The sequence below is a fragment of the Ranitomeya variabilis genome, chromosome 7, assembly GCF_051348905.1.
Source record: "Ranitomeya variabilis isolate aRanVar5 chromosome 7, aRanVar5.hap1, whole genome shotgun sequence".
Classification (NCBI taxonomy): Eukaryota; Metazoa; Chordata; class Amphibia; order Anura; family Dendrobatidae; genus Ranitomeya; species Ranitomeya variabilis.
This window is the reverse complement of record NC_135238.1, coordinates 166,227,567-166,349,462: the sequence shown is the minus strand read 5'-3', so window position 1 is coordinate 166,349,462 and position 121,896 is coordinate 166,227,567. Positions and strand designations below refer to the sequence as shown.

The following is a 121,896-nucleotide window of genomic DNA, read 5'->3' as shown; positions in this document are numbered from 1 at the left end:
GCGGTGTTTCAGAGATTCTTTCCCAGTCTTGTTGAGGGAGTATTTTGAAGCACCCGCTCCGGATTCATTGAGAGGCGAGCGCCACTATGTTCACCTCACCACAAATCTTACTCCAGTCTCTGCTGGAGTAAGGTTTGTGGAGTAGCTAACGGCACTGCTCATCATGAATTTAACTGGTGGGGGTCGTCGTGCCAGGCCCCGATCCCATTCCACCTCAACTTCGCCCACTTTAAGAGCTGATGTACACATGCAAAAAGTTGCTTTTTTGGGCAACCTCGGGTTTGCACAATAAAATGGGACTCTTTAAAGCTTTTTTCGCCAGAAATTGGTCAAATAAAGTTCTAATGAATTGCCCTCATTGTGTGAATCTAGCCCAACTGAGCTGCATATAACAACGTCTAATTTCTATGATAGTAAATTACTGGAGGAAAATGATCAGTGAAAATCATACACTTTATTCTATCTAAGAAAACAAACGTCCAGGTAAAATATGGTAAACATATATTACATTCCACTTTTTACATGCAAGCAGGGCTAGTGTTACATGAGTTATTCATATATTGTCACTTTGTTAAATCTGATAGAACAAAACGTCCAATCTTTGACATTCTTTTCTTAATCTTTTGAGGCAAGGCAGGCATCAATATAGCTGTATCTGATATATTGACAGAATGAAGTGGTGGAATGTCTAATCCGTTGCCTGTTGTGTCAATTACCTTGGGTCCAATAAAAAAGAAGCAGGGTCCAAATGGGGTTTTCACTCTCCAGAACGAATTATTGCTGTTCCAGTACACAGCATAACTTTCAATATCAGATCTAAAAACCCAGTGTTGAAAGCCACAATCCTCCCTTTGAAGCCCCCAGATTTTGGGAGGTGAATCCGAAGTAAATGCGTGGAAAATCCGCTCCCATATCATCTTTAATGGCCAACAGGCCTCTTTAAATTCTGGCATTATTCTCAAACACGACTCATTGTTGATTAATGCCATTGTTTCTTCTTTCCTTAAGGTCTTCTGAAGTAAAGGACCAAAGAAGAAGATTGTTATAGTAGAGATAGATCTGGAACAGAAGACAAAATTCATAATTAAAACATTTCCAATTCATGGAGAATCATCCAGTGCGCATCAATGCTATTTCAAATTTTCTTTTAATCGAATATGTAGCCAATCAAATTCAAGGAAAACCACATTATACATCAGTCAAAAGCCTCTCACACAGTCAAATCAGATCTCATGCTTTCCACTGAGGAAGGGCAACACACCAAAACACATCTGCAAATTAGGATTCTGGTTTGGCTTTTATCCCAAGTCATGTGATCCCAACCCTAACCCATCTCTTCAACCTATCACTAACAACTGGTGTTTTCCCCTCAAGCTTTAAACATGCCTCCATCACACCTATCCTCAAAAAGCCCTCTCTTGACCCATCCTCTGTATCTAGCTATCGCCCTATATCACTTCTCCCCTATGCCTCAAAACTACTGGAATAACACGTCTACTTTGAACTGTCCTCCCATCTCTCTTCTTGCTCCCTCTTTGACCGCTTACAATCTGGCTTCCGGTCACACCATTCCACTGAAACTGCCCTAACTAAGGTCACCAATGACCTCTTAACCGCCAACAGCAAGCGACACTACTCTGTTCTCCTCCTCCTCGACCTGTCGGCTGCCTTTGACACAGTGGACCATTCACTATTATTACAGACCCTCTCATCCCTTGGCATCACAGACTTGGCCCTATCCTGGATCTCATCATACCTAACAGACCGGACATTCAGCGTCTCCCACTCACACACCATCTCCTCACCTCGCCCCCTATCTGTCGGAGTCCCACAAGGTTCAGTCCTTGGGCCCCTGCTCTTCTCCATTTACACCTTTGGCCTGGGACAGCTCATAGAATCTCATGGTTTTCAGTATCACCTCTATGCTGATGACACACAAATCTACATCTCTGGACCAGATATCACCTCCCTACTAACCAGAATCCCTCAATGTCTGTCCACTATTTCATCCTTCTTCTCCGCTAGATTTCTGAAACTTAACATGGACAAAACAGAATTCATCATCTTTCCCCCATCTCACGCGACCCCCCAACGAACCTATCCATTACAGTAAATGGCTGCCCACTCTCCCCAGTCCCACAAGCTCGCTGCCTGGGGGTTATCCTTGACGCTGATCTCTCCTTCAAACCACATATCCAAGCCCTTTCCACTTCCTGCCGACTTCAACTCAAAAATATTTCACAAATCCGTTCATTCCTCAACCAAGAATCTGCAAAAACCCTAGTCCATGCCATCATCATCTCTCGCCCTGACTACTGCAACCTCCTGCTCTGTGGCCTCCCCTTGAACACTCTCGCACCCCTCCAATCTATTCTAAACTCTGCTGCCCGACTAATCCTCCTGTCCCCCCGCTATTCTCCGGCCTCTCCCCTCTGTCAATCCCTTCACTGGCTCCCCATTGCCCAGAGACTCCAGTACAAAACCCTAACCATGACGTACAAAGCCATCCACAACCTGTCTCCTCCTTACATCTGTGACCTCATCTCCCGGTACTTTCCTACATGCAACCTCCGATCCTCGCAAGATCTCCTTCTCTACTCCCCTCTTATCTCCTCTTCTCACAATCGTATACAAGATTTCTCTCGCGTATCACCCCTACTCTGGAACCCTCTACCATAACACATCAGACTCTCGCCTACCATCGAAACCTTCAAAAAGAATCTGAAGACCCACCTCTTCCGACAAGCCTACAACCTGCAGTACCACCGATCAACCAACCGCTGCACGATCAGCTCTATCCTCACCTACTGTATTCTCACCCATCCCTTGTAGATTGTGAGCCCTCGCGGGCAGGGTCCTCTCTCCTACTGTACCAGTTATGACTTGTATTGTTCAAGATTATTGTACTTGTTTTTATTATGTATACCCCTCCTTACATGTAAACCGCCATGGAATAAATGGCGCTATAACAATAAATAATAATAATAATAATAATAATAATAATTAGTGTTGAGCGATACCGTCCGATACTTGAAAGTATCGGTATCGGAAAGTATCGGCCGATACCGGCAAAGTATCGGATCTAATCCGATACCGATACCCGATACCAATACAAGTCAATGGGACTCAAGTATCGGACGGTATTCCTGATGGTTCCCAGGGTCTGAAGGAGAGGAAACTCTCCTTCAGGCCCTGGGAACCATATTAATGTGTAAAATAAAGAGTTAAAATAAAAAATATTGCTATACTCACCTCTCCGACGCAGCCTGGACCTCACCGAGGGAACCGGCAGCGTTGTTTGCTTAAAATGCGCGCTTTTCCTTCCTTCCGTGACGTCACGGCTTCTGATTGGTCACGTGCCGCCCATGTGGCCGCGACGCGACCAATCACAGCAAGCCGTGACGTAATTTTCAGGTCCTTCTAGGCATTCAGTATTTTAAAATTACGTTCCGGCTTTGTGATTGGTCGCATCGCGGTCACATGGGTGACGCGACCAATCACAAGCCGTGACGTCACGGGAGGCAGGAGACGCGCGCATTTTTAAAATTACGTCACGGCTTGTGATTGGTTGCGTGCCGCCCATGTGACCGCGACGCGACCAATCACAGCAAGCCGTGACATAATTTCAGGTCCTGATGCCTATTTCTGCATTCAGGACCTGAAATTACGTCACGGCTTGCTGTGATTGGTCGCGTCGCGGCCACATGGGCGGCACGCGACCAATCAGAAGCCGTGACGTCACGGAAGGAAGGAAAAGCGCGCATTTTAAGCAAACAACGCTGCCGGTTCCCTCGGTGAGGTCCAGGCTGCGTCGGAGAGGTGAGTATAGCAATATTTTTTATTTTAATTCTTTATTTTACACATTAATGTTGTTTCGATACCGATACCCGATACCACAAAAGTATCGGATCTCGGTATCGGAATTCCGATACAGCAAATATCGGCCGATACCCGATACTTGCGGTATCGGAATGCTCAACACTAATAATAATGTGACAAAGCTCATTAAAGGGTCAATATTTACTTTTAGGATTGCTACTTCCAGTAGGTGGCACTAGAGTTCAAATCATCTTCTCTGAAAAGAAAATTTGCACCATTAAAATGCCAAACAGACCAGTCAGCGATCTGAGACAGATCCCTCGGTGATCTCAGTCTGTGATCTCAGACAATTGTAACCTCCAGTGATGTCAGACCCGAGAGTGCAACTCACTGTTTTGCTTATGGTTCAAAGAATTGTGATGAATAAATAAATGCTCACACGAAAACTGAATAAGACAAAAATGAATTTACTTAATAAAAGATAATAAATATAAACAGTTACTAAAAATAGCACATAATGAATAATCATAAGTAATACATTACATTTGAGATGGTAGGAGTCAATTCAGCCTGCTCTCTGTGTCCTTGCTCATCTGAATCTGTCTGTCTCTGTGTCTTTCTGTGTCCCCCTCTTCTCAGGCCATACCTCATTTATATGTTAAAAGCTTTTGATCTATACCCTGTTATCTGAGGCTTTGTCATGGTGTGTGTACTGAAGCCTTCAGGCCAAATAGGTAAGAACACCACCTAGCATCCCTAGGGCTTAACAAGTATCTGTCTAATTAACATGTACATGATACCATCTCATGGGAACAAGTCCAATACCTTGCTTCATCTATGAAGATAAGTGTAAAGAGTACTCTAAAATGTAAATTACTGGGTCATTTACATTCACTTTGCTAAGGGTACTGTCACACAGTGCAATTTTGATCGCTACAACGGCACGATTCGTGACGTTCTAGCGATATCGTTACGATATTGTTGTGTCTGACACGCTCCTGCGATCCGGATCCCCGCTGAGAATCGTACGTCGTAGCAGATCGTTTGAAACTTTCTTTCGTCGTCTAGTGTCCCGCTGTGGCGGCATGATTGCATCGTGTGACACAGGTTGTATACGATGTGCGCACAGTAACCAACGGCTTCTACATCGCAAATACATCATGAAATTATCGCTCCAGCGCAGTGTATTGCAACGTGTGACCGCAGTCTACGACGCTGGAGCGATAAATATACGACGCTGCAACGTCACGAATCGTGCCGTCGTAGCGATCAAAATTGCACTGTGTGACAGTACCCTTAGACTGACCATTTGACATGTTTCTCCACAAGTTTTCAATTAGTTTTCTGTGGACTCCATTGAAAAAAAAAAAATATATATATATATACTAATAACAAAACCAATCAATATCTCTATCATTCGTATTAATTAATTGGAGTGTTGAAATAATTTAATATATAACATACAACACATTCCACCCCTGATTTCAATCACTTTAATTGAGGTGAGGGGGGTGCAGGTGTCCATGGCTGGGTTCCTTCATCTTCTATTGCTGCAGCTGGTCAGGGCTTCAAATTATATGCCATTTACACTCAGGCACAAGCTTACTAGGGTTAGTTCTCTCCTTGCTTGTCATCACCTGGCGGTTCTGAGGTTCACCCTGGTCACAGCTTAGCAGCATCTGAGCTCGGTCTCAGCACTCAATTGGACATTGGCACAGATAGAGCCTGCACTATTAGAAAGAAATTCAAGGTCACACTTGAAAAAGTTCAGTCCAAAGCAACAATCCAAGATGTATTAACTTGGTCCATGATAACTCAGTCCAAAAGTTCTGGTCCTGGTGGCTTATTTTTCCACCCCTTCATCAAATGAATAAAACAAAAATACCTGGTCCAATAAAATATGCCCAAAACCTTTGAAATTTTCTACGGTAGCAATCTATCTATAGACTCAATAAAACGTGTAATATATATATATATATATATATATATATATATATATATATATATATATATAATGACTTATACATTGAAATATATCATAACTCCAAAATATCAAACACAGTTATTAAATGCATCAAATTAATAGCAAAAAAAAATTGCATAATAATGATCATAATTACAAAGATAATAATGTCAATAAGAATTTCAAAATAATGTTAATAATCAAAATCAGAAGGTGGTCTGGTCAGATTAAATCAAAATTGAACTTTTTGGCAACAATGCCAAACAATATGTTTGGCGTAAAGGCAACACAGCTCATCATCACCCTGAACACACCATGCCCACTGTCAAACATGGTGGTGGCAGCATCATGGTTTGGGCCTTCTTTTCTTCAGCAGGCACAGGGAAGATAGTTAAAATTGATGGGAAGATAGATGGAGCCAAATACAGGACGATTCTTGAAGAAAACCTGTTGGAGTCTGTAAAAGACTAGAAACTGGGACGGAGATTTGTCTTCCAACAAGACAATGATCCCAAACATAAAGCAAAATCTACAATGGAATGGTTCACAAATAAACGTATCCAGGCGTTAGGATGACCAAGTCAAAGTCCAGACCTCAATTCAATCGAGAATCTGTGGAAAGAGCTGAAAACTGCTGTTCACAAACGATCTCCATCAAACCTCACTGAGCTCGAGCTGTTTGCCAAGGAAGAATGGGCAAGAATTTCAGTCTCTCGATGTACAAAACTGATAGAGACATATCCCAAGTGACTTGCAGCTGTACTCGCAGCAAAAGGTGGCGCAACAAATTATTAAGTTAAAGGGGCTGAATAATATTGCACGCCCCACTTTTCAGTTATTGAATTTCCACAAAAATTTAAAATAACCAATAAATTTTGTTCAACTTCACAATTGTGTTCCACTTGTTGTTGATTCTTTGCCAAAAATTTACATTTCGCATCTTCATGATATGTGGGAAAAGGTTGAAAAGTTCCAGGGAGACAAATACTTTTGCAAGGCACTGTATTTTTTATATTTTTAAATATATATATTTTTTACTATTGATACGCTTCAATTAGTGTCCATGGGAGACTTGAAGATACCATAACCCGATCAGCTCTGCTACATAGAGGCGATGATAAGATCGCCTGTATGTAGCAGAATTACTCACTTGCTATGAGCGCCGACCACCTGGCAGCGCTCATAACAAGCTGGCAATGGCAACCATAGAGGTCTGCACGAGACCTCTGGTTTGTCATGCCAACCCATCGTTGACCCGCGATCACATGACGGGGTCACCGATGGGCGGTTTTACGGCGCACTTGCCAGAAGCGTGTGTTAAATGCCGCTGTCAGAGTTTGACAGCGGCATTTAACAGGTTAACAGCCACAGGAGGATCGTGATTCCTGTTCAAAACAGCTGACATGTGCCGGAAAACATGTTGGCTCAGCGCCGGAGCCCACATCAAAGGAAGGGTGTCCGACATTGGCGTATTATTACTCCCGATGTCAGAAAGGGGTTAAAACTAACTTTTTAATATTAGATGTAAAATAAACATTATGTTTTAACTATTTTTATTTGTCGCTTCTATTTTTTTAATCCTGGATGTTAATTTTAGACTTCCATGGCAAATATCTGTGATCAATATGTTCTAGCTAGAATAATGTTGGGCAACTTGGAGTTTGTGGACATCTCCTATTCTAAATTACCGATTACCCTGTAAGTTGCATTTACATTGTAGCCAATAATCACCAAGCAAATAATCGGCATATCTTAACAGACTGTCAATCACCCAATATACCAGCAAAATGTTCGTTCACCTAGTGAAAAATTTTTATGCTTGCTCAAAGTGAACCTGCCAGCAGTATTTTGCTAAGTAACCTACAGACATTGTCAGGTTGGCAGTGTTATACTGATTGAAATTATACCTGGGGTAAAGAAATCTGTCTTGTGGTTCTCGTGTTAACAGTGTTAGACGTTTTCAGCTACTGATATGCTTATGCTCCGGGGCAAGACTGTAGGCAGAAGCTTATCTTCCTGCTCTTAGCCAGTGAAGCCAATAAGAGACCTGCCCACAGTCCGTCCTGAAATATAAACAGTCTGTCTCTGTCTCTATGATGAGGAACGTGTTTGTGCTTCGGGGCTGCCTGTGGGAAGGTCTGTAATTTTTTTTCGCTAGCTTAGATAAGACTCTGTGTCTGTAGGTTACCTGGCAAAATCTTGCTGACAGGTTCACTTTAAATATCATTGTTCTCGGCAGCAAATCGTTCTGTGTCAACATGTGAGGCTAAGAACAATGCTATGTTATGCATGCTGAATTGTCATATTAACCCCTTAGTGACTGAGCCAGTTTTGACCTTAATGACCAATGTGTCATTTTATGTGCTAAATAATCTGGAACACTGCCACAGATCCCACTGATTCTGAGAACGTTTTTTCATGACATGTTGTACTTCATATTACCCAGGACAGTGAACACCTGAGACAGCTGACGCCTCCCAGTCACAGATTGGCTAGCTGAGCTGTCAATAAACACACTGACAGCTCAGCACGGCCCAGAACCAGACTGGATGGTCATGCTGTTAATCAAAGTACTGACAGCTTCAGCACGCGCCTGTACCAGATTGGACGGCCGAGCTGTCAGCAACTGCATCCCAGACGCCCTGAGGGGTGGAACCGTGGCACCTAATAGGTGACATCTCTGATTGAAATTGTTCTCATCCTTTTCTAATTCAGCTGGTCCTGATGCCAGGGTAAGTGTTCATATCCACAGCTCATCTCAGCAGACATCCCTGTTCTCCAGTTTTCTGTAGCACATTACAGCACAGTGCCCTTAAAAGTAGCAGTGTCATTATAATGCCGCCTGAATAAAAATAGCCATCCATGCTGTTCTCTTAATAAAACCTATGTTGTGCACCCGAAGAAATAATTGCTCATCACTGTGCTCCCTGCCCAAAAGGTGTAACTCTCCTATACATGGCTTCCTCGCTAATAAAATATTGTTTCCACACCATCCTTCTTTTATGTACTTTAACTACCACAGCATCTCTCACCCATGAACTATGGTCACCACAACCATCAAATCTACCCCCATTATACGCCTTCTCCTTACACATACACTGTAGCCTACAAACTGCTCCTAATCTTCAGTGCCCCTTCAAACAATGTTCCATTTCCATACTGTGGCCCCTCCATCACAATGTACTCCCTCCATATTGTGCCCCCACTCTGTCCTTCAGTCTGTACACTGCCCCCATACGTTGTCCTCACACTGTCCCTCAATCTGTATATTGCTCTCCCCATACAGTGTCCTCATTCTGTCCCTCAACCTGTACACTGCTCTCCCCATACAGTGTCCTCATTCTGTCCCTCAATCTGGACACTGCTCTCCCCATACAGTGTCCTCATTCTGTCCCACAATCTGTACACTGCTCTCCCCATACAGTGTCCTCATACTGTCCCTCAATCTGTACACTGCTCTCCCCATACAGTGTCCTAATTCTGTCCCTCAATCTGGACACTGCTCTCCCCATACAGTGTCCTCATTCTGTCCCTCAATCTGTACACTGCTCCCCCCATACAGTGTCCTCATACTGTCCCTCAATCTGGACACTGCTCTCCCCATACAGTGTTCTCAGGCTGGTTTCACACTTGCGTTTTTGTAAGCTGCGTTTTAGCGCTACAAAACGCAAAAAACGCATGCGTTTTTTTCCCTATACTTAACATTAAAAACGCATGCGTTTTTTCGCATGCGTTTTGACGCGTTTTCGGCAACGCATGCGTTTTTTGACGCGTGCGTTCATTTGCAGAAATGCAACCTGTAGTAATTTCAGCATGCGTTTTTTCGCGGCAAAAAAATGCATTGCTGTCTATGTAAATGCATGCGTTTTTAAGCACATGCATTTGTTTGCGTTAAAAACGCATGCGTTTTTATAGAGAAACACAAGAAAACACAAAAAAAACAAGAAAACCCTAACCCTAACCATAGGGATCCAAACCCTAACCCTAACCCTAAGGCTAGGATCCCTAGTAACCCTAAGGATCCTAACCCTAACCCTAACCCTAACCCTAGGGATCCTAACCCTAACCCTTAGGGTTAGGGTTAGGATCCTAACCCTTAGGGTTAGGGTTAGGGTTAGGATCCCTAGGGTAATGGTTAGGGTTAGGGTTAGGATCCCTAGTAACCCTAGGAATCCTAACCCTAACCCTAGCCCTAGGAATCCTAACCCTAACCCTTAGGGTTAGGGTTAGGATCCCTAGGGTTAGGGTTAGGGTTAGGATCCCAAGGGTTATGGTTAGGGTTAGGGGTAGGGTTAGGGTTATGGTTAGGGTTAGGGGTAGGGTTAGGGTTAGGATCCCAAGGGTTATGGTTAGGGTTAGGGGTAGGGTTAGGGTTAGGATCCCAAGGGTTATGGTTAGGGTTAGGGGTAGGGTTAGGGTTAGGATCCCAAGGGTTATGGTTAGGGTTAGGGTTAGGGTTAGGATCCCAAGGGTTATGGTTAGGGGTAGGGTTAGGGTTTGGATCCCTTTATCACCTTGATGGTGGGGGGTGCCTTATCAGTGACCTGGTGACCAGGACATTCTAATAAAAAGCTACCCCTAACCCTAACCCTAGGGATCCTAACCCTAACCCTAACCCTCGCTAATTCTATTAATAGTGTGTTTTCTAGTTGATTTTGATGTTTGGCAGCTGTCACACACTTCTCAGCATGCGTTTCAAAAACGCAAACGCGGGAAAAAACGCATGTAGACGCGGGAAAACGCCGCGTTTTGCCGCAGTTGTTTTGGCGCAAAACGCATGCGTCTAAAAAACGCACCGTTTGCATGCGTTTTCATGCGTTTTTTCACCACGTGCGTTTTTTTTTAAAAACGCTGCAGATCAAAACGCAAGTGTGAAACCAGCCTCATTCTGTCCCTCAATCTGTACACTGCTCTCCCCATACAGTGTTCTCATTCTGTCCCTCAATCTGGACACTGCTCTCCCCATACAGTGTCCTCATTCTGTCCCTCAATCTGGAAACTGCTCTCCCCATACAGTGTCCTCACACTGTCCCTCAATCTGTACACTGCTCTCCCCATACAGTGTTCTCACACTGTCCCTCAATCTGGACATTGCTCTCCCCATACAGTGTTCTCACACTGTCCCTCAATCTGTACACTGCTCTCCCCATACAGTGTTCTCACACTGTCCCTCAATCTGGACATTGCTCTCCCCATACAGTGTTCTCACACTGTCCCTCAATCTGTACACTGCTCTCCCCATACAGTGTTCTCACACTGTCCCTCAATCTGTACACTGCTCTCCCCATACAGTGTTCTCACACTGTCCCTCAATCTGTACACTGCTCTCCCCATACAGTGTCCTCATTCTGTCTCTCACCACCTCACATACTGTAACTTCACTGAACAAAGTTTCAACCCAACAGTAAAGCTGCAGTCACACAGCCGTCGATTCTCTCATGCAAGAGAATCAAGCCAATTATGCAAATGATACTCGGCTCAAACTCTGACAACATTTGATTCTACTGTGATCCGATTCCCTAAAGGCCCCGTCTCACATAGCGAGATCGCTAGCGAGATCGCTGCTGAGTCACAAGTTTTGTGACGCAACAGCGACCTCAGTAGCGATCTCGCTATGTGTGACACGTACCAGCGATCAGGCCCCTGCTGTGAGATCGCTGGTCGTGTCGGAATGGCCTGGACCTTTTTTTGGTCGTTGAGGTCCCGCTGACATCGCTGAATCGTTGTGTGTGACACCGATCCAGCGATGTCTTCACTGGTAACCAGGGTAAACATCGGGTTACTAAGCGCAGGGCCGCACTTAGTAACCCGATGTTTACCCTGGTTACCAAAAAAAACAAACTGTACATACTCGCCTTTCGGTGTCCGTCAGGTCCCTTGCCGTCTGCTTCCTGCTCTGAGTGCCGCCGTACAGTGAGAGCGCAGCACAGCAGTGACGTCACCGCTGCGCTCTGCTCTCACTGTACGGCGGCTCAGTCAGAGCAGGAAGCAGACGGCAAGGGACCTGACGGACACCGAAAGGCGAGTATGTACTGTTTGTTTTTTTGGTAACCAGGGTAAACATTGGGTTACTAAGCGCGGCCCTGCACTTAGTAACCCGATGTTTACCCTGGTTACCCGGGTGCTGCAGGGGGACTTCGGCATCGTTGAAGACAGTTTCAACGATGCCGAAGTCGTTCCCCTGATCGTTGGTCGCTGGAGAGAGCTGTCTGTGTGACAGCTCCCCAGCGACCACACAACGACTTACCAACGATCACGGCCAGGTCGTATCGCTGGTCGTGATCGTTGGTAAATCGCTATGTGAGACGGGGCCTTTACATGAGAGAATCAGAGCACAGTTGAGGATAAGACAGAGAAACTAATTTCTTCATCTTCTCCTTGCCGTGGTAATCGACTGCACTTGGATGACTGCAGTGCAGTCTGATGTTTCACACACATCCATAGACTTGTATGGGTGCGCGTGATCCGAATATCATAGCCGCTCACTCACAGCATGCTGTGATTATTTGATTATTTTCTCATGCCAATTCAGCATGAGAAAACAATCGCAGATCTGCAATGCCCCATAGTATAACATTGGGAAGAGTGCTAAAACATCAGAAAGCACTCTGGCCATGTTATAAGCCAGTGTGAGTGTATCCTTACTTGTAACTTCATTTCTTCTAAGGACATAAAGTTCCTTCTTCTGTGTCTTCCTCTGTTTTGTGACGCTATCACACACAGCTTGTACTACCCCCATGTACCACACATTCAGCTTGCACCCCCATGTACTCCACAAACAGTCTGCAACCAAATGTACCTAACACACAGGTTGCACTCCCATGTACTTTACACATAGCTTGCACCCCCAAGTACCCCACATACAGCCTGCATCTCCATGTATCCCACATACAATCTGCATCCCCATTTACCCCACATTCAGTCTGCACCCCCATGTACCCAACATACAGCACAGCCTGCATACCCATGTGCTCCACATGTAGTTTGCACTCCATGTACCTCACACACAGCTTAAACCCCCATGTACCCCATATATAGTCTGCACCCCCATGTACCCCACACATAGGGGTACAAGCTATGTACAACACAAAACTTGCATGCCCATGTACCCCAAACACAGCTGCTCCCCCATATATATCACATATAGTCTGCACACCAAGTACACAACATACAGCTTGCATCCCCATGTACCTCACATACAGCTTGCATCTCTATGTACCCCGCACACAGCTTGCACGCCCATGTACCCCACATACAGATTCCACCCCCTTTGTGCCCCATATACAGCTTGCACTCCATGTACCCCTGTACTCTGATTCTGTCACCAGTGCCTCATCTTCTCCTGTTGCTGATGTCTCCTGCAAGGAAATAACAACTTCCTGCAATTTTTGTGATGGCTCCTCCACACGAGTCATATGGGCATGACACTCATCACATGTCCTTCAAAAAGAGAATTTATGTCTTCTGTCTGGGCAGAAAGCTGGTGAGCACTTCTCTGTCCATGCTGCATGGGAACTTACATCTCAAATTCCAAACTTCAACACCCTTCCTTCGAAAAAACACCGGTCTTGGAATTTGGTACAGCGTGGGTATGAAGGGGGAACATTTTTTAAAAAATTCTCCTTCAAGGGGTCTGCTGTGCTGGAGTACCTCTTTAGTACCACCCCGTGTTTCAGGAGGTCCACTCTGCTTTAGCTGGAGTCTGAATGAAGGACGCTGACTGGAATGGCTTCATTACATGGGCGCATATAAAATGTCACTGCTTCTCCACGTATTTCCAGTGTGACCACTCTTTACTCACAGGACACAGAATATATATCACAACAGATACAGAGGGCAGGCCAATTCAAAAGTGGCAGGCCAGACATACATTACAATAACCGCAGTGGGACTGTGGGAATTACAAAGGTGGGGGAGGTCAGAAGGAGAATATCTTGTCCCCTCTGCCCAGGGGCGCAGCCTTTGGGATGATGCATTAGGGACATGAATTTCACATGGAACCTATTATACATACATATAACTGCACAACATAATCTGGATGCTGGGGGCTTCTGTAACACGGCTCCCCCTTTCAGCGACGCGATCGGCATACACAGTCTGATCCTTAACAGATCGGTTTGGGGATGACCGAAGTTTATGGGGTTGGTACAAGTTCCGTTTGTCGACTTAGTCCATCGGCGTTACCGTTTTGTTTGCCGGGTCTGTAGTGGATGGTGAAGTCCAGAGGTTGTAGGGCTAAACTCCACCGCAGTAATCTGGCGTTGTCTCCGGAGACCCGATTAAGCCAGACTAGGGGATTATGGTCCGTTAGGAGGGAAAACTGTCGTCCATACAAATATGGTTGTAACTTTTTGAGTGCCAATACTACCGCCAGGCACTCCTTCTCGATGGCCGCATAGCTTCACTAGGCAGTAGTTTCCAACTCAGGTAAGCTACTGGGTGTTCTTGGTCATCCGGCCCGACTTGGCTCAGTACTGCCCCCAATCCAAACATAGAAGCGTCCGTGTGAACAAGGAAACGTTTAGTTGGATCGGGTGCGGCCAATACAGGGGTATTGGTGAGGGCGTCCTTTAGCTGGCGGAAGGCTTCCTCATACTCTGGGGTCCAGGTTACCTGGCGAGGTTGGTTCTTACGGGTCAGATCAGTGAGGGGCTTGGCTACGCTGCTGTAATTGGGGACAAATTTCCTGCAATACCCTGCTGTCCCTAGAAACGCCATGACCTGGGTTTTCATGCGTGGGGTGGGCCATTTGGCTATGGCCTCAGTCTTGGCTGGTTCTGGTCGCTGTTTCCCACTTCCCACCCAATATCCTAAATACTGAACCTCCGCTTTGCCCACGTGGCACTTGTTTGGGTTCAGGGTGATTCCGGCCTTGTGGATCCTGTCTAATACTGTCTCTAGGTGATTTAGATGCTCTTCCCATATCGCGCTGTAGATGGCGATGTCATCCAGGTAGGCACACGCATAGTTCTGGAGACCATCCAGAAGCCGGTCAGCCAGCCTCTGGAAGATCTCAGGGGCATTCTTCATCCCGAATGGCATAACTCGAAACTGGAATAAGCCGAACGGGGTGACAAATGCAGACTTGGGAATAGCGTCAGGACTAAGGGGAATCTGCCAGTAGTGCGTACATATAATCCCTTAAAACTTTACTTTTATTTGATATCAAATATAAAACCCAGACCCAATGAAAAAGGAAAAATAACAAATTAGTCACAAAAATACAAAAAACCTATTAAGGTCCTAGATACAGCTGCTACTTACACCTGCCTGACTGTGGAGGTTGGCACCCTAAGAATCGATTTTTTTGGCGCCCCCACTCAGCGTAGGCTGTCCCTCTCTCCCCTGCAATATCACTCTCAGTGCAGGTGGGAAAACAATATAGGGAAAGAGCAGTGGTGAAAAACCAACAACTATATAATGTAAGCCATAATAGAGACCTATATAGGTACCTCCATATAATAAATGAAGTTATTGGCACAACGCAAAACAACTTAGTTAATCCCCCATCAAAAGATACTCTCTGCCAATGGCAACTGTACTGGTACTTCCACAACACATGTATACTTATTGATATCCCAAATCAAACGCCACTAATCTGGCAGTGGAAAAAACTCCACTCAATGAGTATTCATAATGACTTAACATGTGTCGATATTTCCCCCACACAGTACATATCCAGTCATATGATACCCTTGGTAAAAATAAAAAACCACAGAGTAACCATAGAGAAACATCTCTAGATGGATAATGAGGGTAACTTAGCGTATGCCGGTCTTTCCTCAACGCGTTTCCCCGCTCTCATGGTTCATCAGGAGGAAGCGATATTCATGATGCCGGATGCTGCATGGATGTAAGGCAATCCAGGTAGGCACACGCATAGTCCTGGAGACCACCCAGAAGCCAGTCAGCCAGCCTCTGGAAGATCGCAGGGGCATTCTTCATCCCGAATGGCATAACTCGAAACTGGAATAAGCCGAACGGGGTGACAAATGCAGACTTGGGAATAGCATCAGGACTAAGGGGAATCTGCCAGTAGCCTTTGCATAGATCGATGGTAGTCAAATACTTTGCCCCCGCCAGCTGGTCTAACAACTCATCCACGCGCAGCATGGGATACGCATCCGTCACTGTTTTCTCATTGAGCCTGCGATAGTCTACACAAAACCGTGTAGTCCCATCCTTCTTGGGCACTAACACTACTGGGGATGCCCAGGGACTATCTGATTCTTCAATGACCCCTAAGCGCAACATCTCTCGTATCTCTTGTCGCATCCCTTCTCATACAGACTCAGGGGCGCGGAAGGGGGGTTGTCTCAGGGGGGTCTGATCCTGGGTCTCAACCTTGTGTTGTGCCAGGTGGGTGTACCCAGGTCTCCCCAAAAACATCCTCTGTTGCTGCCTCAACAACGCCTCTGCCTGCTGTCTCTCCCGGGGACCTAGGTCTTCACCCCAGTGTACCTGGTCCCATGTTTTAGACTGAGTCCTCTCCCCTAAGACATCAGGCAAGGGGAGTCCGGCTAAATCCTTTGCTTCAGGTGCACAGATGGCCACTACCTCTTCAGGGCGCTCCCGGTAGGGCTTCAGCATGTTCACGTGGAACATGCGGATAACCCTGGGGTCGTCACAATCGGCAACATTATAGGTGGTGTCGGCTATTTTCCCCACTACCTGGTAGGGCCCCTGCCATGCAGCTTGGAACTTGTTCTGCCTAGCTGGTTCTAACACCAGGACCTTCTGTCCTATCTCAAAGGTGGGTTCTCTGGCCCTCCGATCGTACCATACGCGCTGGCGCCGTTGGGCCACCTGCAGGTTCCCACGTACAGCCTGGGTCAGCTCCTGCAGGTGGTCCCGAAATTCCAGCACATAGGGTACAATAGGTACCACTTCTATGGTGCCCTCCCCTTCCCAGTGTTCTAGCACTAAGTCTAGGGATCCCCTTACCCGCCTCCCGTATACCAGTTCAAATGGGGAGAACCCCGTGGATTCTTGGGGTACCTCCTGATAGGCAAACAGGAGGTGTGGCAAGAATTTCTCCCAGTCCCTATAGGTCCTGGTAAAAGTCCCAATGAGTTGTTTCAACGTTCCATTAAAGTGTTCACACAACCCATTGGTTTGCGGGTGGTACGGGGCGCTCCTAATGGACTTTACGCCACACAGCTTCCACAGTTGGTTGGCCACTTCTGCTGTAAACTGGGTACCCTGGTCCGAGATAATCTCCCGGGGAAATCCAACCCTTGAGAAAAACTGGAGCAGAGCAGCCGCCACCGTCTCTGCCAATATGTTATGTAACGCAACCACCTCTTTATACCGTGTGGCATAATCTACCACTGTCAATATATACCTTTTCCCTGACGGACTGGGTTTGGCTAACGGCCCTATCAGATCGACCGCTACTCAGCTAAATGGCTCCTCCACAATAGGGATAATAATTTGGCCTGGCAGCGATCTCTTCTCTTGCCAATCTGCTGGCAACTGTCACATGTCTGGCAGTACTGACGAACATCATAGGTTACCCCCGGCCAAAAGAAGTTTTGTGTCAGATGATGCCTGGTGCGACTGATGCTGAAGTGCCCGGCCAAGGGTATGTCATGAGAGATTCGCAGTAACTCCTGCCTGTACTTCTTGGGAACTACCAGCTGTCGTTTTATAGTGTGGCTCGGCCCTGTGTGGTGCTGCTCGGTAACCCGGTAGAGGAGTCCCTGCTGCCATACAAAATGCTCCCCTTCCAGTACTCCTCTCCCCTCCTGTGCTTTCCCACGATATCCCTCTAATGAAGGATCCTCAAGTAACTCCTTCTTAAATTCAGCTGGGGTGGCCCAAGAAATGTGTCTGGCTATGGGAATACGTGTAGGGCTGGGGTGTCTTACCTGGTCCTCCTCTGAGTGTGATTCCGCCTCCGCAGCTCGAGCTTGTCTCTGGGTGGTCACAGGATGTCTCAGCCAGAGGGCCGACCGAGAAGGCAGACAACATAGGCCCCATATTATTTCCCAGCAAGACATCTGCAGGCAATTCCTCCATCAAGCCGACCTCAACCAGGCCATCCCTGACTCCCCAGTTCAGGTGAATCCTGGCAGGGAGCAGTCGATGTATGGCTCCCCCTGCTACACGGACTGCCACTGTCCGGTCCGTCTTCTCTTGGTCCCAGATGAGATGAGGTTTCACAAGGGTCAAAGTTGCTCCGGAATCTCTTAGTCCCTGCATACGTTTCCCATTAACCCACACGACCTGTCGATGCTGTTGTCGATTATCTGCCCGGGCCGCCTGCACGGGGTCTACTTCATGCAGCACTTCCTCCATCTCTTCCATCCCCTGGTTAGTCATAGCCCCCAATGCCGGATCAGCTTCGCCTTGGTAGCAGTGTACAGCGGCCCGGCTGAAGGTAGCTGTTCCCGACTTTGGCCACTGGGTACGCTGAGTCCGGTTGGGACATTGTCTTTGCAGGTGGCCCAGCTGATGGCAGGTGTGGCATCGCGCCCCAGGGGGACTGTGGTAGGTCGGGTTTTGAGCTGGTCTCCCGACAATCTTCTGTGGTTTGGGGGCTTCCAGACCCATGGGAGGACCCCTAGTGACCATCTTTGATCCAGCCGACTGAGACCTCCTGGCATCATGGTGTTCGTCGGCCAGACGAGCGGCCTCCTCAAGAGGCGTTGGTCGTCTGTCCCGAAGCCATTCCTGTGTCTCGGGGGGTTAGTCCATTAAAGAATCGCTCTAACAAGAAGAGCTGGAGGACGTCCTCCTTAGTATTTGCTTGGCTCCCTTGTACCCACTGTAGCAGTGACCACCGTAATTTACAGGCCCATTCAGCGTGGGTATCGGTTACCCATTTTATAAGTCCGCGGAACTTTTGGCGGTATGCCTCTGGTGTCAGCACATACCGGGCCAAGATCACTTCTTTGATCCGCTCATAGTCCATACAGTCCTCATCAGGTACCGTGTGATAGGCGTCCGCTGTCCAGCCTTTCAGCTTGCTGGCCAGAATCTGAACCTGTTCCTCCGGCTTCACTTGATGCAGGGCACACTGCCGCTCAAAGTCCTGCAGAAAGCCATAAATGTCTTCCTCTGCCTCCCCCAACTGTCGGAAGGCATTATACTGCATCTTTTTGTGGCTTACTGTTGAAGGTACCTGGGCGGAGGCCAGAGCTCCCCCTGCTCGCTGACTCTCCTCTCTCAGCTCTGCCATCTCCACCTTGGCCAGCTCTATTTTGGTCTGCTCTGCCATCTTTTCCTTCAGATCCATACGCACATCAGCCATCACCTCTCGTATGAGCTCTACTGCAGGGTTTGGGCCATAGAACGCCAGTCTGTTCTTTACCTCCCTCTGGAATTCAGTCTCCTCCACGTTCACATTGGTGGGTGCTGCACTGTCGTGTTCTATGATGGCTGCTATCAAATCCGCTTTTCTCTTTTGTTGCTGGCGATTAACCCTCGGGCTTCCACCAGATCTTTTAATGTAGTCCTCTTTAACTTCCGGTAGTTGTTTTCCATTCATTCCTTTCCTCCTGTAGATGGGGTATCACATCCCGCTGTCTGCCACCAGTGTAACGGGGTCTGCTATGCTGGAGTACCTCTTTAGTACCACCCCGTGTTTCAGGAGGTCCACTCTGCTTTAGCTGGAGTCTGAATGAAGGACGCTGACTGGAATGGCTTCATTACATGGGCGCATATAAAATATCACTGCTTCGACACGTATTTCCAGTGTGACCACTCTTTACTCACAGGACACAGAATATATATTACAACAGATACAGAGGGCAGGCCAATTCAAAATTGGCAGGCCAGACATACATTACAATATCCGCAGGTGTCCGGAGCCTGCCGATATTTACTGTGGGAATTACAAAAGTGGAGAGGTCAGAAGGAGAATATCTTGTCCCCTCTGCCTGTGGGCTGATGCATTAGGGACATGAATCTCACATGGAACCTATTATACATACATATAACTGCACAACATAATCTGGGTGCTGGGGGGTTCTGTAACAGTGGTATTGCCCGTGCAGCCTTCCACCCTAGTCACTTGCCCTCAGGTGCCTAGTGGCAAATATGGCCCTGCTCACTCCCATAGTGGCATAATAACTATTGATGAGCGAGTGTACTCGTTGCCCGGGTTTTCCCGAGCATGCTCGGGTGACCTCCGAGTATTTGTTATTGCTCGGAGATATAGCTTTCATCACCTCAGTTGTATGAATTTCGGCTTCCAGATAGGCTGATTACATGTGAGGAATGCCTGTTTGTTAGGGAATTCCCACATGTATTCAGAGTATCTGGAAGCCATAAATCATGCAACTGAGGTGATGAAAACTATATCTCCGAGCAATAACAAATACTCACCAGAGCAACGAGTATACTCACTCATCACTAATAATAACATTATAAGTGGGATGATTAGTCACCAACAAGTCACCAACTAATTAGCATTTTGCAAGCCCAACTATAAAATTAAGTTTAATCATATTCCAAAATCTTAAAGAGGCATGTTAGAAAATATAAAGGGATCAATAAATACTTGTTGGCGGTTTAAGGGACCTGGGGAAGCTGACAGGCTCCCTTTAAACTGACTTTGCCAGAACAGCATGACTGTGTGTTCAAACTAAGCACCACAACTCCATACATCATCGTGGAGCCAATCATTTAAATCCACCTTCTCACCTCCTTGTGTCCCTCTGTCTCCACTCACTCCACATTTTTTATTGACAGCTCTGGCTTCGTAAAGCCAGAGAAGGGTGGAGATAGATGGAAAGCAAGCAGGTGGGAAGGTGGATTTAATTAAATGTTTGGCCCTACCATGATGCACTGAGCGCCTGCACTTGGATTGAACAGTCAATAGTAGTGTTGAGTATTCCGATACCGCAAGTATCGGGTAACGGCCGATACTTGCGGTATCGGAATTCCGATACCGAGATCCAATACTTTTGTGGTATCGGGAATCGGAATCGGAAGTGTATGGTTCCCAGGGTCTGAAGGAGAGGAAACTCTCCTTCAGGCCCTGGGATCCATATCCATGTAAAAAATAAAGAATTAAAATAAAAAATAGGGATATACTCACCCTCTGACGCGCCCTGGTAGTAACCGGCAGCCTGCTTTGCTTAAAATGAGCGCGTTCAGCACCTTCCATGACGTTACGGCTTCTGATTGGTCGCGTGCCGCTCATGTGACCGCCACACGACCAATCACAAGCCGCGACGTCATCCCTCAGGTCCTAAATTCCCTTCTAGGAATTTAGGACGTGAGGGATGACGTCACGGCTTCTGATTGGTCGCGTGGCGGTCACATGAGCGGCACGCGACCAATCAGAAGCCGTGACGTCATGGAAGGTACTGAACGCGCTCATTTTAAGCAAAGAAGGCTGCCGGTTCACAGCGGTAAGGTCCAGGCTGCGTCGGAGAGGTGAGTATATCAATATTTTTTATTTTAATTATTTATTTTACACATTTATATGGATCCCAGGGCCTGAAGGAGAGTTTCCTCTCCTTCAGACCCTGGGAACCATCAGGGATACCTTCCGATACTTGAGTCCCATTGACTTGTATTGGTATCTGGTATCGGTATCGGCGAGATCCGATACTTTGCCGGTATCGGCCGATACTTTCCGATACCGATACTTTCAAGTATCGGACGGTATCACTCAACACTAGTCAATAGATTAAATTTCAAGTATTTATGATAACATTTTTAACAAGCATTTTGGTGGAGTTTTTGCACTTTGTTACATTTGTAGCATGCTTTTTAGGGCGTTTTTCAAATCCCATGGAAGAGTTTACTGGAAGTGCGTCATACTCAGAGATGCCACATTTTAAAAAACAAAGCCACAGACCCCCCATCCATACCTCCAAACAAAAATCACTTTATAATTTATTGCCTACCTTAACGTGAACATATCACTAGTTACATGGTGCCCAAGCCACAGGAATGTATTAATCTAAAACGCTGCGGTGTTTCAGAGTATTTTGAAGCACCCGCTCCAGATTCATTGAGAGGCGAGCGCCACTATGTTCACCTCACCACAAATCTTACTCCAGTCTCTGCTGGAGTAAGGTTTGTGGAGTAGCTAACGGCACTGCTCATCATGAATTTGACTGGTGGGAGTCATCATGCCAGGCCCCGGTCCCATTCCACCTCAACTTCGTTCACTTTAAGAGCTGGTGTACACACGCGAAAAGTTGCTTTTTTGGGCAACCTCGGGTTTGCACAATAAAATGGGACTCTTTAAAGCTTTTTTCACCAGAAATCTGGCAAATAAAGTTCTAATGAAATGCCCTCATTGTGTGAATCCAGCCCAACTGAGCTGCATATAACAATGTCTAATTTCTATGATAGTAAATTACTGGAGGAAAATGATCAGTGAAAATCATACACTTCATTCTATCTAAGAATACAAACGTCCAGGTAAAATATGGTAAACATATATTACATTCCACTTTTTACATGTAAGCAGGGCTAGTGTTACATGAGTTATTCATATATTGTCACTTTGTTAAACCTGATAGAACAAAACGTCCAATCTTTGACATTCTTTTCTTAATCTTTTGAGGCAAGGCAGGCATCAATATAGCTGTATCTGATACATTGACTGAATGAAGTGGTGGAATGTCTAATCCGTTGCCTGTTGTGTCAATTACCTTGGGTCCAATAAAAAAGAAGCAGGGTCCAAATGGGGTTTTCACTCTCCAGTACGAATTATTGCTGTTCCAGTACACAGCATAACTTTCAATGTCAGATCTAAAAACCCAGTGCTGAATGCCACAATCCTCCCTTTGAAGCCCCCAGATTTTGGGGGGTGAATCTGAAGTAAATGCGTGGAAAATCCGCTCCCATATCATCTTTAATGGCCAAAAGGCCTCTTTAAATTCTATCATTATTCTTAAATGCGACTCATTGTTGATTAATGCCATTGTTTCTTCTTTCCTTAAGGTCTTCTGAAGTAAAGAAGAAGATTGTTATAGTAGAGATAAATCTGGAACAGAAGACAAAATTCATAATTAAAACATTTCCAATTCATGGGGAATCATCCAGTGCGCATCAATGCTATTTCAAATTTTCTTTTAATCGAATATGTAGCCAATCATATTCAAGGAAAACCACATTATACATCAGTCAAAAGCCTCTCACACAGTCAAATCACATCTCATGCTTTCCACTGAGGAAGGGCAACACACTGAAACACGTCTGCAAATTAGGATTCTGGCAAATACACTAATTTGCGCTGTTATAAAAACAAGAAAAGAGTGCCAAACTGGTTATACCAGTACCGTCAATAAGGCCGACCAAAGTGATCCGTTAAAATAAAAGCTAAAGAGCGATTAACAGCCTGCCCATGTAGTCAAGGTGCATTGTTATGGAAATATTAGGGTTGGATAAATATATCCCTGTGCGTGCTGTGGCCGCTCCCAATTAGACTGAGTATTTTGAGCGCTCAAAGGAATGAGACTGCAACACCATTGTGTCAGAACAACATTCCATCAATACTGAATTTTATTGTACATACATAGTTTTATATTTTCACATAGAAAGGAGTGGTTAGGGGTTGTCAGGGGTGGTTAGTTAATTACCATATTGTCTAGCTCCTCTGTCATTGGTTATCTAAACATATATGGAATATTGTGATTAATGCTCATATGACTGCTGATTAAGCTGAGACATTCGATCAGCAGTCATCAAACATCTGACATTCTTCTGCTTTTAAGGATGGAAAACCCCATACGATCTGTCTGGTTTATATTAGTTCATGTCAGCCATTTTATGATCTGTCTAGGTTATATTAGTTTGTGTCAGCCATTTTAAACCATTGATTATAATGTATATATTAGCTGTGAGCATATAAGTATATATTTGATTATAGAGGAGTATACATGCAAGTGAGATCTACATGATATATATATTTCTATCACAAGCCCCCCTTAGATATCACTTGCCCTAATCCTAGCCTCCTGTCCCAAAGCGCTGCAACTCTTTTGTGCTGTTGGCGAACTGACACAAGCCTAACGCCTGTGCCCCACTCCATACAGACTTTTCGCAAATGGGCGGTCAGGAGATCTGTCCCTAACGGGGGTTCATTGCAATCAGTCTCTTAGTCAATAGCATGTGTAGTGAGCGATGTGTAGTCTTTATCAGGTAGGTCATCTTTTCCGGTCAGGCAGGGCATCCACGACATCATTCTGGCTTGGGTGTCATCTTCTGGTAGGGGAGCTTTTCTTGCCATGCGATGAGTGGATCCAAGCGAGTCTTCCCTCCAGTTTCACAGAGTTTGGTGTCATCAGCGGCACTTGAGCAGGACCATCAAATCTGGGATCGAGTGGTGTTCTCCTTACAAGCTTTTTCACCAACACCCAGTCTCCTGGCTTCTAGGAGTGCATACCGGACACTGAATCTGGATCTGGCAATGAAGAAAAACTCGAGAATGGATGTTAGCAAGTTTCTTGGAGATTTCAATTACATAAGCAGACAAAGTATCATATTACATAATCAGCTGCTGAGGGAAAGGATACCCCTAACCTGGGACTAGACACAAACAAAATTTCATATGGTGACAGCTTTCCTGGGCCTCTGGGAGTGTGCCTAACACTGAGTAGTGTGATTGGGAGTGTGTAGGCCTAAGTCTGATCCTACTGCTGACTAGATCTCTCGTGTGAGATTTGCTGTGAATGCGGGTCCCTGGTCACTCTCTATCACTTCTGGGACCCCATAGCTGCATATCTCGTCTCTGAGAGTAGCTTCTTTGCAGTAGTCTTTGCTGACTGGTTTTTCACTGGGAAAGCTTCTGGCTGTCATCTTGAGAACATGTCCACGGCCACAAGGGCATATTCGAATTCTCCACTTGGCGGCATCTGGATGTGGTCTATCTGGATCCTCTGGAAGGGGGTACAGTGGTCTGGCAAGTTGATGTGTGGGAACTTTCTTCATTCTTCCAGGGTTGCATTTGCCACAGGTCAGACAGCTGTTTATGAACTTGGCTGTTAGGGTGGAGATTTCTGGAGCGAACCAGTAAGCACCAATCGGATCATTCATCTGTGTCTTAAATCTGTGTGTGGGCCCATGTGCCCACTGGACCACCATAGGGTACATGCTTCGGGGTAAACAGGGTTTGTAGTCCATTTAGTATACCCTTCCTTCTTCATGTGTTGCTCTCTTCTGCATCCAGCATTCCTTCTTGTCCTTTGGGGCTTGCTCTTGCAGCTTTTTGAGCAGATCACAGGACGTCATCTTGTCAGGTTTCCTGTCTTCAGCCGTCCTGTAGTAGCCGTCCGGCTCTACGACCTCTTCCACTTGTCCATATTGTCTTCCCTTGACTGTTTCTTTGGCTGCCATATCCGCCATGTTGTTGCCTCGTGCCCCTACTGTGTCCAGTTTTCCATGCGCTTTGACTTTTAGCATTGTCACCACTTTTGGAAGTTGAAGTGTGTTCAGCAGGTCCTTAATGGCTCCATTGATGCTTCACGGTTGCTCCGCTTGCTGTGAGGAAGTCCCTTGCAGCCCAGATGGGTCCGAAGTCGTGTGCTATGCCATGCAAGTACCTTGAATCGGTAAACATTTTCTCAGTCTTGTCTTCTGCCATCTGGTAGGCCTTCATCAGCGCTATCAGTTCTGCTTCCTGGGCTGACAGACTGGGCGGCAGACTTCTGGACCACAGGATCTCTTGATTGCTGGTCGCTGCACCTCCCGTGTGGAATCTTCCTTCATCATCTGCAAATCTGGAGCCATCCACATAGAGGATCAACTCTGGGTTGGTCAGTGGCTCTTCTGCCACCTTGGGTAGTCCTGCTGTTTCCTGTTGCATGATGCTGAAGCAATCATGGTCATCCGTCCGGAGCAAATTCAGATCCCTGCAGAAGGTATCATGCAGATTTTGATCAGACTTTTTATCTGAGGATCCGTATCTGTATCCCCCCTTGGGAGTGGGAGTAGAGTGGACGGGTTGAGGACTGTGCATCTGGAGATGGTGACATTGTCGGGCAGGAGTAGAGAGCACTGGAGGCGAAGATGCCTGGCGGTGGAGAGATGTTTTGGCTGGGTTTGGTTGAGGATTGCTGAGATGTCACGCAGAGCCAGGATTTCCAATGGTTTTTCCACTGATGTCAGTAGTCCTGTCCAGGAGGGCGTGTGCTGCAACTGCTGCTCTCATGCGGGAGGAAGAGGCTTCCCTTGCAACTGGATCCAGGCAAGCTGAAAAGTAGTCCGAAAGTCTCTGCTTTCCCCCCTGAAGCTGTGTCAGGACTCCAGTAGCAAGGCCTTCTTTTCTCATCAAGTAGAGACGGAATGGCTTCTCGTAGTCAGATGGGCCTAGTGCTGGCGCTGAGACTACAGAGCCTTTTAACTTCTTGAACGAACTGAAGGCCACATCTGTCTGGAGGAACGGGGTCACACTGACGTATTCACACAGAGGCTGCATTAGGACGGAAGCATCAGAGATCCAGGCTCTGCAATATGAAACTAGACCAAGGAAGGCCTGTAGCACCTTTGGAGTTGTCGGAGGGACCATCTTCTCCACTGTGGTCTTCCGGTCATCTGTCAGTTGTTTCGCCTGGTGAGCAATACAGTGTCTCTGGAACGTAACTTGCTTCAGACACCACTGGACTTTGTTCTTTGAGATCTTGCAGTGCTGCTCCGCCAGGTAGAGTAGGAGATACAAGGAATGGGCTTTACACGTGTCAAAGTCAACTGCACAAAGGAGTAGATTGTCCATGTATTGTAGCAGGGTTACTTCTGCTTGTTCTGTGACTCAGTTGGTGAGAACTGTGGACATTGCTTTGGTGAACTGTGAAGGGCTGTTCTGGGCCCACTGTGGCATCACTGTCCATGTGTGGTGTCCCCCCTGGTGCATTAAGGCAAACAGGAACTGGTCTTCCGGATGAGGGGGAACACTGAAGAAAACATTAGCCAGGTCGGTCACTGTGAACACTTTTGCTGTGGCAGGCACATTTGAGAGCAGAGTGTGCGGATTCGGCATAATTGCAGTTTCAAACACTGTGGTGTCATTCACAGCTCTCAGGTTATATACCATTCTGAACTTGGCTGGCTCTCCTTTTACAGTCTTTTTCTTGACGGGGAAAAGCGGGGTATTGCAAGGCGATTTGCGAGGAACAATGATTCCTATTTCCAGGTAGACCTTCAGTTGGTCAGAGGCAGCTTGACTCTAGGCCTGGCCTGGGCCTTACGAGGGTACGGGGTACATGGCTTGAGTGACACCCGTACTGGGGCAACTTGAGGTTTTCTCACGTGCTGGGGTCCCTTAGACCATAGACTTTCTGGTACTATGTCCAGTACCTCCTTGAGTAGGCCTCATTGGTTGCTTAATGTTCTTGTAGGGCCGCCAGCATGACTCTTCTTGGGTCAGGGATGAAGAAAGTGTCACTGTCCCATCTTCCTGGAACACTGTGGTTGCCTTCAGCTTCTGCAGTAGGTTCGCTCCCAGCAGGTTGAGTGGCAGGTCCTTTACACCACAAACTGGGACAGGATAGAGTGTCCTGGCTGAGTGCACACGCTCAGTGGCTTTGTAAGCTGAGAATGTCTGACTTGACCACCAATGCCCATGCGAGACACAGAGGATTCTGATAGGCAGGTGGGATCAGCGAGTTCCACAGGTGTCATCACACTTCTGGCTGCACCACTTTGGATCTGACAACGCCATCCACTTTTAAAGGTAATTTGAGGTATTGGTCCTGCAGATGAAGTTTTACATGTCAGGAGCGTAGTGTCTTGCGGACCTGGCTTGCTTGCCTCTGTCCTATGGATGGGGTACTTCACTGCTTTCTGCACTTCCTCCTTGACCTGTTTCTCTGGACCAACTCTTGGGTTGCATGGGTCCAGTCTCTTCGGGGCGTGAGTGCTTTGCACTGGTTCTGGAAATGGCCAAACTTGCTACAGATGTAACACTTGACACTTTTTCTGTCTTTGTAGGGTGGTTGCGCTTTCAGGTCAGTGGTCACCATGAGAGGGGCTGTCTTCTGCACCCCTGGTTGGGACTCAATCCCTTTGGCTACTGTGGACAACGGCATGATGGGTACTGTAGCGGCAGCGGGGTCCGGCCTGCTGATTGAAGCTGCGGTGGTAAGACGGGGCCTGCAGGTGCATTCGTGGCGAGGCCCGGGGTGCCATGAGACCGGCGGCTGCATCCAACCCAAGGTCTTGGGGCGTTACAGGGGCTGTGGCTGCATCTGCCATCACTTCTTCCTCCTGCTCCGACATAGCTTCTCCCCTTTGCTAACCTTATTGAGGTCGGTGTCTCCTCTCTGGAGTCTGCAGCGGTTCTTCTGGTGGTGTGTTGGTCGGCACTTTGCAGCGTCTTCACCTCTGGCTCCCCTTCTGGTGTTCTCAGCAGCACGGCACCCTTTTCCTTCTTTGTGCTCTTTTGTGGTGCTAAAATGGTGCAATTTTGGTGACAATCGGCAATAAACAGTCTCCTAGGCGCACATAAAACATTTTTTCTGGGTCAGTCCACTGCTATTGACCTGTTCCTAGGCCTAGCCACTATCAGTGATTTCCTGATTGGCTGTCTCAGTCCATGCCCAAAGGCCTGTGTATCTGGTCATGAATGGTGAAGCCCAAGTCTTGGAATACTTGCATTACTCTGCAATGAAACTTCTTTACAGACTCTGTCTTATCTTGGCTCATGTCATGGCTTGTCCTGCCAATCTGCCTTTGGCCCACTCTCTGAGCTGTTCAATTAGCTGTGGCCCTGACTCCCAAGCGTGTATGTCTGATTCTGCTGGAAGTTTGAATTGTTCCTTCATGATTGGCCAGAGTGCATCACCTGCTTCTATTTTCATTCATGGCCCAGAGATCATTCCAGCTGGCTGCATATGTTTGCTGCTTCTGCTACTTTCTTCAGTAAAATGGCATGGGATGCATCCCTGGGTCTGGACTATTGTCACCTGACTTGAAGTGGTGCAGTGCACATAGTGTAATGGTGGTGCCTCTATCTGCCCCTGCTTTCTTGGTGCCTGTGGGTTTCTTTTCTAGTACTAGACAGCATGTATGATGTTCCCTCTTCATCTTCATCAGAAGAATAGTTGTGATGGCTTGTACTGGGGTCATACACTGGCTGATTTTGGACTTAGAAGTTGCTTTTTTATGTGAGGATGTCTCCCCCCTTGCTGAAGCTATGATGGATTAGGCTTATAGTTTCATGTTGGTGTGAATGTGGATGTAGGCAGCTCTGACCGGTGCTGAAGCTGTACATTATCAATACATGGTGATATCAAAGTTCATGTAAAATCTTAAGGGTTACAATATTGTTGACTGTGAAATGAGGTAACGGAGGATCTGTCAGTGAGCTCGTTCTGATATCACCCCTCCCCCCTCTGCACCCAGGGCTGAGCTGACTGCTGCCTGATATGTCTGGGGCTGCCCACTGTAGGGGGGGCTTTCACCTTCTTTCCCCGATATCACAACTGGCAATGGCTGGACTGTGCCAGGGACACTTTGTGCTGTACGCACCATATTGTTTGAATTGGGCGTTGGCCCAGCCGGCAACAAGGAGGGAAAAAGAGGAAGAAGAAGGGGGAGGGTTCGAGGAGTGAGACAAAGGAATAGTAGGAGGGGAGAGAGAGAGAGAGAGAGTGTGGAGAAGAGGGAGGAGAGATGGGTGTGTAGAAGGAAAAGAAGGAGGAGATAGGTGTGGTTGTGAAGTGGAGAAGAAGGGAGGAGAAGATGGAGGGTGAGAAGAAATATGTGGAGGAAGAGGAGAGGAAAAGAGAGAGAGAGAGAAGAACGCAGAGAGAAAAGACTGACAACAGAATGAGAACAATAGAGTGGAGCAATGATGCCTTCTCCCTGTAGGGAGAGACGGGGTGCACCACATACTGTGCAAAAATAACTACCTATACCATGGATTCTGCTAAAAGCAGACTACTCAGATTCTCCTGTCTTATACCCACAAAAATCACTTCCTGGTTTGCTCACATAATTTTCTGTAACACCTAAACGATGTAAGCTCTGCTGCCACTTTATACCATGTATTAGTTTTCAGCAATCTAACATCAGATAACTTCCCTTATTTTTCCTTTCTACGTCATGCCACTCCGCAGCTTGAAGTCTGCCATTCTAATGAATTTCACGTACTTAATACCTTCCAAAATCTTCACATACTTAATACCTTCCGTGTCCTGCCACTATCTAGGGGCTCTTTTCTCATCAGGAAGTAAAAAGACTTTCCTGTTGCTCGGCCACTTTATTCCCCATGGCAAGAGTAAAAAATGAAAAAAACACACAAAAATGAAAAAAAGAAAACAGTACTAAAAAAAAACTTCTAAAAATGAGTATATAAAACTCTAAGAAAAACCCAAAATGATAAGAAAACCGTCAAAAACTTAGTTCACAACCAAAAACTCAAAACTTTGATACAAGAGTAAAGAAAAAACTTTTTTCAAAAATAAATAAATAAAAAAATAAAAAGATAAAGAGATTGAAGATTGAGGAAAACTTAATTAAAAATTTTAAAATGCCGCAAAAAGGAAAAAAAAAAGACCCTTTAAGAGAGTAAAAAGAATTAAAAATGAAAACGGCTTTTCCCTTTTTTTTTTTTTTTTCTTTTAGAATCTCTGCGCCCAAATGCAGTCAGAGACACACTTCCTCTTTTTTAATACTATAATATTCTAATATGCAATGTCACTAAAATCCCGTTTGTCATATCAAAAATGATAGATACAATTTAAATTTCACTTCTTCACAAAAAAAAACTACGCATACCCAGCATTGCAGCTGAAAACAGTCAGGAAAAAAAACTAGATATGACAGTTTGATTTACAATGCATATCTCTCTGCTAAACAGCACGGAGAAAGAGGAAGTTCGGACAAGAGAACTATTTCTGCTTCTTAAAGCGGCAATAGTACATGGCACAAACAGACAGATAGACAATCCGAGAGATGCCCTTTTAAATTCTGTGACACATGCAGGCTGCGCTGGGAACAGACTACTGCCAATCGCACTGGACGCACCTGCGCCCGGGCCACCTGAGTGCTTGAGAAGCACAACAAGCGGGAAATCTACCACCCCGGTCCGGACGTCCTGACTGGATCGCCGGCACTACGGGAATCTGCAGTAGCCCTCTTAAGTTATCACTACCCGTGCCTGGATCATGGGACCACCTGCCCCGGAACTCTGCGTGTTCCTCCTATGCACGGGAATCCTGCAATAACTTATCGAGCGATTTGACCTCCTGCGGTCCGTTTCCAGCAACCACAAACAAAAGTCACTTTTTCCTTCCTCTCTCGGATTTTACACAAACACATACACGGTCCACAGCAGACACCTCCCAGGGTGGATTCGTGGCTCCGGATTTTTTACACTACCTGGGAATTTGTGACCACATCTTACCGGCAAGAAGCATAGACAAGGACCGGGCACAGGGGACTTTCAGGTAAGATGATAACATTTTCTTACCTTACTTATGGAGCTGCGCAGTCTCCTGCCCCTGTGCCAGGCCACGCTACAACTTCCGTATCTCCGGCAAGAAGGATCACGTGCTTTCATCCGTGCCTCGCTGTTGGGGGCCATTAATGTTATGGAAATATTAGGGTTGGATAAATATATCCCTGTGCGTGCTGTGGCCGCTCCCAATTAGACTGAGTATTTTGAGCGCTCAAAGGAATGAGACTGCAACACCATTGTGTCAGAACAACATTCCATCAATACTGAATTTTATTGTACATACATAGTTTTATATTTTCACATAGAAAGGAGTGGTTAGGGGTTGTCAGGGGTGGTTAGTTAATTACCATATTGTCTAGCTCCTCTGTCATTGGTTATCTAAACATATATGGAATATTGTGATTAATGCTCATATGACTGCTGATTAAGCTGAGACATTCGATCAGCAGTCATCAAACATCTGACATTCTTCTGCTTTTAAGGATGGAAAACCCCATACGATCTGTCTGGTTTATATTAGTTCATGTCAGCCATTTTATGATCTGTCTAGGTTATATTAGTTTGTGTCAGCCATTTTAAACCATTGATTATAATGTATATATTAGCTGTGAGCATATAAGTATATATTTGATTATAGAGGAGTATACATGCAAGTGAGATCTACATGATATATATATTTCTATCACAGCATCAATACCAAAAAAACGGAGCTGATTAAAAGAGAAGGCAGGCAATGAAAATAATAATCAACAACCTTACTGGCAGACGTAGTTGCATGTAGCTCCGTGGTTTTCCAATGTTCCTGGTAAGTGCTGTAAGCAGGTTATCTTTCAGATGTCGGGTTGGAGAGCTGCCCCGGCCGGTGGCAGCTACTCCATCTTGAAGCTCCTATGGGGGGCGGCTATCCTGTATGGAAGCGCCGTGCGAGGTGCGAGCAGTGATGGCGGCTCGTCTAGGACCTGCGTGACGCAATGTCAGGTGACCGCCCACGTGACTAGGAGCTGAGTACGGAACGCGGTAAGGACCAAAACCGATGCGTTTTAGGTCTGAGACAGATCCCTCAGTGATCTCAGTCTGTGATCTCAGACAATTGTAACCTCCAGTGATCTCAGACTCCAGAGTGCAACTCCCTAATAGCAGGTAATATCTGATTAAACAGTAATTACTGAGATATTCACAATGCCCTTTAACCCACTAATCTCAAAACTAAACACTAAAGAAAACCACAGATGACTACACACTAAGGGTACTGTCACACAGTGCAATTTTGATCGCTACGACGGTACGATTCGTGACGTTCTAGCGATATCGTTACGATATCGCAGTGTCTGACACGCAGCAGCGATCAGGGACCCTGCTGAGAATCGTACGTCGTAGCAGATCGTTTGGAACTTTCTTTCGTCGCTTGATCACCCGCTGACATCGCTGGATCGTTGTGTGTGACACCGATCCAGCGATGTGTTCGCTTGTAACCACGGTAAACATCGGGTAACTAAGCGCAGGGCCGCGCTTAGTAACCCGATGTTTACCCTGGTTACCAGCGTAAACGTAAAAAAAACAAACAGTACATACTTACATTCCGGTGTCTGTCCTCCGGCGTCTCAGCTTCTCTGCACTGTGAGCGCCTGCCGGCCGGAAAGCGAGCACAGCGGTGACGCGGTGACGTCACCGCTCTGCTTTCCGGCTATGGTGCTTACACAGTGGAGAGAAGCAGAACGCCGGGGGACAGACACCGGAATGTAAGTATGTACTGTTTGTTTTTTTTACGTTTACGCTGGTAACCAGGGTAAACATCGGGTTACTAAGCGCGGCCCTGCGCTTAGTAACCCGATGTTTACCCTGGTTACCCGGGGACTTCGGCATCGCTCCAGCGCCATGATTGCAACGTGTGACCGCAGTCTACGACGCTGGAACGATAATCATACGACGCTGCGACGTCACGGATCGTGCCGTCGTAGCGATCAAAATTGCACTGTGTGACAGTACCCTTAGTCTATTATTTGATAGTGGCAAAGGTCCCAACCGTCTCGGATTCAGTGGAACTGTCCCGGCACGTCAGAGCTACTATACTCACCTCTCTTTTCTCCGACGACTTAAAGGGAATCTGTCACCTACTTTTTTGTATATAAGCTGTGGCCACCGCCATTAGGGGCTTATCTAGCTATAGATAAGCCCCCCCCCCCGATGTAACCTGAAAGATAAGAAAAACAAGTTAGATTATACTCACCCAGGGGCGGTCCCGGTGCGGTCTGAGTCCGATGGGCATCGCGGTCCGGGTCCGGCGCTCCCATCTTCATAGGATGAAGTCCTCTTCCTTGCTTCCTGCCACGGCTCCTGCGCAGGCATACTTTATCTGCCTTGTTGAGGGCAGAGCAAAGTACGGCAGTGCGCAGGCACCAGGAAAGGTCCAAGAAGCCCAGCGCCTGTGCACTGCAGTACTTTGCGCTGCCCTCGGCAGGGCAGATAAAGAACGCCTGCGCAGGAGCCGCGACAGGAAACAAGGAAGAGGACGTTATCGCATGAAGATGGGAGGAGTCAGACCTGGACAGTGACACCCATCGGGCCCTGACCGCAGCGGGACCACCCCTGTTTGAGTATAATCTGTCATGTTTTCCTTTCACGATACATCGGGGGGGGGGGGCTTATCTACAGCATTACAGAATGCTGTAGATAAGCCCCTAATGGTGGTGGACGCAGCTTATATGCGAAGAAGTAGGTGACAGATTCCCTTTAATCACTTACTACTTCCTTTTCCTTGGGGAGGAGGGAGGAGAGCAGGGCTGCTCTCTGCATAAATTAAATTGTATTATTTACCTCTTCTCCATCCTGTGATCAGGTTTCCCCAGGATTAATACTCACGTCTCCTTTTCGCAGGCTGTTGCTGTAGCTAGGAGCCACAGCCCACAATGATGTAGATAGTAGAATTTGGTAATCTTGACCCCAATTGCAGGCAATGAACCCAGAAGTAGGTTATAAATGTCCATAGAAATACATTGTGTATAACAATGTATTTATATGGTTCCTGTATACTGAGGTGAAGATAAAGATGTTTGCTGTTCATATAAAAGTAGTAAAAATAATAAGCAATTACAAAAATGTAATTTGTTTCTATGAGTTTTAATTTAACATTACAGGTAAGCTACAGAGCCAAAAGCTCTGCTGATATAATGAGGAGAATTCTGTGTAAAGTGTTACTAAGTGGTATATAGTTAAAACATAACTGTTAATGGTATTGACTAAAAAAAGCAATATATACAATATACAATTAAACCAGTGTCACTCCGGACATAAAGTGCAGCAAAGACAGTAGACAAAAAAGGCAAATCCCTATCACAGAGAGTTAGGATATGATGTCTCATAGCCCGAGGTATACAGTAACCTATTGTGGCAGCAATTAGTGACCAACATCAATTAAATTACTAAAAAATAATAATGATGAAAAAAACTTGATAATGAAAAAAAAAAGTCATTTTTAATGTGTTTTTTTTTAAATAATAAACATCACAAATCATCAAATAACACGGACATATTTGGTGTCCATGTAATTATAATGACCAGCACAACACATGGATCAGTAAATGATGTAAAAAATGGGGTGATTGATATTTTTTCTGTATTAAACATATAAAAAAAAGTAATAAAACTGTAAGTCCGGTGTCACACTTGCGTGTGCAATACGAGAAACTCGCACGAGTCTCTCGCATCAATACCCAGCACTGCCACCGGTGGTTCAGACCGGAGCGTTCAGCTGCATAGAAATACATGCAGCCGCACATTGCACACTCCAGTCCCGAGTGCCGTCGGCAGTGCGGGGGATTGATGCGAGAGACTCACGCGAATTTCTCACGTTGCACTTGCAAGTGTGACACCGGTCTAATGCTGCGTAAATGCTGCGTTCTTTCTGCTGCTTTTTTTCTGCAGCTCCCCGCACCACACAGCACAGTAACAATCGTCTCTGATTATTGCTTGCTTGCTGCGTTTGATTTATGCATTTTCTTGCTTATTTGATAGCTATGAAGCAGAGTATTAGGCGGGGGTCAGACCTAACGTATCAAAATATGGTTCGTTTTTTACGGCCGAGATACGCAGAAACATTCCTGAACAATGATCCGTATTCAATGCGAGGAAGCAATTTTTTTTCTCCCAAAATTATCCGTGTGTCATCCGTATGGCATCCGTACGGCAAGATTTTCTTGCTGGCTTGCAAAAAGGACATAGGATGGATCCATGGGTTCAAATATTCGTGAAAACATATATAAAGTTTATATATGTATATAGTACAGAACAAAAGTTTGGACACACCTCATTTCAAGATTTTTTGTATTTTCATGCCTATGAAAATTGTAAATTAACACTGAAGGCATCAAAACTTTGAATTAACACATGTGGAATTATATACTTAGCAAAAAAGTGTGAAACAACTGAAATTATGTCTTATATTCTAGGTTCTCCAAAGTAGCCACCTTTTGCTTTAATGACTGCTTTGCACACTCTTGGCATTCTCTTGATGATCTTCAAGAGGTAGTCACCGGGAATGGTTTTCACTTCACAGGTGTGCCCTGTCAGGTTTAATAAGTGGGATTTCTTGCCTTATAAATGGGGTTGGGACCATCAGTTGTGTTGTGCAGAAGTCTGGTGGATACACAGCTGATACTACTGAATAGATTGTTAGAATTTGTATTATGGCAAGAAAAAAGCAGCTAAGTAAAGAAAAACGAGTGGCCATTAGTGTTGAGCATTCCGATACCGCAAGTATCGGGTATCGGCCGATACTTGCGGTATCGGAATTCCGATACCGAGATCCGATACTTTTGTGGTATCGGGAATCGGAATCGGAAGTTTCCAGTGTATGGTTCCCAGGGTCTGAAGGAGAGGAAACTCTCCTTCAGGCCCTGGGATCCATATGAATGTGTAAAATAAAGAATTAAAATAAAAAATATTGATATACTCACCTGTCCGGAGGCCCCTGGACATCACCGCTGGTAACCGGCAGCCTTCTTTGTTTAAAATGAGCGCGTTCAGCACCTTCCATGACGTCACGGCTTCTGATTGGTCGCGTGCCGCTCATGTGACCGCCACGCGACCAATCACAAGCCGCGACGTCATCCCTCAGGTCCTAAATTCCCTTCTAGGAATTTAGGACCTGAGGGATGACGTCGCGGCTTGTGATTGGTCGCGTCAGCGGTCACATGGGCGGCCGCGACCAATCACAAGCCATGACGTCATCTAAGGCCCTGAATGCGCTCATTCTTAAGAAGGAAGGCTGCCGGAAAGAAGCAGGGCGCGTCCGAGGGTTAGTATATACCTAATAGGAATATACTCACCCTCGGCTTCTTTCCGGCAGCCTTCCTTCCTAAGAATGAGCGCGTTCAGGGCCTTAGATGACGTCACGGCTTGTGATTGGTCGCGGCCGCCCATGTGACCGCCACGCGACCAATCACAAGCCGTGACGTAATTCTCAGGTCCTAAATTCCTAGAATTAGGAATTTAGGACCTGAGAATTACGTCACGGCTTGTGATTGGTCGCATGGCGGTCACATGGGCGGCCGCGACCAATCAGAAGCCGTGACGTCATGGAAGGCCCTGAACGCGCTCATTTTAAGCAAAGAAGGCTGCCGGTTACCAGCGTCGGAGAGGTGAGTATATCAATATTTTTTATTTTAATTCTTTATTTTACACATTCATATGGATCCCAGGGCCTGAAGGAGAGTTTCCTCTCCTTCAGACCCTGGGAACCATCAGGGATACCTTCCGATACTCGAGTCCCATTGACTTGTATTGGTATCGGGTATCGGTATCGGATCAGATACGATACTTTGCCGGTATCGGCCGATACTTTCCGATACCGATACTTTCAAGTATCGGACGGTATCGCTCAACACTAGTGGCCATCATTACTTTAAGAAATGAAGGTCAGTCAGTCTGAAAAAATTTGGAAAACTTTGAAAGTGTCCCCAAGTGCAGTGGCAAAAACCATCAAGTGCTACAAAGAAACTGGCTCACATGAGGTCCGCCCCAGGAAAGGAAGACCAAGAGTCACCTCTGCTTCTGAGGATAAGTTTATCCGAGTCACCAGCCTCAGAAATCGCAGGTTAACAGCAGCTCAGATTAGAGACCAGGTCAATGCCACACAGAATTCTAGCAGCAGACACATCTCTGCAACAACTGTTAAGAGGAGACTTTGCGCAGCAGGCCTTCATGGTAAAATAGCTGCTAGGAAACCACTGCTAAGGACAGGCAAAAAGCAAAAGAGACTTGTTTGGGCTAAAGCACACAAGGAATGGACATTTGACCAGTGGAAGTCTGTGCTTTGGTCTGATGAGTCCAAATTTGAGATTGTTGACTGCAACCACCGTGTCTTTGTGCGACGCAGAAAAGGTGAACGGATGGACTCTACATGCCTGGTTCCCACTGTGAAGCATAGAGGAGGAGGTGTGATGGTGTGGGGGTGCTTTGCTGGTGACACTGTTGGGGATTTATTCAAAATTGAAGGCATACTGAACCAGCATTGCTACCACAGCATCTTGCAGCGGCATGCTATTCCATCCGGTTTGCGTTTAGTTGGACCATCATTTATTTTTCAACAGGACAGTGACCCAAAACACACCTCCAAGCTGTGTAAATGCTATTTGACCAAGAAGGAGAGTGATGGGGTGCTACGCCAGATGACCTGGCCTCCATAGTCACTAGACCTGAACCCAATCAAGATGTTTGGGGTGAGCTGGACCGCAGAGTGAAGGCAAAAAGGCCAACAAGTGCTAAGCATCTCTGGGAACTCCTTCAAGATTGTTGGAAGACCATTCCCAGTGACTACCTCTTGAAGCTTATCAACAGAATACCAAGAGTGTGCAAAGCAGTCATCAAAGCAAAAGGTGGCTACTTTGAAGAACCTAGAATATAAGACATAATTTCAGTTGTTTCACACTTTTTTGTTAAGTATATAATTCCACATGTGTTAATTCATAGTTTGATGCCTTCAGAGTGAATGTACAATTTTCATAGTCATGAAAATACAGAAAAATCTTTAAATGAGAAGGTGTGTCCAAACTTTTGGTCTGTACTGTATGTCAGACACATATATATATATATCTAATATATAAAGCTGAATGTGTGTATGTATGTGTGTATGTATGTCCGGGATTGGCATCTGAACCGTCGCAGCTACAGCCACAAAATTTTGCACAGTCACACGTCTGGACCCCGAGAGCGTCATAGGCTATGTTGTGAGGTGAAATTTTAACCCCGCGCTTTCCAATTCACCAAACAATTTTGCCCCTATCTACATAATGGGGAAAAAGTGAAAGAAAAAGTGTTGGAGGCGTCGCAGCTACAGGCACAAAATTTTGCACAGTCACACGTCTGGACCCTGAGAGCGTCAAAGCTATGTTGTGAGGTGAAATTTTAACCCCGCGCTTTCCAAATCACCAAACAATTTTGCCCCTATCTACATAATGGGGAAAAAATGAAAGGAAAAGTGTTGGAGGCAAATTAACAGCTGCCAGATGTGAACAAGGGGGACTTAAAGAATGAGAGCGATGGCGCCAAAGAGTATATACTGTACAGTTGCTAAGGTGGGGCCCCGACATGGGATAATCACCACACCACCACGGGGATATGAACACACACACAAAATGCGCTACACACTACCACGTGCTCAAACACATATACCACCCTCAGCGCACATTTCACCACACATACACCAACCTCGCCACATAAAAGTTGAAACACAAAAGTCGCAGCTCAAAACTCGCCACACGCAAAACTCTCCACATGCAAAACTCGCCACACGTGCAAAACTCACCTCATGGAAAACTCGCCACACGCAAAACTTGCACACGCGGAAAAATTGCCACATGCACAAAAGTTGCAACACATGCAAAAGTTGCCTCATACAAAACTTGCACATACTCAAAAGGCACCACACATAAAACTCGCCACGCGCAAAACTCGCCATGCGCAAAACTTGCTGCACACAACTTGCTACACTAACCTGTCACATGCAACTCGACACACAAAAAGTTGCTACACGCATGTTGCCACACAAAACTCATCTCACAAAAGTCGCTACATGCATGTCGCCACACGCAACTCAACACACACAACTTGACACACGAAACTCGCCCTAAAACACACACAAGTCTGGTATTATCCTTCAAAAATAAAAATCTGATTAATAAGCTGAAAAACTACAAGAGCAACAAATGTACCATATAGGAATCCGGCAGCTGTCAGTCACATGACCAGTCTATTATGTGTATGTGTGAGCTAATATATACTGCCAGGGGGTGGGCTTACTGTTGGCTGGAGATTTATCAGGCTGCCAATTTAGCTTACAAATACTGAGGTAAAAATACTGACCAAATAACGTGTGAACGAGGTCTAATACAGGAGGAGATGACATACAGATATATACTATATACAGGAGGAGATGACACACAGGTATATACTGTTTACAGGGGAGATGACACACAGGTATATACTATATGCAGGAGGAGATGACACACAGATATATACTATATACAGGAGAGATGACACACAGGTATATACTATATAGAGGAGGAGATGACATACAGGTACATACTACATACAGCAGGAGATGACATACAGGTATATACTATATACAGAAGGAGATGACACACAGGTATATACTATATACAGGAGCAGATTACCTACAGGTATATAGTATATACAGGAGGAGATGACATACAGGTATATGCTATGTATAGGAGGAGATGACATACAGGTATATACTATATACAGGAGGAGATGACACACAGATATATACTATATATAGGTGAGATGACACACAGGTATATTCTATATACAGGAGGAGATTACATACAGGTATATACTATATATAGGAGGAGATGACATACAGGTATATACTATATACAGGGGAGATGACACACAGCAGGTATATACTATATACAGGGGAGATGACATACAGGTATATACTATATACAGGAGATGACATACAGGTGTATACTATATATAAGGGAGATGACAAACATGTATATACTGAGGTGAAAATGAGAGGTGTGAGGTGAAAATGAAAAGGTGTGAGTGCAAAATGAGAGGAGTGAGGGAAAATAGTGGAGTGATCGGAAAATGACAGATGTGAGGTCGAAATGACAAGTGTTAGAGGGGAATGAGAGGAGTGAGGGGGAAAATAAGAGGAGTGAGGGGGAAAATGAGAGGTGTGAGGGAGAAAATGAGAGATGTGAGGGAAAATAGTGGAGTGATCGGAAAATGACAGATGTGAGGTCGAAATGACAAGTGTTAGGGGAAAATGAGAGGCGTGATGGGAAAATAAGAGAAGTGAGGTGCTATAACTAACCACAGATATTTACTATGCCCAGGCAACGCCGGGCTCTTCAGCTAGCTTAGATTTACAATCTCCATGCTTTTCTCATGGTCAACTTTATGTGGCCTGTTCAAGAGTTGGAACAGCCAAAAATCTGTTTGTCTTTGCACCTGAAGGAAAAACTAAGAATGTCGTTTATCAAAAGGCTCTCGAATAAGTAGTAGAAGATTACTTCACATTACTTGGCCAATTTAGTTAAATCTGTGTGGAATATCTCTGGTGTTTAAATATATGCTGTAAAATGCTTCTATTAGCTTAGTTTTTGCCTTTTAATAATTACATTTCTATCTATTTGTTTTGTGTTTTTTTTGTGCAGAATAAATTTTTGTTAACACATTCTATTTTGCTAACAGCAGTTATTACCCCAGGCGAAGCCGGGTAGTACAGCTAGTATATATATATATTTGTATTTCATACAGCGCTAGATAGCAGAAAAGCCGGTAATTCAATTGCCGGCTTTTGCTATCTCCTTATCAAACCTGACAGGATATGAGACATGGTTTACATACAGTAAACCATTTCATGTCCCTTATTTTTTTACATATTCGTCACTACTAATGTTAGAAGTATCTGTGTGCAAAATTTGGGAGCTCTAGGTGTTAAAATAAAGGGTTAAATCATGGAAAAAACTGGTGTGGGCTCCCGCTCAATTTTCTCTGCCAAAGTGGGAAAGCCAGTGACTGAGGGCAAATATTAATAGCCTAGAGAGGGACCATGGTTATTGCCCCCCCTGGTTAAAATCATCTGCCCCCAGACACCCCAGAAAAGGTACATCTGTAAGATGCGCCTATTCTGGCGCTTAGCCTCTCTCTTCCCACTCCCGAGTAGCGGTGGGATATGGGGTAATAAGGGGTTAATGTCACCTTGCTAATGTAAGATGACATTAAGCCAGGTTAATAATGGAGAGATGTCAATAAGACACCTATCCATTATTAATCTAACAGTAATAAAGGGTTAAAAATACATACACACATTATGAATAAAGTATTTCAATGAAATAAACACGTGGGGTTTTAATATCTTTATTGTACGCTCAATCCAACTGACGATCCTCATCTTCTGATAAAAAAGGAAAATAAAAAAGCAACAATATCCCATACCTGTCTGCTGTACAATCATGTCCCACAATGTAAATTCATCTGAAGGGGTTAAATACATTTACAACCAGGAGCCTGCTAATGCAGCCGCCCCTGGCTGTAAAAACTGGGGAATGAATGGAATGCAGCTTCGTTGACTTGCGGTGGCGTCAAAGAAGCTGCGCCCACTGGTGGCATAAACTCATATGAACTCTAGCGTGGGAATTTTTCTGAATATTTTCCCACATTCCCATATTCAGTATAACGGTGCTGACCTGACACTGTGTGTAGGTTACTGTGCACAATCCTGCTGACAGATTCCCTTTAAATACTAGATGCCTCCCAGCTATTGGCTGCCGGCATTTTCAAAAGTACGCATGTTGAGCATTTCAGAATAGGGAAGCGCGTGCACTAGGCACACCACTGGGAGACTTGAGCAGTGAGAGAAGGCCCTAGAGAACCAGGAAACTGTGCAGGACAAGGGGAGTTGCAGAGCAGCCGGGACAGTGAGTATGTTGAGGTCACTGTTGGGAGGAGGGAGATGGATTATGCAGGGACCCTAGCATAGCATTATATTGCCCCCCTTACGCATGCTCTTCTAGCCCGAAAGTATTATCTAGAAGAAATGTGGCACAGATATCCTTCTTGGATCCTCACAATCTTTCTTCAAGAACAACTCCTCTCCAGACCACTAGATCTTTGGACTTCAGTAGCATATGAGTAGGAGAGAACCTGTTTAATGACAAGAATTGAAGATATATTTTCCTGGTCCATCTTCAATTTGGGGTTCAGGATGATACATCTGTCAGGGGGAGAGGATCATGGACACAAGCCAAAGGACCCCGATTCCTTCTTGGGACCAAATTCTCTCCGGAGCACCCTGCAAGAGCCTTTACCTTTGGGCCTAAATAAATAGATAAAGTATATCTACGATAAAAATTACAGATCTTTCCATTTTTTGCAGGTGGGAAAACTTGCAAAATCAACAGGGTGTCAAATACTTTTTTCCCACCATTCCTTGAGGGGGCTCTAGTTTTCAAAATAGGGTCACTTGTAGGGTTTTTTGACTGTTTAGGCACATCAGGGGCTCTCCAAATATGACATGGCATCTGCTAATGATTCCAGCAAATTTTGTATTAAAAAAGTCAAATGGTGTTCCTTCCCTTCTGAGCCCTGCCGTGTGCCTAAACAATAGTTTTCCTCCACATATTGGCTATCAGCGTACTCAAGAGAACTTGCAAAACAAATTGTTCAGGGCATTTTACCTGTTACACTTGTGAAAATGCTAAATTTGGGATTAAAAGATAATTTTTGTGGGAAAATGTGATTTTTTTATTTTCACAGTCCTACGTTATAAATTTCTGTAAAGCATCGGGGATTCAAGGTGCTCATTAGACATCTAAAGTAGATACATCCCTTCAGGGGTCTAGTTTCCAAAATGGCATCACTTGTGGTGGGTTTCCACTGTTTAGACACATCAAGGACAATAAACACGACATGGTGTTCGCTAATGATTCCAACCAATTTTGCATTTAAAGAGTTAAGCGGTGTTTCTTCCCTTTCGAGCCCTGCTGTGCACCCAAATAGTAGTTTTCTCCAACATATGGGATACCGTAATGCTCAGGAGAAATTTCAAACAAATTTTTGGGTCCATTTTCTCCTGTTACCCTTGTGAAAATAAAAAAGGGGGTCTAAAGTAAAAGTTTTGTGAAAACAAGTTAAATGTTCATTTTTTCCTTCCACATTCCAATACTTTCTATGAAGCATCTGAAGGGTTAATAAACTTCATGAATGTGGTTTTGAGCACATTGAAAGGTGCCGTTTTTAGAATGGTGCAAATTTTGGATATTTTAAGTCATGTAGGCCCCTTAAAATCACTTCAAATATGATGTGGTCTCTAAAAAAAATGGCTTTGTAAATTTTGTAGAAAAAAATAGAAAAAGCTGGTCAACTTTTAACCCTTCTGATATGATATTTCAACAATTAAAATGTTATTTAATAACTATTTGTGTGAAATAACTCTCTGGTCTAGGGGCATAAAAATTGAAACTTGAAAACTGCTAAATTTTACAAATCTTCACCAAATTTCCAATTTTTTCACAAAAAAGGCAAGTCATATCGAAGAAATGTTACCACTATCATGAAGTTCAATATGTCACAACATAGCATTCTCAGAATTAGTGGAATTCATTGAAATGTTCCACAGTTATTACCTCATAAAGTATCACTGGTCAGAATTGTAAAATTTGGCCTGGTCATGAAACAGGCTTGTTTCACACTGAAACAGGTTTGGGGGAGGGGGGGGGGGTGAAGGGGTTAATTTGCATCTCCTGAGGTCACTTGGGACAATAATAAGGCTGTGTTTGCATTACAGAGATCACAATGGGATGAATACAGTCCTCAGAGTGTTATATACTTATCCTTTGGGCAATTAGGCTTTTCAGTACTGCAATTCGCAGCTAATAAAACTTTCTACTTTAAACTTTAATCACCAGAGATACTCCAGACCGACTGCACATTCTAGAACTGTGCTACCATATAGATCACCGCTACAGTAGTTGCCATTTCTGCATGCAATAATATGCCTGTGCTCAGTTTAAGGCTCTCAGTGCTATGCTAACCTACTTGTGTGTGACAAGCACTCCTATTTTTTATTGCTTGTTTACAGAGATACATACTATCAACCAAATTTACAAACATTATCTCGCTTTTCACTCCTTACTCTGCAAGTCATGACAATAGCTCTAAATAAAGATTTTTAGATGTATATTCGCAAAATAAAACAAGAAGAAACGTTGGACTTACTGCGTTAAGAATGGCTTCTCCTATTGATATTGTCAACAGGTGTTAAGTGCTAGCTAACTGCCATAAAAGGCATTCTGACACCATGCAGTCTTTGCAGCTGTTTCTGTAACTCACTGTCAATGATTAATGAATCTTTGCAAAGTGGTTTGGTCAACTTTTTACTAGATCTATTATGGCAAAGCCTTTGCAATTAATCTGTCACCCTGACTAAACTAACTATAAAGTGCTGTAATGGAATTAGCCCCTACAGTATAAATATAATACTACCAATGTACTAGTCACTAGTACAGTGCTTGAGAAAATAACTTTGTCTCCCATGCAAATGAAGGGGCATCTGTGCAGTGTTTGTCCCCTTCCAGATTTCTTATTATTTGTATGTGTTTGTCACACTTATATGTTTCAGATCACCAAACAAGTTTAAATAGACAAAGATAACACAAGTAAACACAAAATACAGTTTTTAAATGAAGGTCTTTATTACTAAGGGAAAAAAGAAATCCAAACCTACAGATCCCTGTGTTAAAAAACTGATTGCCCTCTAAACCTAATAACTGGTTGGACCACCCTTAGCAGCAACAACTGCAATGCAATATGTCACGGTTCCACCCCTCAGGGTGTCTGGGATGCAGTTACTGACAGCTCGGCTGTCCAATCTGGTATAGGGGTGTGCTGAAGCAGTCATTACTGTGATTGACAGCTTGGCCATCCAGTCTGGTACACGGGCGTGCTGAGCTGTCAGTGTGTTGATTGACAGTTCGACTATCCAATCTGAGACTGTGAGGCGTCGGCTGTCTCATGTGTTCATTATTCTACTTAATGGCCATGCTTCTTAACTGAGCTAAAGGTACCTTCACACGAAGCGACGCTGCAGCGATAGCGACAACGATGCCGATCGCTGCAGCGTCGCTGTTTGATCGCTGGGGAGCTGTCACACAGACCGCTCTCCAGCGACCAACGATGCCGAGGTCCCCGGGTAACCAGGGTAAACATCGGGTTGCTAAGCGCAGGGCCGCGCTTAGTAACCCGATGTTTACCCTGGTTACCAGCGTAAAAGTAAAAAAACCAAACAGTACATACTCACCTGCGCGTCCCCCAGCGTCTGCTTCCTGACACTGACTGAGCTCCGGCCCTAACAGCAGAGCGGTGACGTCACCGCTGTGCTTTCACTTTAGGGCCGGGCTCAGTCAGTGTCAGGAAGCAGACGCTGGGGGACGCGCAGGTGAGTATGTACTGTTTGGTTTTTTTACTTTTACGCTGGTAACCAGGGTAAACATCGGGTTACTAAGCGCGGCCCTGCGCTTGGTAACCCGATGTTTACCCTGGTTACCAGTGTAAAATATCGCTGGTATCGTTGCTTTTGCTTTCAAACACAACGATACACGGCGATCGGACGACCAAATAAAGTTCTGGACTTTATTCAGCGACCAGCGACATCACAGCAGGATCCTGATCGCTGCTGCGTGTCAAACAAAACGATATCGCTAGCGAGGACGCTGCAACGTCACGGATCGCTAGCGATATCGTTACAAAGTCGTTTCGTGTGAAGGTACCTTAAGTTTCCCAGAACACTGCCAGATGTACAATCATCTTGTGATGTTTGTGCTGTGCTCTCTGTGCCTTGAGTTCTATATGTTTGATCTGTTGCCTGACCTTGGACTTTGTTCTGACTACCCACCTGTTTAACCCCTGCAGCACTGATCCATTATCCTTCCAGTACTCTGACCTCGGAACATTACCTGACTACGCTTTTTGTCTCTTCCTTCTGTTTATGATGTACGCTCCTGGCTTCTGAGCTTGGACTCCTTGACCACCCTGACTCACGGCTTAGCCATGAGAAGTGACTAGCGTCACACAATAATTGATAATGAGTCGTTTACAACCCTCTGGAGGAATTTTGGCCCACTCATCTTTGCAGAATTGTTGTAATTCAGCCATATTGGAGGGTTTTTGAACATCAACCGACTTTTTAAGGTCATGCCACAGCATCTCGATCGGATTAAGGTTAAGACTTTGACCACTCCAAAGTCTTAATTTTCTTTTTCTTAAGCCATTCAGAGGTGGACTTGCGGGTGTGCTTTGGATCATTGTCCTGCTGCATAACCCAAGTGTGCTTTCAGCTTGAAGTCACAAACAGATGGCCAGACATTCTCCTTCAGTATTTTTTGGTAGACAGAAAAATTCATGGTTCCTTTTACCACAGCAAGTCTTCCATGTCCTAAAGCAGGAAAACAGCCTAAGACCATCAAACTACCACCACCATATTTTACTGTTGGCATGATGATCCTTTTCTGAAATGCTGAATACCAGATATAATGGTACATGTACCTTCCAAAAAGTTCAACTTTTGTCTTGTCAGTTCAAAGAGTATTCTCCCAAAAGTCTTGGGGATCATCAAAATGTTCTGTGGCAAAACTGAGATGAGCCTTTATGTTCTTATTGCTCAGCAGTGATTTTCATCTTGGAACTCTGCCATGCAGGCCATTTTTGCCCAGTCTCTTTCTTATAGTGGAGTCATGAACACTGACCTTAACTGAGGCAAGTAAAGCCTGCAGTTCTTTGGATGCTGTTGTGGGGTCGTTTGGGACCTTTTGTATGAGTCTTTGCTGCACTCTTGGGGCAATTTTGGTAAGCCTGTCACTCCTGGGAAGGTTCACCACCAATCCATGTTTTTGACATTTGTGTATAATGGCACTCACTGTGCTTTGTTGGAGTCCCAAAGCTTTAGAAATGGCTTTATTACCTTTTCCAGACTGATAAATCTCGATTACTTTGTTTCTCATTTGTTTCAGAATTTCTTTGGATCTGGCATGATGTCTAGTTTTGAGGAACTTTTGGTCTAGTTCACTTTGTCAGGCAAGTCCTATTTAAGTGATTTCTTGATTGAGAACAAAGTGGCAGTAATCAGGCCTGGGTGTGGCTAAGGCATTTTATCCCAGCTTCCTAAAGATGTGATAAACCATAGTTAATTTATGTTTTAACGGGGGAAAGGCAATCACTTTTTTACACAGGGCCCTGCAGGTTTGGATTTCTTTTTCTTTAATAATAAAGACATTCATTTAAAATCTACATTTTTCTGTTTACATTTTCATTTACTTGCGTAATCTTGGTTTAATACTTAATTGTTTCAGATCACCAAATATATAAGAATGAGAAGTCAGGAAGGAGGCAAACACTTTTTCACAAAATACATATTATGTGTATATATATATACTGGTATATATTTATTTATTTATATATATATATATATATATATATATATATATATATATATATACACACTAGATGGTGGCCCGATTCTAGCGCATTGGGTATTCTAGAATATGTATGCGTAGTGTATAGCACAGCCCTCGTAGTATATTGCGCAGCCCATGCAGTACATTGCGCTGCCCATGCAGTACATTGCGCAGCCCACACAGTACATTGCGCAGCCAACGCAGTACATTGCGCAGCCCACGCAGTACATTGCGCAGCCCACGTACGTTGCGCAGCCCACATAGTATGTTGCGCAGCCCACGTTGTACATTGCGCAACCCACGTAGTGCATTTCGCAGCCCACGTTGTACATTGCGCAGCCCACGTTGTATATTGCACAGCCCACGTTGTATATTGCGCAGCCCACGTTGTATATTGCGCAGCCCACGTTGTATATTGCGCAGCCCACGTAGTACATTGCGCAGTCCACGTAGTACATTGCGCAGCCCATGTAGTATATTGCGCAGCCCACGTAGTATATTCCACAGCCCACGTTGTATATTGCGCAGCCCACGTTTTATATTGCGAAGCCCACTTAAATAGCAATGTGGGCATGATATCCCTGTTAAAAAAAAAAAGAATTAAAATAAAAAATAGTTATATACTCTCCTTCCGTTGGCCCCGGAATCCAGGAAGCGGTTACTGATGCTTGGGATCCACCGAAGCTCCGCCGAGCCGCTCGAGCCGGCCGCCATCTTCCGTTCCCAGGATGCATTGCAAAATTACCCAGAAGACTTAGCGGTCTCGCGAGACGGCTAAGTCTTCTGGGTAATTTCGCAATGCATCGCTGGGAACGGAAGATGGCGGCTGGCGCGAGTGGCTCGGCGGACTACAGAGTGTGAGTATAGCAGGTTTTTTGTTTTTTTATTATTTTTAACATTATATTTTTACTATTGATGCCGCATAGGCAGTGTCAATAGTAAAAAATTGGGGACACACAGGGTTAATAGCAGCGGTTACGGAGTGCGTTACCCGCAGCATAACGCGGTCCGTTACCGCCGGCATTAACCCTGCATGAGCGGTGACCGGAGGGGAGTATGCGGGCGCCGTGCACTGAGTGCGGGGAGTAAGGAGCTAGTAAATAGATCAACTGACTGAACAATATATATATATGTGTATATAAATAATTTGTAACCAAAAAAATTCAAATACAAAAATAGATCAATGGTTACATTAGTCTGTGCTAAAAACTAAGGAAAATGTGAAATATGTGAAATAGGAAATAGCATACTGGCTTATGAACTTTATGAACAAACACATGAGATTTTTAGCACAAGATTTGCAAATATTGTGAGCCCATTCACCAAAACGTCAAGGTAATCTCAGATCGAATGGGTAACTACACTGACTGGTGTGAACACTTACTTGTGGTATCTGAGCTGACTGCCTAATGTGAACACTTACCTATGGCTAATAACAGGATAAAGCCTACTTATATAGGAAGCTCAGAACCAACTGTGTTGAGATGTAATTAAAACCTGGAGAAGGGCGGGACGTTCAAGTCAGAAAATAGTATATAGTAAATAGATCAACTGACTGAACAATATATATATATGTATATAAATAATTTGTAACCAAAAAAATTCAAATACAAAAATAGATCAATGGTTACATTAGTCTGGAGTAAGGAGCTGCCATTTTCTTCCGGACTGTTCGCGTCACTGATTGGTCGTGGCAATGGTCGTGGGCGTTTTGCCACGACCAATCAGCGACTTGGATTCCATGACAGACAGAGGCCGCGACCAATGAATATCCGTGACAGAAAGAAAGACAGAAGGACAGACAGACAGACGGAAGTGACCCTTAGACAATTATATAGTACATATATATATATTTATATATACAGTGGGTACGGAAAGTATTCATGCCCCTTTACATTTTTTGCTCTTTGTTTCATTGCAGCCAATTGGTAAATTCAAAAAAGTTAATTGTTTTTTACATTAATGTACACTCTGCACCCCATATGCACTGAAAAAAACAAAAATGCAGAAATTTTTGCAAATGTAATAAAAAAGAAAAACTGAAATATCACATGGTCATAAGTATTCAGACTCTTTGCTCAGACACTCATATTTAAGTCACATGCTGTACATTTCCATGTAATCCTCGATTAAATAGTTCTACTCCTTCATTGGAGGCCAGCTGTGTTTAATTAAAATGATAGGACTTGATTTGGAAAGGCACACACCTGTCTATATAAGACCTCACAGCTCACAGTGCATGTCAGACCAAATGAGAATCATGAGGTCAAAGGAACTGGCCATGGAGATCAGAGACAGAATTGTGGCAAGGCACAGATCTACCTTAAATGGAAGAAGTTTCGGACCACCAGAAGTCTTCCTAGACCTGGCCGTTCAGCCAAACTGAGCAATCGTGGAAGAAGAGCCTTGGGGAGAGAGGTAAAGAATAACCCCAAAATCACTGTGGCTGAACTACAGAGATGCCTTAGGGAGATGGGAAAAAGTTCCACAAAGTCAACTATCACTGCAGCCCTCCACCAGTCGGGCCTTTATTGCAGAGTGGCATGATGGAAGCCTCTCCTCAGTGCAAGACATATGAAACCCTGCATAGAGTTTGCTAAAATACACATGAAGGACTCCCAGACTATGAGAAATAAGATTCTCTGGTCTGATGATAGGAAGATAGACCTTTTTGGTGATAATTCTAAGTAGTATGTATGGAGAAAACCAGGCACTGCTCATCACCTCCCCAATGCAATCCCAACATTGAAACATGGTGGTGGCAGCCTCTTACTATAGGGTGTTTTTCAGCTGCAGGTGGGATAGGATGACTGGTTGTCATTAAAGGAAACATGAATGCGGCCAATTACAGAGATATCCTGGATGAAAACCTCTTCCACAGTACTCTGAACCTCAGACTTGGCCAAAGGTTCACCTTCCAACAAGACAATGACCCTAAGCACACAGATAAAATAACAAAGGAGTGGCTTCAGAACAACTCTGTGACCATTATTGACTGTCCCAGCCAGAGCCCTGACCTAAACCCAATTGAGCATCTCTGAGACGACCTTAAAATGGTTGTCCACCAACATTCACCATCCAACCTGATGGAATTGGAGAGGATCTGCAAGGAAGAACGGCAGAGGATCCCCAAATCCAGATGTGAAAAACTTGTTGAATCATTTCCAAGCAGACTCATGGCTGTACTAGCTCAAAAGGATGCTTCTACTCAATACTGAGCAAAGGGTCTGAATACTTATGACCATGTGATACGTCAGTTTTTCTCTTTTAACAAATTTTAAAAAATTACTACATCTGTTTTTTTCAGTCAAGATAGTGGCCAGAGTGTACATTAATGAGAAAAAAATTACCTTTCTGAATTTACCAAATGGCTGCAGTGAAACAAAGAGTGAAAAATTTAAAGAGGTATGAATACTTTCCGTAGCCACTGTGTGCGTGTGTATATATATATATATACTAGCTGTACTACCCGGCTTCGCCCGGGTTAATGACTGCTGTTAGCAAAATAGAATGTGTTAACAAAAATTTATTCTGCACACAAAAACCACAAAACAAATAGATAGAAATGTAATTATTAAAAGGCAAAAACTAAGCAAATAGAAGCATTTCACAACATATATTAGCTTTGTTATACTGAGAATGTCTTTGTTGCCTATATTAACCAATCAGAGCTCAGGTTAATTAACTGTAGCAAAATAGAAGCTGAGCTGTGATTGGTTGCTATTGGCAGCCTGATAAATCCCCAGCCAACAGGAAGCCCTCCCCCCTGGCAGTATATATTAGCTCACACATACACATAATAGACAGGTCATGTGACTGACAGCTGCCGTATTTCCTATATGGTACATTTGTTGCTCTTGTAGTTTGCTTATTAATCAGATTTTTATTTTTGAAGGACAATACCAGACTTGTGTGTGTTTTAGGGCGAGTTTTATGTGTCAAGTTGTGTGTGTTGAGTTGCGTGTGGCGACATGCATGTAGCGACTTTTGTGAGATGAGTTTTGTGTGGCGACATGCGTGTAGCAACATTTTGTGTGTTGAGTTGCATGTGACAGGTTAGTGTAGCAAGTTGTGTGCAGCAAGATTTGTGCATGGCGAGTTTTGCGCGTGGCGAGTTTTATGTGTGGTGCATTTTGAGTATGTGCAAGTTTTGTGTGAGGCAACTTTTGCATGTGGTGCAACTTTTGTACATGTGGCAATTTTTCTGTGTGTGCAAGTTTTGCATGAGGTGAGTTTTCCATGAGGTGAGTTTTGCACGTGTGGCGAGTTTTGCGTGAGCCTAGTTTTGCATATGGCGAGTTTTGCATGTAGCGAGTTTTGAGTGGTGACTTTTGTGTTTCGACTTTTATGTGGCGAGGTTGGTGTGTGTGTGTGGTGAAATGTGTGCTGAGGGTGGTATATGTGTTCAAGCACGTGGTAGTGTGTGGCGCATTTTGTGTTTGTGTTCATATCCCCGTGTGTGGTGAGTATCCCATGTCGGGGCCCCACCTTAGCAACTGTACGGTATATACTCTTTGTCGCCATCGCTCTCATTCTTTAAGTCCTCATTGTTCACATCTGGCAGCTGTCAATTTTCCTCCAACACTTTTCCCTTCACTTTTTCCCCATTATGTAGATAGGAGCAAAATTGTTTGGTGAATTGGAACGCGCGGGGTTAAAATTTCACCTCACAACATAGCCTATGACGCTCTCGGGGTCCAGACGTGTGACTGTGCAAAATTTTGTGGCTGTAGCTGCGACGGTACAGATGCCAATCCCGGACATACACACATACATACATACACACATTCAGCTTTATATATTAGATATACCTGTATGTAATCTCCTGTATATAGTATATACCTGTGTGTCATCTCACCTATATATAGTATATATCTGTGTGTCATCTCCTGTATATAGTATATACCTGTATGTCATCTCCTCCTATACATAGCATATACCTGTGTCATCTCCTCCTGTATATACTATATACCTGTAGGTAATCTGCTCCTGTATATAGTATATACCTGTGTGTCATCTCCTCCTGTATATAGTATATACCTGTATGTCATCTCCTCCTGTATGTAGTATGTACCTGTATGTCATCTCCTCCTCTATATAGTATATACCTGTGTGTCATCTCTCCTGTATATAGTATATATCTGTGTGTCATCTCCTCCTGTATATAGTATATACCTGTGTGTCATCTCCCCTGTAAATAGTATATACCTGTGTGTCATCTCCTGTATATAGTATATAGCTGTATGCCATCTCCTCCTGTATTAGCCCTCGTTCACACTTTATTTGGTCAGTATTTTTACCTCAGTATTTGTAAGCTAAAATGGCAGCCTGATAAATCCCCAGCCAACAGTAAGCCCACCCCCTGGCAGTATATATTAGCTCACACATACACATAATAGACTGGTCATGTGACTGACAGCTGCCGGATTCCTATATGGTACATTTGTTGCTCTTGTAGTTTGTCTGCTTATTAATCAGATTTTTATTTTTGAAGGATACCAGACTTGTGTGTGTTTTAGGGCGAGTTTCGTGTGTCAAGTTGTGTGTGTTGAGTTGCGTGTGGCGACATGCATGTAGGGACTTTTGTGAGATGAGTTTTGTGTGGCGACATGCGTGTAGCAACTTTTTGTGTGTCGAGTTGCATGTGACAGGTTAGTGTAGCAAGTTGTGTGCAGCAAGTTTTGCGCATGGCGAGTTTTGCGCGTGGCGAGTTTTATGTGTGGTGCCTTTTGAGTATGTGCAAGTTTTGTGTGAGGCAACTTTTGCATGTGTTGCAACTTTTGTGCATGTGGCAATTTTTCTGCGTGTGGCAATTTTTCTGCGTGTGCAAGTTTTGCGTGTGGCGAGTTTTGCACGTGTGGCGAGTTTTGCATGTGGAGAGTTTTGCGCGTGGCGAGTTTTGAGCGGCGACTTTTGTGTTTCTACTTTTATGTGGCGAGGTTGGTGTATGTGTGGTGAAATGTGCACTGAGGGTGGTATATGTGTTCGAGCACGTGGTAGTGTGTGGCGCATTTTGTGTGTGTGTTCATATCCCCGTGGTGGTGTGATTATCCCATGTTGGGGCCCCACCTTAGCAACTGTACAGTATATACTCTTTGGTGCCATCGCTGTCATTCTTTAAGTCCCCCTTGTTCACATCTGGCAGCTGTTAATTTGCCTCCAACACTTTTCCTTTCATTTTTTCCCCATTATGTAGATAGGGGCAAAATTGTTTGGTGACTTGGAAAGCGCGGGGTTAAAATTTCACCTCACAATATAGCTTTGACGCTCTCAGGGTCCAGACGTGTGACTGTGCAAAATTTTGTGCCTGTAGCTGCGACGCCTCCAACACTTTTCCTTTCACTTTTTCCCCATTATGTAGATAGGGGCAAAATTGTTTGGTGAATTGGAAAGCGCGGGGTTAAAATTTCACCTCACAACATAGCCTATGACGCTCTCGGGGTCCAGACGTGTGACTGTGCAAAATTTTGTGGCTGTAGCTGCTACGGTTCAGATGCCAATCCCGGACATACATACATACATACACACACACACACATTCAGCTTTATATATTAGATATATATATATATATATATATATATATATATACACATATATATATATATATATATATATATATATATATATATACACTCACCGGCCACTTTATTAGGTACACCATGCTAGTAACGGGTTGGACCCCCTTTTGCCTTCAGAACTGCCTCAATTCTTCGTGGCATAGATTCAACAAGGTGCTGGAAGCATTCCTCAGAGATTTTGGTCCATATTGACATGATGGCATCACACAGTTGCTGCAGATTTGTCGACTGCACATCCCAAAGATGCTCCATACAAGGCAGGATGGATCCATGCTTTCATGTTGTTTACGCCAAATTCTGACCCTACCATCCGAATGTCGCAGCAGAAATCGAGACTCATCAGACCAAGCAACGTTTTTCCAATCTTCTACTGTCCAATTTCGATGAGCTTGTACAAATTGTAGCCTCAGTTTCCTGTTCTTAGCTGAAAGGAGTGGTACCCGGTGTGGTCTTCTGCTCCTGTAGCCCATCTGCCTCAAAGTTCGACGCACTGTGCGTTCAGAGATGCTCTTAGGCCTACCTTGGTTGTAACGGGTGGCGATTTGAGTCACTGTTGCCTTTCTATCAGCTCGAACCAGTCTGCCCATTCTCCTCTGACCTCTGGCATCAACAAGGCATTTCCGCCCACAGAACTGCCGCTCACTGGATTTTTTTTCTTTTTCGGACTATTCTCTGTAAACCCTAGAGATGGTTGTGCGTGAAAATCCCAGTAGATCAGCAGTTTCTGAAATACTCAGACCAGCCCTTCTGGCACCAACGACCATGCCACGTTCAAAGGCACTCAAATCACCTTTCTTCCCCATACTGATGCTCGGTTTGAACTGCAGGAGATTGTCTTGACCATGTCTACATGCCTAAATGCACTGAGTTGCCGCCATGTGATTGGCTGATTAGAAATTAAGTGCTAACAAGAAGTTGGACAGGTGTACCTAATAAAGTGGCCAGTGAGTGTATATATATACACTGCTCAAAACAATAAAGGGAACGCTAAAATCCCACATCCTAGATATCACTAAATGAAATATTCCAGTTGTAAATCTTTATTCATTACATAGTGAAATGTGTTAAGAACAATAAAACCTAAAAATGATTAACATAAATCACAACTAATATCCCACGGACATCTAGAGTTGGAATGATGCTCAAAATCAAAGTGGAAAATGAAGTTACAGGCTGATCCAACTTCAGTGGAAATGCCTCAAGATAAAGAAATGATGCTCAGTAGTGTGTGTGGCCTCCCTACAATGCCTGGGCATGCTTCTGATGAGGCGGCCGATCGTCTCCTGAGTGATCTTCTCCCAGACCTGGACTAAAGCATCCATCAACTCCTGGACAGTCTGTGGTGCAATGTGATGTTGGTGGATGGTGCGAGACATGATGTCCCAGATGTGTTCAATTGGATTCAGGTCTGGGGAATGGGTGTGCCAGTCCATAGCTTCAATGCCTTCATCTTGCAGGTACTGCTGACACACTCCAGCCACTTGAGGTCTGGCATTGTCCTGCATTAGGAGGAACCCAGGGCCAACAGCACCAGCATATGATCTCACAAGCGGTCTGAGGATCTCATCTCGGTACCTAATAACAGTCAGGCTACCTCTGGCGAGCACATGGAGGGCTGTACGGGCCTCCAAAGAAATGCCACCCCACACCATTACTGACCCACTGCCAACCCGGTCATGCTGAAGGATGTTGCAGGCAGCAGATCGCTCTCTATGGAGTCTCCAGACTCTGTCACATCTGTCACATGTGCTCAGTGTGAACCTGCTTTCATCTGTGAAGAGCACAGGGCGCCAGTGGCGAATTTGCCAATCCTGGTGTTCTGTGGCAAATGCCACGCGTCCTGCATGGTGTTGGGCTGTGAGCACAACCCCAATCTGTGGACGTCGGGCACTCAGACCATCCTCATGGGAGTCGGTTTCAAAATGTTTATGCAGACACATGCACATTTGTGGCCTGCTGGAGGTCATTTTGCAGGGCTCTGGCAGTGCTCTTCCTGTTCCTCCTTGCACAAAGGCTGAGGTAGCAGTTCTGCTGCTGGGTTGTTGCCCTTCTATGACCCCCTCCACGTTTCCTGGTGTAATGACCTGTCTCCTGGTAGCACCTCCAGCCTCTGGACACTACGCTGACAGACACAGCAAACCTTCTTGCCACAGCTCCCATTGATGTGCCATCCTGGATGAGCTGCACTACCTGAGCCACTTGTGTGGGTTGTAGAGTCCGTCTCAAGCTACCACGAGAGTGAAAGCAGAACCAACATTCAAAAGTGATCAAAACATCAGCCAGAAAGCATTGGTACTGAAATGTGGCCTGTGGTCCCCACCTGCAGAACCACTCCCTCATTGAGTGTGTCTTGATAATTGCCAATAATTTCCATCTGTTGTCTATTCCATTTGCACAACAGCATGTGAAAGTGATTGTCAAACAGTGTTGCTTCCGAAGTGGACAGTTTGATTTCACAGAAGTTTTATTTACTAGGAGTTATATTGTGTTGTTTAAGTGTTCCCTTCATTTTTTTTAGCTATATATATATATATATATATATATATATATATATATATATATATATATTTACTTATTATATGTGTGTCAGGTATTGTTGCAGTCCGCAAAGGTCAGGCAGCACCATTTGCTGTGATCTTTGAGTCGAACAGCTCTCTGCTGCCCTCTATTGTCTAGACCAGGGGTGGGCAATTAATTTTGCCATGGGGCCGCATGAGAAATTGGGATGGTTTTAGAGGGCGGACTAATACAATTAACTCATTTTTACCCAATACTGTAGTATACATATGCTAACTTTTCATAAACAAACAGTATGTTAAACAATGCAAAGATTTACAATACAAAGAAAATATGGAAGACATACTTACGTCATTAGATTAGAGATGAGTGAACTTACAGAAAGTACGGGTTCTTGCAAATGCAAATTTTCCACTGGATTCCACTGCCTGGAGAAAATGGATGCAGCCCTAGAGCCAGGAAAACAAGGATACAGCCATGTATAGCTATGGAAATAAATAAACATATCTGGTATCGCTGTATATGAAATTGTCAACTATGGGCCAGGTGGGGGTGTGGATGTAGGAAAAAATAGTATTTAGGACCCCTCTATTACATAGTAAAAGTGCCCCATCTGTGCCCTCATACCCCACTGTGCCTCCATATAGAAAATAGAACCCCTATGTCCCTGCATATAGGGATCAGACCCCTCTGTGCCTCTAGCAATCCCCCCGTCCCCCTCCCCAGTATGTGATATCCCCCATTTTAGGTAGTATTCCCCATGTAGCACCCAATATGTAATATCCCTTAATGTAGCCATCCCCTGTAGGTGATCCCCACTGATAGCAATCCCCCCTGCACTGCCCCCCCCCCAGTATGTGATATCTCCCACTTTAGGTAGTATTCTCCATGTAGCCCCCAATTATTGTGTCACCCTGAGTATTCAACACTCCAGTGTCACCCTGTGTATTCTGCACCCTGTTTCACCCTGTGTGTGTATCCTGCACCCCTGTGTCTCGAGTCTGGATGTTTTTCACCCCCATGTCACCCTGTGTATCCTGCACCCCTGTGTCACCCTGTGTATCCTGCACCCCTGTGTCACCCTGTGTATCCTGCACCCCTGTGTCTCTCTGTGTATCCTGCACCCCTGTGTCTCCTGCACCCCCGTGTCGCCCTGGGTATCCGGTGGCTGCACTATATGGCAGTGTCCCCTATATTACCCTCCATCTCTTATAAGTGCAGATAAGAGATGCCACCTCTGCCATTCACCCCCAGCCCAGAACACACGTGCTTCCTACAGGACTGGGCCCTGGCTCTCTGGAAATTGATGCTTGCTGGTTTCTCTGCTGATTCTGACGATTGCTTTGGTTGGATATCCCTGGGAGCAGATATGGACCACGGACACACAGGCTTCAGCTGCGGATTAGTGTCTCCTCATACCCGTGTCGTGTCCACCTCGGCATTAGGTAGTACATGGACTTGTACGTTCCCCGTTGTGTTTCGGGTGATTTAATGGAAGGATCAGGGTTCATAATTCCCCAGCAACACAGGGACCCCCTCTCCCCCCGACCGCACGGATACTCACCCGAGACCGCCAGCCAGCAACTTTCACCGCAGAACATCCCGCGCGGCGCTGGAGTGACGTACGTACAGGGCCGGCTAGTGAGCACCGCCCACCCACCAGCGTCGCCCTGACCGCCGACGCAAGATCACATGGGGCCCCATATGATCAACGCATCAGACAGCGGGCGGAGTCAGTGGGTATGGCAGGGTGCAGTCAAATAACCACCGCACTCCGGCGGCCATCTTAATCAATCATGGGCTGCTCTGAAGCGTCTGGTCGAGCGGTGCCGGGGGAGGGCCATTTAAAATCATCAGGCGGGCCGGATGCGGCCCGCGGGCCGCATCTTCCCCAGGTCTGGTCTAGACAATCACAAGATTGACCGATTAACGGAGGAGGCTACAGGCTGTTTCCACCAATAGGCCGGTCATCAGGAAACTAAAAGTGAGTGCATGGTATATACACCTCCGATTCCAACACATGTAATATGTACATACCCTCGTTCAATAACTCCAGAATACTTGCTGCCACCACCAGTCGTTTTTTTTTATTATTATACACAGGCTGACAGGAGGCTTGGTAGGTAGCACATGGGTTTGAGGTGCAGTTCACAGAACAAAAGGAACAGATGTATTACATTTTATATTTAATCCAAAGAGAGGCACAGCGTTTATGAAAAATATACAAACTATTTTACAAAGAGGACAAAGCAATACAGCATATACAGTTGCAGAAAATAAAAGGGATTAACAAGATAACTTACTAGGCCACTCACAGAGTTTAGTCAACTTAGACGAAGGAGAACGCTTCACTTAGGGCCTTTCAGCTAATGGGATTCATGCATGCACGATGTGCATCTCTCTACAGGAACATAGCTCATAATTCGGCTTGATCTTTTATTAGCACCTTCCACCGACACACCCCCTTTTCCCTGTGAGACCTCACGTGAGCCGGGTTGTGGGATGTCTTCAGCCCTTCAAGATTTGAAGAAAATCCCAACTTATGCTATAACGTCTCTCCGGATGACCGCAGAAGTTCGACATTGCCACCATATGTTTTATTGGGATTTTACCTTTCCCCAGATATCAAACATGAGATGGCTGTTGTCATCGATTTGCTCATTATTGATTTGTGCCTATAGGTATGAGTTGCGAGGGTTACTGTTAGGAAAAAATATGCTTTTTCTAAGCTAGTTTGCTGTGGCACTCAAAATGTATGTCTCATCATTATCAGATTTATATAAACTCCAATGTTCCATATTTTCTTTCGGGGACAACGAGTCTAGGCTAGCTATTGTAAATATAACCCCTGCAGGAAACCGCAGTGTCACTTGAATTCAAAATGCATTTTCTGGGGACAAAGACCCTTCCACTTTTCTACTTACGCGTAAACACAGTTGCCCTATTGTTGTCCAACCTTCTAAAAAGCGTTCTCCTGATTATTCTAAATCTCAATTTCCCGTTGTGGTGAAATATGTATAAATATATATGTGTGCAGTGAACTATATATATAGGTTTATTGTGTGACTACTAATAATGTAACATCTGTCCTGAAGGCTGCAGGTCTCACCCAGGTGTTAATATGTATTTTCATGAGACAGCAGACTTCTGTCTCCGATCTCTCCAGGGGGTCGTGCTGGGAACCAAGAAAAAAGGAAACATTTGATACCTCCTAGCTCTTTGGAAGAGAGATGTCAATTGCAGCCTGACACTGTCGATCTGTGGGAACTTTTACACAGGGAGTCTCGGAGCAAATGGTGAGTTCAGTGGACCACGGCCGCTTTCCCAATCAAAAACAAGCAGTTATGGTGTTGGCCTGAGGGGCTGGTCTGGAAGCCTGACCTCCAGAGTAAATCTATAAATTAGACCTGTATACATAGAATCGTGTTCACATGTGAGGGCAGCCTGGGAAGCTGATGTGTTCCACCAATTCCATACTCACCCCCCCCCCTCAGGGAGCAGAGGCAGACTACAAGTTAGCTATTTCTGTAAGTTTTCTCCTGTTTATTTTATACTGTTTTGCACACCTGTATGTCTTTTTATTATCATATTTTTATACCTTTTTCTTACTGTAAGCACTGAACCTTTTTGTATTAAAGCATAAAACTTTAACAGTTGAACCTTGAATGTTCTAAAGAATTCATAGCCTTAAACTGTATGATCTTTATGAGTGGTAGACAGTAGTAGTAATTTCCGTGACTCATCGGCCGTGTATTTGGTGAGTGGTGGCAGCATGTATGAGCGGGGTGTGTTAGCCACTTATGTACAGTATATGGTCCCTCCCATGTGGCCTGTAATTTATTCTGTAACATAGGGACCAACACCCAAACCTTCAGCCCCTCCTCATAGGCCCTTAGTCTGGCATTACGATTGTACCAGACCTTCTGGTTGATTTGGGCCTGGGTCACGTTCTCATGAGCCAGGTTGCTCAGTTTTTGCATTCTCTCTCTGAGCCGCAGTAAATATTCAACCACTGAGACTCCAGTAGTTTTGGGGTCGTCCTCCCAACAGTCCTTAATCAAATCAAGTGGCCCCCTGACCCTCCTCCCATAAACCAGTTCAAAGGGGGAGGATCCTGTAGACGCCTGGGGTACCTCTCTGTAGGCAAACAGATGGGGGAGGTACCACTCCCAGTCTCTCCCTTCAGTCTCCACCAGCATTTTGAGCATGGAGGTCAGACTTGCAGATCAGCCCCTCAGGCCAACACCAAACTGCTTGTTTTTGATTGGACCACGGCCGCTCCCCCAATGAACACACCATTTGCTCCAAGACTCCCTGTGTAAAAGTTCCCACAGATAGACAGTGTCAGGCTGCAATTGACATCTGTCTTCCAAAGAGCTAGGAGGTGTCAAATGTTCCCTTTCTTCTTGGTTCCCAGCATGACCCCCAGTGAGATCGGAGACAGAAGTCTGCTGTCTCAAGAAAATATATATTAACACCTGGGTGAGACCTGCAGCCTTCAGGACAGATGTTACATTATTACTAGTCACACAATAAACCTACACATAGTTCACTGCACACATATATATTTAAACATATTTCACCATACCCGTCCAAACTATAAGGCCGGCGTCACACTAGCGAGTTTTACGGACGTATGAGCGCAGAAAAAACGTCCAGAAAATACGCATTGCACACGGCCCAATGATTCTCTATGGGGCAGCTCCTATCTGCGTATATTACGCATCCGTAATATACGGTATGTTACGGGCGCTAGATAGCAGAAAAGCCGGTAATTCAATTGCTGGCTTTTGCTATCTCCTTCACAAACCCGACAGGATATGAGACATGGTTTACATACAGTAAACCATCTCATATCCCTTCTTTTATTACATATTCATCTTTACTAATGTAAGAAGTGTCTGTGTGTCAAATTTGGGGTCTCTAGCTATTAAATTAAAGGGTTAAATCCCGGAAAAAATTGGCGTGGGCTCCCGCGCAATTTTCTCCGCCAGAGTGGGAAAGCCAGTGACTGAGGGCAGATATTAATAGCCTAGAGAGGGACCATGGTTATAGGACCCCCCTGGCGAAAAACATCTGCCCCCAGCCACCCCAGAAAAGGCACATCTGGAAGATGCACCTATTCTGGCACTTAGCCTCTCTCTTCCCACTCCCCTGTAGCAGTGGGATATGGGGTAATGAAGGGTTAATGTCACCTTGCTATTGTAAGGAGACATTAAGTGAGGTTAATAATGGAGAGGCGTCAATTATGACACCTATCCATTATTAATCCAATAGTACAAAATGGTTAATAAAACACACACACATTATTAAAAAGTATTTTAATGAAATAAAGACACATGGTGTTTTAATATTTTATTATACTCTCAATCCACCTGAAGACCCTTGTCACCTGAAATAAAGTTAGAAAAAAAAACAACAATATTCCATACCTTACGTCGTTCAGTCTTGTCCCACGCTGTAAATCCATCTGAAGGGGTTAAATAATTTTACACCCAGGAGCTCTGCTAATGCAGCTGTGCTCCTGCTTGTAAAACTTGGTGAATGAATGGAATGCAGGGGAATGTACTGTAGTTACCTCGAGTTGTGGTGATGCGCCCCCTGCTGGATGAACTCATATGAACTTGAGGCTGGGAAATTTTCAGAATATTTTCCCACGCCAGTCACTGTAATGCCATAGCCATCTTGGTTGTAGCATTACTGTGATTGGCTGGCCGCGTAGCGTCACCGTGTCTATATAAGTTCCATGAAGCCATGCTCGGCACAATGTAGCAACGGACACAGGCAGAGCAGGGAAAGATGCTGTGCTACTGAGCTAGGAACAGAGTTCTAGCTGAGTATAGGCAGGGATTAGACACCTGTAATATTTCTGTAAACAGAAACAACAGCCCTTAATAGGGCTAATTAAAATCAATATTCATACTGCAGATTGCAGCACTTAAGGAGAGATTGTGCTGAAGTGATTGCCTAGCACAGGATAGCGTTAACCCCTTAGTGACAGAGCCAATTTGGTACTTAATGACCGAGACAATTTTTACAATTCTGACCACTGTCAATTTCTGAGGTTATAACTCTGGAACGCTTTAACGGATCCCGCTGATTCTGAGATTGTTTTTTCGTGACATATTGTACTTCATGTTAGTGGCAACATTTCTTCGATATTACTTGCGATTATTTATGAAAAAACCGCAAATATGGCGAAAAGTTTAAAAATTTAGCAATTTTCAAATTTTGTATTTTTATGCCCTTAAATCACAGAGATATGTCACAAAAAATAGTTAATAAATAACATTTCCCACATGTCTACTTTACATCAGCACAATTTTGGAAACAAAATTGTTTTTTGTTAGGGAGTTATAAGGGTTAAAAGTTGACCAGCAATTTCTCATTTTTACAACACTATTTTTTTTTAGGGACCACATCACATTTGAAGTCATTTTGAGGGGTCTATATGATAGAAAATAACCAAGTGTGACACCATTCTAAAAACTCCACCCCTCAAGGTGCTCAAACCCACATTCAAGAAGTTTATTAACCCTTTACGTGCTTCACAGGAACTGAAACAATGTGGAAGAAAAAAATGAACATTTAACTTTTTTTTGCAAACATTTTACTTCAGAACCATTTTTTTTTTATTTTCACAAGTGTAAAAACAGAAATTTAACCATAAATTTTGTTGTGCAATTTCTCCTGAGTACGTCGATACCCTATATGTGGGGGTAAACCACTGTTTGGGCGCACCGTAGAGCTTGGAAGAGAAGGAGTGCCGTTTTACTTTTTCAATGTAGAATTGGCTGGAATTGAGATCGGACGCCATGTCGCGTTTGGAGAGCCCCTGATGTGCCTAAACAGTAGAAACCCCCCACAAGTGACACCATTTTGGAAACTAGACCCCTTAAGGAACTTATCTAGATGTGTGATGAGCACTTTAAACCCCCAGGTGTTTCACAGAAATTTATAACGTAGAGCCGTGAAAATAAAAAATAGCATTTTTTCTACAAAAATTATCTTTTTGCCCCCAAATTTTTATTTTCACAAGGATAACAGGAGACATTAGACCACAAAAGTTGTTGTGCAATTTCTCCTGAGTACGTCGATACCTCATATGTGGGGGTAAACCACTGTTTGGGCGCACCGCAGAGCTTGGAAAAGAAGGAGTGCCGTTTTACTTTTTCAATGTAGAATTGGCTGGAATTGAGATCGGACAGCATATCGCGTTTGGAGAGCCCCTGATGTGCCTAAACAGTAGAAACCCCCCACAAGGGACCCCATTTTGGAAACTAGCCCCCCCAAGGAACTTATCTAGATATGTGGTGAGAACTTTGAATGCCAAAGTGCTTCACAGAAGTTTATAATGCAGAGTCGTGAAAATAAAAAATATTTTTTTTTTCCACAAAAAAGATTTTTTAGCCCCCAAGTTTTTATTTTCACAAGGGTAACAAGAGAAATTGGACCCCAAAATTTGTTGTACAATTTGTCCTGAGTATGCTGGTACTCCATATGTGGGGGTAAACCACTGTTTGGGTGCATGGCAGAGCTCGGAAGGGAAGGAGCGCCGTTTTGGAATGCAGACTTTGATAGATTGGTCTGCGGGCGTTATGTTGCGTTTGCAGAGCCCCTGATGTACCTAAACAGTAGAAACCCCCCAAAAGTGACCCCATTTTGGAAACTAGACCCCAAAGGAACTTATCTAGATGTGTGGTGAGAACTTTGAATGCCCAAGAGCTTCACAGAAGTTTATAATGCAGAGTCGTGAAAATAAAAAATATTTTTTTCCCACAAAAAAGATTTTTTAGCCCCCAAGTTTTTATTTTCACAAGGGTAACAGGAGAAGTTGGACCCCAAAAGTTGTTGTCCAATTTATCCCAAGTATGCTGATGCCCCATATGTGGGGGTAAACCACTGTTTGGGCGCACGGCAGAGCTCAGAAGGGAGGGAGCACCATTTGACTTTTTGAGCGCAAAATTGGCTGTCGTGTTTGGAGACCCCCTGATGTAACTAAACAGTGGAAACCCCCCAATTCTAACTCCAACCCTAACCCCAACACACCCCTAACCCTAATCCCAACCCGATCCATAATCCTAATCACAACCCCAACGATAATCAAAACCCTAACCCCAAAACAACTCTAATCTCAACCCTAACTGTAACCCTAATCAAAACCCTAAATCCAACACACCCCTAATCCTAATCTCAACCCTAACCTCAAACCTAACCCTAATCCCAATACACCCCTAACCCTAATCCCAACCCTAACCTTAACCCTAATCCCAAACCTAACCCTAATCCCAAATGTAACCCTAATGCCAACCCTAACCCTAATACCAACCCTAATCCAAACCCTAATCCCAACTCTAACCCTAACTTTAGCATCAACCCTAGCCCTAACTTTAGCCCCAACCCTAGCCCTAACTTTAGCCCCAACCCTAGCCCTAACCCTAACTTTAGCCCCAACCCTAACCCTAACCCTAATTTTAGCCCCAACCCTAGCCCTAACCCTAACTTTAGCCCTAACCCTAACCCTAAATTTAGCCCCAACCCTAACCCTAACCCTAAATTTTTTGGGTCTTTTTTGCCCATAGACTTGTATTGCCGACGGATGGCCACACGTCGTGTCCATCGTGCACTGGATCTGTTGTGTTTTGGTGGACCGTCGTCACAAAAAAGTTCAATGTAACCTTTTATTTGTACGTCGCGTCCGCCATTTCCGCTCATGCGTGGCCATAACTCTGCCCCCTCCTCCCCAGGACATAGACTGGGCAGCGGATGAGTGAAAAACTGCATCCGCTGCCCACGTTGTGCACAATTTTCACAAAAAAAAAGAAGCCTAACCCTAGCCCTAGCCCTAACCCCAACCCTAGCCCTAACCCTAATTTAGCCCCAACCCTAACCCTAACCCTAAATTTAGCCCCAACCCTAACCCTAATTTTAGCCCCAACTCCTCTCTCCTGCCAGCTGGCAGATGACAGCAGAGAGCGGGCGCACTGCGTATGTGCCCGCCATTTTCTTTCCATAGGAAGAGGCGGCGGGCAGGAGGGGACGCAGCAGGACCCAGGGACACCGGTAAGTATAGCAGGGTCCCCGAATCCCCCTATTTCTCTGTCCTCTGATGTGCGATCACATCAGAGGACAGAGAATGACCGATCGCTTTTTTTTTTTTTTTTTTTGCGACCGCCGGTAAACAGTTAATTACCGGCGATCGCAAAACAGGGGTCAGTAAGAACCGACCCCGATCATGTTCTTTGGGGTCTCGGCTACCCTCGGTAGCCGAGACCCCAAAGATCCTCCGGGTGCCGGCCGGCGGGCGCACTGCGCATGTGCCCGCCATTTTTTTGCTGGAAGAAGATGGCGGCACCCATCGGGAGCCACGAGGAGCACTGGGGGAGACAGGTGAGTATCGGGGGGCTATCGGGGACCCCATTTCTCTGTCCTGTGATGTGCGATCACATCGGAGGACAGAGAAATAAAAAGGGAGATCGCGTTTTTTGTTTACGATCGCCGGTAAAAGGTTAATTATCGGCGATCGCAACTCGGGGGTCGGTAAAAAAAACCTGAATCATGTTTTTTGGGGTCTCGGCTACTCCCGGCAACCGAGACCCCAGAGAAAATCCGACTCTGGGGGGCACTATTCACTTTTTCCACAGGGCCGTTAATTAACGGCGCTGTGGTTTAAGTACCCTTAACTGCCGCCGTTAAAAGGCGTATCAGCGGTCGTTAAGGGGTTAATTGCACGTCCGTTCTGCTGCACCTCATACCAAAAACTCTTCCCGTTCTCAGGGGTAATAATATTCTTTTTGCTCTTAAATTTGTAAATTGTTCTAAGCAGGAAAATATTATACACCATTTATATTGCGCCAGTTGTGCGTCAAAAGCATGCAGCCAGACTTGGTTGTTTATCAATAGCATCGCTATATTGCTGCTGCAGTGTAAGAAGTCCATCTGAGATGGGCAAATTTTCCTGCGATACTAATCCTGCAAATTTTTTCAGCAGGGAACTATTATACTCCATTTATACTGTTCCAGTTGTGCATCAGAAGCATACAGCCAGACTTGGTTAGCAATAGCATCACTACATTGCTCCTGCACTGTAACAATGTTAGGGCTGGCGGAATGCACCGAGTATATTTAGATATTATTATTGGTGCGTTCGCAGCCCGGAGTCCACCGTGCAGGAGACCAACCTGCTGCTAGCAAATGGTGGCACAATATGGTGGTAGAAGTGCAGCGCCCCAGAGTCCTGGTCGTTGCAGTACTGATGCTCCGCCGCTAAGGGGGGCTATGGTACGTCTGATGGCACTAAAGGAGTTCACCTGACCAGGTATCACAGACACCAATACACTTCACAGTCTGGCCTTCAGGGGGAGCTAAGGGTGCTATGTATTAGGCCACTCCTCACAGTCTGGTAAAACTGGGGGTTAGATAGGAAGTCAGAGAGAAGCTGACTGGGTTGGAACCAGGTAACATCCTGTGGCAGAGGGTGTTGCAGGGGAAGATTCAGGGGGGACCCTGTCAGGGGTGGGATCCTGACAGAGGCCTAGCAAACAGAAAGAACGTTACGGGACCGCGTCTGCACTTCATCGCGGCGGTACCCCAAGAAAGGACAAGAAGCGAGGTTTATTGTGCTGAGTGAGAAACGAGATCAACGCAACAAGGAGAAACACCAGTAGGAGTCGTGCTGTAAGACGAGGCAACATTCTACTGAGGCGCGCAGCCGGTGGCCAGAAACGCCGAGGAAATATTGAGCTCCAGGCCTTACTTCAAACCTACGGCAGGACAGTCAGTTATAGGTGGGCTGTCTCACCCAACATCACCTAAGCAGACACAGGGGGCAACATTTGGAGAGGGGCGACTCTAGGGTCCCGGAAGACCTCCGAGCCTACCCGTCATACGGGTGCGTCCTAGCCATATCATCTGGGGGACAAAGAAGAACATCATAATCGAGTTGTGAGGGAACTTCAGAAACTGACACAACAGTTGTGGAAGATTCAGGGGGGACCCTGTCAGGGGTGGGATCCTGACAGAGGCCTAGCAAACAGAAAGAACGTTACGGGACCGCGCCTGCACTTCATCGCGGCGGTACCCCAAGAAAGGACAAGAAGCGAGGTTTATTGTGCTGAGTGAGAAACGAGATCAACGCAACAAGGAGAAACACCAGTAGGAGTCGTGCTGTAAGACGAGGCAACATCCTACTGAGGCGTGCAGCCGGTGGCCAGAAACGCCGAGGAAGTATTGAGCTCCAGGCCTTACTTCAAACCTACGGCAGGACAGTCAGTTATAGGCGGGCTGTCTCACCCAACATCACCTAAGCAGACACAGGGGGCAACATTTGGAGAGGGGTGACTCTAGGGTCCCGGAAGACCTCCGAGCCTACCCGTCATACGGGTGCGTCCTAGCCATATCATCTGGGGGACGAAGAAGAACATCATAATCGAGTTGTGAGGGAACTTCAGAAACAGACACAACAGTTGTGAGGACTATCCCGTACGCACAGCAGGGAAGGACTGCAACACACTAGCGCTAGAAGGTAGGCACAGATTTCAACCTGCAAAGGGAACTCTGGAGGTGCCATCGGACCGGCCGGACTCAGGTAGCTCGGTTAACCATATTCCGGACTGAGGATCCTGAGGCCTTCAGTAAAGAGGTAAAGAGACTGCAACCTGGTGTCCTCGTTATTCACCGCGACCTACACCACATCATCACCTTCTCAACTTTCACTGGACGCCCCTCAGCAGGGTCACGGACCGGGCCTAGCCACCGTGACAACCCCAGAACCGAGACACAGAGGCCCGGTACCGGGTGCCCCTCGTCCCTGCGGCAGTGGGGGCGCTCCAGAAGCAAACTCTGTTACTTCACAGAGTCGAACAGAAGGGAAAACGCTGTGCCCTGTTAGCATCACAGGGGAACACAGCTGTCTAACAGAGCAAAAGCAGTGGTCAGGGAGCAGCAAGCACACAAACACCTCCTCTCCAGTGGAGCCGGAATTCTAATGGCTTTACGCCAGCCCTGAATTCACCATACAAACTCCTCACCAGAGGTGTCAGTATTCTAGTGGCTTATTTCAGCCGGACCCTGACCACAAGCAGACAAGACCACTGAGTAGCTAAAGCTCATAACATAAGCTGATACTAGTGCATGGCTGTGCAGCCATGTGAACCTTTTACAGCTGCAGCAACTTCAGGACCTTCCTAGAGGACCAATGGAAGCTGCTACAGTACCTGAGCAACTTCAGGACCTACCTAGAGGACCAATGGGAGCTGCCACAGTACCTGAGCATGTGACACCCGACCTCCAATGAGAGATCTTACCCCGGGCATGGTCAGAAGGGGAAAAGCAGGACTTAGTCCCAAAGATGTCTGCTCGCCGCTGACCAGTACTGGCTACAATGGCTGAGCCTGGAAAGGCAGCAGTAACCATCTGCACAGTATCAGGCTGAGCCAGACGCTGGGACCGACATCTCCGCTGAGCAGGCTCCACTGTGGCTGGAGAAGAATGGGAGACCGCAGCGGAGATGGTTCAAGATTCCCCCTGTGTAGAGGCGGGAACTCAACTCCTAACAAACAAGTCCATCTGAGGTGGGCAAATTTTCCTGCTATACTAATCCTGCAAAGTATTCTCAACAAGGATATATGATATGTAATGATATGGGATGGAATACGTGCTACTGATACAGAGGTTTGTGGGCCCTGGTTTAATCTGGGTTTCCCTCACCTTCTACAGTAGTACCTGCACCTCACCTTTGATCTTTGTCCCTGAAGCTAATCTGCTTAAGTGACAAACCGCACACTGCTGCAGAGTTGTTGAAAGGTCTAAAGGTACCTTCACACTAAACGACTTTGCAACGATAGCGATCCGTGACGTTGCAGCGTCCTGGATAGCGATATCGTTGTGTTTGACACGCAGCAGCGATCTGGATCCTGCTGTGATGTTGCTGAAAGTCCAGAACTTTATTTGGTCATCAGATCGGAGTGTATCGTCGTGTTTGACAGCAAAAGCAGCGATGTTTTACAATGGTAACCAGGGTAAATATCGGGTTACTAAGCGCAGGGCCGTGCTTAGTAACCCGATATTTACCCTGGTTACCATTGTAAAAGTAAAAAAAAAAACACTACATACTCACCCTCTGATGTCTGTCACGTCCCCCGGCGTCCGCGCTGCTGCTCAGAGCTTCCCGCACTGACTGAGTGCCGGCCGTAAAGTAAAAGCAGAGCACAGCGGTGACGTCACCGCTGCGCTCTGCTTTTAGTTTACGGCCGACACTCACAGTCAGTGCGGGAAGCAGACGGCGAGGGACGTGACACCGGAATGTGAGTATGTACTGTTTGGGTTTTTTTACATTTACGATGGTAACCAGGGTAAACATCGGGTTACTAAGCGCGGCCCTGCACTTAGTAACCCGATGTTTACCCTGGTTACCCGGGGACTTCGGCATTGTTGGTCGCTGGAGAGCTGTCTGTGTGACAGCTCTCCAGCGACCACACAGCGACGCTGCAGCGATCGGCATCGTTGTCGATATCGCTGCAGCGTCGCTTAGTGTGAAGGTAACTTTACAGACCAGACTGATCTGTGGCTGTTGCCCCTGAAACTATAATCAGGCATGGTCATGTGTGACAATGACCGTAATCTGGTGGCGGCTCTGAAGCTTGGCAACCTTGGACACGCACCATGCGTGGCCCACGTGCTCAACTTAGTAGCTCAGTGGTTTCTCAATACCTACCCAGGTCTTCCTGAGCTACTTGGAAAGTAGGCCGCTGCAGCTCTGACAGTGCTGCAGCAGAGCATTTGCAAATTCCAGCTCACCGACTGGTGTGCGACGTCATCACGCATTGGAACTCAACAATACATATATTGGCAAGGCTTTGTGAGCAGCAGAGGGCAGTAGTTGAATACCAGCTGCAACACGCTCATCAGTATTCAGGACAGCATCTTCACATAAGAGCTGGTGAGTGGGCATGGATGTCTGACATCTGTACGATTCTCCAAAAGTTTGAGTAGTCGACCAAGATGGTGAGCGGATATGATGCCATATTCAAAGTAACCATCCTGCTTCTCTGTCTCCCTAAATGCTCACTGCTCACAACTAGTGTTGAGCATTCCGATGCTGCAAGTATCGGGTATCGGCCGATACTTGCTGTATCGGAATTCCGATACCGGGATTCCGATACTCTTGTGGTATCGGGTATCGGGTATCGCAACAACACTAATGTTAAAATGTGTAAAAGAGAGAATTAAAATAAAAAATATCGCTATACTCACCTCTCCGACGCAGCCGGGACCTCAGCGAGGGAACCGGCAGCGTTGTTTGTTTAAAATTCGCGCTATTACTTGGTTACGTGAATTCCCGGCTTGTGATTGGTCAGGTCGGCCATGTTGCCGGGACGCGGACCAATCACAGCAAGCCGTGACGAAATTACGTCACGGCTTGCTGTGATTGGTCCGCGTCCCGGCAATATGGCCGCCCTGACCAATCACAAGCCGTGACGTCACGGGAGGCTGGACACGCGCCCATTTTAAAATGAGCGCGTCCAGCCTCCCGGCTTGTGATTGGTTGACCGCGGCGCAACCAATCACAAGCCGTGACGTCACGGGAGGCTGGACACGCGCCCATTTTAAAATGAGCGCGTCCAGCCTCCCGGCTTGTGATTGGTTGACCGCGGCGCAACCAATCACAAGCCGTGACGTCACGGGAGGCTGGACACGCGCCCATTTTAAAATGAGCGCGTGTCCAGCCTCCCGTGACGTCACGGCTTGTGATTGGTCAGGGCGGCCATATTGCCGGGACGCGGACCAATCACAGCAAGCCGTGACGTAATTTCGTCACGGCTTGCTGTGATTGGTCCGCGTCCCGGCAACATGGCCGACCTGACCAATCACAAGCCGGGAATTCACGTAACCAAGTAATAGCGCGAATTTTAAACAAACAACGCTGCCGGTTCCCTCGCTGAGGTCCCGGCTGCGTCGGAGAGGTGAGTATAGCGATATTTTTTATTTTAATTCTTTCTTTTACACATTTATATGGTTCCCAGGGCCTGAAGGAGAGTTTCCTCTCCTTCAGACCCTGGGAACCATCAGGAATACCGTCCGATACCTGAGTCCCATTGACTTGTATTGGTATCGGGTATCGGTATCGGATTGGATCCGATACTTTGCCGGTATCGGCCGATACTTTCCGATACCGATACTTTCAAGTATCGGACGGTATCGCTCAACACTACTCACAACTAAAGAGGCTTTGCAGGCAGAGCAAGTTGAGATGGAGCAAGAAACTATACAGGGTGATGTTACACAGCCCAGCCTCATCTCATCTTCTCAACACGGACTGGGTGATAATGAGGAGGAGGAACAGGAGCTGGTTGCCTGCGCTTTAGACGGTACTACCCACACCACCTTCATTCCGTCTTTTCAGCGTGGATGAACTGAGGATGAGGAGGAGATGATGGACAGTCGTCCTGTTGGTGGGGAAGGGAAGTCTTAGCTGTTGGCAGTCTGGCATACATGACTGAGTCTATGTGCTGACGCCTTCCCGTTACCCTCGCATTGTACACATTTTTGCCACCACGAATTACTGGTTTGTCACCCTTCTAGATTCATGCTACAAGGAGAACTTTTCATCTCTCCTTCTCATGGCGGAGAGGTCTAATAAAATGTTGCATTATCAGAAGGCCCTAGTTGAAGAATTATTAAAAGAATTCCCATCTGACAACGGTGGTGGCAGAGGTCACAGTTACTTGGACAACCAAGAAGTAGAGACGAGGGAGATACACACCAAATGCACCAGAGGTAGAGGAACACTATCACAGGTCTTCAACAGTTTTCTCATAACCTCTCATTGCTCAGGCCCTGATGCGTAGGGATACTCTGACAAAGAGGGAAAAGAAGAGTTTGTTGATGAAAACAAAGAAAAAATCTTATCAGTGCCGGTTCAGATTCCTTCTATATTCTGCAATAATACCTCTCTTATCTGCAATTTGTCTAGCTGTCTCAGTAGTGATTGCATATTACAGGCATCTAGTCTTGGATTATTGCTTTATAAATTATAATCCTTTCTTCTGCTTTTTTCCATGCACTCATTGACAGATTTGTGTTTTTTACGGTGATCTGTACTCAGAAATTCATCAAAGTAGGCAAACTTAACTGACTTAATATGTCCAATCACAGTTTCACTGTAGCAGCTCTATGTAAGAGGTAGTTGCGGGAGACTTTACTCTACTAGAGTTGGAATTACCTCTTCTGGAACCTCCAGTGGTTTGTTTCCATCCATTTCTGGGTGCTTCTTGAAGTATGTTTGGGGTCATTATCCTGCCTGATGACCTAGGATGCAAACCCAGATTTCTAACACTGGAAATTACATTGCGACCCTAAATCGTTTTGGAATTCTTCACATTTCATGATGCCTTGCACATAGTCAAGGCAACCAGGGCCAGAGGTAGCAAAATAGCTCCAAAATAACTTTGAACCTCCACTATATTTGACTGTAACTACTGTGCTCTTTTATTTGTAGGTCTCATTCCATTTACAGTAAACAGTAGAATGATGTGCTTTACCAAAAAGCTCTAAATTGGTCTAATCTGTACCCAAGATGCCTGCAGGCCTTCTAAAAATATCAGGGTCTGCCTAAGTGTGTCTTTCAGAGTCCCACTTTCATAAATTAATCAGGATGTGTCTGATCATGTCTCGCACACCATGTGACCAAACTAGTAAAAATTGAATTTTCTGGTGAATGTTTTTTTTTCATATAAATAACAGAAAAACTGACCGGCACATCAAGAACTAGTCTGAACAGGTGTATACAAAAAAAAACAACTTATATATATCAAAATACGAAAATGGTTGTACTCAATTGTGTTAAAGCATGTTAATGCGAAATACATGAAATAGGAATAGCAAAATGGCTTTTGAAATTTAGGAAAAATACACGAGACATTTAGCACAAAATCCGGACAAATAGTGTGAGCCCATCCACCATCGTCAAGGTAATCTCAAGAATCGGATGGATCCGTAACCTAACTGCCCAGTGTGAACACTTACCTATGGCTAATATCTGAATGCATTTGTGAAAATAAACATCTCTCTTGGTAAAGCCTACATTTATGGGTTGTTCGAAACCTGATTTGATTAGATGTAGTTAAAATCACCACATGGTGAAGGGCGGAGTACTCAGTCAGAAAGCTTAGCATATGAATAGCAGAAAATCTGACCGGCACATCAATAACTAGTCTGAACAGGTTCATTCAAAAAAAACAACTTATATATCAAAATACGAAAATGGCCGCACTGAATTGTGTTAAAGCATGTCAATGTGAAATACATGAAGTAGGAATAGCAAAATGGCTTTTGAAATTTAGGCAAAATACACGAGATGTTTAGTATTTTCCCTAAATTTCAAAAGTCATTTAGAATTTTTTTTCATAACTGAAAGCAATGTGACAGTGCAAAAACGCAAAAAAAGCTGTGTGTGTGTGTGTGTGTGTGTGTGTGGGGGGGGGGTAGGGGCGCAGGAAAAATGATAGTTTCCCATTGACCAACATACTTGTTACTCGGGTCCAGCACCCAAGTATTATGATTTGCACGACTCGATTAAACCAGAAGCCGAGCATTTTTTTTGCTCGCTCATGACTAATAAGAATGAAATAATAAAACACAATGCAGCGAGGAGCACTGATGTCAATACACTTAAAGGCAGCTACTAGAGTTATAAAACTGGCACAAAAATGGACAAAGTGGGCACTGAAGGACATTATTGAAAAGGTTATTAAGCCTGACAGGGCACACCTGTGAAATGAAAACCATTTCCGGTGACTACCTCTTGAAGCTCATCAAGAGAATGACAAGAGTGTGCAAAGCAGTCATCAAAGCAAAGGGTGGCTACTTTGAAGAACCTAGAATATAAGACATATTTTCAGTTGTTTCACACTTTTTTTTTAAGTATATAATTCCACATGTGTTAATTCATAGTTTTGATGCCTTCAGTGTGAATTAACAATTTTCATAGTCCTGAAAATACAGAAAAATCTTTAAATGAGAAGGTGTGTCCAAACTTTTGGTCTGTACTGTAGATCATGGTGCCGCACATCAATTTCAGGTTACTCCAAATGTATTCTGAGCATCAGAACTGGTATCAAATTGGGCAGACAGTTGATTTTGATGATTTGAATAGGAAACTGATCTCACACCATTACATACATAGAGATGGCATGCAACAAATTCAGATCACTTTAGCCTTGTCCAAATGGGTTCTGGGCATCAGAACAGGTAGAAAAGTGGGCAAATAGCCAATTTACACAGATTAGAATTAGAAATTGGTGTTTTTCAGGGGTTAAATGACTTTGGGCCATTGATCTCACACGCCAATTGCATACATAGTTATGGCCAGCATCAAATTCAGGAAACTTCAGATTGGCACATATGGGTCCTGGGCATCAGAATTGGCATCAAAGTGGATTTGAAAAAGTAACTGGTGTTTTTCAGGGATTAAATGACTTTAAGCCACTGATCTCATGCCATAAATATACAGATGGTGATACCCCGCATCAAATTCAGGTCACTTCAGTCTATCCGATATGTGTTCTGAGCATCAGAACGGGCATCAAAGCTGGCAAATAGCCAATTTTCACATATTTTAATAAGTAACTGGTGTTTTTAAGGGGTTAAATGACTTTGGGATACTGATCTTGATTTGGGGGCATACTCCATGGGTGTGCAATCTGTTTAAGTGTCTCCTGTCAAATCTATGTATGTGCACATCGGCGGAGAAAATGAGGACACTTGACTGTCCCTCTCACTGGCTTCTTTAGCCCTAGGGAGTCTTAGCAGTATATTCGGATTGCCATACCTTCCTTCCAACGTAGTTTGAGTCCATCTTTCCCTGTAGCTTCACAGGCTGTGTACGCCCCAGGCCCCTGACGTCCATCTGGAGGTTGCCCCACGCAATTAGATGGAATCAGACGAAACGGTATTTTCAGCAATCCACTGCCCCATGTATTAGGGCCACGCTGTCCCTAGCAGCCTCTAGACTTAGGCCTGCTGCTTCACAAACTGCTCTCCATACACAAACTAGCCTTGTTACTTCCTGGACTTGCCACTAACTCTCAGTTAGGCTACTTTCACACTAGCGTCGGGCTCGGCCCGTCGCCGTGCGTCGGGCCGAGGTCCCCGACGCTAGCGTTGTCCCCGCCGCACAACGGGGGCAGCGGATGCATTTTTCCCACGCATCCGCTGCCCCATTGTGAGGTGCGGGGAAGTGCGGGGAGGTGGGGGCGGAGTTCCGGCCGCGCATGCGCGGTCGGAAAAAGCGGACCGTCGGGAGCAAAAAACGTTACATGTAGCGTTTTTTTCTCCCGACGGTCCGCTACCATACACCCAAGCGTCGCAAAACGGATTCACCGTTTGGCAATGCGTCGCAAATGCGTCGCTAATGTTACTCTATGACGAAAAAACGTATCCAGCAAAAACTTTTGCTGGATGCGGCGTTTCGCAAAAACGACGCATTTGCGACGTATTGCAGTTAACGCTAGTGTGAAAGTAGCCTTATCCCTTCCCAAACTGGGCCGGCCATTACAGTTAACCCTGTCTAAGCTAACTGCAGCCCCAGTGGGTATCATCCTTTTGTAACATTCTCAAACATCAAATGTATTTAACCCCTGTAGTGTCAGGGAGAAAACCACTGGCCCCCACTACTGCTACAGCTGCACAATAAGCTTTATTAGCAAAATCAGAACAAGCCGATCAATGTTCAGAAAACGTCTTATGAGGACTCTGAGCCTAGCATAGATAGGTGTGGTATAGAATGTCAGCATTTTGTATATCTTCATTGGATATTAATATCCTTAACAATCTCACACCCTCATTACATACATATGGATGGCCCGCATTAAATTATGGTTACTGTATCCCGGGCGAAATGTGTTCTGGGCATCAGAATGGGCATCAAAGCAATGAATAGCCAATTTTCACAGATTTGAATAAGTAAATGGTGTTTTCCAGGGGTTAAATGACTTTGGGCCACGGATCTCACATGACCAATACACAAAAAGTTATGATCTGCATAAAATTCAGGTAATTCCAGCCAGGCCCAAATGTGTTCTGGGCATGAAAACTAGCATCAAAGCAGGAAAATAGCTAATTTTCACAGAATTGAATAAGTAACTGGTGTTTTTCAGGGGTTAAACGATTTTGGGACACTGATATTACACCACCAATGCACAGATAGTCATGGCCCCCATGAAATTCATGTCACTCCAGCCTTGCCCAAATATTTTCTGGGCATCAGAACGGGCATCAAAGTGAGCAAATAGCCAAATTTCATAGATTTGAATAAGGAAATGGTATTTTTAAGGGGTTAAATGACTAAGCCACTGATCTCACATCACCATTACATACACAGTGATGGCCCACATCAAATTCAGGTTACTACAGTCTGGCACAAACTGGTCCTGGGCATCAGAATGGGCATCAAAGTCGGCAAATATTCAAATCTGTGAAAAGGGGTTACATGACTTTGGGCCACTGATCTCACACCAGAATTACATACATAGCGATGCCCCTCATAAAATTCAGGCCATTCCAGTCTGGCCCAAATGAGTTCTGGGCATGAGAACTGCCATCAAAGTGGGCTAATAGCTAATTTTCACAGATTTAAATAAGTAACTGGTGTTTTTCAGGAGTTACGTGGTTTGGGGATACTGATCTCACACCACCAGTGCATATTTAGTTATGGCTGGCATCAAATTCGGGTCACTCTAGCCTAGCAGAAATGTGTTCTGGGCATCAGAATGGGCATCAAAGCGAGCAAATAGCCAATTTTCACAGATTTGAATAAAAAAATGGTGTTTTTAAGGGGTTAAATGACTTTAAACCACTGATCTCACACCACCAATACACAGATAGAGATGGCCTGCATTAAATTCAGGTCACTCCAGCCTGGCCCAAATGTGTTCTGGGCATGAGAGCGGGCATCAAAGTGGGCAAATAGTCACGTTTCACAGATTTGAATAATGACTGGTGTTTTTCAGAGGTTAAATGAGTTACCTAAATATGATGCGGGCCATCATTATATATGAATCGGTGGTGTGAGATCAGTGGCCTGAATTCATTTAACTCTTTCACGACATGCGCCATACTAGTAAAGCACATGTCGTGTCTCCCCCTTTGATGTGGGCTCCTGTGGTGATCCCACATCTTTTCTGGCACATGTCAGCTGTTTTGAACAGCTCACATGTGACCGGAACAGCCGTGGGTGGAATCGCGATCCACCAGTGGCTATTAACCCGTTAAATGCCGCTGTCACACTGACAGCGGCATTTAGCATGCACTTCTGGCAATCGCGCCAGAAATCTGCCCATCGGTGACCCTCGTCATGTGATCGTGGGTTGGCATGACAACCAGAGGTCTCCTGCAGACCTCTATGGTTGGCAATGCGGGATTGCTATGAGTGGCGCCCGGTGGTCGGCACTCATAGCAAGTGTGTAATTCTGCTACATGCAGGCGATCTGATCATCGCCTGTATGTAGCAGAGCCGATCGGGTTATGGCAGCTTCTTGCCTTCCAAAAGCAAAAAAATGTTTTTAAAAATATTTAAAAAGTTAAAATATAAAAGTTTAAATTACCCCCCTTTCATCCCATTCAAAATAAAACAATAAAAAAATCAAAACATATTTGGTATCGCCGTTTTCAGAATTGCCCAATCTATCAATAAAAAAGATTAACCTGATCGCTAAACGGCTTAACATGAAAAAAGTTCTAGAATTAAGTTTTTTTGGTCGCCGCAACATTGCTTAAAATGCAATACCGGGCATTCAAAAAATTGTATCTACACTAAAATGGTATTATTAAAAATGTCAGCTAGCAAAAAATAAACCCTCACCCAACCGTAGATCACGAAAAATGGAGACGCTACGGGTCTCGGAAAATGACCCAAATTTTTATTTTTTTTTTTAACAAATTTTGGATTTTTTTTTCACCACTTAAATAAAAAAAGAACTAGACATGTTTGGTGTCTATGAACTTGTAATGACCTGAAGAATTACAATGGCAGGTCAGTTTTAGGCCATGTGCACATGTTCAGGATTTTTAGCGTTTTTTTCGCGTTTGTTCGCTATAAAAACGTGATAAAAACGCAAAAAAACCGCTAACATATGCCTACTATTATTTACAGTGTATTCCGCATTTTTTGTGCAAATGTTGCGATTTTTTCCGCGAAAAAATCGCATCGCGGAAAAAAAAGCAACATGTTCATTAAAAATGCGGAATTGCAGGGATTCCGCACACCTAGGGGTCCATTGATCTGCTTACTTCCTGCACGGGGCTGTGCACACCATGCGGGAAGTAAGCAGATTATGTGCGGTTGGTACCCAGGGTGGAGGAGAGGAGACTCTCCTCCACGCACTGGGCACCATATAATTGGTCAAAAATAAAAGAATTAAAATAAAAAATAGTCCTATACTCACCTGCGATGTCTTCCCGCCTCTGTGCTGCACGCTGCCGTTCGGTTCCTGTAGCTGGTGTGCGGTGAAGGACCCTGCTGATGACGTCACGGTCCTGTGATTGGTCGAGACCGGTCATGTGACCGCTCACGTGACCGTGACGTCATGGAAGGTCCTGCGCGCACACCATCTATACGGAACGGACGCCGGTGAGGAGATCAGCTGTCTGCGGGTGAGTATAAGCATTTTTTTTATTTTTTTTATTATTTTTAAACATTCTATCTTTTACTATAGATGCTGCAAAAGCAGCATCTATAGTAAAAAGTTGGTCACATTTGTCAAACAGTATGTTTGACAAGTGTGACCAACCTGTCAGTCAGTTTTCCAAGTGATGCTACAGATCGCTTGGAAAACTTTAGCATTCTGCAAGCTAATTACGCTTGCAGAATGCTAAAAAAACGCGAAAAAAACGGAAAAAAAACGCAAACAAAAAGGCGGATTTCTTGCAGAAAATTTCCGGTTTTCTTCAGGAAATTTCTGCAAGAAATCCGGACGTGTGCACATACCCTTAGCATTTGGTGATCATAGTAAAAAAAAATCCAAAAAAACGTTGTGGTATTGCACTTTTTTTGCAATTTCGCCATACTTGGAATTTTTTTTCCCATTTTTGAGTACACAATATGGTAAAACCAATGACGTTGCTCAAAACTGCAGCTCATCCTGCAAAAAACAAGCCCTCACATGGCCATATTGATGGAAAAATAAAGTTATGGCTTTGGGAAGAAGGGGAGCGAAAAACAGAATCGCAAAACGAAAACGAATACGAAAATGAAAAAGGGCTGCGGAGCGAAGCGGTTGTAGAGATCAGCATGGTAGTATTATTAATACTGTATATGCTGGTAATATTTGGTTATGGCTTATTTGTATTTGTCGGTAGTCTTGCAATATTATTATTTTGATATTATAATCATTTAATCTTATATAACAATATTATTGGTATTATTAGATATATTTGTCTTGTAGTGAACCTTGATTTCCTCCAGGCAGGGTACTATTAGTAATATGTCCCAATCTGGTGCTCTAGGGCAGGAACAGCATGGGCCTGTGTGATTTCAAATGCCAGGGCTGAATTTCAGTCCCAGTCCATCCTTGGTTATGATATATATACTGCTCAAAAAAATAAAGGGAATACTTAAATGACACAATGTAACTCCAAGTCAATCACACTTCTGTTAAAATCAACCTCTACAGTTACGAAGCAACACTGATTGTGAATCAATTTCTCCTGCTGTTGTGCAAATGGAACAGAAAACAGGTAGAAATGATAGTCAAGTAGCAAGATAACCCCTATAATGGAGTGATTCTGCAAGTGGTGACCACAGACCATTTCTCTGTTCTCATCCTTTTTGGCTGTTTTGGTCACTTTTGCTTTTTGGCATTGCTCTCACCCCTAGAGGTACAGTAGCATGAGGTGGTGTCTACAACCCACAGAACTTGCTCAGATAGTGCAGCTCATCCAGGATGGCACATCAATGTGAGCTGTGGTAAGAAGGGTAGCTGTGTCTGTCAGCACAGTGTCCAGAGCATAAAGCAGATACCAGGAGACAGGCCAGTACACCAAGAGACATGAAGGGGGCTATAGGAGGGCAACAACCCAGCAGCTGGACCATGACCTCCTCCTTTGTGTAAGGAGGAACAGTGCCAGAGCCGTGCAAAATGATTTCCAACATGCCACTAACATCCATGTTTCTGCTCAAACTGTCGGAAACAGACTCCATAAGGGTGGTATGAGGGCCCGACGTCCACAAGTGGGTGTTGTGCTTACAGTCCAACACCGTGCAGGGTGATTGGCATTTGTCAGAGAACAACAATATTGGCAGATTCAGCATTGGCACCCTGTGCTCTTTACGGATGAGAGCAGATCACACTGAGCACATGTGACAGACATGACAGAGCCTGGAGACTCCGTGGAGAATGTTCTGCTGCCTGCAACATTCTCCAGCATGACCGATTTGGCAGTGGGTCAGTAATGTTGTGGGGTGGCATTTCTTTGGAGGGCCGCACAGCCCTCTATGTGTTAGCCAGAGGTACCCTGGCTGTCATTAGGTACCAGGATGAGAGCCTCAGACCCATTGTGAGACCATCTACAGGTGCAGTTGGCCCTTGGTTCCTTCTGATGCAGGACAATGCCAAGCCTCATGTGGCTGAAGTGTGTCCTCAGTTCCTGAATAATGAATGCATTGGTGCTATGGACTGGTCAGCCCATTCCCCCGACCTGAATTTAATAGAGCACTCAGTGTCTGGTGGTGTATTCCTATGATCTGGAAGTTCTCACGCTCGCAGTGCAGTCAGAAAGTTCCTGGGAGTTCACAGCCAATGAATGGAGTTCAACTCCCTGACATCAGCTCAAGCTTTGCTCACGGCGCTCGTCATGTGTCAGAATATTACTTCTCTTCTACGGAGTGATAATAAAACATACAAAACCAAAGATAAAATGGATTTTGCAGCTAAAAATGTTAGGAAACATTCTTTCCTGTATAATGACTTGTATATAATGCAAAATGAAAAAGAGAAAAAAAATAAGAACCACTCTTGCCCCCTTTAATAGCCTGGCCATCTCACTGTATTTAACCGTCGCCTATGGACTACAGTAAATTAAATAATAGAGGGCAAAATAAAACTCTACCCAGTGGTATGCACTGGTAGGTAAATGAAGATAAGAAAAATGTGTGGATATCTCCCGCACTGCTGTGCACAGAAGACGTCAAATCTCAGCGATTCATTCTAGTGGTTTTTATTCAACAGGTTTCAAAGTGTCAAGCACTTCTTCCTCTGGAAATTACCACATACATATACATACACTTGAGTGAATCACTGAGATTTGAAGTCTTCTGTACACAGCCGTGTGTGTGTGTGTGGGGGGGGGATATCCACAAATTATTCTTATCTTCATGCATTCTGGTTTTATGACCCGTGGATCCGTAGAAGCTGTACAAATGCTTTTTAAATAATAACCGTAGCGCATGGAAAAATGTGACATAATTAAAGAGTGTATACAAGAATGCACAAAGACGTATCAGTTACTGCCACTGAGGTAATGGACAAATAAGGACAGATGATCATTGAACATGGCAATAGGGGGGGGAAGAAAAAAGATGATCAGTAGTCCCGAGTAATGTAAAAAATATAACAAATCTTTATTAATTAGTAAAAACAGACAAGAGAGAACGTGGATACACAGCATATACAACAACGTGCAGGGACACACTGAGCCGGGAGTACCAGCATAATGTAACATATGTGACAAAGCATATAAAAATACAAGTTAGTTCAATAGGCGTGGATGGGGCTTGCCAAAACAAGTAATATTGTAAGCAAATAGCATTAAGTAATAAGTAGAAATATAAGAATTGTAGCTAAGGAAACACCATGACCGCAGGAAGAGAAGAGGACAACATAAGAGATATATCGACCGAGCCAAATTTGTGAAATATGACCAGTGTGTCACTTTATGTGGAATGCTTAAACAAATCCCAGTGATTGAGTTTCTTTTCGTGACACATTATACTTTATGATAATGGTAAATTTAGGTTGATATGTTTTGTGTTTATTTGTAAAAAATATTAGAAATTTGACAAAAATGTAAAACAATTTGCACTTTCCAAACTTTGAATGATTATCCCTTTAATCCAGATAGTCATACCACAGAAAAGCATTGATAAATAACATTTCCCTCATGTCTGCTTTACATCAGCACCATTTGTAAAATGTTATTTTATTTTGTTAGCCTTTTAAGAGGTTTAAAAATGTAAAAGTAATTTTTCATTTTTTCAAGGAAAATTGTAAAATGTATGTTTTTTGTGGGATCCAACCAGGTTTGAAGTGACTTTAGGGGTCCTATATATTGGAAAAACCCCAAAGTGATACCATTATAAAAACAGCACCCCCTGACATACTGAAAACTGCTGTCAGGTAGTTTATTAACCCTTCAGGTGATTTTCAGGAATTAATGTAAAGTGACATGACAGGAATGAAAAAGTGGATTTTTACACTGTAGCCGGCAGACTATAAGGACGCTACTTGGCCATGAATTGCCATGACAAATATCAGGACTACACAATCATGGTCTCAGGGTGCCGATGGGCTTAAAGAGGGAGCACACACACTCTGTTAACCCCTTCCCGACCCATGACGCCACGTAGGCGTCATGAAAACCCGTGCCAATCCGACCCATGACGCCTATGTGGCGTCATGGAATGATCGCGTCCCTGCAGATCGGGTGAAGGGGTTAACTCCGATTTCACCCGATCTGCAGAGACAGGGGGAGTGGTGCTTCAGCCCAGGGGGGGTGGCTTCACCCCCCCGTGGCTACGATCGCTCTGATTGGCTGTTGAAAGTGAAACTGCCAATCAGAGCGATTTGTAATATTTCACCTGAAAAACTGGTGAAATATTACAATCCAGCCATGGCCGATGCTGCAATATCATCGGCCATGGCTGGAAACACTAATGTGACCCCCCCCACCCCACCGATCGCCCCCCCACCCCACCGATCGCCCCCCAGTGCTCCGTTATGGGGTCCGGTCCCCTCGGTCCTGTGCTCCGCTGCCCCGTGCTCCTGCCCGCTCCCCCCGTGCTGCTATGCCACCCCCCTGTGCTCCGACGCCCCCCCGTGCCCCGATCTCCCCCCCCTTATACTCACCGAGGCTCCCGGTGTCCGTCTGCCTCCTCGCTGGGCGCCGCCATCTTCCAATATGGCGGGCGCATGCTCAGTGCGCCCCCCGAATCTGCCAGTCGGCAGATTCGTTAAAAGTACATTTTGATCGCTGTGAATAGGTTCTATCACAGCGATCAAAATAAAAAAAATAATAAATAAACCCCCCCCTTTATCACCCCCATAGGTAGGGACAATAATAAAATAAAGAAAATATATATATATTTTTTTTTTTCTTTTTCCACTAGGGTTAGGGTTAGAACTAGGGTTAGGGTTACGGGTAGGGTTAGGGTTAGGGTTACAGGTAGGGTTAGGGTTAGGGGTAGGGTTAGGGTCATGGCATGTGCGGATTTGGCTGCGGATCCGCAGCGGATTGGCCGCGGATCCGCAGCGGATTGGCCGCGGATCCGCAGCGGATTGGCCGCGGATCCGCAGCGGATTGGCCGCTGTGAATTCGTAGCAGTTTTCCATCAGGTTTACAGTACCATGTACACCTATGGAAAACCAAATCCGCTGTGCCCATGGTGCGGAAAATTCCGTGCAGAAACGCTGCGTTGTATTTTCCGCAGCATGTCAATTCTTTGTGCGGATTCCACAGCGTTTTACACCTGTTTCTCAATAGGAATCCGCAGGTGAAATCCGCACAAAAAAACACTGGAAATCTGCTGTAAATCCGCAGGTAAAACGCAGTGCCTTTTACCTGCAGATTTTTCAAAAATCGTACGGAAAAATCTTACACGAATCCGCAACGTGGGCACATACCCTTAGGGTTAGGGTTGGAATTAGGGCTAGGGTTGGAAATAGGGTTAAGAATAGGCTTGTGGTTAGGGTTACGGATAGGGTTAGGGGTGTGTTGGGGTTACAGTTGTGGTTAGGGTTGGGATTAGGGTTAGGGTTGGGATTAGGGTTAGGATTAGGGTTGGAATTAGGGTTACGGGTGTGTTGGGGTTAGGGTTGTGGTTAGGGGTGTGTTGGGGTTAGGGTTGGGATTAGGGTTATGGCTACAGTTGGGATTAGGATTAGGGGTGTGTTGGGGTTAGTGTTGAAGTTAGAATTGAGGGGTTTCCACTGTTTAGGCACATCAGGGGCTCTGCAAACGCAACATGGCGCCACCATTGATTCCAGCCAATCTTGCATTCAAAAAGTCAAATGGTGCTCCCTCCCTTCCAAGCCCCGACATGCGCCCAAACAGTGGTTTACCCCCACATTTGGGGTACCAGCGTACTCAGGACAAACTGGGCAACAACTGTTGGGGTCCAATTTCTCCTGTTACCCTTGCAAAAATAAAAAATTACTTGCTAAGACATAATTTTTGAGGAAAGAACAATTATTTTTTATTTTCATGGCTCTGCGTTATAAACTTCTGTGAAGCACTTGGGGGTTGAAAGTGCTCACCACACATCTAGATAAGTTCCTTCGGGGGTCTAGTTTCCAAAATGGGGTCACTTGTGGGGTGTTTCTACTGTTTAGGCACATCAGGGGCTCTGCAAATGCAACGTGACGCCCGCAGACCATTCCATCAAAGTCTGCATTTCAAATGTCACTACTTTCCTTCCGAGCCCTGACGTGCGCCCAAACAGTGGTTTACCCCCACATATGGGGTATCAGCGTACTCACAACAAACTGGGCAACAAACATTGGGGCCCAATTTCTCCTGTTACCCTTGTGAAAATAAAAAATTGCATGCTAAAACATCTTTTTTGGAGGAAATAAAAATGATTTTTTTATTTTCACGGCTCTGCGTTGTAAACTTCTGTGAAGCACTTGGGGGTTGAACGTGCTCATCACAAATCTAGATAAGTTCCTTGGGGGGTCTAGTTTCCAAAATGGGGTCACTTGTGGGGTGTTTCTACTGTTTAGGCACATCAGGGGCTCTGCAAATGCAATGTGACACCCGCAGACCATTCCATCAAAGTCTGCATTTCAAATGTCACTACTTCCCTTCCGAGCCCTGACGTGTGCCCAAACAGTGGTTTACCCCCACATATGGGGTATCAGCGTACTCAGGAGAAACTGGACAACAACTTTTGGGGTCCAATTTCTCCTGTTACCTTTGGGAAAATAAAAAATTGTGGGCTAAAAAATCATTTTTGAGAAAAGAAAAATTATTTTTTATTTTCACGGCTCTGCGTTATAAACTTCTGTGAAGCACCTGGGGGTTATAAGTGCTCACTATGCATCTAGATAAGTTCCTTTGGGGGTCTAGTTTCCAAAATGGGGTAACTTGTAGGGGAGCTCCAATGTTTAGGCACACAGGGGCTCTCCAAACGCGACATGGTGTCCGCTAACGATTGGAGCTAATTTTCCATTCAAAAAGTCAAATGGCACGCCTCCCCTTCCGAGCCTTGCCGTGCACCCAAACAGTGGTTTACCCCCACATATGAGGTATCAACATACTCAGGAGAAATTGCCCAACAAATTTTAGGATCCATTTTATCCTGTTGCCCATGTGAAAATGAAAAAATTAAGGCTAAAAGAAATTTTGTGTGAAAAAAAAGTACTTTTTCATTTTTACGGATCAATTTGTGAAGCACCTGAGAGTTTAAAGTGCTCACTATGCTTGTAGATAAGTTCCTTGGGGGGTCTAGTTTCCAAAATGGGGTCACTTGTGGGAGCGCTCCAATGTTTAGGCACACAGGGGCTCTCCAAACGTGACATGGTGTCTGCTAGCGATGGAGATAATTTTCCATTCAAAAAGTCAAATGGCGCTCCTTCCCTTCCGAGCCTTACCATGTGCCCAAACAGTGGTTTACCCCCACATGTGAGGTATCGGTGTACTCAGGAGAAATTGTCCAACAAATTTTAGGATCCATTTTATCCTGTTGCCCATGTGAAAATGAAAAAATTGAGGCTAAAATAATTTTTTTGTGAAAAAAAAGTACTGTTTCATTTTTACGGATCAATTTGTGAAGCACCTGGGGGTTTAAAGTGCTCACTATGCATCTAGATAAGTTCCTTGGGGGGTCTAGTTTCCAAAATGGGGTCACTTGTGGGGGAGCTCCAATGTTTAGGCACACGGGGGCTCTCCAAACGCGACATGGTGTCCGCTAAAGATTGGAGCCAATTTTTCATTGAAAAAGTCAAATGGCGCTCCTTCCCTTCCGAGCCCTGCCGTGCGCCCAAACAGTGGTTTACCCCCACATATGAGGTATCAGCGTACTCAGGACAAATTGGACAACAACGTTCGTGGTCCAGTTTCTCCTTTTACCCTTGGGAAAATAAAAAAAATTTCGCTAAAAGATCATTTTTGTGACTAAAAAGTTAAATGTTCATTTTTTCCTTCCATGTTGCTTCTGCTGCTGTGAAACACCCGAAGGGTTAATAAACTTCTTGAATGTGGTTTTGAGCACCTTGAGGGGTGCAGTTTTTAGAATGGTGTCACTTTTGGGTATTTTCAGCCATATAGAACCCTCAAACTGACTTCAAATGTGAGGTGGTCCTGAAAAAAAATGGTTTTGTAAATTTTGTTGTAAAAATGAGAAATCACTGGTCAAATTTTAACCCTTATAACTTCCTAGCAAAAAAAATAATTGTTTCCAAAATTGAGCTGATGTAAAGTAGACATGTGGGAAATGTTATTTATTAACTATTTTGTGTCACATAACTCTCTGGTTTAACAGAATAAAAATTCAAAATGTGAAAATTGCAAAAGTTTCAAAATTTTTGCCAAATTTCCGTTTTTTTCACAAATAAACTCAGAAATTATCGACCTAAATTTACCACTAACATGAAGCCCAATATGTCACGAAAAAACAATCTCAGAATCGCTAGGATCCGTTGAAGCGTTCCTGAGTTATTACCTCATAAAGGGACACTGGTCAGAATTGCAAAAAACGGCAAGGTCATTAAGGCCAAAATAGGCTGGGTCATGAAGGGGTTAACCATTTATATGATGTAGTCACTATTGACAGCAGCATCTAAGAGGTTAAACAGATATGGATAAGCAAACACTGGCTGATCCAGCAAGTTGGCGGCTATAGTGGACAGCTGACAGCTGCTGGATTGTCACCTGTATGGGGATGATATTCTCTTATATCTCAGGTCAGTAAAAGACATATTGGTGGACATTAAGGGGATATTATACCTGCAGACTGACACCAATGAAGCTCACACTGCTTGTGTGTCCACCCCAACGCGTTTCGAAGCCAATCTTCGTCAGGGTTTTTTAATAATATTTAATAAAGATTTGTTATATTAAATGCTTTTTAAAACAAAAATCAGGTTAGTAGAATCTGATTAAGAACTTTAATTGTATGTCAGATAAGACCCTATTTGAATTATTTTTTCCTTGGATTTTATTATGCACTGGTAAATGTAATTTTAACATTTTACTACCTTATCTTGGCATGTGGTATGTGTGAGGGCAGCAGAAAACATTTTACCTATTTTTAAGGAGTGGGACTTATAGACTGGTAAAGCTCATACAATAAGTACAAGGGCTGAAAAACATTTACCCCTGGGGGACAGTGTAGAGGTAGGCCTCCTACACATCCTGTAAAAATCATGAAGGAGGGCATCATACACACCCTGGAAAAATTAATAGGGAGGGCCGTATTATGACCGTGTTGATGTGGTGGAGAAGGGCAAGAAAAAAGCTGAAATCATGAGCCGTATTCCCTTTTTTTTGGGTGGGAAGAGTTGCATGGGAATGCACAAGAAAAAAATGAACATTTGAATTGGCTTTATGTTCCCCTGCTGTCATTTGGGGTGATTGAGAAGTCTGGGCCAATCTAGGCCTTGTTCATTTTGTAAAGAGACAGCCTATCAGCATTTTCAGTTGACAAGCGGATGCACCTATAGGTTATTATGCCCCCCAATGGCACTAAAAACCCAGGGCAGGCCAGCACCTCCAAGGCATAGATGCACAGTTCATGCCACATGTCCCGCATGGATGCCAAATAGTTGTATGGCACAGAGGAATTAAGGAGGTCTTTGGTACTTTCAGGTAGGTACTCCTTCAACGCCTTCAAAAACTTTTCCTTTCTTGTCACAGCACCCAATGCATTAAGACCTGGGCACTAGGAGGGTCTAGTGAACCTGTCCCAGTTCCTCTGCCTCTGTTGGACCTGGTGTGTGTTCCCCTCGTCTCTCTTCCTAGTTGCCCAAGGAACTATAACCTCTGCCACCAGCATTGTCAGATGGGAATTTTTGTACAAATTGTTCACCTACGGCCTTCTGGTATTGCATAATTTTACTAGCACTCTCCACCTCAGGAAGGAGAGATGGAAAGTTTTCCTTGTAGAGTGCATCAAGAAGAGTGAAAAACCAGTAATCAGTATAGGCCAAAATGCGTATAATGCGAGGGTCACAGGAAAGGCAGCTGGACATAAAATCAGCCATGTGTGCCAGACTCCCAACAGGCAAGACTTTCCTGTCTCCACCAGGAGGATGATTCTTAATCTCCTCCTTTTCAGCCAATCCATGTTGAACAGACGGGATAAAGCTAGTGTGGGTAGTTCCCTCTGTAGCAAAGGCAATCATCCTCCTCCTCATTATCACCCAATCCACACTCAGAAGATGACATGAGGCTTGGCTGAGTAGTATCATGCTGTGTACTTTTTTCCTCCATCTCTACCTGGTCCACAGCAAAGCTTCCTATTTCATTGTGAGCAACGAGAGTTTGAGTATACACAGAAGATATACTAGATCATGTGTTTACATGTACAAGCTCCATCTTGCTGTGTGCTTTCACTGTTAATTGTGATACTCTAAGCTCAATACTTATACCTGTTATTTGTATTCTTGTAGTTTTACCACATACACTCACCGGCCACTTTATTAGGTACACCTGTCCAACTTCTTGTTAACACTTAATTTCTAATCAGCCAATCACATAGCGGCAACTCAGTGCATTTAGGCATGTAGACATGGTCAAGACAATCTCCTGCAGTTCAAACCGAGCATCAGTATGGGGAAGAAAGGTGATTTGAGTGCCTTTGAACGTGGCATGGTTGTTGGTGCCAGAAGGGCTGGTCTGAGTATTTCAGAAACTGCTGATCTACTGGGATTTTCACACACAACCATCTCTAGGGTTTACAGAGAATGGTCCGAAAAAGAAAAAAAATCCAGTGAGCGGCAGTTCTGTGGGCGGAAATGCCTTGTTGATGCCAGAGGTCAGAGGAGAATGGGCAGACTGGTTCGAGCTGATAGAAAGGCAACAGTGACTCAAATCGCCACCCTTTACAACCAAGGTAGGCCTAAGAGCATCTCTGAATGCACAGTGCGTCGAACTTTGAGGCAGATGGGCTACAGCAGCAGAAGACCACACCGGGTACCACTCCTTTCAGCTAAGAACAGGAAACTGAGGCTACAATTTGTACAAGCTCATCGAAATTGGACAGTAGAAGATTGGAAAAACGTTGCTTGGTCTGATGAGTCTCGATTTCTGCTGCGACATTCGGATGGTAGGGTCAGAATTTGGCGTAAACAACATGAAAGCATGGATCCATCCTGCCTTGTATGGAGCATCTTTGGGATGTGCAGCCGACAAATCTGCGGCAACTGTGTGATGCCATCATGTCAATATGGACCAAAATTTCTGAGGAATGCTTCCAGCACCTTGTTGAATCTATGCCACGAAGAATTGAGGCAGTTCTGAAGGCAAAAGGGGGTCCAACCCGTTACTAGCATGGTGTACCTAATAAAGTGGCCGGTGAGTGTACATACATATACAGGTGCTTCTCATAAAATTAGAATATCATCAAAAAGTTAATTTATTTCAGTTCTTTAATACATTAAGTGAAACTCATTATATAGTCATTACAAACAGAGTGATCTATTTCATGTGTTTATTTCTGTTAATGTTGATGCAAAGGTTGCAAATACTTTCAAATAAATGCAAATTGTTTTGCAAATAAGACGATATCCATTCACATAAATAGATAGGCTCTTATCTTGGGTAAAAACTTTTTTTGTACATAGAAAAAGGGTTGAGTTACAGCAGATACTGATTCTTTAGACTAATAATATTATTAGGTATGGGGTAGTCAAGCCATGATGTTAGACCACCATCTTTTTACCAACAAAAAGAAACCCTGATGAACCCTATTGCAGACTGTCTGCTATATACGGTAATCTTGTACGGCCTGATGCTATGGACCCAAAAAATTGTTTTACCTGTGAGGAGATGGAAATTTGGCATAACATCAATGTTACAGTCATAATCTCTGACTGGGGGTAGTTTTTCAGATTGAAGATTAGCAAAATGTCTAAATATTTCATGTGAACCACTGGGTATGCCTTAAGACAATTATACAGATAAGACATTTGTTCCGACCCTCATGGCTCCAGCAAATATCCCCTTGGTGCCAGTGACCGGGTTATGTTTTTACGTAACCGACCCATGTCCAAGACCACTGACAGGGTTTCAAGAACAAAAAACTAAATGAACACAAAATGGAAGGTACTGATAAGCAAACACACCTCCTTAGTGACATACTTCACCACACACCAGGTAAGAGGCGTATCATCAATAATGACTTTCATAATTTTAGCAATGGTAAACCAAGAGCTTTTTCAACTTTAGCATTAGCAAAACTGCTGTAAAACCTCAATCAATAAAGGCCTCAAGCCATACATATATTTATAGATAAAATAAAGAAACAGCAATAATTTTGCAATACCTGTGTGCCTAGGTGGGCATCAATTAACCTACTGTACCTTGACGCTGGCACATTTTGTCAGTAACTGTCTCAGGCAGGCATGCATGTTATCGGCCCAGGGATGCACCAGGATTCAGCCAACCATGAGATTTGCAAAGAGTCGGCGGTAACAGCTTGTGCCCATGAAGCTGGGGAGCACACACCCAGCCTGACTACATACTGCCAGGGAAGCAGAGATTTGTATAAAGCCAATGGTAATGTCGCTCTTGCAAATTATGTCATTCACGCCCATGGGGTTGTGATATCATTATTAGTGGGAAAATTAATCTGGAGAAACCAAAGCCCCAATACCTAGTCACCCGCTAATTAGCATACCGTAACTCAAGTACAGCTATAAAATTGATTTTAAGTATATTCTAAAAGGGTTTTGTTAGGAAGTACAAAAAAGAATCAACAAATACTAGATGGTTGTTTGAAAAAGCTAGGAAAGCTGACAACTTCTCAACTGACTAAATTTCAAGTATTTTTCAACACATTTTAAAGTGTTTTGGTGGAGTTCCTGTATTTTATTATTTTTGTAACATGCTCTTTAAAGGGCATTTTTTTTAACCCCATAGAAAATCTTACTGGAAACATCAGATTCAGATATTTTCCATTTTGAAAATAAAGCCACTGATCCTCCTAAAAAATCCCTGTGCTTGTAGACTGGTCTGGCCCTGCCCTGACTTCACCCCACACTTCTATAGATTGACTGTCCTCTCCCCATGTACACCCATGTAAGTAACTTACTAGATTAGCTAGAGTTATGTAGAGAGAGGCCAACCATTCGGCACTGTCCAGTCACATATACTCATATGGTCCTCGGTTCTTCAAACTGTTTTCTCTGAAATACCAGAGTGTTTCACAGTAAAATATACATAGCTGAAATCGAGCAGCCAGGCTCCAATTTTTTCTGCTTATGGTTGGGGATTTGTGAACCTAATGATAGATTTCCTTTAACCCTGCTGTACTGTTTGGGTCTATTTGGGTCTATTTGACCGGGAAAAAAAGTTTGAGAAGCTGAAGATTAATTATTATGAGGATCTGCAAATCGTGGTTAGGCAGTTTGTTTACGGATAGGTGTTATTATGAGTGGTGTTTTTTTATTTTAACTCTTTTAGTATGACACTATGATTGTTATATATGTACTCAATTGGTCAATATGACCCGATAGAGTTTTAAACAGATCTCCCGCCATATTTTCAGGCACATGTGAGTGTGATCCAGCTCATCTGAACTGCATATAACAATACACTCTAGTTTCTATTATATTACATGACAGGAGAATAATGATCAGTTAAAAATATAAACTTTACTGTATTTAAAGAAACAAATGCCCAGGAAAATATGAGACTCTGATCAACCCATATATTATATATTAATTTTTACGTGTAAGCAGGGTTAGTGTTACACTAGTTACTCATATATTAACACTTTGTTATGTCTTTTCCTACAACAAAAAGTGCAATCTTTGACATTTTCTTCTTCACCTTTTTGGATACGGCAGGTATCAATACATCTTTATGTGATACAGTGACGGAAACATGTAGTGGTATTTGTAATCCTGCCCCAGATTGGTCAATTAACTTGGGACCCAAAAAAAATAAGCAGGGTCCAAATGGAGTTTTCACTTTCCAGTATGAGTTATTGGTGTTCCAAAAAACAGTATAGCTTTCAATATCAGAACTAAAAACCCAGTATTGAAAGCCACTGGTCCCTTTTTGAAGCCCCCAGTCCTTTGGAGGTGAATCCGAAGTATATGCATGGATAATCCGCTCCCATACCATCATTAATGGCCAACAGGCCTTTTTAAATTCAGGCAGTATTCTTGTATCCATCTCTTTATTGATCAACTCCATTGCTTCTTCTTTCCTCAAGGTCATTTCAAGCAAAGGACCAATGCAGAAGATTGTTCTAGTGGAGATAAATCTGGAATAAAATACAAATGTATAATTAAATTCTATATTACGTTCCATTAATCCTATATGCAGACAATCGGTCATATTCAAGGGAACCACAAGACCATATTCCCACTACAAGAAAAATATCTCAGAATTGTTGGGTATTAAAAACATAACTGGTCCTTCAAAATTTAGACCAAAAATTTCAATAGTTACGAATCTAATGTGTTAAAAAAAATTCCTGTGTTATCAAGAACCAAAATGGCAGTCTTCTTAGGAGGTTAAGTGGAGGTATTTTATAGCTTAGTTTCAAGCAATATTAAAATAAAAGCCTACAGACACAAGGGGATTGAGGACAGAGCTTAGGAGAACTTCTCAACAATGATCTGGATTTCACTGCCCCATCACTTAAAAAAAAGTTACCTATCCATACAACCTGATGTATGATTTACATTAACCCTTAAGAAGCTAGACAGACCATTTAGCAGCCCAAGACAATGTATAGCTCCTGTAGTGATTTCCAACCACAGAAAAGAAAAAAGAAGGGTAAAAGAATTATTCATATGCTAAGAGATCACCTTATAAAAATATCAATTTAATTACCGCATATATATCAGTAACAAAAAACAGAACAATACACAAAAACAATTAAAAAGGACCATAAGCCCAAACAGCAATGCACATAGGTGAAAAAAATATAATAATACTAGATGGTGGCCCGATTCTAACGCATCGGGTATTCTAGAATATGTATGTAGTATATAGCACAGCCCACGTACTATATTGCACAGCCACGTAGTATCTAGGATTAAAGAGAGAAAGAGACAGACTATATTCCAGGGACCACCAACAAATACCACTAAATAACAAATTTTATTAGAGTCACAAAGCACAAACATTAAAATCAATTTAAACCACAAAAAACAAATACCCCATATAGGAATGAGTACCCCCTGGAATAACACTTAAGAAGTATAGTTATGTGACAATGTCCAGTTATACACAAATTATTGCAGAAAATCTGGTCAAAGATAGGATATAATAAATATATAATAAATAATGGTATATACACAGGGACACTACAAACCAACCATGAGCAGGAAGGTATAAATAACAAGGTGTCACCAAAGCCCATATACTAGTTACCCGCCATATAGTCCTATGGGTGACCACACTACATATTTATGATTCCAGGACCCACCCATGAAAAAAAAAGGGTGTTAGTTGAAAAATGTCTTGCAACAATATCAAATAATAAACAAAATTGTTTCATGGGTGGGTACCTTTGTCAGTTGTGCACCTCCGAATATAGCTTACATCTTCTTCGTTATTGTTGGAGTCTATGCCCACATTGGTATGCGGTATGCCTATTTGAGACATGCTATCAGCTTTATTTTGGAGCCTAGTTCTGACCAACATATTGGGCCTAAACTGAGATTGGAGTTCCATATGTACTTAAACCTCTGAGGTGCACAACTGGCAAAGGTAACCACCCATGAAACAAGTACACTCGCTCATCACTATTTAGGATTGTTAGGCTTAAAATTGGCCTCTATCATCTTGTACAACTTTACCATTTCTTTTTCTGCATAATACATCTGTTTAGGTATTTTGTTCATTTGGCTTTGATGACTATTATTTTTCTTTTCAGCCTCCTTTCGCCCTTCTTTTTCTGTTTGGTCATATACCCATATACTAAGTACAGTATGTGCTAGGATGATACCATAATCAGGGATTAGCGAACCTATATTGGAGAGTCTGGGGTTCGTACTGCACTTCTAGTCTCCGGTACCAGACTCCGAACAAGGACTGCTAACTGTATGTCCGGTCTCGTGTTCGGGCCCAGGAGTCTAATGAAGTCTAATAAAGATTGTTGAAAAGCTCCAGCACGGCCATGTCAAGTAATGGCATGGCTGTGATTGGACGGCGCTTCATGTAACCCGGCCTTACAGTAAAGATATATAAATAATTTAAAGGGAACCCATCAGCAGGATTGCGCCGAGTAACCTACAGTGTCAGGTTGGGACCGTTATGCTGATTAAAATGATAACTTGGTTGATGAAATCAGTCTTGTGGTGGTTGTTTAATCTTTATTTGTAGTTTTCAGTTAATGAGATTGTTGTGCTCCAGGGTGGCCTGTGGGGGAACCTTTTTCGTGATGCCAATTTGGAGGAGGACATTTTTCTTCTCTAGCAAGATGGTGCCACCGGATCACTTATATATACATACCAATAGCTGCTACTGCACAGGCTCCATTTTCAAATGGATTTTTTTTTTTTTAATATCGGGATAACTTCAAACATATGAATTATACACACAGTACACATGCGATTATGTTGCAGCGCAGATGCCATGGCTGGTGCCTGCCTGCAAAAGGGTTTTTTTCAGCATGTATATATAATATTCATTATATTAACTAGGGGGCAGGTGTCGGAGGGATCAATGACCTGTCAGCAGTCCTCATTATAAATATCTAATCAGAGCACCACATGAAGACCCCCACAGGCCGCTCCGATGCACGAGTATATCATTAACTGAAAACTGAAAATGAAGATTAAACAACAACCCCAAGATGGATTTCATCAACCAAGGTATCATTTTAATCAGTATAACGGCGCCCACCTGACACTGTAGGTGTCTGTAGGTTACTGTGCACAATCCTGCTGACAGGTTCCCTTTAATGAGAAAAAAAAATCAAAACAATTACTTTTTTTTTGGGGGGGGGCTGCAGTAAAATGCAATAATCAAAACATTGTGCCTACCTCAAAATGGTATTAGTAATAATGTCAGCTTAGGGTGCAAAAAACACAGATCTCACTCAGCCCCATATCCTGAAAAATGAAAATGTCCCGAGACTCGGAAAATGGCGACAAAAGCAAAGCGTGTGTGTGTGTGTGTGACTTTTTTTCACCTCTTAAACAAAAAATATATATGTACGTCTTTGGAATCTGCGTACTCATGCTGACCAGGTGAATCATATCGCCTGGTCAGTTTCGCCATATAGTGAACATGGGAAATTTAAAAAAAAAACTTTTTGGGAATTGATACATTTTTTGCAATTTCAACACATTTGGATTTTTTCACGTTTTCCAGTACACTATGTGGTAGACTGAATAATTTCATTCAAAAGTATTACTTATGCTGTACTGCGAATACTGTAAAAAAAAATAAAAGCCATACAAAATGTAGCTTTTTCTTAATACTAACATGCAAACAGAATAATAAGAAATCACAAAATTGTATGTATAAAAAATAACGGTATCGCTAACTATGTACCACAACAAAAATAAATAAATATGGTATCTTTTATACCACATGGTGAAAAGCATAAAAAAAAAGATACAAGTAATTCTTGTACCTCTGTCTATTTGTTCATACTGCCTCCCAAAAATCAGTATAAGGCTGCCGTCACACTAGCAGTATTTGGTCAGTATTTTGCATCAGTATTTGTAAGCCAAAACCAGGAGTGGAACATGTCATGGTTCCCAATGGCAAGGGAACGTCAGAGAACATAAATAACAGAACAGCTCTTGGGTGATGGAATCTCGAGCTGACCGTGAGCTAAACCTACCACACAACTAACAGTGGCCGAGTGGCGTACCTACGTTTTATCCCTAGACGCCTAGCGCCAGCCGGAGGACTAACTAACCCTAATAGAGGAAAAGACAGACCTGGCTTACCTCTAGGGAAATTCCCCCAAAAAGGAGACAGAAGCCCCCCACATATATTGACGGTGAGTTCAGAGGAAAAGACATACGCAGTATGAAGGTAGGTTCAGCAAAGCGAGGTCCGCTTACTAGATAGCAAGAAGATACAATAGGGAACTTCACGGTCAGCTGAAAACCCTATTAAAATACCATCCCGAAATTACTTTAAGACTCATGTGTCAACTCATGACACCGGAGTGGCAATTTCGGCCCACAAGAGCTTCCAGCTACAGAAAAATAACATAACTGTGAACTGGAACAAAAATGCAAAACAAACTTAGGACTAAGAGTCCAACTTAGCTGATAGTAGTCTAGAAGCAGGAACATGCAACAGAAAGGCTCTGGTTACAATGATGGCCGGCACTAGAATAACAGAGCAGCCAGGCTAAATAGGATACACCCATATCCTGATGGAAACAGGTGAACAGAGAAAGTGAAGCACACAAGTCCAGTACCACCAGTGACCACCGGGGGAGCCCAAAAACCAAATTCACAACAGTACCCCCCCTCAAGGAGGGGGCACCGAACCCTCACAAGAACCACCAGGGCGATCAGGATGAGCCCTATGAAAGGCACGGACCAAATCAGAGGCATGAAAATCAGAGGCTGTCACCCAAGAATTATCCTCTTGACCGTAGCCCTTCCACTTGACTAGATACTGAAGTTTCCGTCTGGAAACACGGGAGTCCAAGATCTTCTCCACAACGTACTCCAATTCACCCTCAACCAACACCGGAGCGGGAGGCTCAACGGAAGGCACAACCGGTACCTCATACCTGCGCAATAATGACCGATGGAAGACATTATGGATAGAAAAAGATGCTGGGAGGTCCAATCGAAAGGACACGGGGTTAAGAATCTCCAAAATCTTATACGGGCCGATGAACCGAGGCTTAAACTTAGGAGAAGAAACCCTCATAGGGACAAAACGAGAAGACAACCACACCAAGTCCCCAACACGAAGACGAGGACCAACACGACGACGGCGGTTAGCAAAATGCCGAGTCTTCTCCTGGGACAACTCCAAATTGTCCACCACCTGTCCCCAAATCCGATGCAACCTATCCACCACAGTATCCACTCCAGAACAATCCGAAGACTCCACCTGACCGGAAGAAAAACGAGGATGAAACCCCGAATTGCAAAAGAAAGGAGAAACCAAAGTGGCAGAACTAGCCCGATTATTGAGGGCAAACTCCGCCAACGGCAAAAAGGCAACCCAGTCATCCTGATCCGCAGACACAAAACACCTCAAATAAGTCTCCAAGGTCTGATTAGCTCGCTCAGTCTGGCCATTAGTCTGAGGATGGAACGCAGACGAAAAAGACAAATCAATGCCCATCCTAGCACAGAACGCCCGCCAAAATCTAGACACGAACTGGGTCCCCCTGTCAGAAACGATATTCTCTGGAATACCATGCAAGCGAACCACATTTTGAAAAAACAGAGGAACCAACTCGGATGAGGAAGGCAACTTAGGCAAGGGCACCAAATGAACCATCTTTGAAAAACGGTCACACACCACCCAGATGACAGACATTTTCTGAGAAACAGGAAGATCAGAAATAAAATCCATAGAGATGTGAGTCCAAGGCCTCTTCGGAATAGGCAAAGATAACAACAATCCGCTGGCCCGAGAACAACAAGGTTTGGCCCGAGCACAAACATCACAAGACTGCACAAAAACTCGTACATCTCGAGACAGGGAAGGCCACCAGAAGGACCTAGCCACCAAATCCCTGGTACCAAAGATCCCGGGATGACCTGCCAACACAGAAGAATGAACCTCCGAGATGACTCTACTGGTCCAATCATCAGGAACAAACAGTCTACCAGGCGGGCAACGATCAGGTCTATCCGCCTGAAACTCCTGCAAAGCCCGTCGCAGGTCTGGGGAAACAGCAGATAATATCACCCCATCCTTAAGGATACCTGTAGGTTCAGAATCACCAGGGGAATCAGGCTCAAAACTCCTAGAAAGGGCATCCGCCTTCACATTTTTAGAACCTGGTAAGTATGAGACCACAAAATTAAACCGAGAGAAAAACAACGACCAGCGCGCCTGTCTAGGATTCAGGCGCCTGGCAGACTCAAGATAAATCAAATTCTTGTGATCGGTCAATACCACCACCTGATGTCTAGCCCCCTCAAGCCAATGACGCCACTCCTCAAAAGCCCACTTCATAGCCAAAAGCTCCCGATTACCAATATCATAATTTCGCTCGGCGGGCGAAAATTTTCGAGAAAAGAACGCACAAGGTCTCATCACGGAGCAGTCGGAACTTTTCTGCGACAAGACCGCCCCAGCTCCGATCTCGGAAGCATCGACCTCAACCTGAAAAGGAAGAGTAACATCAGGCTGACGCAACACAGGGGCGGAGGAAAAGCGGCGCTTAAGCTCCCGAAAGGCCTCCACAGCAGCAGGGGACCAATCAGCAACATCAGCACCCTTTTTGGTCAAATCAGTCAAAGGTTTAGCAACATCAGAAAAACCAGTTATAAATCGACGATAAAAATTAGCAAATCCCAAAAATTTCTGAAGGCTCTTAAGAGAAGAAGGTTGCGTCCAATCACAAATAGCCCGAACCTTGACAGGATCCATCTCAATGGAAGAGGGGGAAAAAATGTACCCCAAAAAAGAAATCTTTTGAACCCCAAAAATACACTTAGAACCCTTCACACACAAGGAATTAGCCCGCAAAACCTGAAAAACCCTCCTGACCTGTTGGACATGAGAATCCCAGTCATCCGAAAAAATCAAAATATCATCCAGATACACGATCATAAATTTATCCAAATATTCACGGAAAATGTCATGCATAAAGGACAGAAAGACTGAAGGGGCATTTGAAAGAACAAAAGGCTTACTAAATACTCAAAATGGCCCTCGGGCGTATTAAATGCGGTTTTCCACTCATCCCCCTGCTTAATTCGCACCAAATTATACGCCCCACGGAGATCAATCTTAGAGAACCACTTAGCCCCTTTTATTCGAGCAAACAAATCAGTCAGCAGTGGCAGAGGATACTGATATTTGATTGTAATTTTATTCAAGAGTCGATAATCAATACACGGCCTCAAAGAGCCATCTTTTTTAGATACAAAGAAAAAACCGGCTCCTAAGGGAGATGAAGAAGGACGAATATGTCCCTTTTCCAGGGACTCCTTAATATATTCTCGCATAGCAGCATGTTCAGGTACAGATAGATTAAATAAACGACCCTTTGGAAATTTACTGCCCGGAATCAGATCTATGGTACAATCGCAATCTCTGTGAGGAGGTAGTGAACCAAACTTAGGCTCCTCAAAAACATCACGATAATCAGACAAAAATTCCGGAATCTCAGAGGGAATAGATGACGAAATGGAAACCAAAGGTACGTCCCCATGAGCCCCCTGACATCCCCAGCTTAACACAGACATTGCTTTCCAGTCAAGGACTGGGTTATGAGATTGTAACCATGGTAATCCGAGCACCAAAACGTCATGTAGATTGTACAACACAAGGAAGCGAATCATCTCCTGATGGTCTGGATTCATACGCATAGTCACTTGTGTCCAGTATTGTGGTTTATTACTAGCCAATGGTGTAGAGTCAATACCCTTCAGAGGTATAGGAACTTCCAGAGGCTCTAGATCAAACCCACAGCGCCTGGCAAAGGACCAATCCATTAGACTCAAAGCGGCGCCAGAGTCGACATAGGCATCCGCGGTAATTGACGATAATGAACAAATCAAGGTCACAGACAGAATAAACTTAGACTGTAAAGTGCCAATTGAAATAGACTTATCAACCTTTTTTGTACGTTTAGAGCATGCTGATATAACATGAGTTGAATCACCACAATAGAAGCACAACCCATTTTTTCGCCTAAAATTCTGCCGTTCGCTTCTGGACAGAATTCTATCACATTGCATATTTTCTGGTGCCTTCTCAGAAGACACCGCCAAATGGTGCACAGGTTTGCGCTCCCGCAAACGCCGATCAATCTGAATAGCCATTGTCATGGACTCATTCAGACCTGTAGGTGCAGGGAACCCCACCATAACATCTTTAATGGCATCAGAGAGACCCTCTCTGAAATTCGCCGCCAGGGTGCACTCATTCCACTGAGTAAGCACAGACCATTTACGAAATTTTTGGCAGTATATTTCAGCTTCATCTTGCCCTTGAGATAGGGCCATCAAGGCTTTTTCAGCCTGAATCTCTAAATTAGGTTCCTCATAAAGCAACCCCAAAGCCAGAAAAAACGCATCCACATTGAGCAACGCAGGATCCCCGGGTGCCAATGCAAATGCCCAGTTTTGAGGGTCACCCCGCAGCAAGGAAATTACTATCTTAACCTGCTGTGCGGGATCTCCAGCGGAGCGAGATCTCAGGGAAAGAAATAATTTACAATTATTTTTGAAATTCAGGAAACGAGATCTATCCCCGGAGAAAAATTCTGGTATAGGAATTCTAGGTTCAGATATAGGAGTATGAATAACAAAATCCTGTAAATTTTGAACCTTCGTAGCAAGATTATTCAAACCTGTAGCCAAACTCTGAGGATCCATTTTAATCAGGTGAGATCAGAGCCATTCAAGGATTAGAAGGAGAGAGAGAGACAAAGGCTGCAATTAGAGCAGAAATGCAACTGAGTCAACTAAAAAGCAAGCTCAGAAGAAAAAAAAAAAAAAATCTGCAGACTTCTTTTTCCCTCCTTTCTTCTGCCAACGGTTTTAACCCTTGGCCGGCCATACTGTCATGGTTCCCAATGGCAAGGGAACGTCAGAGAACATAAATAACAGAACAGCTCTTGGGTGATGGAATCTCGAGCTGACCGTGAGCTAAACCTACCACACAACTAACAGTGGCCGGGTGGCGTACCTACGTTTTATCCCTAGACGCCTAGCGCCAGCCGGAGGACTAACTAACCCTAATAGAGGAAAAGACAGACCTGGCTTACCTCTAGGGAAATTCCCCCAAAAAGGAGACAGAAGCCCCCCACATATATTGACGGTGAGTTCAGAGGAAAAGACATACGCAGTATGAAGGTAGGTTCAGCAAAGCGAGGTCCGCTTACTAGATAGCAAGAAGATACAATAGGGAACTTCACGGTCAGCTGAAAACCCTATTAAAATACCATCCCGAAATTACTTTAAGACTCATGTGTCAACTCATGACACCGGAGTGGCAATTTCGGCCCACAAGAGCTTCCAGCTACAGAAAAATAACATAACTGTGAACTGGAACAAAAATGCAAAACAAACTTAGGACTAAGAGTCCAACTTAGCTGATAGTAGTCTAGAAGCAGGAACATGCAACAGAAAGGCACTGGTTACAATGATGGCCGGCACTAGAATAACAGAGCAGCCAGGCTAAATAGGATACACCCATATCCTGATGGAAACAGGTGAACAGAGAAAGTGAAGCACACAAGTCCAGTACCACCAGTGACCACCGGGGGAGCCCAAAAACCAAATTCACAACAGTACCCCCCCTCAAGGAGGGGGCACCGAACCCTCACAAGAACCACCAGGGCGATCAGGATGAGCCCTATGAAAGGCACGGACCAAATCAGAGGCATGAAAATCAGAGGCTGTCACCCAAGAATTATCCTCTTGACCGTAGCCCTTCCACTTGACTAGATACTGAAGTTTCCGTCTGGAAACACGGGAGTCCAAGATCTTCTCCACAACGTACTCCAATTCACCCTCAACCAACACCGGAGCGGGAGGCTCAACGGAAGGCACAACCGGTACCTCATACCTGCGCAATAATGACCGATGGAAGACATTATGGATAGAAAAAGATGCTGGGAGGTCCAATCGAAAGGACACGGGGTTAAGAATCTCCAAAATCTTATACGGGCCGATGAACCGAGGCTTAAACTTAGGAGAAGAAACCCTCATAGGGACAAAACGAGAAGACAACCACACCAAGTCCCCAACACGAAGACGAGGACCAACACGACGACGGCGGTTAGCAAAATGCCGAGTCTTCTCCTGGGACAACTCCAAATTGTCCACCACCTGTCCCCAAATCCGATGCAACCTATCCACCACAGTATCCACTCCAGAACAATCCGAAGACTCCACCTGACCGGAAGAAAAACGAGGATGAAACCCCGAATTGCAAAAGAAAGGAGAAACCAAAGTGGCAGAACTAGCCCGATTATTGAGGGCAAACTCCGCCAACGGCAAAAAGGCAACCCAGTCATCCTGATCCGCAGACACAAAACACCTCAAATAAGTCTCCAAGGTCTGATTAGCTCGCTCAGTCTGGCCATTAGTCTGAGGATGGAACGCAGACGAAAAAGACAAATCAATGCCCATCCTAGCACAGAACGCCCGCCAAAATCTAGACACGAACTGGGTCCCCCTGTCAGAAACGATATTCTCTGGAATACCATGCAAGCGAACCACATTTTGAAAAAACAGAGGAACCAACTCGGATGAGGAAGGCAACTTAGGCAAGGGCACCAAATGAACCATCTTTGAAAAACGGTCACACACCACCCAGATGACAGACATTTTCTGAGAAACAGGAAGATCAGAAATAAAATCCATAGAGATGTGAGTCCAAGGCCTCTTCGGAATAGGCAAAGATAACAACAATCCGCTGGCCCGAGAACAACAAGGTTTGGCCCGAGCACAAACATCACAAGACTGCACAAAAACTCGTACATCTCGAGACAAGGAAGGCCACCAGAAGGACCTAGCCACCAAATCCCTGGTACCAAAGATCCCGGGATGACCTGCCAACACAGAAGAATGAACCTCCGAGATGACTCTACTGGTCCAATCATCAGGAACAAACAGTCTACCAGGCGGGCAACGATCAGGTCTATCCGCCTGAAACTCCTGCAAAGCCCGTCGCAGGTCTGGGGAAACAGCAGATAATATCACCCCATCCTTAAGGATACCTGTAGGTTCAGAATCACCAGGGGAATCAGGCTCAAAACTCCTAGAAAGGGCATCCGCCTTCACATTTTTAGAACCTGGTAAGTATGAGACCACAAAATTAAACCGAGAGAAAAACAACGACCAGCGCGCCTGTCTAGGATTCAGGCGCCTGGCAGACTCAAGATAAATCAAATTCTTGTGATCGGTCAATACCACCACCTGATGTCTAGCCCCCTCAAGCCAATGACGCCACTCCTCAAAAGCCCACTTCATAGCCAAAAGCTCCCGATTACCAATATCATAATTTCGCTCGGCGGGCGAAAATTTTCGAGAAAAGAACGCACAAGGTCTCATCACGGAGCAGTCGGAACTTTTCTGCGACAAGACCGCCCCAGCTCCGATCTCGGAAGCATCGACCTCAACCTGAAAAGGAAGAGTAACATCAGGCTGACGCAACACAGGGGCGGAGGAAAAGCGGCGCTTAAGCTCCCGAAAGGCCTCCACAGCAGCAGGGGACCAATCAGCAACATCAGCACCCTTTTTGGTCAAATCAGTCAAAGGTTTAGCAACATCAGAAAAACCAGTTATAAATCGACGATAAAAATTAGCAAATCCCAAAAATTTCTGAAGGCTCTTAAGAGAAGAAGGTTGCGTCCAATCACAAATAGCCCGAACCTTGACAGGATCCATCTCAATGGAAGAGGGGGAAAAAATGTACCCCAAAAAAGAAATCTTTTGAACCCCAAAAATACACTTAGAACCCTTCACACACAAGGAATTAGCCCGCAAAACCTGAAAAACCCTCCTGACCTGTTGGACATGAGAATCCCAGTCATCCGAAAAAATCAAAATATCATCCAGATACACGATCATAAATTTATCCAAATATTCACGGAAAATGTCATGCATAAAGGACAGAAAGACTGAAGGGGCATTTGAAAGAACAAAAGGCTTACTAAATACTCAAAATGGCCCTCGGGCGTATTAAATGCGGTTTTCCACTCATCCCCCTGCTTAATTCGCACCAAATTATACGCCCCACGGAGATCAATCTTAGAGAACCACTTAGCCCCTTTTATTCGAGCAAACAAATCAGTCAGCAGTGGCAGAGGATACTGATATTTGATTGTAATTTTATTCAAGAGTCGATAATCAATACACGGCCTCAAAGAGCCATCTTTTTTAGATACAAAGAAAAAACCGGCTCCTAAGGGAGATGAAGAAGGACGAATATGTCCCTTTTCCAGGGACTCCTTAATATATTCTCGCATAGCAGCATGTTCAGGTACAGATAGATTAAATAAACGACCCTTTGGAAATTTACTGCCCGGAATCAGATCTATGGTACAATCGCAATCTCTGTGAGGAGGTAGTGAACCAAACGTAGGCTCCTCAAAAACATCACGATAATCAGACAAAAATTCCGGAATCTCAGAGGGAATAGATGACGAAATGGAAACCAAAGGTACGTCCCCATGAGCCCCCTGACATCCCCAGCTTAACACAGACATTGCTTTCCAGTCAAGGACTGGGTTATGAGATTGTAACCATGGTAATCCGAGCACCAAAACGTCATGTAGATTGTACAACACAAGGAAGCGAATCATCTCCTGATGGTCTGGATTCATACGCATAGTCACTTGTGTCCAGTATTGTGGTTTATTACTAGCCAATGGTGTAGAGTCAATACCCTTCAGAGGTATAGGAACTTCCAGAGGCTCTAGATCAAACCCACAGCGCCTGGCAAAGGACCAATCCATTAGACTCAAAGCGGCGCCAGAGTCGACATAGGCATCCGCGGTAATTGACGATAATGAACAAATCAAGGTCACAGACAGAATAAACTTAGACTGTAAAGTGCCAATTGAAATAGACTTATCAACCTTTTTTGTACGTTTAGAGCATGCTGATATAACATGAGTTGAATCACCACAATAGAAGCACAACCCATTTTTTCGCCTAAAATTCTGCCGTTCGCTTCTGGACAGAATTCTATCACATTGCATATTTTCTGGAGCCTTCTCAGAAGACACCGCCAAATGGTGCACAGGTTTGCGCTCCCGCAAACGCCGATCAATCTGAATAGCCATTGTCATGGACTCATTCAGACCTGTAGGTGCAGGGAACCCCACCATAACATCTTTAATGGCATCAGAGAGACCCTCTCTGAAATTCGCCGCCAGGGTGCACTCATTCCACTGAGTAAGCACAGACCATTTACGAAATTTTTGGCAGTATATTTCAGCTTCATCTTGCCCTTGAGATAGGGCCATCAAGGCTTTTTCAGCCTGAATCTCTAAATTAGGTTCCTCATAAAGCAACCCCAAAGCCAGAAAAAACGCATCCACATTGAGCAACGCAGGATCCCCGGGTGCCAATGCAAATGCCCAGTTTTGAGGGTCACCCCGCAGCAAGGAAATTACTATCTTAACCTGCTGTGCGGGATCTCCAGCGGAGCGAGATCTCAGGGAAAGAAATAATTTACAATTATTTTTGAAATTCAGGAAACGAGATCTATCCCCGGAGAAAAATTCTGGTATAGGAATTCTAGGTTCAGATATAGGAGTATGAATAACAAAATCCTGTAAATTTTGAACCTTCGTAGCAAGATTATTCAAACCTGTAGCCAAACTCTGAGGATCCATTTTAATCAGGTGAGATCAGAGCCATTCAAGGATTAGAAGGAGAGAGAGAGACAAAGGCTGCAATTAGAGCAGAAATGCAACTGAGTCAACTAAAAAGCAAGCTCAGAAGAAAAAAAAAAAAAAATCTGCAGACTTCTTTTTCCCTCCTTTCTTCTGCCAACGGTTTTAACCCTTGGCCGGCCATACTGTCATGGTTCCCAATGGCAAGGGAACGTCAGAGAACATAAATAACAGAACAGCTCTTGGGTGATGGAATCTCGAGCTGACCGTGAGCTAAACCTACCACACAACTAACAGTGGCCGGGTGGCGTACCTACGTTTTATCCCTAGACGCCTAGCGCCAGCCGGAGGACTAACTAACCCTAATAGAGGAAAAGACAGACCTGGCTTACCTCTAGGGAAATTCCCCCAAAAAGGAGACAGAAGCCCCCCACATATATTGACGGTGAGTTCAGAGGAAAAGACATACGCAGTATGAAGGTAGGTTCAGCAAAGCGAGGTCCGCTTACTAGATAGCAAGAAGATACAATAGGGAACTTCACGGTCAGCTGAAAACCCTATTAAAATACCATCCCGAAATTACTTTAAGACTCATGTGTCAACTCATGACACCGGAGTGGCAATTTCGGCCCACAAGAGCTTCCAGCTACAGAAAAATAACATAACTGTGAACTGGAACAAAAATGCAAAACAAACTTAGGACTAAGAGTCCAACTTAGCTGATAGTAGTCTAGAAGCAGGAACATGCAACAGAAAGGCTCTGGTTACATTGATGGCCGGCACTAGAATAACTGAGCAGCAAGGCTAAATAGGATACACCCATATCCTGATGGAAACAGGTGAACAGAGAAAGTGAAGCACACAAGTCCAGTACCACCAGTGACCACCGGGGGAGCCCAAAAACCAAATTCACAACAGGAACAATTAGAGGAAAAGTACAATAGAAACATATGCACAACGTCTGCATTTATCATCCACTCCTGGTTTTGGCTTACAAATACTGATGTAAAATACTGACCAAATACTGCTAGTGTGACGGCAGCCTAAGGCCATGATCAGATCAGTATTTGGTCAGTATTTCACATCAGTATTTGTAAGCCAAAATCATGAGTGGGTGAAAAATACAGAAGTGGTGATGTGTTTTGATTATACTTTTCTTGTGATTGTTCCATTCCTAATTTTGACTTACAAATACTGATGTGAAATACCGACCAAATACTGGACATGTGAATGTGGCCTAAAGATCAGTTCACATTTATACTGTGCTCTCTGCTGGACACTTGTAATAGGGTTCTCATTTAACCCCCCCCAAAAAAAACGTGATTCAGATGAAACCCCTGACAGAACCTTTCATTATGATGAGGGAGATTGTGTTACTTTGAACTTGGTCTGGCCTCTGTCCCATCATTTTAGCAGAAAAATATATGGTCAACCACGTTTTTGTGAGCATCGGAAAAAGGTGAGACATCACCGGAACAAAGACCTGATGAAGTCAAAAGTGACTCCATCGGCCTCATTATAGTGATTGTTTTTCATAAGGTTTTTGTCTGAATCACAGTTTTTTGGAGATTTGAGCGGAAATCCCGATATAAGAGCATAGAAGACAGGAAAATGTGATCCTAGCCTTATATTGAAATTGATCAAAAATTATATACCCTAAAATATTACCAATAAAAGCTTCAATGCAATCCACAAAAAACAAGCCCCCACTGAGGTCCATCAGCTGTCTGAAATCGAAAAGCCCCAATTTTCTGAGCCCACTGTGTCTTGAAACCACAGATAGCATCCACATTATTGCAGCAAGAACTCACTTAATTTACAGGGTGTGGAGACATGAGGGTCAGTGAGTGCGCTCATCCTCTGGTTTGGCTGCCTTTAGAAAGACCACATGGGCCAGTGATCATCCCACTGAATGCCCGTACTCCTTTTTCCATGGGCAGAATACTACTCAGACAACACAGGGTGAAGATATCGCACTGCGGTATTACCTTGTTGGACCACCAACTGTCAACAACATGTAGTACAGTCCCGGAAAGTACACAAGATGGTACCAATGACAGTCTCATTCTTCCGCTGGCTCGCAGGGTATAAGAACCTCTGCAACGTTGGGGACCCAAGGGCCAACTACCCAGCTTTTGGTGGGCACCCACAGAGAGGAGGTAGCGGCAGGCTTAGGAAGCTGACCACTTACAGTGAGGTATGAGGCCAGATGACCATATTGTCCCAACCTGGGTTCTCCAAACATCTTTGTGGGTTCAGTGATTGGCAGTGGAGCAGATCTGTATTCCACCTGTTGGAGCTGTAGTTCCTTGAGCTGATGTCCAGCAAAGTCACTCTGGAGACAGGGGCTGTCCATCTTATATACCACAACTCTCGAGGTGGAAGGAGGTAATCTCTCATTTTTCAATTATTCAATTAGCCAGCACATTTACCATCTTAAATTATGCAGACTAGTATACCTCAGGGGGCTAATACAATATGCAATCTGCAGGCATTCCACAAATAACATACAAGAGTCAAGGGGACAGACTCACATGAAACAATGATTGACATACCTTGACCTACTGAACATAGAAACAGTATGCCTGGCATAATTAATAATAATGCATCCCCGCATCAGTGGCCAGGGTGACATTGTCTCACACAGGGTGTGTGTCTTCAGAACTACCAGAAGGGCACAATACTTGTACACAAAGCTGGCATATTTCAAATTTTTCACTCTGCAATACTAAATCAGTGTTTTGTTTTTTTTTCAGGAAAATATCCGAGAGGCCAAAATAGTCTCTTCATCCATAGATGAATTAATTGAGAGTTATTTCCAAAATAGCTTTGGAGATTTACCTGCTGTTTTGGCACTTATGGGCTCTGCAAATGGTACCCTGAAATAGTCCAGTAAAGTCTGCACTACAAAGGTCAAATAATGCACCATCCCTTCCGAGCTATTCCATGTGGCCAAACAGTAGTTTACTACCACATATAGGGAGTTGCTGCATTTAGAAGAAATTGCGTAACAAATTGTAACATATTTACTCATTACTCCTTGAGAAAATGAAAAATTTGCAGCTAATATAACATTTCAGTTGTAAAAATGTAATTTGTATTTCCATGGCACAAAGTTCAAAATACTCACTACCCCCTTGATGTACTCTTTGATTGCTAATCTCAATGGCTCTGGTAATGTGACATGCCGTCAGCAATCTATTCCAGCCAAAATTGTACTTCAAACTTGAAGTATGGGTCTCCTTCCAATCCAAGTGCCCCTGTAAGATCAAAACTTTGTATAGAGCAACTTATGGGGTATCACTGTGTTCAGGAGAAATTGCATAACATACTATGGGATCCACTTTCATCTATCACCTCTTGTGAGAATGAAAAATATGAGGCTAAAGTAACACTATAGGACAACTTATTTTTAGTTTTCCACAGCCCAATTTTATAAAATTATGTAAATTGCACATGAGTTAAAATTTCTCATCACATCCCTAGTGAATTTTGTTAAGTTTCCGAACAAAGGATCATTTGATGGGTGGATTCTGCATTTTTTGGCACCTCTTACAGTCAGCAAATGTAGCATTTTGTTCACAATCTGTACCAGCCAAATTGAAATCTTTCCTTTCCAACTCCTCCCGTTTGCATAAACCACAATTTTTGTTTGCATTTTGCATATTGCCATTTTCAGGAGAAAATTTATAACAAATTATGTTGTCGATATTCTTCTATTACCCCTTGTGAAAATGAAAAAATTTTAGGCTAAAGTAACATTTTTGTGGAAAAAAAATCATTTTTGCATACTAAGGTAATAAACTTTTTTTAAGCCACATGTGGATCCAAAATGGTCATTACACCCATAGATAAGGGTGAGATTGAGGGGTGTAAATTACAAATGGGGTCGCTTGTAGAGGGGTTGGACCTCGGGGCTCTGCAAATCTGCAATTTCTTTCAAACTTAATTTTTATCCAAAAATTCAAATGGTGACCCTTCTCTTCTGAGCCCTTATATGGGGTACTGCCACTTTGGGATAAATTGATTAAATAATTTTAGGGGTTCATTTTCTTGTATTTCCATTAGTGAAAATGAAACAAAATAGGGCAAAAGCAATACATTAGTGGAAAAAAATATGATTTTTCAGTTTTACTTATGCTACTTTAAATTAATTCCTGTGAAACACTTGCAGGTTTAACACATTTTCTGATACATTGAATGGAGCAGTTTTTAAAATGTTCTCACTTTTAAGGGTTTTGCTGAAATAGGCTCCTCTAAGTCTCTACAAAGTCAAATCGGTCTGGAAAAAATAGAATTGGTACGTCTACTAGAAAAAAAATGTAAATTTTCTACTAAACTTTTTACCCTTCTCACATCCAAACAAAATAAAAGATTGGCAAAATGTCAATGTAAAGTACACGTATGGATCATGCTATTTATTAAGGTGTGTGACAGAATTGAGTGATCTGAGATATAATGTAGTAACAGCTCCTTAATCACACAGGTTTTTCTTTTTTCTTCACACACTACAAAGGAGGGCAGTATTAAACCATTCAGTGCTAATTTTGCAACTAAAACAACATCCTGAATCTAAAGTGGTCACAGAAAATATGCTTCCTGCATTGTAAGATGGGCAAAAAAAATATTAGCTGACAAAAAAAGTATTCTGACAAAAAGCACTCTTTCTTCAGCTGTTCACGGTCAATTGATTCAAAATTAGTGATGAGAGAATTTGTTCGGAAAACGATTGCCAAACTTAACATTCGGCACGAATATGGTACATTCAGATTCGTGATCGGAAACACAAGCAAAAGTTTATAAAATCGGGAAAAAAAAAAATCGGTAACATTCGGCAAAAGTGTGGGAAAATATTTGTGTTGACACAAAAGTATTTTCAGCACTTTAGCAACAATAATGGTGGTGTATCATGAGCGTTTGGCATGTGTTTGATGAGGGGAGGGGGTTTGCAGAGCTAAGAGACGCGGCGTTCTTGTAAACAGTTTTTTTTTCTAACTTTATGTGTGCACATTGCGGCTAGCCAATCAGGGAGCTGGAAACACCCACAATGTCCTGACACAACGACTTGTGTCATTGGCTGCTGAAATCATATGTCCCTCTCCATATAAATAGCGGACATCTTGTTTTAGCACCATTTTGACTCTAACAGTGCAGAGAAGCTGCTCCTGACGCTGGCACTGTTGGCAGCAAGATTTTATCTAGTTAGTTAGGTGGTTGTATATCAGTCGGATAGGGTAGCTAGCTAGTGTCCAGTGTGGCTGTTAAATTTACCTTCAAGCGTTTTTTGGGTCATTTCTGAGGTCTACAGACAAAGCCAGCAGGGCACATGTACTACAAGTGCACTGCTTCTATTGTGCTCCATGCACGAGTATAGCATTCTAATTAATATTTTTTCACTAGCTAAAAGTGAAACAGCCTGCTGTATCCCACCTTTTCATTTAGAGTTGTGGTGATATGAACCTGTCTGCAGACCTAAGGCACCTTAAAAAAAATTATAATTTTTCAGTTGCAAAAAGTCAGATAACCCACGGTATCACACTGTCATTTTGTTGGGTTGAAATTAAGCTGTAGAGGCCTGATCCACAGGACACAAAAAATTCTTCTGTTCCTTGTGTCATACAGTAGGCAACCTGACTTTATAACACTAGATGCTACAAATTATTTTAGAGGCCTGATCCAGAAGCCGCAAAAAATGATTCTGTTCTTAACATTATACAGTAAGTGACCTGACTTTAAAATAGTTTGTAGCATCTAGTGTGTTATAGAGACCTGATGACTTGGTATTCAAGGTGTAAGTGGGGTAGGTGGTAATGTTTGTGAAAGCACTAGTAAAACAACGTCACGTCCTATGCAAAGACAACTGACAGCTTCTGTTATTGGACAGGCTACACCACTACCTTTTTTTGGCAGATGCACAGCAGTACGACTTGTCGATGATGCCCAGAAAGAGCATGTACTCGAGTGGATGGCAAGCGCAGCTTCAAGTGGCCTCTCCTCCTCTTCCTCCATCTCAACATCACATCTCAACATCACACCCAGTACAGTCCACAGAGGTGGCACCAAAATTCCCCTTGCTTCCCCCCGCATCCCAACTATCCAACCGTACAACTAACTGTACGGAACCACAGGTGGGTGAATCTGAAGAGCTGTTCACACGTTCTATGACATGGTCATCAGAAGTGTACTCAAAAGCTGCACAGGGGAGGGAAAAGAGCGTGATCTGCGCTATTCCCCTGGTGATTGGTGGGGGCAGCCATCTTCCTGTGGCCGCACGTGCGCAGATTGAGAGCTCTGCTGCCCGGGGCTTCAGGAAAATGGCCGCGGGATGCTTTGCGTGCACAGATGGAGATCGCGGCGGCCATTTTCCTGAAGCAGAGTTCGCATCTCTGCTTCAGGAAAATGGCCGCCGCAATCTCCATCTGCGCACGCGCGGCATCCCGTGGCCATTTTCCTGAAGCCCCGGGCAGCAGAGCGCTCAATCTGCGCACGCGCGGCCACAGGAAGATGGCCGCCCCCACCGATCACCAGGGGAATAGCGCAGATCGCGCTCTTTTCCCTCCCCTGTGCAGTGGATTCTGGACTTGGGCATGCGCAAACCACTACGCCACCAATGGAAAACTAAGCAAGATCTGGGGGAAGACACCACGCCCATTTGACCAGACCAGCCTGATTGACAGGCGAAAACGTCTACTTTGGTAACGTATTTCGGCAGCATAGGTGGGGAATCGGGGTCCACAAAATACACTATTGTAATGCACAGCTCAGGCCCTATTTAACAGTATTTTTATCTCATATGGAAAAAACGGGGTGACAGGTTCCCTTTAATGAGACACGTGTTCCAACAGTGAGGACCAAATACCCACCACCTCCATACTGTGCAGCCAAGGCTCACCGCAATCAGGCAATATTAAAATTGTTATGTCTTGGAGATCAGTCATACAGCTGAAAAGTTGTGTACAGCCTCCAGGTTGAGTTTGATCAATGGCTGTCTCCGCTGAACCTGCATCCAGGGAAGGCCACGTCCGATAATGGTGCAAACCTGGTGGCCGCCCTATGGCGAGGCAAAAACACACATGCCTTGCATGGCTCACGTCCTCAACCTGGTGGTACAGCGTTTTCTCTGCCACTATCCTGGCATGGGTGAGATGCTCCAGGAAGCACGTAAGCTGTGTGCTCATTTCCACCCCTCTGGTCATTGACTTGCATTGATACAGAGGTCTTTGTCCATGCCAGTTAACAGGCTGATATGCGATGTGCCAACACAGCGAAATTCCACTCTGCACATTTTGCAGAGACTGTGGCAGCAGCAAAGAGCATGTCATGTATAGCCTGGGCCAACCCAGTACAGAAGTGGCACATGTCACGTTTACAGAGTGGGCACAGTTTAAGAACCTCTGCATCCATCTGCAGTTTCGAAATGGCTACTAAGTTGGTTAGCGCTGACGACGACGCCATCGGCATCACTATTCCGGTCATCTATATGCTGGAGCAAACTTTGACTAGCCCGCTGGAGAAGATGGTGGTCCCAGAAAAAGAGGAGGAAACAGGAGGATGCAGAAGGGATAACAATGTCTCCAAGCTCAAGACTGTCATCTCACAGGCAGGTGCAAAGGGAGGGTGGATTACTATGATCTTGGGGGGATGGTGATAACAGACAATCTTATCGAAGGTGCAAGATCTGAGGAACAAATGGAGGAGGAAAAAGGTGATGGGCAAGCAACTGTCAGATGAAGAGGATAAACCTCCCCTCTTTGTTGTTCGTGGTTGGTGTTAGAGGACGGAGGAAACGAGCCTCATTATTACCCAGTTACCAACACATCATGGGCTTGGACCTCATGGTAGAGCCCGACATATGAGTGCCTTCTTGCTGCAACATGATCCCCGTATAGTTATGATTAGGAATAATGCTGACTACTGGGTTGCCACTTTATTAGATCCACGTTATAAAACCAAATTTTGCCAGATGATTCCCGCCCTGGAAAGGTACCCGCGAATGTTGGAGTATCTAATCACGATTTTACACAACCTTAAGAGAGCTTTTACCCCAAGACAGCAGTGAATCACACAGTTCACAATGCAGCTCTAGACTTCCAACTTCCGGCACGTCAATTCGTCAACACCAAAACATTAGCAACAGAGGCAGCGTAAGTGGAAGAAGCAATTTCTATGAGTCCTTTGACACTTTTTTTTAGACCAACTTGTGCACCAGCAAAAAGGGTCCAAGTCTTACATGTGATGAACGAATAGAGAAGATGGTGCAGGAGTATCTAGAACTGAATCTAAATACCATCAGGGACAGTTTGGCCCCTTTTACATTTTGGTCTTCCAAAATGGAAGAGTGGCCTGAGCTCGACTCACACGCCTTGAAGGTTTTATTGAGCCCGGCAGCCAGCGTTCTCTGAGAACGTGTCTCCAGCACGGTGGGTAGAGTCCTGACAGATAAGCGCAGCCGGCTGACCCCTGAAAGTGTACATGAACAAGTCATAGATCTCCAAGGACTTTTGCACCCCAATCGCAGACTGTACAGACTAGGTGATATTGCATTTTTTTGTGTGATGTATTATTGTTACGCAACTGCACACTGTGACATCTTTAGTGTGGCTTCTGTGCCTGCTGCTGGTGATGTTAACACAAATTTGTGGAAATGTGAACAGTCATGGTTGGTCTACATCTGCTGGGTTAGCTGTAGTGGAAGACGTCTCGGTCCCAATTATACTATTTCTATTCTCATGACAGTTACTCCACTTCGGTGGTGTCAGGCCCTCATTTTTTAAAATGTGAATACTTCTGGTTGGGCATCTATCTGCTGGATTGGGTGTAGTGTAATACAATATCTCTACTGTGGTGAAATTGATGCCACTTTGGTGATGTCTGCCAATAATTTTTGGAAATGTGAACACTCCTGTTTGGGTCTCCTTCATGCGTGTTGCCTGTAGCAGTAGGCCTCCGAGACAGTCAAGCCTCCACTTTCTTGGACTCAGATACCCTTGCTACTGTCCTTACATTTTTCTGACCATGGTAGTCTACGAAAATGATATTTGTGCCACCTGAGTGTGGCTCAGCATGAAAGCAGATAGAGGTGTTGCATGTGGTATCAGGGCTCCCACCAAAGAAGGCCTTCACCGATCCCTCACCCACCTCGTCTTGCTGTGATGTTCAATTGAAAGCTGTAAATGCTTTCCCAGACCCTGATATATCAGCTATGAAAAAGAACGCAAGTGAGCGTTCGAAAGGCGTCTTGCTCCCTTGCCCTGTCTATGCAACCTTTGTAATTTTTGAACATTTTTAATGGACTTAAAATAAAGAAAGAACTATTTTACCAGACACCGGAACAACTTTTTTCCTTTAGCATATTATCTGGTGTGGATCCACCTGGCTCCGTGCAAGCTGGACTTCAAGTACTAGGTGAGCTGGCTTTCTCTTTGCTATACCCAATATCTCATGCCTGGCTTCTTGCTGCAGTGCCATGCTGCAATTTGTACTGTGGGTGAATTTCCTGGTGTCTTTACCTCATTTGATGTGTTTTGGCAGCATTTGGGGCCCGTTATAAGGTGTTATGCATGCGTTTGTTTTTGCCTCCCATTGAGATGAATGGCGTTTGGCTATGTTCAGCGAATATTCGACGAAGTAAAATCGATCAATATTGCAAATTCAGCAACCATAATCCAAAACCCAACATTGAAATACTCACTCATCTCTATTCAAGATCATTTGAAAAGTGGTCTGAGTGATCACCTTTTACTAAAACTTAATATTGCAAATTAAGTTTGCAATTATTGAAGGGAGTCTGTCACCCCCCAACATGCCTTTTAAACTAACAAATATTCTGTGAAATAGGGATTTGATAAAGCGAACACGAAACGCGCATCGGGATCAGGCCTGGCTCCTTGGCATATTAACACACCATGGGTAAGCACTAAATGCACTTTACTTAACCATTAGATCTGATCTGCTAAATGTTTATTGACAGTTTAAGGGAACTTTCCACAGCAGGTTTCAGATACTTTATCCTTGGTGCTGTGTGTATCATGGTAGCATTGTTACACTGGATTAGCACTTGTTCTGAACTGCTTTGATTATTTATTGGATTAGCACTTGCTTTGAATGGTTTGTGATTATTTGTACTTTGCTGCCAGGCTGCACATAGCTATAGAATATTAAGGTACCGTTGAACTAAACGACTTACCAACGATGACGACCAGCAATACGACCTGGCCGTGATCGTTGGTTAAGGTACCTTCACACTTAACGATATCGCTAGCGATCCGTGACGTTGCAGCGTCCTGGCTAGCGATATCGTTGAGTTTGACAGGCAGCAGTGATCAGGATCCTGCTGTGCCATCGTTGGTCAGAGCAGAAAGGCCAGAACTTTATTTCGTCGCTGGATCTCCCGTAGACATCGCTGAGTCGGTGTGTGTGACACCGATTCAGCGATGTCTTCACTGGTAACCAAGGTAAAACTGCTTTCGGCAGGAGCGCTGCTAAATGAGCCGCTGACACATTCAGTGCAGGGAAGCTCTCGGCAGCAGCGCATTAGCAGCGCTCCTGCCGAAAGCAGTTTTAACCCTGTGGACGCCAGGGGACGAGACAGACATCAGAATGTGAGTATGTACTGTTTGTTTTTTTAACTTTTACAATGGTAACCAGGGTAAATATCGGGTTACTAAGTGCGGCCCTGCGCTTAGTAACCCGATATTTACCCTGGTTACAAGTGAACACATCGCTGGATCGGCGTCACACACGCCGATCCAGCGATGACAGCGGGTCATTAGGGATGAAATAAAGTTCTGGACTTCTAGCTCCGACCAGCGATATCACAGCGGGATCCAGATCGCTGCTGCGTGTCAAACACAACGAGATCGCTATCCAGGATGCTGCAACGTCACGGATCGTCGTCGTGCTCGCTGCAAAGTCGCTTAGTGTGAAGGTACCTTTAGTCTAATTTCTGGATTATTTCCTTGGTGGTATTTTAACTATAATTGCATTACTATTTAAAGCCTGGGGAGTCAGACCCATTCATTTTACTAGGGTCAATTGTCAGTTTATATCCGTACTGAATTATTGTATTTATAAATTGTGTAATAAAACCTCTTTTTATGTTAATTGTATTGAACTCCATTTTTTTTCCATATTATTTAGGACGGAATATACAAATATTTTCCAGATTTGATTACATGGGGAGACATAAATGCTTGGTTAAGCTAATACATTCCCAATTCAATATCATTCATGTAAGTTCTGTGAGTTTGTTATATAATTGTGAATACTGTACCTTCTATATCAATTTCAGTGCAAGTTGCTATTCGAGATTAGCGAAGACTAGAGCTGTGAAAGAGAGAAAGACTTTTTCTGGCTCCAAAGTTTGGATCCCCACTGATTTCAATGAGGTTCTGGTTCAGGTTTGGACTAAAAGTTATGATGGCAAATACTATAAAATAAAAAAAATTTAAAAATACATATTTGGTGTCTTCGTGTCCATAAAAGTTCAATCTACATTATAAAAGTAAATAAACACTATAAAAAAGGTGGAAAAAAAACCAAATCAAAATTCTGGTGTTTCAGTCACCACATTTAAAATGTAGCCCAAATTGTTATCAATAAAACGATCAGCTTGTCATGCAAAAAAACAAACCAGGTATGTAACGAGTCTCGGAAAATGGCAGCACAAACAAAACATTTTTTATTCTACTTAGTTCATGGGGTTAATTCTTGAAGCGCTATTGCCAGGGCCCCTGCATGATGTCCCCCTTCTCCCTCCATGCAGGGACGCTGGCTTACTCACCGCCCCGGCCTTTGCCGTGGTTCCTGGTGTGTTCCTAGTACTTCCTGGTGTGCGCAGAGCAGCTTTCGGCAGTGCACGCTCCCCTGCTATTAAAGGGGCAGCACGCATATAGTAACTGCCCTCAGCTTCTAGCCAAGATGCATTTATTATAATGAGTAAACCTGCAAGATGGCTCCAAGCGAATTGCTGGGAGTCATCCTGTATAAAAGACTCCCTCTCCCTTTGGGTATCGCCAAGCAAAGAGTTTATTCACTAGGTAGTGTGGTGCACTACCAGTGCAGTGGTAAGGTCCCCTGATCTTGGTACGGCCAATGTCCTGAACCCGAATTCTTAGTCCCGATGCGGCCATTGTCATGAACCTGTATACCTGGCCCCAGTGCAGCCAGTGCCTGAACTTTGTTCCCTGGTCCCGGTACCACCAGTTCCGTTTCCATAGTCCCCTGCGGCCAGTGCCTGAACGTTGTACCCTGGTCCTGCAGTGGCTAGTCCTGAATCCAAAGTCCCCTGGTCCCGATGTGGTCTTGCTCACAAATTCCCCTGATCTCGATGCAGAGTCCTGTTTCCAAAGTCCCCTGGTCCCAGCGCAGCCAGTGTCTCAACATTATCCCCCAGTCAGTGTGCAGTCAGTTCTGTACCCAAAGTTCCCTGGTCCCAATGCGGTCAGTTCCTGAACATTATCCCTGGTCCATTTGCAGCCAGCCCCTTATCCAGTATCCATGCCACTGTGTCTGAAAATAGCAGTATTCAGTGTCAGTGAACCTGACCCCTGGTGTCAGCATCTGCAGTACCGGGATCTGCCTAGGAGTGGTACCTAGCTACCTGCAGCCCAGTCTGTCTCCACCATTAGGAGCTTCATTGAACACCTGGTAGCCGCTTAGCTATGCCCCTTCCTAGACCTTCCGGTCCGATGGGCGTTGCGGTCCGGGTCCAGCAACTCCCATCTTCATACGATGACTTCTTCCTGCCGCAGCTCCTGCGCAGGCGTACTTTGTCTGCCCTGTTGAGGGCTGAGCAAAGTACGACAGTGCGCAGGCGCTGGGAAAGGTCAGAGAGGCCCAGCGCCTGCACACTGCAGTACTTTGCTCAGCCCTCAACAGGGCAGATAAAGTGCGCCTGCAGAGGAGCCGCGGCAGGCAGTAAAGAAGAAGTCGTCATCGTATGAAGATGGTAGGTGCTGGACCCGGGACGCGACGCTCATCGGACCGGACCGCCCCTGGGCGAGTATAATATAACCTGTTTTTCTTGTCTTTCAGGATACATTGGGGGTGTATCTACAGCATTACAGAATGCTTTAGATAAGCCCCTGATGCCGGTGGCCTTAGTTTATAGGCCAATTTTGGGGTGACAGATTCCCTTTAAGGTTTATATATAATTTATACCCAGTGTGTGTGTATGTATATATATATATATATATATATATATATATATATATATATATATATATATATATATAAGTTAGTATATTGAGATGCATCTCTATATATCAGTGCAATGCGCCTATAAAGAAGAAGAGCATCACTTAGAGATGAAAGAAGAACAAGTTCTCCATTCCTTGGTGGTGCTGCCTGTGGCCTGGGATGGTTGGGAGATATGTACAAGTTGCATTCCTATTACTGTTTTCAGATATGACATTGTTTGATGAAAAACAAATCAGACCGGTCAAGTAGCACATATAGACCAAGCAAGCTGGTCACAGCAGCACAAGAAACATGCGGCTTGGTGTTGTCATGTTGACAAACAGCTGATTAGATACTTTAGGGAAGTGCCTGTACCACTGGTTCCAGCAACAAATCATTGATAGAGAGCTGTTAATGCACCTGAAATGAAGACTAGCTACCATACGTTATGCCATCCCACATCACTTTTTCAGTTGTAGGACCATTATGACGTTCCCATATGGCTCCAGATGAAGGCTAGAAACAGGGATAGAGCAAAGTGGCAGGAGTGGAGGTATATCCTATTTAATGAGTAGTCCCGCTTTTGTCCTGGTCACAATGATTGCCCACGTGGTCTCCAGACCAATCTCTGGCTACACCATGAAGAAACCTTCTTGAGGTAACATCACACAAGTCCTACTCTGGGTATCACGGTGTGGTGTGGCATAATGTACCGAACTCCTGTAGACCTCATTCCAGATTCACTGCATTGTACTGTACAAAGAGAAAAAAACTAAATACTTAAACGTTCACCTGTGCTGCCACCCCGCTGCTCACTGTCCGAAATCTGGCCTCTGCACCAGTTTGTTCCAAAGTTTCGAGCTGCATCTCCAGCCTCTTAACTCTATGTACCAGGATTCCAAGTGCAACAAGGCATAAGGTGTCCCTGTGCTCCAATGTGGCAATGTGATGCACAATGTGACATTACAGTGTTACAACATACGTTACGACCTTATAATGCGATGTAACTTCATTAGGCAGAGTTGGCTTTCAATTATCATGATATCGACAGAGCAGACCTCTGTCACCGTGACTTCAGGGGAAGCAGGATAACTACCAGGAGTGGTCCATTAGACCTCTAAGCCAGCAGAGATCATTGCAGGGTAGAACATTCTTTGCTTGGCCCCAAAGAGAAAATTAAAAGAGTTTGGGATAACTTTTAGTGGATCAGAGGTTGAGCATGTGCACTGACGCTCTATACAATTTGGGACAGAAGTCTGATGCTCTGGAGATCATTTGCATTTGATCCCCCACCTATCTAAAAGTTTCTCCCTACTCTGTGGCTACATGATAATTTCTACTTGCTAGAAAATCCTTTAAAAAATATATATATATATTGGATTTGAAGATTTCTTACATTGGGGTTTCCATCTAAATCATCCAAAAAATAAAAAACAACAGGATTTACATAGAAGCCCAGCTGGAAACATTCTCAATAGTGAGGCAGATTACAGTACTCTGGACACCACATGTCCTCTGTTCTGATAGTGTCCCATATTTTTTGGGCTTCACGAACCTGTGCTCGACCAGGCTTTTGAATATTCCTAAAAAGACAATAGTAGCCTTAAAAGAACTCAGATGGAGTCTAAAGTGACTGTGTCTAAGTCATTATAGTAACTGGCCTGAATCCCGCTTTTTATGGCTTTAGGCAAGAGCCCTGAAGGAAGTTATCAGTGTAAAAAAAACAGGAACGCAGCCTTATTTTAATGCTGGGATGAAAACAATGAACAAATAAGCATTTTTTAAACACTGTATACCATACAGTATTAGTGATAAAAAAAAAAAATTAGGGGTAGGGGTCAGTACAATTACAGTGATCATATTTATATATTTTTTATGTTGTGCTACTTTTGCACACTGTAAACATTTTTGCCACATTTCTTCACTTGATTGCCATTGTTTTCCTTTATGACCAAATTTTGAGAGCTGTACCTTTTTTGAATTTTCTGCCGACAGAGCTGTATGAGGATTTGTTTTTTGCAGTATGACTTGAAGCTTTCATTTGTATTAATTTAGAGTACGTAGCATTTTTGATTACTTTTAGA

The 121,896-nt window shown here is 44.3% G+C and overlaps 1 long non-coding RNA gene across 1 annotated transcript; it reads right to left on the bottom strand.

Annotated features, from left to right (window-relative positions):
• Positions 1-364: 364 nt before the first annotated feature.
• Positions 365-75,596, bottom strand: LOC143784233 (uncharacterized). The gene is made up of 3 exons (XR_013217744.1): positions 75,551-75,596; positions 22,402-22,736; positions 365-1,059 (listed from the first exon to the last, which is right to left on the bottom strand). It is a non-coding gene; the product is annotated as an uncharacterized LOC143784233 (long non-coding RNA).
• Between the last annotated feature and the right edge of the window lie 46,300 nt (positions 75,597-121,896).